Source organism: Rhipicephalus microplus, chromosome X (assembly GCF_043290135.1).
Source record: "Rhipicephalus microplus isolate Deutch F79 chromosome X, USDA_Rmic, whole genome shotgun sequence".
NCBI classification, from domain to species: domain Eukaryota; kingdom Metazoa; phylum Arthropoda; class Arachnida; order Ixodida; family Ixodidae; genus Rhipicephalus; species Rhipicephalus microplus.
In genome coordinates this window covers 229,531,135-229,675,313 of record NC_134710.1, presented here as the reverse complement: position 1 = coordinate 229,675,313, position 144,179 = coordinate 229,531,135, and the positions used below count along the sequence as shown (strand labels likewise).

At 45.1% G+C, this 144,179-nt stretch overlaps 1 protein-coding gene and 1 long non-coding RNA gene across 3 annotated transcripts; one reads left to right on the top strand and one right to left on the bottom strand.

The window, feature by feature from the left end:
• Nucleotides 1-42,258: 42,258 nt before the first annotated feature.
• Abl (tyrosine-protein kinase Abl) lies at nt 42,259-130,447 on the top strand. Of its 2 annotated transcripts, none has more exons than XM_037435970.2 (11): nt 42,259-42,615; nt 59,330-59,530; nt 60,154-60,452; nt 76,985-77,342; nt 79,074-79,300; nt 92,375-92,510; nt 92,940-93,092; nt 97,196-97,285; nt 106,476-106,595; nt 115,122-115,561; nt 127,960-130,447. In XM_037435970.2, the coding sequence occupies exons 1-11, from the start codon at nt 42,462-42,464 to the stop codon at nt 129,892-129,894; spliced, it is 4,113 nt and encodes a 1,370-aa protein (XP_037291867.1). In that variant the 5' UTR covers nt 42,259-42,461; the 3' UTR covers nt 129,895-130,447. The 2 variants fall into 2 exon arrangements, with proteins under 2 accessions (XP_037291867.1, XP_075734863.1); XM_075878748.1 differs by lacking the exon at nt 42,259-42,615 and adding an exon at nt 57,352-57,392.
• LOC142776010 (uncharacterized) lies at nt 101,308-105,853 on the bottom strand. The gene is made up of 2 exons (XR_012887229.1): nt 104,624-105,853; nt 101,308-101,625 (listed from the first exon to the last, which is right to left on the bottom strand). It is a non-coding gene; the product is annotated as an uncharacterized LOC142776010 (long non-coding RNA).
• Nucleotides 130,448-144,179: the final 13,732 nt, after the last annotated feature.

Below are 144,179 nucleotides of genomic sequence, written 5' to 3'. Positions count from 1 at the left end.
GGCGACGGGTGATGAAGCCACTGCGGTGGTTGCACGTGTGGTGGTTTAAAGATCTTCGAACAAGCGCCGACACTTGCTCGAAGCGGGGTTACAGGTGTACGGCTCTACGTGCACCCCGAGTGAAGTCATGCGTGTTGAGTTTCCGTCGGGCGTTCGGTTGCAACGACGAGCGCTCACGTTTCCTGCTCCGTCACGCGTGGAAGGTGTCGGCAGACCGCTCTCGTTTTAAGGGCAACCACCAGCGCGTGCTTCTGCCGTTTCGTAGTTTGAGCGGCCGCTAAGTATTTCGTGGTGTCGTCGTTTATCTGTCCTGCCTGTACGGTGATCGCTCTCACCTGAGTGTGGCAGTCGTTGCTTTCAGTGACTCTATTCAACAATCAAAACTGAAAGTGAAGATTGATATGGGGGGTTTAACGTCCCAAAACCACCATATGATTATGAGAGACGCCGTAGTGGAGGGCTCCGGAAATTTAGACCACCTGGGGTTCTTTAACGTGCACCCAAATCTTAGTACACGGGCCTACAACATTTCCGCCTCCATCGGAAATGCAGCCGCCGCAGCCGGGATTCGAACCCGCGACGTGCGGGTCAGCAGCCGAGTACCTTAGCCACTAGACCACCGCGGCGGGGCCAAAACTGAAAGTGAAGACTAAACTTAATTAAGTACATTGTTTCTATCGCCTGCGCACCCACAAAACACGAGTACTCGCAAGAGCACAATCTCCCACTCAACGAGCACGTGCTAAGAAGATAGGACTTCCCGCTTCTCTCAAACGACCTGCGTAATAGTTGTCAATTTGTCGCTGAAACCACGAGTGCAAGATAATCGACACCATTGTGGGCTAAGCCGTGCTACCGGTTGTGGAATGATCCTTTTTTTTTTTCTTGAGCGCACGAGGAATCGCAGTGGTCAGAGCGTGGTAAGTGCTCATTATCATGAAGAATTCTTCAGTTTGGTTTTATGCTGAGCTGGGAAAAACTGGCGGCGTTTTGCCACTCTCGGATTATATGCGTGTGCATGCCTGAAAGCGTGAGAAGGCGGCGGCCGCCACAGTCAGTCGTCCGTTCAGAGTGTCCTACCGCAGGAACAAGAAAGAAACGCACGGCGATTCCGTGGGTGGCTGCTCAGGGCGACGACAGCCGCCGGAGATCTCTGTCGCGCCATATGCAGCCCGCCGCTTCTCTGAGGCTTCGTGAACCGGTCACGCTTCTCGGGACAGGACATTCGGGTCGCCGCTCTTCGGCCCCTGCGGGCTCTCTGGGAGGTCGACCGCTGTCGTGCGTTTTCCGTGCACACATTTTTCCTCCTTGCAAGGGCTTGCCAAAGGACACCGTGGAAGAGTTCTTACCTTGGTGCACCATTTCGCACGTTTGCTCGGATTGTGCCGTACCTTCTTCATTGTGTATACCACCACTAACATGAGTGTTTCTCAAACTTCCGAAGTTTGAAAGAGCAATTGCACCCGCAGTAATTGGTGTTGTGTTTCTTGCTTTCACTGAATCGCTTGTGATGGCTTTTGTGTTTGTTGTCTTCATGGAAGCATGGGAAAAAAGTTGGGAAGTAGTAGGGTAATGTTGTAGCGGCTTTTTAATTTGTTTTTTAGTGTCCTTAGTAGCGTAGGGAAAAGTCGTTCATATAGTGAAAATTGCTCACAGCCAGAACTGAACCATTCACTCGAGACTCGTTATTCTCGCATAAAACGAGAATAGCAGGTAAGATGCGAAACTTAATCACCGATAAGTGCAAATTAGCGTTGTCTTTTTTTAGGGTGTCAGAAAATGCTTGGAGAGAGAGAGAGAGAGAGAGAGAGAGATCCATGCCCCACCATGGTGGTCTAGTGGCTAAGGTACTCGGCTGCTGAACCGCAGGTCGTGGGATTGAATCCCGGCTGCGGCGGCTGCATTTCCGATGGAAGCGGAAATGTTGTAGGCACGTGTGCTCAGATTTGGGCGCACGTTAAAGAACCCCAGGTGGTCAAAATTTCCGGAACCCTTCACTACGGCGTCTCTCATAATCATATGGTGGTTTTGGGACGTTAAACATCACATATCATCATCAGAAATAAAACCATTCAGAACGTGTATGAAGTAAACCTTAGTTCCAATGTAACGCTTTTACTAAGCCCATATCTTTTATACTGAAATGAACAGATCTCATAAGAAACGTCGGCGGCGAATATTTGCTGCTGCGAAAGCAACACGATTTGAAAGTTCTCCAGTGTAACGGCATGGTGTATGCGACAGGTATTGTTTCTATTCCGGAAGGTGATTGGAACAGTGAGCCTTAGAGTCACCATTCGAAAGTTCACAAATGCACGAACAATTCAGTTCGGCTATCGTGGGATCAAGGTGAGAGCGTGCGCGCTGCGGAAACATGGTTTCTTGTAAACTTTAAGAGAGATAGAGAGATTTCTATAGAGGCCGGGCCACACAGAATGGTCTCGGCACAAATGCATGACGATACGCCGTTACGATGCGTTCCTGATTAATGTTGACCAGCCGAGGGTATTCAACGTGAACCCAAAGCACGCTATGCGAAATCTACCGCATTTTGCCCACGAAAGAATCCGACGGTTGCAGCCTCCGGGATCCGAACCTGTGGCCTAGTGCCAAGCACTAGTCTACTATGTTAGTGACGCCAGCATAGCAAGCTGGAATTCCTTATTGTTGCTGTGAAAGCAATATATGTGATCTTTTTCACTTGTTTAGTTTGAGTAAGATTAATTATCGCTAGGTTGGTATGATGCAAAACTGGAATATGATTACGAGGTGCGCCGTGGTAGGGAGCTCCGGATAACCGGATTAATTTCTACTCCCAGGGGCTCCTTGAGCAACAAACACACGGGTGTTCATTGCACCTTAGCGCCCATCTAAACGTGACCGAAGTGGCTGGTATCCGGAGCCACACCCTCGAGATTAGCGGCTCGAGACCTCAAGTACCATACCGAGCGACCACGACGAGTACTTTGGGGGAAAGTCATCCGCTAGATACTTTCCATCGATGCACTCATGACCCGTGACCAAAGTCGGTTACTTATGAACTGGACCACAATGGTGTGTCGACTGTAGTATTCGTGATGAGTCTTGTTTCCAAGGAAAGAGCACCCATGCATATTACGCCACGACACTTTTAGACATGGTGTTGTCTAAGTATGGAGACTTGCGCAATCTCCCCTAGCAGCACTTAATGTAAGGAAAACATTTTAACCGCTTTTCTGCATTGATTCAGTTATGTGTGGCTGTCTGTGCTGAAAATATTTCTGCTGAAATGAAACCAACTTGGTAATACTAAAATTTGAGTAAGTCCAAGGATTTGTTGAACGTTTCCTGAATTTCCAATTGTTTATTTGGACTGCCATGATTTCGCTGCATTATGGTTCAAAATTTATTACGTGGTATAAAACGGAGATGAACATTCCATTCCGTTTAGGTTATTGGTTTAACGGCTTTTTTCGTTTATACCCATAGTACATGTATGTTCAAAGTTGTGCTCAGTTCTGGTTTCAAACCACCGTGTCAGATGATAGGTCGGAGCAGCACTGTTGCTGTCGTGCATTGTGTTAGCTACAAAGTCCGAGGTCAATGTTATGGGGTTTTGGGCCACAGCGATCAAGTGCTTGACACGCATTTTATATGTTAGCAATAGTTCCAATTCGCTTTTGCAAGCGGATTACGAATGACAGCACTGATTTTCATTGTGTATAGCGGATTATTCCTGACTGGAAAGCTTATGTGCAAATTTCATGTGAAGACAACCGCGAATTTCTGTAATGAATAAAAGGCTATATTTGTGATAACAAAAAACTGTTGTTTATAACAGGTGCACCACCGGACGGTGGGGGTTCACAACATATTGGCGAACTCGGCCAGCCAATGGTGAACAACTGCTACGAACGCGAATGTTTGTTAGTGCAAATCGAGGCCTTTTTCGGTGTCGTTCGGGTGTAGAGCCTGCATAAAAACGCTACGTATTCTAATGATGAAGCAATGCACCCACTTACCTGAATTTGTTATTACTGTTTTTACTTTCTTTTATTTTATTTTTAAGGCAGTGTATTCGCATAGCTCTTCCAGCCTCTCCTGTAAGAGATCATGACCATTACTGCCCAAATACTGACGGTGGGGATATGCCTTCAAGAACAAAAATCAACCATTCACCTATCCGTTGTTGCCTGAAGCCGGCGACTCGTAACGGGCTTACAACAGTGAAGTTTCTGCCCAGAGCTGTCGTAAATAGTCATCAAGATCCGTAAGTAATCCACCATGCATGGAATGGTTTTGCACGATGGCAAACGGGGCACATTTAATGCGATTACGATTGTTCACTTGAAATATTTTGTTACCTGCACGCACGAGTTTGGGCATAAATAGTTCGTGCGTAAAATAATTTTCACGGAACATTTTTTTTAATTGATGCAATGAAAGGAGGCTTTTATATTCACCTACTCGAATACCCAGGCTTAGCGCATTATCTCGTCTTCTGATTAGTCGTGAGAATCCAACTTCAGTAATTTTTTTCATACGGTACGATGAAATACAGAGCAGCACAATACGATGATGTACGTCGGCCATTTTATTCGTCTATGATAATCATAGATTCATCCGCCATGGTGAAGTAGTGCTTGTGGTACTCTATAGTGCTAACCCCCAGGTCACGGGATCAAATCCCGACCGTGGTGGCCGCACTTTTGATGGAAGCGAAAATGCTCGAATGTTTGGCTGCGTGTTAAAGAACCTCGGGTGGTTGAAATTTCCGGAGCCCACCATGGCATCTCTCCAAATCATATCTTTTTTTGTGTTGTTTAACCGTAATAACTATAAATATAATCGTAAATTCATCTTATTGGAATCATCATCATCAGCATGACTGCATCCACTGCGGGGGAAACGCTTCTTCAACCCAGTCCTGTGCTTTCTGCTACCACGTTATACCCGCAAATTTTTTCATCGCATCTACCCACCTAATTTTCTGTCTCCCCTTCGTGTTTTGCCTTCCCTTGGATTCCAATCAGTTACCCTAAATCATAGAGTTAATATACAGAGTGTGTGTATTCACTCTATGCCCTAAATGAACAAAATCTGCATAGGTACAAATCATACGCATGCACTAAAGAGCAAGGAAGACGATGTCAGTACCAATCAGTGTTGCGGAGTTGCCAGCCCGGCCTGGGAATAATTCCGGAATCATTCCACATTTTCGCAACCCTGGAATCAAATGGGACTGGAATAGGGACAACGATTTTTCTGAAAATATAGCACGTTTTCGTTTACGTGCTTTTTTTTTTTCAAACTTTCAGCATTACAAAATCAGAGGCTCGAGTTTAACAATAAAACAGTATCCTTGGCTTGGCTGATTACAAGCAAGGCACGTTTATAAGCGCTGCAGCTGCTACAATTCTGTTCTTATATAGACTGTGTTGCTACGAAGTTTGTCCCTGTTCTTCGCGTAACCACGATTCTATGCCGTGCAGAACTACGGTGGTGGCATACCCCTCTTGTGATTTTTTCCCTCGGCGGCACTCCATTCAAGACGCTGTCTCCCAACCCTTCATTTCTTTCTTTTTGCTTCTGCGCTGTCGGCGACTCGGACGCATATTCACTGTAAGCTTTCGTATAACAGCTTGAGCACCATCTCACCTCATACTCCCCATACACACCTGTCTATACACATGGGCGCTCTTGTCCGCAACTGCACAAGATATGTCACCATGATATATCTACTTTGGTTACGTGTTTTGCGTACTTTTGCCGTTTTTAAGCCAGGTTGCCACCTTTTTGGAAACCTTTTTAGATGTTGATTGTAAACTGACTGCTTTCTTTTTTGCCTTAAAAAGGGCTGTTTAAAGCAACTTTTCAAATATACTGCACAATAAAAGCGCTACCAATATCAAATTATTTACATCAATTACATAAAATACGCGCTTCCCGCCTATACTGATAACTATTGATCCTCGACTATAAACAAAAACGGCTTGGCAGCAATGTAGCTGTGCCTTGAGGCTCTGCAACAAACTATAATCTTTGTACTGTCCTGAATATTAGGTATGGTATAGCTCAAAAACCCAAAATTGTGTAATTTCAGCTGATTGCATATTTGTCAAAACTTTATAGCGTCAAAAGTTGTTGGTTGTTTTGAATAATTCTTGTTCATGGTATAGATTTATGTTCTAGAAAAAAGCATGAGAAGTTTCTTCGAAACTTATCGGACCATTCAGAAGTTACGGTTTTTGGTAAAATAAACCAACTAGAAGTGATGTTCTGACAAAAACAGGAAAGAAATTTTCCAAACGGGTTATATACATTATTGGAACGCCTCGGGGCGCTAAAAGCCGCCAGTCTAATAGCTAGGACTTTCCTTCGCTGGCTCGAATTGGAGGCAGTGAAGAAGCTGCTAAACCACTTTTAGGTTGTCTAGTCGCTCCTAGTTTGTGTTAAGCTTCTTTTTCATCAGCCGTTGACTGGCAGCTGGCGTCCTTCAAGTGAGTTTAGTCGCTGCTGAGGCAAGCTACGGTGTCGCATCGACACGTTCCTACTCCATGATATCCTACTCGATCGACACGTTCCTACTCCATGATATCCAGCGTGCCACTATTTTGATTGTTAAACTAACATATGCAATCCTACAGTCCAAACAAAACAATGCGCGGGCATACAGTGATATATTTAGGCACGAGCGGCCAAAGTATCTCACTAAAGCATTCATTCGTGTTATGCGGTTTTCCGCAGGTATATTTTGTGAGAATATATTGCGTCACAAGAGCTCAGCATACACAGCCTTTTCTTTGTTCAGAACTCTTTTTTTAAACCGTCCCCTGTGCCTGTATTATCCTGTCACCCGTAGCTTTCAGCTGGCAGCAGGCACACCAATTTTTCACACTTTACCTTTATGCCTGTTTTATTTGGAATTAACTTAGTCATATTGTGTTATATTCTCTAAAACAGAAGTCTAGGACATTGAAGTGGCGAAAAAATTGCTTTCGAAATGTTAGTATGACATGCCGGTGCAGTGAAAACACGATGCCATTTCGTTAGCCCCCCCCTCCCCTCCCCGGGACAATATGATTGATTTGAATAAATGATTGCAATTACCATTCTCAAGCTTATTAAGCTTTCTTATACCTTACTACAAACTAATATAAATGTATCCTGCAAAATTTCGCGCAAACCAATGTTTGTTTTAGAGATTAAAATATAGGTTTTGTTTCTAAAGGTATGTTTACATTTCAGGGAGGTTTACCAGTAGTTGTAAAAACGAGCTAAACTCTCGAACTGAACCAGATGCCATTTTGGCTGCAGCACAATTCGGAATGTTGGTAGACCCTTAAAGAATTAAAAAGTGAAGATCGTTGCACCTACACGGAGCGTGGTCTCTCCTGCTCGTGCGCTTATCAGACCCGTAATTCGGGAGAGGACGAAGGTCACTTCGCACGCTGCCGCGGCCGCGTTTACAAAATGCTTTTTTGTGTATACCTGTGCACTTGTTTCGTGCGTCTTTCTTGCTGTTTGTAAAGTGCGCTTTATGGGTCGAGCTGTGACAGTTGTTAATCCACAGTCGTCCTGTGTATGCCCATTTCTAGCGTTCTTTATGCTTGAGGTGTGCGCTGAAAGTTTCGAGGTTCTTGCCGTTCTTAACGTGACTTGGCAGCATTGTTTCAGCAACAGCAACAAATTGCCAAGTTCACACACTGAACACCGCGCGCAACAGATACGTCACTTTAGGGAGGAGCTTTGCGTGGGCCCTCACCCTCTTGCATGCGTAATCATGCCAAAGAAAATTAAACTTTGCAGCCAGATTTATTGGAGCACAGGTGTGCTAGCAATAATCTTTCAACTGAAACTGTGTACAAACACCATTGCCTACATTTTTTTTTTCAAGATAAACATGCCAACTTACCGCAGCCAGTAAAAGTTTATTATTAAATGTAGGTTAATTGGGCAGTTGACAGCGATAATTATCATCTAACTTTCTGTCTCCCTGGCCGCTTAACTTATTTGCGCAAGTGGTTCTCACGTGCCTTCGAGCACCTCATTTTTAAAGATATATAAACCTTAACTTTGAACACGTGGTTCAGTATATAAGTTCCCGGCATATCCTCATTAAAAACGTGTGCACGCAATGCTTGCACCGACGAGTACAATGCATCACCTCATTGCAAGCACAGATGATATTACACTGGAAACGCATTAACTTGCAATGGAGATCCCACTGGAAACTCATTCACTTGTAAGCGCACTGCAAAATCACACTTCTTCGAGCACACTGAAAACTCCTAGAATTGTGATTCGCTCGCCGAGCCGACCAGCTTTAACAACAGCCACACACCGGACGTTTAAAAAGATGTGTGACTATGTAAACTGATCATCCTGTGCTCTTTTCTTTTTCGTTTTACCTTTTTACAATCAGTTCCAAAAAGGCTTTGAAAAAATCGTTTCGCTAGGTCAAAGCATTTATGGCTCTCGGCCATTTCACGCGTTGGTGCTTTCCGACCACTTGTACATTGTTACCTCAGAGATTTGGACGAAAAAGACTGTAAACTTGATGCCATAGGGCTCCATTGGCACGCCAAAAACACAATTGGCAAAAAGTATGTCGAAAAAGAGAACAATAAAAACGCATGTGAATGACAAACTGTTCTCTTGCGACTATGACTGATTTGCATCTATTTTGCAAGATAACTTGAAGTTGGGTTGAAGGCGAATCTCAGACCTCAATCTTCAGCAAGGAACATAACCTTCTCAGCAACCTCCTTTTCTAAACTGTGAGAGGATTCCTATTGTGACGACTTGAAATGTGCAGAAGATGTAATAAAGGATGAAGTTCCAAACGCGGGAAAGCGTTTTACGTCGCCTTTCAATGAGTGTTGCTTTTGAATAATTTTTTTATGAAAACGCAAGTAACTGTAACGGTAATGCCCATCACAGTTACTGCGTGAAATAGTAACGGTGCTACAGTTGCAAGTACCTCAAATCTAAAAGTAACTAGTTACACTTACAAGTTCATGAAAAATGTAAGTAGTCACTGGCAACGCCTTACTATAGTAACTATAGTTACTGCCCGAGATTTCATGCGACTCACTCATGACGCATATATAGTGAGTGTCGAGACTCAGCAGTAGTAGAGTTGGTCTGCCTTCGATCACTCACAAAAATCCTTCGTCACCATAAACTTAATACATTGAATGCTTGCAAACCAGCTAGTCGTTTTGGTTATATACACTCCCGCGAAAAAGTTTGGAAGTCAAGGACGTCCGAAAATCTTTAGTGTTTTGCCTCATAGTCTTGTAATTCCAGCCGAAATTGGGTAGTATACGACGCGGTCGTAGGCAGTATTGTTGCCGGGGGGAGGGGGGGAGGGGATGTGTGTTACTTCCTGGCTACGCCACGGGTATATGGCCCACAATCGCATCTTTCACCTGTTTAGGGTGTACTGAAGCATTTCTGCGAATAGAAAAACTGTGCTAAAAAGCTTTATTTTTAAAAATGATTCCATGTTTTCAGAAATCTTCACTTGCGACTGCACGTACGTTAGCAAAGTCTCAAGCATTGTTATATCGTGGTGTGGCACAGCTTTAACTTGCCATTTTCGATGGAGGCGAAAATGCTACAAGGCCATGTGCTTGGATTTCTGTGCGCTTTAGGGAACCCCACGTGGTCGAAATTTCCGGAAGCTTCTATTACGGAGTCTTTGACAATCATAGGGTCCTTCTGGGGCGTAAAATTCCGGATATTTCCTATGACTCTGGGAGAAAGAGAAAACAAAAAAAAAAGTAGGGCGAATGGGCATGGTTTTTAGAATGACACAGACCCAACCTGAACTTCCCTTTCACCCGTCTTCCCCGTTTTATCTCCCTGAAAAAACAATGAAAAAAAGCTGAGGGGAATGTAAAAACATCGCTCCACTACCTGTCACTAACTTCATTCCTTTGGATACGAAGATCCGGTGCTTTCTTATTAGAAAAAAAAACACTGACTTTAATTGGGCTACCCTGTCAACATATGCCTTCTGCGCCTCTCTTCTCCCGATTTGGTGCGTATGATACAACTCGGCCGAAATACGCGCGTCCGCTCATTCGACCGGCGTGAATCCACGTAACGAAGCCGCGCTTCTCTCGCAGTGGCCGCGAGCGCGCAAGCTACAAAACCAAAGGAGCGGCGCAAAGAGCACCCAAGTGGAGAACGAGGTGGATGACCCGGCGTGTAAAAACGGCCGGCCATCGGTCTTTCCGGGTCGCGCGCTGCGATAGCTGTCTTTTGTCCGGTATACGCGAACACTGCCGCCATGCTTCTGGCGCCGATTGAAATCAAAGCAGCAGCGTAGCGCTGGCCACCGGAGATCTGCGCCCTGTATCAGCTGTCCGCTGGCCTTTTTCTCTGCCGTGACAACACGAAAACGTGGACGACCACCGGACGAGAGCCCCCCCTCGCCCGTACTCCTCTACGCACGTATCCGCTGAACGTGGCACCGTGGCGGACCCCGGTGAAGTGACGAATGCAGCGACCTCCTTATCGAGATGGGCCAGTGTACCTCCGTCAACCGAGTGGAAAATCTTGTCGGGAGGATTTGCCCGACAATGCTGTCGTACGCAGCCGCGATATGCAGCAGCGCCTTATGGCATCACCCAGGGCTCCGTCTTACTCGCAAGCCCGCCGGCGGCCTATACCGGTGTTCCACAGCCATCATTCCCACGAATGTCAGATAGAATCATGCGCGCGTGTAACTTACATGATGCGCAGCCTACACGAGTACATAGGGTCAAGCAGGATCGTAACCTGGAATTTGTTTCTGGGGAAGGGGGGGGGGGTAGTGTTGTATAACGGCTGACTAGCAAAGTGGCCACTGTGAAGCCATGTAAATGTTTTATTAACCCTCGAAAAGCCAGCGCGTGAAAAAAATTTTACAAAGGGGTGGCAGGTGGGCGGTCAAATCATTCTCAACTACACCTCCCCACCCCTTTCGTGCGGCTTTGGCCGGGATTGACTGACCTATGAAGCTCATAGTGTTCCAAAAATTCTCACTTCCTCATCCACAGCTGGCGAGCATCAAACAAATAAAGGACACAAAAAAATAAAATTTCTTTCTCAGGCTCGGTTTTGTCACGGTTGTCCCCGGTGAGAGCGAGTGCCTTAAACACTATAAACCAACGCGCTCGTGGACTTCCCTGGCTTACCTCATTTCTCTTGACACGAATGCGTCAGAAAAAAAAAAACAATTGGGAAGAAGTACACTTGCCATGAACACGCTCATAGAGGTACTTCGTGTTGGCAGACGAAAGACGATCTGATGGACAATGCATACGGTTGATACCAGAAATCGCACATTTTCAGAAAATTTTAAATTCGGGAAAAATGAATTTCTCAACCACATTTCTATGATCTTGTGATGGTCCTTTCGTTAGGTCATTCTGAAGGCTCAGGAACGCTGGAAAGAACGTGATAGGTGACCCCCCTCCTACTGGGGAACCTTTTGAACGCATATGAGCGCTTTGATGGAACTAATTATTATGTTCACACTGTATAGTATAAAAAGGTAGAAAACAAACAATTTCTAGAAAGTAGATCTTTGCAGCGTGCTTTAGCCAACAGCATGGGCGATCGAACTTGTAAATAAGTTCACCTGCATGCGCCCCTTTCGTCTCCTCAAAGTATATCGATGGCGCCTATACTCGCAACCCTGTAGCAAGTACAACTATTCGTCTCAGTAGCGTTTAGGTACCAGTGCATGTTATCTGCATTCGCACTCTTTCGGTGTTCTTTACTAACAGCCCCAAACACATTAGGTACCCAACAGCCTCCCCATTTCGGAGGAAACCGAAGCTTCCACATCATTACGGAAATTTATCTGACGCAGTTTTCCTGCGTGACCATGCACTATCTCAGTAAGTCAGGTCCTGTTTGATTGCGCTGCCTCTCTACTTTTGCACAGTTGTACTATTGTGACTAGATAGTTTTAACTTATACCGTCATTGCGCACAATGCGGAGCGTAATCAGGTCATTGAAGGAACGAATCATTAGGCTTCATAAACAATGCGCATCATCAACACTCACGCTATCGTGCCGTTCGGTATGGGTGTGGAACTATATGATCAGTTGGTGTGGCGTACCATAACAATAAAATTTGTCATTGCGCTGCCGATGGAGCCCATGACATCAATCGTAAAATGGCTGGTAGGACATTGCAGTGTCAGTGGTACTAACCACCTTTCCTATAACGCTGTCTAATGTGGCCATAATGAAACGGCATTGTTTCTGTATCATTGTCAATAACAGACGTTGCCCGATAACTTCACCACGTTGCGCATATTGTCACGTTAACTCACTGGGACTCTGCACTTAACTCCAATTATCGCTTATACAGCCTCGATTCATTGCTATAGATGCACTTTCCTTTTAACATTTGTCGACGTAACACGTAACACTACAATGCAACATACCTTGTCTCTCGGTTAAGCACTCACAAACTGATGCAGGTTTCGCACTGGAGTGGAGGATTCTCGCTCGTTCGCTAACTGTAAATTAAAAGAGGCTATAGGTCACTTCTTGTGTCGCTGACCCTATTTAGGCCAACATCGACGGACTCCTCAATGAGGCTTAAAAAATTGATGATCGAGCTTTTACTGACGAAAAGATCTTGAGAGCCTTGCCTCACTGCTCATCACTTTGAGAGCCTTGCCTCGCTGCTCAATTCCGTTCATGATCGCAACTGAATTGGGTGATCACCTGGTGACACGCCTAAAAGTATATGAGCTTATGCTGTGAACTATGGTCACTCTCTTTCATACCCACTTATTCCCCTCCTCTCCGGGTATACGGGTAGCCAACGGGACATTGTCTGGCTAAACTCCCTGCCTTTTCTGTGTTCTCTTTCTTTCTATTCCTCAACAAGTCTATCAAATCAATCTTGAGGTCGTTTGAATGACCGATGTATATTCAACGAGGCAGCCCATGGAATTGAGCAGAAACTCTCTGCAACCTCTTTTCTTCCCTTCATCCCTTCCCCAGTGCAGGGTAGCAAACAGGATGTGCGTCTTGTTAACCTCCCTGCCTTTCCTTGCATATTTATCTCTCTCTCTCTCTCTCTCCATGCACATAATCAGTGCCACCTACCCCTCACCTCTGTTATGGTGTCGTCCCTGTTGGAGTCCACTGAAGCAAAAGCTAAGCACATTGTAAAATAGAAGTTTGTTGTTTTTACTTCTATATTATCTTTCGCGGAACACAGCTGATATCAGAGCCCTTATTCCCGATTTTGCCTCACGTTAGAACTGTTCGCGCAATACAGTTAGCTAATCAACTGGCCATTGGACGGTTATTTGGCTAATTATATTGCGTAAACGGTCAGACCACCCCTTACAGAACTATATATTCCGCTCTGCAAGCACTTTGCGTGGGTACCTTTGCACGTTCTGTATGACTGCAAGCTTTGTGCGACAGAATACAAAAATGTGGCATCTTAGTTCTAAATAGGACGAGCAAGTTTTGGATTTTTGTAGGGGGACATTAGACCGATACGATTACCATTCTCCATATAAAGCTAAATAAGCGATCTTGAATGAATCTTCAAGCAAGGTAATGTGCCATCTGCTATTGATTCATATGTGGGGTTTAACATCCCAAAACCACTATATGATTATGAGAGACGCCGTAGTGGAGGGCTTCGGAAATTTAGACCACCTGGGGTTCTTTAACGTGCACCCGAATCTGAGCACACGGGCCTATACAGCATTTCCGCCTCCATCGGAAATGCAGCCGCCGCAGCCGGGATGCGATCCCGCGACCTGCGGGTCAGCAGCCGAGTACCTTAGCCACTAGACCACCGCGGCGGGGCGCCATCTGCTATTGGTAACATGCTCATGAGGTCATGAGGCTCTAACAAAATGCCGGAGTTACATGCAACGTACCTAAGGTAGTGTGAGAGTGACGGCGTATAAGAATGGGAATGGCAGATTGCTTATTGGTATGCTAACACATCAATCAATAGCCAGCACAGCATCGTATGCCAGAGGCAGTGACGTAGGAAGAAATTTGTTGGGGTGGGAGCTCGTCCTTGATTTAAAGTGGGGGCCGGGCAGGCAAGTTTGGTAGTGTCATTTTGTGCTCTATGTCTCATGGCATAAAGAAATTTCGAGAGGGACACGTCCCCGGTAGGTCAACTCCTGGCTATATGCCACTAGTTAGAGGTTAGAAAATATTGCAGCCGGGCGTGAGACCTTGGCATATTTTAAAGAAAGAAACTCAAAACCATTCGACACTGTGAGCGTGGGTGACCAGCGAAGCTGATGGGCTCACTACTGTCTCTGCTCTCGTCGAAGTCCTTCCTATGCACGCTGCTGCTCGGGCGTTCACAAAATGTGCAGCAGCCCCATTCTTCTTACAGCCTACCGTGTGTTACGAAGCGCACCTCCGACGACGTTACGAAGGGCGCCACGAATCTCGCCGCTGACTCCACTGTTACAAAAAACGGCGACGCCAACACGGTCCCGAAGGCGCCACTGCTTCGAACTCCGCCGGGAAGGTCACCAGCCGTTTGATAGCGTAGGTTTCTCAGCTCGCGACTGCTTCTGCGCAGAGCTGATAGAGGAGCGGACGATATGACGGCGAGTTAACAAGGTTTATGTACAGCATAGATACAGAGGCGTTACAAATTCGGCACGGGGGCCGACAGTTTAGAGATGCGAAGAGCCGAGCTCTCTTCTCTGACACATGTCAACTGCTCGCGACGCGCCGCAGGGCTTTTTTTATATGCACCGGGAGGATTCTTTGAGTAACCAAATGTCCAACCAGAAGCGCCGCTGGCCGTGAGGTCAGAATCCTCCAATGGGGTCGCCGCTGGGCCGCGTCATTCTCATCGAATCCGGAGCCGCTGCGCTGCACGTGGCTGCACCCTAGGACGAGTGACATCGCCACGCATTGCGTCAGACTCGCCAGACAGGAAGGCGCCGATTGCTTCGACGGGCTCGCTGTGCGTGCGCGACAGAAAGGCACCGCCGCGTGATGACGCCGTTGAGTTGTTCGCGTCAGGCGGGCTCGCGTGCTGGCCCTGACACAGATTGCCTTTTTCAGAGGCATGGACGTTCGGTGCGGACTCGCAGGCATAACACGTGTCAACACAGCGCCTCGCCTCGAGTGACTTGGGGTGAAACACGTATTGACTGGTTTCTATCACTCTGGTGCATTAGCTCTCCCACCGCACCCTAGAGAGCACCAAGAGTTTTATCAGTTATTCCTGACCCCTATTTCCACTGCCGTTTTTTATCAATGTAGTTTATTTCTCCCCCTTCTTAAAATACGCGTTTAAAGGGACCGACAGCAAATTTGATGGTACGTGGTTTTTAGCACATCTGAAATGTTCGGTCACGTTTTTAAGCACGGCATGATATGACGTGCAAAACGCCGATGAAACCTTTGTAATTAGAATTGTTAAATGCGAAGCATTTCTTTGCATAGTACAGGCGCTTTGAGCGTCTATCAACGTATCTATCACTCAAAAAATTTGAGTATTTAGGGAGCGTTTCTGCTACAAAACAATAATAGTCATCTACTTCGACTGCTTTCTTCGCGTTATCACCACCGTTTCGTTAGATTGCCATCACGAACGACGCGCGCGTTATCAGTGTGGCATATATGGCATTCTCGATAGGAAAGTGACCCGCGCCGTGTTTTCAAGAAAGCAAATGTAACCAAGTCGGATGACGATTACTGTTGTGTAGCAGAAACACTGCCCAAAATACACCATTATTTCCTAATGATATATCTATCTACATATCTAGCCGCCTAGGTCTGGGTGCTCTCGTGATGTCCCCCTTAACTTGGGGTAATCCAAAAATACGGGGGTAAGATGGTTTGACGAATATGACTCTGTGGTCATGACATGAATTAATATAGTCACAATCCCATGGCGTACGCCGTCAAACCTTGTCCGCCAAACGTGTGGAACAAACCCGCCCGCCGGTATGTGCCACAGGTATACGGGTATGTTCCACGAGTAATTGACAGTTTGTATCTACCCAGAAACTGCGACAATTTAAAGCGTGAGCGTTAAGAAAAAGCGGACATCGGCAGCGTTGACCCGACGAATGCAAAGAATAAATGTCAGGGTCCCAGCAGGAATCAAACCCCAGCATTCTTCGTGGCAATCAAGTATTCTACCACAGAGCCACGCCTGGTCTCGGAACTACTTTTTAAATAGACCCTCATGTTCGTCAAACGTCAATTGTGCAACAAAAGCTTGACTTGGATGAGTTGGTAGCAGTGCTGTGGTTCCAGTGGTGGCTATCTAATTTTATAAACATTACATAAGTACTAGCCCCTTTGATAAAACCATCATGTCATGTTAACGTCCATTGTAGTTAGGCGCTATCCACTGAAGTTTATTTATGTATATAGCACTGTCCAGGGCTACCTTCTTCGCGAGCACCAGTGCTTTATTTCAGCTTGTCGCTTCTGGTATCGCTAATATACATTTTGCTGTTGGCATCGTTACGCAACTTTAAAACGCTCAGTAAGTTATATAAAACATATGCGGCTATTTAACGTATGTTTGTGCATGCATTTGTAAACATCTTTAGCGCCACTTCGTCACGTCTCGATCAATAAAAAAAAAACGTGGCTGATCCCTCTTTCCAGGAAACAGTATAACACGAAGTGAAACGTGCCTTCACAGAGGCATTGAGAGTTCATTTTGCACTGTTTCACCAGGAAAGCGAAGACATGAATGCTACGGGAACAAATTACGAAGTTACGCGAAGGACGGCACGCAGCTGGAAACTTGAAGCGCAAACCTAAAGCAAAAAGCACGCATGAAATGAGCATACACATAGACTAGGGCGTACTAACAACTGTCACAGCTCGACATTTAAAGCGCGCTGTTCAAACAGAAATAAAGATGCATGAAACGAACGCAAAAGTATACACAAGATACGTGTGACAAACTGTCACCAATCTCAGCTCTTTTTTGTGTGAGCAGCATATTCTTTTTGTCAACGCGGTCGAGGCAGCAAGTGACGTCACCTTTGACCTCTCCCTAATCACGATCCGGACAAGCGCGCGCGCAGGAGAGATACGCTTTGTGGAGGCGGCGCTTACCAAAACGCGAGAGGCGATGACTTTCAGAGCACACCCAATGCTGCAACAAGAGCTTGACTTGGGCGAGTTGGTTCATCGTGGTTATGTTCTATAGTAACAGCGCGACAACTTCAGGAAGAGACAAAAAGGACAGGAAAGAGCGCTGATTCGAATCTGTCGCCCCTTCTCATATTTTATTACCTTGCATCCTCTTTTGGCATGACCCCAAGAAGGTTGGACAAGATCGAAAAAAGCAGCAACCTCAGGAGGGGCCATTCCTCTCTTCAAGTAGTAGGACAGGGTGCGTGACTGGCAGATTGTCACGGCTATCAAGTCTACGCAGGGGAGCACAAGGTCTGGAGCAGCTGAAGAAGACAGAACAGAGCCCAATGTAGAAGAAATTTGCGGCAACAAGAGCTTAATTTGGGCGAGTTGGTTCATCGTGGTTATATTCTAGTAACAGCCATACCAACTAGCCCAAGCTGCCACTTTTCCAAGCACGACAACTTCAGGGAGAGACAAAATGGACAAGAAAGAGTGCTCTTTCCTGTCCTTTTTGTCTCTTCCTGAAGTTGTCGCGCTGTTACCATAGAACATAACCACCCAATGCTGCCAACGCGAGCTCGTCATGTCATCTCGCTACTGAGGACGAAAACGCGCTGAACTAACGGAGCCTCGAGGACCACCAAACAGTGTATAGTGTGCATAAAGGGCTTGCCGTAAACGGGTTTGACGATGCTCGCTCCATGGTTTAGTTGTTAGTGCGGCGCGCACTAACAAATAAACCATGGAGTGCGGCGCGCTGCAAATCGTGAAGTCACCGGTTCGATGCCCCGCTACAGAACCTTTACTTTTCGTGTTTTTTTCTGAAGTTTCTTGACAAATATTTTACAACGTCATATCCATGACAAAAACACATCAGTGTAGCCGTGGTAGACTCCAGCATAAAACGCCTGTGTTAAAATAAAAATGCCTTCATATGCAATTAGTATAGCATCGATAGGCCCGTAAAAGCTTGGATTACATGTGTCCTGGAATTCGGATAATTAAAACAAAAATGTGTTTTCTCTTTGATAGAATGTATAGTGAGTTTGGCTTATTTCCCTCAGTTCCGATTGTTTGAAAATGTTTTGAAAAATATTCGGCCTTTCAAGTATGTGCTACTTCACATGATACTCGAATGAAATAGAACATTATTCAATTCATTATTCGAAATTTTTGAATATTCACGTACCCCCAATTATACATTTCCGTAAGCAGGGAAAGCTGGAATATGCAATTCTCAAAGACATCTAGAAATAGCTATCTCTCCTTTCAACAAATGATGTCATAAACTCAAAGTCCACAGCCATTGCTTCAGTTTTTGAAAAGTTTATTGCAACATATTACTTGAGCATCGTCAGCTGCATAGCTTCTGCGGCAGCGCAGCAGATGTTTTCACGGTCCGAAGCTCGCGATCACGATGAAAAAAAGCCATGTGTTCGAAAAAGAAAACAGAAAGAGTGTTCAAAGGTATGACGCGCGCGCTCAAACGTATGCATCCCCTTGCTGCCCTCTTGTCAACTTACTCCCGTGCGTAATTTTTAGGGTGCTCGCTGATGTGAAAGGTGTGAGAACGCGCTTGAAGCGCGCGACAAATTTCTGTGACACCGCTCGAACTTGATGGATTCTAAACATTTTTCTGCGGCAGACCATTTGTGAGACTGAGCTCTTTTAATGAAGCCATTCAATGATTACTTGGAGAATTGTGGCAGGGTCTTTTTAAACGACCGACGTCTCTCGTACAGACATTATTTTTCTTCTGGCACGGTTGATGTTTCGAGCAAAGAGCAAAGTGAAGATATACTGACTGAGAAGATCCGGCTGACCCGCAGATCGCGGGATCGAGTCCCGGCTGCGGCGGCTGCATTTCCTATGGAGGCGGAAATGTTGTTGGCCCGTGTGCTCAGATTTGGGTGCACTTTAAAGAACCGCAGGAGGTCGAAATTTTAGGAGCCCTCCACTACGCCGTCTCTCATCATATGATGGTTTTGAGACGTTAAACCCCACAAATCAATCAATCAAAGGGCGATGCGAACGCGGCCCGACTATACGACGATAGTTATAGCGCGAGAACAGAACGACGACAAAGAAACAGGACACGAGTGCTCATGTCCTTCTTGTCTCTTTGTCGTCGTTCTGTTCTCGCGCTATAACTATCGCCATGTCATACCAACTAGCCCAAACTGCCACACCCGACTACACTGTCGTGTTGTGTACTCTTGAGGCGAAGCACACGACTCCTCTTTTTTCAATAGCAGCCCAAAATTTTCTTTCAAGCTTGAGTAAGGGGCCCCCTTTAGTGAACTCGCTTAGTGTGAGTAAGGGGCCCCCTTTAGTGAACTCTTATGTACACTAAAGGGGGCCCCTTACTCACACTTAGCGATGCACTGCAAGGAGTGCACCTGTCAACCGAAATTTTCAGACACACGCATAATTGACAGGCACAAGAAGCGGACGACGAGGGAAATAATGGAAGCGTATAGAACTAGGAAAGGAGGTGACAGTTGCGTCAGTCAAGCGTGTGTTCTACTAACAGATGCGGAATTTGCTTGTTTTGGACGTAACATAACCCAGTGCATTTTTTGTTTTATGTTTTTTCTTTGTTCTTGACACGTGTTTGTTTCCGGTTGTGTGGCATCGATTATGCGAGTGATTATTTTGGTATATCACGTTGTTGATGATGGCAGGAGTAGGTTGGGAACGACGTACATGCGTGTTATGTATTTATCAGTGTTCGCTTCGAAATAAAATTTTGAGGTGCTAGTAAGCGCTCGTCTGTGTGCTCTCTGAGTGTGTGTAATTTTTAGCGCTTGTTTCATCATGTACGAGAAGCTGCTTTCTAAGGAGGAGGCAAGACTGCCCCATACATAGGGGAGGCCATCCGCACCGAGTACGAGTCGACGCTGCAGAATCTCTAGGAGACCGAGGCCGAACACAGGAGACGTGTAGAAGAACTGTTTGCGAGCCAGGAACGATACCAGGAAGAAGTGAAGTTGAAAGACGAAGAGGTGCTTTGGCTGAAGCACGAAGTGAACCAGAACGCCAATACGCTGGGCTCCCAGAGGCTTGAGTACGCCCAGGAGTTGGAAAACATCGAGAGGAGGCTGGAGGTCAGGTACTCCGCAGAGATGGAGGCGCTGAAGTCGGAGCACAGGGCCAACATTGAGGTGCTAAGAGAGCCTGCAACAAGAGCTGCAGGACGTCAAGGCCGGCTACGAGGAAGAGCAGCGGACCCCGCCGTAGTGGTCTAGTGGCTAAGGTACTCGGCTGCTGACCCGCAGGTCGTGAGATCGAATGCCGGCTGCGGCAGCTGCGCTTCCGATGAAGGTGGAAATGTTGTAGGCCCGTATGCTCAGATTTGAGTGCACGTTAAAGAACCCCAGGTGGTCAAAATTTCTGGAGCCCTCCACTACGGCGTCTCTCATGATCATATGGTGGTTTTGGGACGTTCAACCACACATATCAATCAGGAAGAGCAGTGGGAGCTGCGCAGAATCCTCGAGACCGAGCACATCTTGGTCGCTAACTCGCAGAAGGCACAGTTCGGGCAGGCGCTGGAAGCCCTGAAGAAGGCACACAAAGCGCATATTGAGAAGATGAAGGGAGAGCACGCGAGGGTCGTGGAACAACTGGCTATGGAAAGAGCGCAGCTGGAACAGCACATGGCCGAGATGTCTGCCATCCAGGAAATGAAAAGAAAACCAGAGGCTCACTACACAGAGATCATGGGCACCGCATGGGTAGAGTGTGCCACATGAGTCAAGCGGCTGCATGACGAATTGTCGAAGGTGGAGCAGCAGCTGCCTTTCTTGAGTACGGCACGAGAAGGACCTACCAAAGGAGGAGGAAGTGGTTGCTGTGACAACCAGTCTGTCGACGGCAGAAAAGCCTGTGGTGGCTGTGTCGCACGGTAGTTTAGATGGTAAGCTTCCTGAAGGAAAATCCGTGAAAAGAACCGCTCAGGAAGCAGTTGAGTCAAAATATCACGCCACCGCTTCTGTTGCAAAAAATAGGGAGCCCTCGGCAGAATGGTCGGATGTTTCCGTGGAGGACATCCTGTACGAGCGGTCTGAACTAATGAAGCAGCTGTGGAGCCTAAGCGCCATTGTGTACAAACTGCAGGTAGACAAAGAAGACTTTCAGGAGTCCTTAGAGAGTGACAGAAAGTTGGACACGTTGAAGAAGGAATCTGCGGCCAACGCGAGTAATTGCGCAGGTGTGTGTGCCCTGGAACGCAAAGTGGCTATCATCGAGGTCCGAAACTACGTCGACAAAGGCGATGAAAAACAATCTGGAATCAACGTGAGGTAAGGTGGAGATGTGAGAGCCAGAGGCAGTAGCATTTAGAGCCTCTGCGGAGACATCACGCTTCCACGACAGCCGTGCTCGCCAGCGTTCAATGACTACTACGTGAAGTGGCCACCACCCAGATGTCAGAGGTTCGGGTAGCTACAACGGGAAAAGATAAGCGAGATGCTTTCTACGACAGCAGCACCGTGCGCCAAGGTCAGCACCAGGAGGTCTACTTTGACTATTTTGGGCCTGCTAGCTCGGTGGGACCAGATCTGCACCAGGAGCAACGGCTTCCCGTAATGTTGCCACCGACGACCGTAGTCAATAACCTGAGTGAGACGGGCGCGCCTCTGTCTTCGGGCGGTGGCGGAGGTAGTACCCCTGCACGAGTCAGCGACAACGACGTTTGGCAGCCCATGAGGTATCACGAGGTGTCACTTCAGTGCCCCGGCATGTGCTTGTGTGCACCACGTGTGGTCCGCCATGGCCACGGATAGCCCCTCCATCTATGCGGCATCTCCTCTCCACTTTCCCGAAGAAGGTGTTTAATGAGAAGGAGAGGTTGGCCTTGAAAACGGGTTTCTGGCCTGCTACTCCTTACGGGGGTAAGGGGAAAAGGAAAAGAAAGAGGAGCATATGATGAGGGGTGATTGTGGTATAGCACAATGAGTCACTGCACACAATGTCTCGTTCGGTGTAGTACACGCACTAAAGTCTCTACATTAGCAGATTCTCTAAAGACTGGAATCTAAACATTCATTGCTTAGAAATGCGAGCAGGACCTTTAAACTGCGTCCGGCGTGATCCACACGTTCCCAAGCACCCAAAAGTTTCTCTTCTGAAAAGGATCGACAGTCTAGGTCATCTGTGCGGCACTTAAAAGATTGTCTTTGAACTGCGTATAAAGGGCACACGCACAGGATGTGAATAATAGTTTCTGGCGTGTTACACAAGTTGCAGTTAGAGTTTGCATGATTGGACGCGTGTAAATTTACTCTTGTCCAATCATGCATAAGTATCATCGCGTGTGCGCAACACCCAGCCGCAGTCTATGTAGTAGCGTTTCTTGGTCTCGGAACGGAAAGCGAAAAACACAAGAGTCAAGCCTGTAAATGCACTTGTGGCGATAATCCGCATCATTCCATACTCCTTGCATAGATGTCTTCATACCTTTAGACAGCAAGGCGTTGATGTCATATAGGGAAAAGTGAATTGATATCACTTCGCCACTATTGTGCGCCATTTTCGCTTCTGCATCAGCTTGTTCATTCTCAGCTATGCCACAATTACTGGGAATTCATTGCAACGCAACGGTACGTCCGGACTGAAATGCCTCATTCAACATATTAATTATGTCACACACCAGAGGACTGTATGCAGTTTCTTGTTTCATGTAGTTTCCAATTGGCTGAAGTGCCGGCTTGGAGTCGCAAAATAATGTCCATTTCGCTGGAATCTGCAGTAAAATGTAGCACGCAGCTTGTCCGATGCCGGTCAGCTTGGTGGCAGTATAGATGATCGGTGTGCTATTTTGAAGCGTTGAGTGATTCCCGCTTGAGGAACAGTAACAGCTGCTGCTGAGGAGGTCTGCGTGACAGAGCCATCTGCAAAATTTTGTACTGTATATCTGTACATATAGTCAATATACGACAAAGTAAAATGCTTAAGACCAGCAGTTGTTATTTTTGACTTCTTTGTTATTCCTGGGATCGAAAGTCACACGATCGCCTTAGAAATCGTCCAGAGTGGTATGTCATAACATGTGGTGCATAATTTGAAGGCAGCAGATCTCGGTGCGACATAACGGCTTCTGAGTATGCAGCATTTGGTCGTGTGTTAAAAGTGTCTGCCAGTGGATGGTCTCGATGCCTTGTCAGTAGCCTCAGATGTACTCGTAGTGGTTCGTGTTGAAGATAAAACCGAGCTGGACAAGCACGTGCTTCTGCAATGGTGCTCCATGTAGAAGTGCATCAAGGTACTCCTAGGCAAATACTTCGGGCACGCGCCTGAGCTCCCTCGAGTGTACGTACAGCCGATGTGCGAACACGGGAGAGAACAGGAGCACTGTAGCGAAGGTATCCAATAAAAAGTGCCCGGTATAGCTGCAGAAGAGATGATTTCGATGGTCTCCATTATTTTTCACATATGGCAAATGACCTGGACAAAGCTGTCTAGTTTTTTTTCTCTTAGCGATGAGATGTGCTTCCACCAGGACAAATCACGATCGATGATAACTCCGAGGAACTTGTGATGAGTTACCGAAGGTATTATGTTCCCATCAATCACTATGGGGTAGCAAGCCATAGATTTTCTCGTGAATGGCAGGGTTGCACTTTTCGTCAGTGACAGTTGCAGTCCGCAGGTATTGAGGTATGCAGACGTTGTCGATACCGCACGTTGTAGTTGCTTTTGTACTTGCAAACGTGTTAGACTCGTGGTCCAACTGCAAATGTCATCTGCGTAAAGACACCGAGATTTTGCCTCCTAGTTTAACGAGCTTTTTAACGAGGCCAACAAGTACGATATTAAATAATGTTGGGCTCAGGACTCCACCTTAAGGCACGCCACGGTAGACGGGATGCTTATTTGTGTTACCGTCGAGGATATCAGCGTTAACAAATAACTGCTATCAATATCCTTATCCACATCAGAAATCACACCATCAATTGTGCAGCCGCCATTTATAATGAAGGAGCGCACAGGTATGTTGCCCATCTTAGTCACAGCCTTCAATGCATTTAGGTTCGCCCGTGCAGAAACGTCAACATCGAGTATGTTCCTTCTGGGATTAATGCGGACCTCTTTTGTTTGTCCTGGAGCTTTCCTTCCAAGATACGCCGTGAGAGCTTGTCTATTCAGGAAATTCAGGTTACCTGTAGCAGTTATAGGGACGTAAGCAATCGTGCACGTCTGCGGAGAGGGCGATGCATTGTGAGTGAGGTCAAACACGCTTGAAGTCCTGCGAATCTTCCTCTTCAAGTGGCAGTTCGTGGCCTCAGCATATCTACCGTCAGATTCCATGTCATCCCCGTCAGAGCAGCTCGATGACCTCGGTAGCGCCATGTTCAGATGCTCAAGCACTCCAGTACTATTTGACGCTTGCAGGTCACATCCCGGTCTTGACGGAAGAGGGGGTGGAGCATCGGTCCTTGCTGTCGCCATCGCACTCGCCACGGAGGTGACAGTACGAGGAAATTTGAATAAAAACCACCGACGAACAGTAACAGCAGCACAGCAGAAGCTCGTCTTCTTCGTCTTCCACAACCTCCACATTTTTCCCGAGTGAAGGGGGCAGTGTGGGAGCGGTGGCCGCGAGCGCGCCGACCGTATGAGAAAGGAGGAGGACAAGCATGATCGGGTGTGCGCTGTGTGGCACGTGGCAGCGGCTGGCTGCGGGCAGTTGCGGCCCGGTTTCCGGTCAATAAAGAAGGTTCCTGGTCTGCCGAGAAGCCTCGAAACCTCCTACATCTGTCTGTCTGTCTGTCTGTCTGTCTGTCTGTCTGTCTGTCTGTCTGTCTGTCTGTCTGTCTGTCTGTCTGTCTGTCTGTCTGTTCAGCACCCGCAATAAAAAAGGCAAGGCGATGAAATGTATACCAACCCTAAAAAAGTGGCCACTGCGTTCAGCGAGCATTTTTGCGCATCTGCGGAGAAGCCGAAATCAGCAAAGCATGTATGAAATATACCACGCTGTGGTCATTCTTTTTATTTACATTCGACGTCCGCAGATGAAGTCTGTCAGGTCGTCATGTCTTTGAAGACCACGAGTGCTGGTTTAGGTCATATTGATTCTTTTAAAGTAAACTAGTTTCAAGGATATCCCACTTTTTGGCACTTATCAACAAGCAGTTTTCTGCGGGTTTGTTTCCGAGCTGCTTTTAAGCTGATACACTAGTTCCCGTTTTTAAGAAGGGCGACAAGACTTCTGTCCAGAATTATAGGCAACTATTTGGTAAGGTAATTGAAAAACTATTCCACGTTAGATTAATGGCGTTATTTGAAAAAAAAATAACCCTTTGTCTCCGCTTCAATTTGAATTTCGTCCGCGATGTTCAGCTTAGCTGGCAGTAATTACCTTAACTGAGGAAATTAAACAAGCTATTCCCATGAGACTACTCGTGGGAGCTCTTTTTTATCGATTTGATGAAGGTTTTTGACACAATAAATCATCGCGTATTACTTGCAAAACTTCCATCATTTGGCATGCCTGGCTGTCCTCTGAGCTTTATTAAAAGCTACCTCAGTAATCGGTCTCAAATGATGCACGTTAATGACCATTTTTCATCACGCAAAATCATTACCGTAGGTGTGCCAGATGCAGGAATCAAATTTAAGCTTACTTTTATTTTTGATGTTTATTAATGACCTACCAATCTTACTAGGACTTAGTGCATACAGTGTACGCTGACGACACAACCACCTTCACATCATCTAAACCAGTTTCTACGCTCCAGACTGACCTCGAGTCCTAGACACGGATTCACATAACATAACTTCATGTTGCCAGAGCAATCAGCAGCAGATCAATGCTACTAAACCGACTTCATGGTGTTTAATTCCCCGCGAATATCACTTGTCATACCATCTTGCCTTCATATCGACAATAACGTCTGAAAAATTTCTAGCGAAGCATGGTTTCTTGGCGTCACCTTACATACTGCAGTAAAATTGTATAAACGTGGTACTTCACTTGTTAAAATGATTGAATTTGGGAGCAATATTTTCATCAAGACATGTACGTATTTCCCGCCTCGCGTCATACGGTCGTTGTATTTTGCTTACATTTATAGTCGTATTTCGTATTTTGTATGATCTGGGCTGAACACTTACTTCACACACATTGAACGATTGCACCAACTAGAATCGAGTGGTTAGACTAATGACTTTTAGTTCATTTCATTCGTCCTGTAGCTAATTGTTTCCAAAGCTTAATATACTATCATTAAGATAATCATCTTGCCACAGACTGTCCATAACTGCCTATGGGATCATCACGAATGACATTGTCATTGCATACATTGATCATAATCACCTAATTAATAGCAATATTGCCTGGTTTTTCCAAAGCAATAATCTTCTTTTACCAGTCGTAAGAACAAACTACGGCAAGTTCACTACCTTGTTTAAAAGCATAAGGATTTGGAATTCTCGAAAAGCTAGGATTTGTACCCGCAATATTATTGCTGCAAACAAAATAACGCCGCCTATTTTTTATGGTCTGCGGTTGTCTCTTTGTGGAATTTTAGGAAAAATTGAAGATCGGGGTTTTAAAATAATTTTGTAATTGAAAATTGAAATAAGCTGAAAGCTTGAGGTTACTTTAAAGATATGTATTTGAGGTATAGCAACAATATTACCAGGCAATATTGAACGCATTTTGTTGTCATAGATAAGCTGGTTACGGAGCACTAGCTGTTTTAGTTTAATAGAAAAAATTCTCAAATATAGCAACTGTTGAAGAAAAATGCTACCTGTTCAAACATTTTTCAAAAGCACTTTCCCTCTGTCCACAGGCTTCAAACATTGCTGCTTCACTCTTCATTACGCATACATTTTATAGAAAAAACTTTTTGTAAGATTTGTGTTTATATGGCCTTGTAAACTTTCAAGCACAAGAGTCGCAGTTGGTACCACCGCATAGAAAAGGCTCTATATATCTTTCCTCCAAAAGTATGCAGTTAATAAAAAAGCGGAGCTCACTTTTTGGCTACTGGTGATATGCGGACGAAAATATAAAATACTCGAACCAAATTTAAAATATCAATTTTTGTACGCAGCGTCGATATCTCGTGAAATCACCCAGTTGTCATATATATATATATAGCAATACGAAATATGATGTACCAACTGTCCCAATCAGCTGAGGCGTCTCAACTTCATTTCGTGCGGGGCCTTTTCATCATCATTTTCATACTTCTACAGCGAAAGCTGATATGAGATCACTTTTCGGGTCACGCGCAGTTGCATGTTGTCCGCCGCCGCCACCGCCGGTGTCCGTAACCAACCAATGACACAGTGGGACTTGAACCCGGGTCCACTGGGTGCCAGCGCAATATTCTACCAATGAGTTACGCCGGTGCTTGTAACTTGTTGTCAAACTTGCCTTAGGCAGGCGTGACACAGCACTAATGGCACAGTGGGGCTCGAACCCGGGTCCGCTGGGTGCCAGCCCAGTATTCTACTACTGAGCTACACCGGTGCTTGTGACTTGTTGTCTTAGGCATGCAGGTTTGATGTCGGGAAAGCAATCGCGTTAATACGACTTATAAAGTGTTTTAAAACAGCGAAAGAACAACAAGTTGTCGCACAATGCAATTAGCATGACGAGTGGGCCATCCAATGCTCCAACCCATTACAAAAGCAAGCTTGTTTTTGTTTCTCTATTAACTGTGGCACATACCCACTACAGCCATAATTCATCATGGTGGTCAGCCACTGCATGAACAATTGGCACAAAATTCTTTGCAAGTTTTTAGCGGATGCCACGCTTCTCAGAAGAATAACGAAAAATAGCATAGCTAATGCCGGCCTACTACCGAAAAGATTATTATTAATGACCTAGTGGGTACCAAGCAAGTGTGCTTCCAGTAGTTACCCAATGAGTGTTTTGAAAAGGCTCTGAAAGGCCGCTCTTCTAGCTTTCGCTGTGACTGTGCTGCGCGTCTACCGCACAGGTCTGGTATTTTTTGTCAGTATACACTTCTTCCGTAGCATTGTTAATGGCCAATTTAATTTGCAAATCACGTTCACTGGGCTTGTGCGATGGTGGAGAAACCATTTCGCACACACACAAAAAAAATTACAGCATATCCATGGAGTGAATGATGATGACTGGGGCGAAGCACTGGAGGGTTTCATCACTAAACCGAGAACCATCCGCGAATATCCCCCACTACATCATCAAAGACACGACAAACACGGTATATATACAACAAAGTTTATTGTTCGTAAGTGATATAGCTATACGTCGCTTCCGTTCTCCCTTCATCATAACGGCTTTATGGCTCATTAAGTGATGGATCGGTGATGGGGCGTAGCGGAATGTTTGCAAGGACGAAGTAGTGGGCAGTTGGCAAAGGTAGAACTATAGGCGGTCATGTACAAACAAGGGATGAACAAGGGACAGTGAGACCATCAATAGTTCTTTGACGTGCCCTTGGATACAAGTACATGACCATCTTGCATTTCATATTGGCTACTTCTCAACAGTATTTGCTTTATGGTCGGTGAAGTGGTGGATTGGTGATGTGGCGTAGTGGGATGTTTGCAAGGACGAAGTAGTGGGCAGTTTGCAGAACTGGAACTATAGGTGGTCACGTACATACAATGGATGGACAGACCCACACCTTTAGGAACTTCGCCCCTAAAATGAAGTTTGCATCGGTAGTTTCCTCTCATCGTCGAGGCACTATTAAGGGAGGGGGCGCAAGACTATGAAAACTAGCCCTCATCCTGTCACCTGTCTCGTTTCCTTCCCTCTTCGTGTTCCTTTTCCGTCATGCTCAAATTTTTGAGTTGCGCTGAAGCAATGCGAGAAGTTTATCGTCACTAATGATATGTCACGCTCACAACGCGCGCGCACCCATCGTGGCGTGTGATCGCCTGGCGCGTGGAGTTCAAGGGGCACTAGAGAGAAATAGGAATGTTGGCGTTTTAATGAAGTACAATTTCACAATCCCGAAAACACCACTCTTACCGCGAGACGTCGCTTCGGCAGCGAGAAAGTACGTGAAAAGGAAATGCGAGTGGAAACGCCACTTTGAGATTACCGCACCGAACGCCGTGACGTAAGATATTTGTAAGGCGTGTAAGGCGTGGTCCTACGTAGCTTCTAATCAATAAAAATGAAGTATGGAGTCATCTTTGCGTGCCATAGACATAGCATACGAATTTTCAGAAAATTTCATCGAGCAAATGTCGCCAAAATAATAAAAGTACGTTTTACAATTCGTGACACCACGCGCGTGAATTTCAGCGTGAAACTTAAAAATGAAACTTTAGCCTTGTTTTTTGTTGTTCTTAATTTATGATAGATTTGACAATTTATATGGGGGTTTTGACGTCCCAAAACCACCATATGATTATGAGAGACGCCGTAGGGGAGGGCTCCAGAAATTTCGAGCACCTGGGGTTCTTTAACGTGCACCCAAATCTGAGCACACTGGCCTACAACATTTCCGCCTCCATTGGAAATGCAGCCGCCGCAGCCGGGATTCGATCCCGCCACCTGGGGGTCAGCAGCCGAGTACCTTGGCCACTAGACCGCCGCGGCGCGGTTACTTATGATGGGGAAAATCATGACATTAGGTTTCTCAGAGTGCAATTTATTAATATAGACTAAATCATTGTTTCTCTTTAGTATTAAAGCAATCAGAGGTGCGGGAAATAGTGGACGATTATTGTTATGCGACAAAAAGACGCCCTAAAGAGTTCAACTTTTCTGAGAGTGTAGTCTGAGGTCAGGCAGGAAGGCATGCATTTTAGCACACATGGCGCTAGAATACGGGCACATAAAAGAAGGGGGGAAAAAAAGCTGTCTTCACCTTCGTAAAGGTACAACTTGAGCGAGGAGATAAGTCCAACTCCTACATGAGCAACCTCGTCACTTGAAGTGTAGTTCACACGCCCTTTGTGGTGTATCGTGCACCCGCAACAGTAATTGTCATCTCATGAAAGACGCCCACTAATCTTAATTCCGTCAGCAGAACCGGCTGTAGACATGTAGGACAAACTGAAGCCATACCTATTTAACCGCCGCTAACTTACGCCGCGATATAGGAGCGCACTGATTATGCATCCTTGGCGCTCTCCCTCCTTCTCTCAGTTGAGGTTATTACCGGCATCGTATTCACGGTGCTTCGACCTTCACACCAACCACCCCCGCCATTTACGTCCGCTATCTCCCGCGCGGGGGAAACAACCGCCTCCAAGGCGCGCGCTGCAGCGCGGCGGGACGCCCTCGGGCCACTTCGTCTCTGCCGTCGCCTCCGCAACGTGGGGCGCGAGCAAAAGGCGTCGATTGAGTCACCCTGGGCGTGCCAACGGTGGAGCGTGACTCAATGGCCAAGTCATAACACGCGGCGGTGTGGCGGCCTCCGGGGCGTTGATTCCGACGGAACCCCAGGTGGTTCACTGCGCGCGCCTGCTCTCGGCGGCACCGATAGCAGGCACGCGCTGCCCTTGCCCCCGTTGCTCACTTGGCAGCGGCGTGAAGATACAATAATGACTGGATAAACTCTCGAAGGATAAAAACGTCGTACGTTCTTTTTATGCTACGCCCGCTCGTGATCTTATTTATACACCAGTCACGTCTTAACGACATCCAACCCAGCTATACACTTAAGTAATCATATATATAGTTACACTTGCCAATGGAACTTGAGAGAAAACGCCCCGCCGCAGTGGTCTAGTTGTTATGGCACTCGATTGATAATTCGAAGGTGACTGGATTGAATTCTGGCTGAGGCGGCTGCATTTTCATTGGAGGCAGAAATGTTTGAGGCCCTCGTAGTTAGAGTGAAGTTCACGTTGAAGAACACCATGGGGTCGAAATTATCGGAGCCTTTCACTATGGCGTATCTCACCATCATATCGTGGTTTTGTTGTGTTAAACATGAGATGGTATTATTATTATTATTATTATTATTATTATTATTATTATTATTATTATTATTATTATTATTATTATTATTATTATTATTATTATTATTATTATTATTTGAGAGAAAACGGTAATAAGTGAACTCCTCAAAAGAAAAAGATGACCCGTAACACCTTGGACAATCAGTAGCACGGAATCATACAACTCCGGCGCGAAAGGGGTCTAGAACTCGCTATGATGCCGTTGTCTCTTAAATACCACTCACTTTCTCGACATGTTTCACATACATGCAGTCACTCACCCATGACGGTGCATACGTTGTCTGAAAGCCATGGCTACCAGTACAGTATATATCTCAGTAACGTCATACAGCGCTACCGGCAGTTGTTTTCTGTCAAATAAAAGCTGTTCCTATGCAACCACTATCAAGGATCTCTGGCATAAATTCACCAACCAGCTTGTTAGGGCCTCTGAACACTGGACAAGACGCTGTCAACAACGAAAGCCAAGCCCGCGTGACGCTGCCGTCCCTAAGGGACCTTAAATGTCAAAGCGGAATTCACCCTCGATTCGTTACTTATACTATTTCCCTCCGCAAATACCAGTCCTGTAATTCCGAGGTACTATGTGAAGACGTATGTATTTTCACCACTCCTGTCTAGAAGCCTCAGGGACTTGTCTTGCTTGAAGATGCCCCACGCTCAGTTCACAGGAACGACTGTAGTCCATATATTTGTTAACTTGTGTCCCGCCGTGGTGGTCTCGTGGCTAAGGTACTCGGCTGCTGACCCGCAGGTCGCGTGATCGAGTCCTGGCTGCGGCGGCTGCATTTCCGATGGAAGCGGAAATGTCGTAGGCCCGTGTGCTCAGATTTTGGCACACGCCAAGGAACCCAAGGGGGTCGAAATTTCCGGAGCCCTCCACTACGGCGTCTCTCATAATCACATGGTGGTTTTGGGACGTTAAACCCCACAAATCAATCAATCAATCAATCAATCCAACTCGTCGTCACGACTGTTCCCTCCGGCCACGACACCCACACGTGTTTGCACCGGCCACGCAACTCCATTCCTAACAAAATACACAGTATACCATAGAGTATACCTTTCTTGCAACCTACAGAACTTTTCACGGAACTTCTCGTGGGTATTCCTGAACCATAATCCCCTTTGTGATGTGATTATTAGGCATGACCCACAGAAATGCACTGCCGAGGCTGTGATGTCCGCCTTTGTTCTTCCATGCCACGGCCCAGAAAGATGTTTCTTCTCTCCTGTGAACAAGTAGTGACGGCTCCCTGGGTGCCGTAATGATCCCTTCTGGGCTGTACAGATATGCGTCACCGCGCAGAAAGGCGCTGCCGAGGCTGTGACGCAAGTGCGCGCCAGCCATTGAACTTCCGTGCCACATTCCAGAAAGAACGTATTCACCCTCTCCGTTGAAAAGGTTGATAAAGTTCCCATATCTGTCCCTGAAAACAACTAAAAATCAGGAAGTGTGAAAGGAAATGCTCCTCCCTTCTGCAAGTATGTATAATCGGCTTCCAGGGCATATGTGGAGTTCTACTCCAAAGAGGTGTTGTAAGCAAAGTGAGAATTTAGTGGGAGAGAGCCGGAAAATATTATAATCGAGCAGTTCATGATTACACATTTAGTTGAAAAAGTAGATAACAGAGGCTTGCAAACTATAGTTGTTGCACGGGAAGAAGTATCGTACTGTAAGGTCATTTAGGCATATATATATATATATATATATATATATATATATATATATATATATATATATATATATATTTAAAAAAACACATGCAAAATGATCTTCTTTGTTTCGTTGATAAGAGAATAAAATGACAAATTACTTGCCAAATAATTGATTTCAGTCACTCAAGTTGAGTGATGGGGCTTGAAAGCATCACACTGTAAGAGGATTTCGGAATAACTTTCCTCCACTGAAACTTTGATGTGATTCTATTTGTTGTTTTGGAAGCCTGCTCTTAGGCATAATGAATGCGTGGCTGCAGATACACAAACAATTGTTTCGTTGATGTAGTCCAACTGGGAATGTAGCAGAGGCCATGTCGGGAGAACTTGCTGGGTGGGGTGTCTGATGTACTACATCTTACATTGCGGCACTGACCGTGAAGTCAAGCTTAGCGAAGAAAGGCTGAATAACGTCAGCAAGAATTGCACAGCAGGTGCATTACGTCCTTTACTTTCACATTTTCCCCTCTTTAACCTCAGAAAGACGTCAAGCACCAGCTTCAATAATTTGTAAACAGGAATCACATTCCCATCACTATTGATCTTATGTAATGTCTGATTTACATGACTTTTAACGTGTTTTTGTAAACTTTGGATGTTCCACATTCACACTCTCATTTTTATGAATTCACTTCATTCGATAAATATTATTTGATCGTAAACCTGTAATATATATATATATATATATATATATATATATATATATATATATGTTCTTATATATTCTGTTATGTTACGCATTTTTTTATTGGTATCTGGGGTTTAACGTCCTAAAACCACCATATGATTGAGAGACGCCATAGTGAAGGACTCCGGAAATTTCGACCACCTTGGGTTCTTTAACGTGCACCCAAATATGAGCACACGGACCTACAGAATTTTCGCCTCCATCGAAAATGCAGCCGCCGCAGCCGGGATTTGATCCCCCAACCTGCGGATCAACAGCCGAGTACCTTAGCCACTAGACCACCGCGGCGGGGCGTTTTTCAATTCGTTATCACACTTTGTTTATGGTCTGCGTAATTATTCTGACAGTTATTTTATTTTTGCTTGCATTTTTTTTATTCGCCTCTGTAATACCAATGGTCCAGCAGGTATTAAAATCGCAAAATGGACTGTCAGAGTCACACGGGTGACGATACTGGCCGCGAGGGCCTCCACAAGAGAGGCCAGCGCTGTGATCGTTTTGACGCCACTGATAGAATAGTAGTTGTGGAATACGGTAGCTTTGCTTTCGCGGCACCACTTGAATCGTCCCCAATGGCTGCACCGGTTCTTAGTCACGATTTTACGATGCAAATCAGACACGAGAGTGCCACCGAGGACACCAATTCGTAGTTTGCTTGCCCGTATATTATCATGTCTTACCGCTTCTTTGTGCTTCAAAACAAAGGGAAACACGCACGGTGTCCACAGCAAAAGCGCGGGAAATGCGTTGTTCTAGCTGACAAAACAACCCGGCATCCTATGAATGACGTCATCCCGTAGGTGGTGCCACCGTATGTCCTCGAGGCCAATAGTGGTGGCGGCCATAAAGCAACATCACTGTCGGCGTATAAGTACAGGGGGGAGGGGGGGGGTCAAAAGTTCCCAGGCCACGTTTCCAGATTATTACATGTGATATAGTGACCTAAAGACTTTCGACCCTTCCCCCTACCCTGTACTTACCCGACGCACATGTACTGCAGCGCAACCTCTTCCCAGCCTTCCACCAGGGAGACTTCAACCACAAACCTATAGTTGGGTGTACTGGAGGTTTCAACGCGGTAGCCTCAAAGATCTCCTTTAGCAGAAATTTCCGTCGCGGTGTCGGCGTCGTTGGTTGTGAGATAGAAATCATCTTGTCCGCAACCAAAAACTAAAAAAATGTAAATAAAATATATAATAAAATCTTCGGTACGAATGAGAGTCAAAGTAAAGCCGCCTTCGTGAAAAGCTGGTGTTCTACCACAGAGCCACGAATTTGCTGAAACTGCTTTTGGGAAAGAAAAAAAAAACATATGGTTGTCATGTACTGGCAGATGTCTGCTTAACGCACATAATATTACGTGGCAGAAGCGTATGATCGAGTCGGGCGTTAAAACGTGTGAATTGTGCCGCGAGCGAGTGCTTTAAAGGCCCACCAATTGCAAAGAGCTCTGACATATTTTTAAATCATGGTTACCTGCAAAAGCATCAACATAGTGAGCATCTGCTATAGGCTCGCTCGTTGCCTCGCAGATACATTTACATATACAGTATAGTGAAACTTTCGCGGAATTGCAAAAGGAAAAAAAAAATACCACACCTACCCGATGCAGCATGTCAGCGCGTGGTTTTGTGACGCAGTGCCACGTCACCTCCCTATAGAGAGACAGGCAAAGTCTCTATAGAGAGATGGCGCAGCGCCGCTCAAAGAGGCCACGCGCCCACGTGCTGCAACGCGTAGGTGTGGTCAGCCCTTTTAGGCACGGCGCTGTGCTCCCTACCGGGCTGCAGAAACTAGGCACGTTTTTCCTCATATAACCACTACCACCACCAGTCATTTAGAAGATCCCACGTGGCTGCCAAGAAAGCACCCCCCCTCCCTCCTTACATCGGAAAGACCTCATGTTATTCGTAATAATTCGCAATTCCATGAAACTCTCCATGTGCTGGCCACAGTGGTCGAAAAAGGAAAGATAACTGCGCTCAACGGATTCAAGGCGGCACTTTCGCTTGGCGCTGTGCTGAATTTTCTTCATTGTGGTGGCTGATCGTGTTGCTTCGTCGAAAGTGAAAGGGTGCTAGCCGCAAACCACCTGCATTCTCATCGGCATAAAGGATTTCCCGGTGGAAACAGCGGAAACAGTAGCGCTGTCCGCGCAAACATCTTGCCTCTTCGGTGAATCGCGTATTATTTACTTAAAGTTGAAGAACCTGTCTAGAGAGCCCGAGGTTGAAGGCACTGCTCGTGTGAAGAAGGCAACTGCCTCTCTTAAAGGTGCTTACAGTTTTGCCCTGCATTGCTACACTGCTACAGGCAAGGCCTTATCAGTTTTTGAGGTGACTCGTGCTGCCGATTGCATGTATCCCAATGAGTTCCGTTGTGCCGTCAAAAGCTGAATACGCATGCCATTCACTTGATTGCAGAACGAAGCTATGTCTGGCCCAGTGTATCTTGAGATAAGGCCAATCGTAGTTTCAAGTGTAATAGAAGTGCTCCTTTCTTTCCGTTTGCCAATCAATGTTATCAGGTTTCTAATGAATAAGGTCGTGTGCTCCCGAACCCTCGCTTTTTCATGTTGGCAGTAGCTAATATTCAAAGCAGATATGTGCGCGCAGACTACACGCGCACAAATGCACGAATGTGGTGTATATATATATATATATATATATATATATATATATATATATATATATATATATATATATATATATATATATATATATATATATATATATATATATATATATATATCTTCATGAACATACATACACGCACGCTACGTTTGCGCGCATTTATGAGCGTGTAGAGATGCGAAATCAAAACTTGTTCAGGGGGAAGGATATTACACCAGCGCAAATCGAGAAGGCTAACACTTGCACAGAAAACAAGCGTATATGGGAAAAATCGTCACACACGTAATGCAACAAATTTCCTAAAGCACTTGCTTATATAAACGAAACTATACTCTGCGCTTAGAGAAGCCCGAATATTAATAAGAATGCACACAAGCCAAATAATAGGGTACTCACCGAGGATAATTAAGTCGTCGCGAGCGAATTGATGAGAACAAACTACCGTATACAGTGTCCGTCACCTTCTTACCAATGCGCAGCTGATTTGCGCTGTTCTCCGTCGCGTGTCGTGCGCATGCGTCAGAAAGTGAGAACCGTATACGTTGTCATCGTTGCAGCACTATGCCACGCATTGCGACACTCTGCAATGGTCTCTCGATATCGCTTTCTTCTTTTTCGGGCTTGCGCGTGCGGCATGGCGAAGAGGAAGGAACCATAGACGGCCGCTTCTCAACGCACACAACGTGGTGACTGGTCTCCTTTCAAGGTTGACCCTGCAGTTAGCACCGTTACCAGGCGAGGTGGCGAGCGCTTAGTTGGAGTCACGAATAGACCTGCTTACGACTACACCACGCGAAGAAACTTCCATAGACGTCTCGTGGTAGAAGAGTGGTTGTTAAAATCTCTTCTTCACGAAAGCATTATTAACACTCCGTCTTTAACATTTCTGAAGGTTTAATGCCCCAAAATTAGGAGATGATAGACGCCGTAGTGACAATACTGATTGTTCCCAGTTGGTACTTGCTTGAGACGTCGTAGTGGAGGGCTCCGTAAGTTTCTACCACCTGGGGTTCTTTAAAGTGCGCCTAAATAGCATTTTCATTTCCATCAAAAATTCGGCCGCTGCAGCCGGCATACGATTCCGTGATCATCGGGCGAGCGGAAGAGTAGCATAACCACTAAACCATTGTGGTCATTCCCTCTATTTGCCACGCCCATGTGCGAGAAAAGGGGGGGGGGGGGGGACTTGAAGGGAAAAAAACTTTTCAAAGAAACGTAAACGGCAAGCTTGTCCCCAGCCTTTGACAAACGCTTACAGGAGTCTAACCTCAGATCTGCGCAGCATGCGGAGTTAGATAGCATCGCAGCAGATGTTTCCGATGTAGGCGTAAAGCTGATCGCGTGGTTCATTTTACGGGTGTGTGCCTCAGGAATCGGGCACATCTCGCTACTCATCACTCGTCCGCTAAAAATGAAGAAAACTATCGTTGCGGACGGGAACTTGCTGAAACTTACATAAGAGACAAGGGGAAGAATAAAATTGCGGGGCCTGAAGGGGGCATGCAGTAGTATTAAACAGAATAACAAAAAAACGTCCTTTTGTTAGCATTGAAAGCAGTTATATTGTCTCGTTTCTGTGATATTTGGGCTTTCAGAATGGCCAATAAGCTTCCTCGTTCTTCCGTTGAAGAAGCCGCCCGACGTGGGCCCTTCAGCGACAACTGGCGCGGGAACGGGCAACGCAAGGCAATGGCCAGTATGCAGGTGGCGAATGGGCTGATTGACGCTCAGACAACTGTGTTAATGCCTTCCAGAAAACATTACTGATGACGTTGCCATTGACGTGCATCATAAACGAAGGCTTCTTCTGGAACATGTGCATAAGAGCGATATGGTCCTGATGCAACGAAACTGTACTATATATTACACCACCTCAGAGACTGTGTTTAATAAAGATGGGTGATACAACATATTTGAAAAACGCGCCCAACATACAAGTGCGATAACCTGACGAAGCGGAAGCCTCCAGCTTCGCTGTTTCATGAGTATCAGCGAAGCGGAGCTGGTTGAATTTTTCTTGTTTTTTTTTTTCATTCAGGCTTCTTCAGTTTGGATTTTGGTCTGGTGATAGGTCACCGACTACGGGAAATGCCCCTCAAGCGAATTTATATCTCCAGAGTATGTTGTCTGGATAAACAAACGAAATGCCCGCTTCAGCTATGACTGGCTGAAAATAGTCTCGAATCGCGTAGCGACATATCTGTTTGGTTTTAGAAAGCCAAAATGCTCCTGAAAATAAAAAAAAAAGTATCCCCGATACTTTCTGAGTCAATGAGTACTTTCACGCACTGCTCTTCGCCAAGCAAAAAAAAAAAAAATGTGTATAGCTTCTTGGATGTGTACAAATTGATGCATTTCGACCTGCCTCGGTGTCGCGGAAAGAACTTATATACAATATCAATCTGTCAGTACTACAAGTTCAGTCATCTATACTCCTTGAGAAAACAACTTCCGGCGGAAAAATTTGTAATTGACCCCAACTCCACACTAAAGGTGTAGCGTACCTAATGGTGTTTGATACCATTTGAGAATTACGTCATTTCTTATTTCGCAGGGTATACTCGCAACTAATGCTTTTCAACAATAATGGCTACCAAGAACCCATGCTTCTGTATTCCAAGATCTTTTTAGTTCCCACCTTTTCCCCTGGAAAGCCGTGGACCAATAGCAGGCCCTCATGAGAAGCACGTCATCACTTCATTTTCGTTCTTGATTCTATTACGAAGCTCGTTTCTTTTTTTTTTTTTGCACTCGACCACGGGGCTATAGAGTACTTTTTTTTTTATGCCGTCGACTCGACCAGCCGAAAGGGGGGGGGGGCGGCAAAACGTGCCCCCCCCCCTTCGCCCTAATGGAGTGATTCTACGAACGCCTATGCTTTTGCGCTATATGCTTTGCGCGTAAAACAAGCGTCATCCAGAGGATGATAATAAATCTTGAAGGGAGACAGAGAGGAATAAAAGGGGGACAGGCATGTCGTCCTTTCCAATGTCCCTAGAAATAGCTATATTTCTCCCCCTCTCCTCGCCCGGCAAAATAAAACACACGCTTCACCATAAATACAGCGCGCGCTCCGTAAAAACCAACTCTGAAATCTAAAACTCTTCTAATTACAGGAACGAAGAAAGCGGTTAATTCTGATTTTTTTTTTTTTGTTTCAAAAGACATGGGTTTCTTCTGGCATACCATTAATCGTTCTTATGCTGAGTTTTACAGTGCGAAGTAACTTATTTTTTATTCCCGGTGATATACCGTTACTTTTGTATGTGTGTATGCCGACAATTTGTTGGATACCATTGACAATGAACTATGAACACCATTGCTCGATTGGCACTGTACTAAAAAGGGGAACATAAAAATGCATCGGTCTACATAAGAATGCTTTACAAGAAACTTTCCAGAGGTAAATCTTTGGAGGCTATTTCTATAGGATTGTAAGCTGTACGTTTACGTGCTATTGCAAAAAAAAAAAAAAAAGCACGAACGATAAATTATCGTATTTTCATTTGATGGTTTAACCAGGATGACATATTGCCGAGAAATTTGCCAGAGCCTACCGATGAGAGTCACTGGGAAACAAATGTCACCATGCAATGTATGTGTTATTTATGCTATACTGCTGCTGCTATGCTATATTATGCTATACTACTGCTGCTGCTGTTATGCTATACTGGTTGCTGAGTGCTTTGGCCTGACGCGGAGCCAACGGCCGCGCTCGTTTTCTATTGGTATTATATCAAAGCATGTGCTATTCATTTTTATATATTTCAAATTAAAGCTTGTATTTAGGAAACAAAACGGCCGTTCTAATAAGATGTGTGTCCTACCTTTTGCTCCTTTTTTTGCTCTTACGCCACTGATTTCTTCAAGCTTTTATCCCTTATGTTTGTGCTGGACTGCCCGTAAAATGCGATGCTTGTAGACTTTCCGTTTCAGAGGCAGCGGTAAGCTTGCCGGTCATGAGTTTGGAATGTCTACAGTATGCCAACCATACCATCCATATTCGTGGGTTGATTCCCTTTAGATTGGCTGATTCCTTTGTTAGTACGGATTATAGGGCCAGGTTTCTAGTTGTGCACTCTAGTTCTCTCGCCAGGCCACCGAACACTGTTTGTCTTCTGTACATTTGTAAGCGCAGACTATAATCGCAGTAACATATCCATGCTTGTGCACTGTTGGCCAGAATTTTGTTGTTGTTGTTAAATTCCGGCACAACATGTATATTTTGACACGATTCGGGCTTTGCATCTGGTTTGGGCATGGTCCGTTCAAAACATAGTACATAGCCCGCGCGTCCGGGCCCGAAAAGAGAAGACCCGCGAGCCAGGCCGGGCTCAGGCTTTCGGGCTACCGGGAGCCCGTGCACACTTCTAGTTCTTTCACCCCTCTTTGCTAAAATCACACTCCTGTTGATACGTTTTTTTAATAGGAACCCATAAATAAACGTCTTATGCAAAATAATATTAAGCATAGATTTTAAAAAAAGAAAGCAAGTATATATATATACGGGTACTCAGTCGCCAATTCACTTTTATTTGAGCAGCATTGAAGTAGCTTGTCAATTCGTGCCGCAATTTCTTCTTTTTATCATTGGATGCACCAGTCACGCCGAAACGATCCCTTCATTGCAATGTCGACGCTGTTGCAGCGTCAGCGGCTTAGGTCATGGCTTGTTAGAACGCGGCTTCAGCTATAGTGTACTGAATACTAAGAGTAAGATTTCTAAATATATCAGTCAAGATCCACTTTCGTGGTCGTATTATGCAATTTTGGGCAAAAATGTCTTCGATTGCATCACTTGACTATGCGTGAGGGACGTACATACGTACGTTGGTGGGGAATAGAAAAAAAAAACTGACTTGAAAACGTATATTTACGCAGTCGCGTGAGCGGGAATTCCATGTATTCTGTTCAATTTTTATTGAAGCGCAGTATATATAGCCCAGAGGAGACTACGTATGGACTACCCAGCTGCGTTGTTCATTCAAGGCACTATTTCTCGAGATCTGCTCAAGATCAATCATTCTGTGGACTTTTGTATCGTTTGGGCGGAGTAAAATATATGAAAATACTCCTTGCTGTATGTGCACTGAGGTGCATTCCTGACATAATCGAAAAAAATACAAAGAAAACCACTACTTATCCCAGCTTGCTTTTTGCCGCAATCAGTCGTTAAATGCTTGATAGGGAGTTTTCGAATGGTCCAAATGAACAAATGAAATAGCGTCAAGGTCACTGCGCATTCGCGAAACTTGAACTGCGTTTGGTGTTTGAGTTGGGTACGCTATTTCTCGAATTTAGCGGGAGACCGAAAGCCTGCCCCAAAAGTTTTGGATCAGAAAAACGTAACGACATCAACTGAATTAGGTGGCAGCTCTCGACCAAGACTAGAATGACATGAATAGGGGGAGTGTCCAGAGCGCCGCAGACCCTATTAAAAAACTCATCGCTCCTGCTTAACCCAAAGCGTCCATACGCAAGGGGCTTTGAGGCCCTGTACTTTTGGACCACGATTCAAAAACTGTGTGTTGAATTGTGTGTGAAATATGTGTGTTGAATTGGGACGTTGAGGTGGCAGTTGCCAGCTTGCTCTCTCCCTTTCCTCTTTGTCCTTGTGTATCAGTGTATGCAAATCAAATAAATAAATATGAATAAATAAGTACATGATATGACGTGCATTTCACAACCTAAGTGCTGCTAATAGTTTAGGTATATGTTTAGTAAGTGAGCTTATTGTGCAGCATGAAATAAAGAAAAAAAGAGAGAGATAGAGAGAGAGGTGTGGGAAGGCAGGTGGTTAAATTGTATTTTGCACAGACCCAGGGGCTAGGAATGATATGTGCGAATTAGCCCTACTACGTGCACCAGCGCATACCACCGATGTGTCGCCTAAAATCCTGCAAGTGCGTCACTACTACTATCCAGCAAATTCGCTTATGCAAGAGAAGGTGTCACGAAATATGAGACAAAGCGCATTTCCTAAACTCATTAACACCACCGAAAGGTCAACACACAATCTGGGCACGAACCGAGCTGCTTTGCAGTTTCTTTGCAGTGAGATATGCACGGCCACAGCAGCCAAGCGTGGGGCGCAGGCCCAGCGCATGCGGCGGCCGATGCCGCACGCGCATGCCCCCATCCCATGCTGCATCTCTCCGAACGACGAGAGCGGTTGCCCTTCTCCTCCAGCGATCGGGTCGAGGGTATGCATTCCTGCAGCGGAGCAACCATCGTAGACATGGCGTCTGTCGGCGATTGAATGACGGCGGAACTGCTCGTTGGGTCGCGTTGACTTCATTCCGGCCGCCCTGCACGATGAAGATGTAGTTGGCCAAGATCCGCCAGGACTGGGCGGAGTCGTCACCCCCGCAACCGACGTCGGGCTATGGGCGCGCAGCATGGCAAGGAAAACCGTGGAAGCGCGTCATCCGTTGGAAGCAGTAGTCACGGGAACAAGCTGACAAAACATGGCCAGAAACAAAAGGCGAAGGACATCAGGCTTTCCTCTGTGTCGGCGAACATATTCACTGAGCACAGCGGTACGTGTTTTGTTCCCCGATCAGGTTTATGCATGAACGAGTTAGGTTCTTTTCGTGGATGAAGCTTAGGCCTAGCTGTTTGACGGATAGATGTTTTTCCGTCATCTCGGTCCGTTCGTATTGCAGCATTTGCATTTTGTGTTGCTTCTTGGACTGATGTGTACATGAAGTCTGTTCAAACATTACGTGACCTCACTGTCTGTGGATTAATATGGGAGTCAGTCGCGATCGCATTTCATCGCATTTCCTTTTGACAACAAGTAGGGCTCAACTTGTTATCGAGCACGTCCCGGCATGTCGTGATGTCGCCGGTTAATACTCGTAAGACTGTTATGGGGCTGGTTTCCATCTTCACCAATTAACGTGTGCTGCTACAGTGTTAACTGGGTCAGCAGAAGGCGTATTTGGTCTATATAACGACTTTGCCTTGGAACACTCGCATTAATCGCAAGTTAGCTCACTTCACTTGCTTCGCAGAAGAAAAAAATATCCCGATAAAAATAAAGACCTTTGTGCCTATAACATTTATGAGCCGCCAAGAAATAACATTAACAAAGCAACATCACATGCTTCCTCGACTGCGCCAGACCCGCGGAAGCCGACGTGAGCAAAGTGATATGACCTCCACATAATGGTGTTTCTATGGTGCGCTGTTGTAGCCTCCTCCAAGGACTGTTGCAAAGAGTGACAAGAAATCATGGCAATAGACGCGCGCGACTAGTGCTGGCGTTTTGTCGGAGCATAATTAGATCAATGCACTGTATTCTATCTGTGGTACTCCTTAGCCTATGTGTAAATAGATCGTTTGTGAATAGCGCTGAAGCAGCCATATTTCACTACCCGTCACGGTGTAGTGCTACCTACTATCGTGAGTTATGGTGAAATTCCTTTTGCCCTATTAAAAAAAAAAGAAAAAGAAACGATTCAAAATTTTATCAGCATACTTATATTTAAAAGAACAGTCATTTTGATAACAGCCAGCAGGCTTAAACAATAGCATGGCCAGTGGCAGTTAAAGTGAACATGAGGACTGAATGTCAGCTTGGTTTATCCTTGCACCGGAAGTTGTCTTTCATGGGGGCTTCGGTTGTACATAATGCACAGATACATTGGCAGATTTTTTTTAGGGACATTGGAATAGTATAGTAGGTTCCAAGCCAGATATGTGCTTGTGGGCTCTTTGCATGTGCACATGTAAATGAAGTCTGACCCTCATATGCAGACATGCAATGCCCACACTGCACATTTATGTTAGGGGGCTTAGGAAGTTTTGTGTTGAGCAGCCGATTCGATTTGTAGGGATCTAAATTTAGAGGCTGCTCAACAATTCGCCGGGGAAGGGGTGGGTGACCTACCTATTCCTGTCATCTCACTTGTGATGCTGTTGATCGACCTTTTGGCCCTTGTCACTTCTCCTCGGACTTTGTATACTTGCGTTCAGTTTGTTTATCGATTACATATTGCACATCCCTTAAATGGCAATGAAGAGGACTAAATATATTTGAATGTTTTCTTATGATCATCGCCTTTTGCACCGTCAGATACCACAACACGCAAATCCTATATAAATCAGAGCCTTTAGCATCTTATAAGTGTATATGCACCCTTTAGGTGCCTGTGTAACATATAAATGCTGCCAGTGAAGCCACCATGTAACTCCCTAGGTACTGATCTGATAACCCTTGAATTGAGAAGCTTTGGAAGCCGTTTAAAAAGGTTTTTGCTATGTGAAATTTGTGAAGGACGTCTTACAGTCTGAGGACTGTGGAACCTCCTGTACGCTTTACTGTTCCAAAGTTTTACCAACGTAGCGGCTTGCCGCCACGTTGCTAAAACTTTAGTTCGTGCCAACAGTATTTTCAAAAGGTCCACCATCTAAATTTAGTCATCGCGGTTACAGTCAGTAGAAACATTGATGCACCTTCACTAAAATTACCACGTATCTTGCATCGGCGGGGCCAAGACGCTTTCTCATGACTGCTGGTACACCGTCTTGAGAATATGCTTCATATAAAAGCATTACGAGACAAACCCAACCTAATCAGTTGCTCTCCTTATCATTTTATGTATTCAGACTATCCACTTCGCTATATCACTTTCTTGTTTCACGAAATTTTATATCTGCCAACACGTTTTACAGTTTGCAAAACTATGTTACCCTACACAGTAATACCTACTATGCATGCACTGTTTCTGATCAAAGGCTGCATTTCCAAATTTCTTGGTTGCCAATATCATGCACATAATGCATCCTGAAGGCCTGTTTGCCAATAATTTCGAAAAACGAAATTTCACTGCTGTTTACACATTCACCCTGGCAATTTACTAGACGAGTCCCATATATATTTCAATAACTACACAAGTTCATAAATTCCATGTTTGGTGCTGAAGATACAAAAGTGGATTCCTCGGAAGCTATTGCCGGTACCTGTGCGAGCTTTCCCACTGCAAGAAGCAGGATTAAGAAGCAAGTTCACAATTTAAATGAGTTTATTTTACTCAGCATACACTGAAACACCTGCATTTGGCAGGCACATTCCAGTTAACATATCCAACATTGAATGTGCAGTCATTATCAGTGATGGAATAGACATTCTGATTTTTGTGGCAGGAAAAAGACTGTTCTGAAGTGGAATTTGGTGTGAGGGGGGCAGATGGCAAAATATTTTATGCAACACTCCTCGAGTTTAAAGCATCCTTTAAAGGGGTGGCGACAATAAACTTTTAACAAGCCTGTCGTGGGTTTTCTCTATATGCAAGGACACTCCACACGAAGGGTTGGACGCAACAAACGTTCAAAATATAGTTTAATTCACTTCCAAAGTGTACCCAAATGCTCATTCTCCCAATCACCCATCACTAGCGCGGCCGACACTTGTTGCCCTTCCTAGAAAGTCGCCCGCTGGACTTGCAGTAAGGAACGCAGCAGTATACCATCGCAGAAAATGGTATTATACTACTGCTGTCCTTTGAAGATGTTGCCGACTATGGTTAGCAACTGATTACACGCAACAGCTTCACAAAGGAGCACCTATCGCACGTACAGACTCTGTGTTGGCGGCGACTGGGAGCGTACGGAGAATGAAGTGGCCCCTAACACGATGGGGGTTAGTGGTGGCGCCACGGCGTGCTGTGGCCGTTTCGAGAACAAAAAAAAAAAACTAAACAAGCAAAAGCAAATCTGGCGACAGGGGGAGCGACGCCATGAGCAGGTCAGAAGTTTATATAGCAGGTCGTGGTGTTTTCTTAGTGTGCTAAAAATTGGCGGTTGAATGCCTTGCTTTTGTTGAACAGTCCTTAAAAGCATTATTAGTGGAGGAATAACAAACCCCTATATATATATATATATATATATATATATATATATATATATATATATATATATATATATATATACATACACACTTCAGGGCTCGTTTTCCCATGTTTTGACTCAATAATAATGAGATCTAACAGACAATAATGCCAAGGAAGGTATAGGGGAAGTTATTAGACCGAATAGTAATGTAAATGTGAAGAAAGAAAAGTGGTTGAAAAGATAACTAGCCGTGGGCAGGAACCGAACATGCGACCTTCGAATAACGCGTTGAATGCTCTACCACTGAGCTACTACCGCGGCTATCCTTCCAGCCACTTTGTTGGGTATATATGTGGATTCAAACGTGGGAGTGTCAGTCAGTGCCCTCAGTAGCAATGGGGGCGAGTGTGGCACACTCTTTACGAGCCTGTGTGGCGCCACGTAGCACATGAACTTATTACAAGCTGGCAGCTGACCAATAGTCCCTCGTGTACAACCTAAGCCACCAAGTCTGCCAGTACGAGACCCTCGTTAATGAGTAAGAAATGTATAGGGAGCTTGCATGAACGGCGGCGACGCTATGCACTCTGGGTAGGCAGTCATTTTTTTGTCAGAGGCGGCCAGGGAGTGCAGCAGCGCAGTCGTGTTTGCGAGCGTTGGCGCAGCTTGCAAGCGTGATCGAGTGCGAGCGCGACGCAAATTTAACAGTAAGAAGAGTCGAGCACGATGTCAGCCTCCCCGGAAGACTACACCGCAGCGCTGTGCCAGAAAGACCTCGAGTGGTACAAAGAAGAGACGAGAATTCGCTCCGAGTGGACCCATTCACGCTTCGTGCGGGCGACTGGGTTAGTGACGTGGACTTGTGGCCACGCGTCGACAGCTCCGATATTCATGAATTACTCGTTCCGAGGACGAGTTTGAAAACCCGGGAGCAGATGAAGTCCAGAAAGGCCCTCGAGGGTCACAACTTTTTCAAGAGTGGCTGGTTGTAGGAGCCGTGGGTGAATAAATTCGCCGCCGACACCATGATCGTCGTGACTCAAGTAAGAGGTATTAAATTACTTGATTTTGCCATAGATGCTAATGTTTGTTTCTGTTCCGAATCAATTCTCAGTGTGTTCACAAGGCCCCCGTCAACGTCTTATTCATGGGCAAGAGTGATGGCGAGATCCTTGCCGCGCACTGCGCATGCATGGCCGGGAACAGCGAAGCCTGCTCGCATCCCACTGCGTTGTTATTCTACGTGGAGTACGACGCACGTGCATGAGAAGAGCGTTCTCAATTTTTTTTAACATGTCTTACTTGAGGGACGACGGCCACAGTGTCGGCGGCGACTTTCTTCGCTCATGGCTCCTGCACTCGGCCACTATTTAAAAAGTCGTGGCCCTGGAGGGCCTTTCTGGACTTCATCTGCTCCCGGGTTTTCAAACTCATTCTCGGAACGAGAAATTCATGAATATCGGAAGTTTCGATGCGTGGCCACAACTCCAGGTCACTTACACAGTCGCCCGCACGAAGCGTAAAAGGGTCCACTCGGAGCAAATTCTCGTGTTTTCTTCGTACCACTCGAAATCTTTCTGGCACTGCGGTGTAATTTTCCAGGGAGGCTGACAGGGTGCTTGACACTTCCTGGAGTTAAATTTGCGTCGCGCTCGCACTCGACCACGCTTTCAAGCTACGCCAGCGCTTGGAAACACGACTGCGCTGCTGCACTTCCCGGCCGCTTCTGACAAAAATATGGCTGCCTACCCAGAGTGCATAGCATCGCCGCAGTTCATGCAAGCTCCCTATATTTAAGGGCTCGTTTTTCAGTGTTTTCACACAATAATAATGAGATCTAACAGACAGTAATGCCAAGGAAAGTATAGGGGAAGTTATTAGAGCGAATTGTAATGTAAATGTGAAGAAAAGTGGGTGAAAAAAAACTTTCCGTGGGTAGGAACCGAACCTGCGACCTTCGAATAATGCGACCTTCGAATAACTTCCCCAAATATATATATTGTGAAACACGGGAAAAACGATCCTTTAAGTACACGCTTCTTCTCTTAATATATATATATATATATTAAGGAAAGAATTGTCAGTCAGCGCCACCAGTAGCCATGGTGGCGAGTGTAGCACACTCTTTTCCTGTTTTCCTGTTTGGCATCGCGTAACACGTTAACTTATACTGCAGCCCTTATATATATATATATATATATATATATATATATATATATATATATATATATATATATAGATATAGATATAAGGGTAAAAACAGACATTATAGCCAATTGACTTACATTGCATGGAACCATCGCCATCATATTGTGGTGGTCTATAGAAACTGCATAATACATCTTGGGTTTCATTGTGCTGTTGATAGAAAGGTGCTGGTGTTGTGATAGATACCTACTTGTTATTGTGGTTAATGCTTGGTGAAGTGGGGAAGTCACAGGGTGCTTTTGCACAATATGAAGGTGGCTTAGCTTCCTGTCAAAAATCACAAAGCACACAATTACAGATACCTGGCTAGCCTTCCTGTCTTCCCTTTTCTGTTGGACGCCTGGTTTTTTTTTATGCATTGGAAAAATATTACTTTCACAGGAGTTGGGTACGAAGATGCTCGGGTACTCGGCTTCTGGCGCATATTATGAAACACATTTAATCAGAGTTCATGAAGATCTCCTCATTAATATTCTTCTCACACGGCATTTGTAATTTTATTCGAAGGAAGTGTGATTAGGTATAAATGCCATTTTTGTTGCTGCTGTACGGGCATAGTGAATGACATTTACTGCTTGTGGAATTTAACTTATGCACCTGCAACAGGTGTAATCTCAGTGACGGCTTCTTCGCATGAAATTGCAAAGTTGATAGCTTAAAGCAAAATATAATCACTTTTAATGTTTTTATTAATGGTTGTTATTATCATTTTGGTACTGTGTAAATGTATAGCATGATAGTTTACAAAATTTGTGAAGCTATATTCTTTTTCCCAGACTCCGGCGTGACAACACCACCTCGTGGTTGGCCACATTTACAAACACTCATCTGTTTTTCTTTCTTCTCAATTCCTCATGTTGTTAGGTCAAGTACTGCTGGAGTAGCTTGCTTAAAATTTTGCCTGCGATATGTGTCTGCTGGCCATAAAGCGAACTTTGCACTTTCATCAGTGGCGAAGAATAATAATCGAAAAGTGCACTGGAGTGATGGCAAACATTGTCATTTGCAAATGACATTTAATATGAACATAATTTACTATGAGGGACATTACATGTACGATGTGACTGGGGTATAATAATATTGAATATGTCGCTGTGGCACATCAAATCCAAAAGACTACTCCTAACAAAGGTATAGTTGCCATAAGGACAGCCCTGGGGAGGTTGCATCATAGCTCACGTATGAGCAATTTAGTTAACAAAAGGGAAGCGGGTTACAATTGCCTTGTATGTAAGTGTTGCGCTATCTTCGCTTGCTCAGCATTGTTTTGTAATCCTCTCTGATTAACGTTGGCTGCAGTTGCATGTTGGGAATTAATGCTTTAAAGTGAGACACACTTTGGCATACCTCAATCATATTGCGGTTTTTGCTCACAAAACCTAATAAATTATAAAGCAATTTCTGGAATCATTACGGGGTTTCAGTGTAGTGTAGGGTAGCACTGTAAAACATGAAAAACAATAAATAGAAGGATATGCAGTATGCATATTGGTTGTAAGACCAACTTTACATGTTGTGGGTCTTCAAAATTTGTGGAATTCAAAATGAAGCACTAATTCATTGCAAGACTACTGGGTGTATACATTTGCAACACAGAAAAAATGCACAGTCCATGTATGTGATGATACACAAAGGTGGTAAAGAAGTGTAGGGAAAGGAATGAACCACTTCATTATGTATATATTGCTGTATAAACTTATGTCGTACCCTGTCACACAGGCACATGCATACTCCTTTCAACTCCTTGTCTTTATATCTAGAGAGATGTGTTCCATGTTGCACAGTTTAACTTACGCTAAGGATGTTTAATGGAGCTTTCTGCTGGGGGAGTTTGGTGATCTTGCTGGCAAGGGAGGAGTCTCATAGCTACGAGGCTACTCCATTTGTCAGTGGCTAAAGGGTCTCTGCCTCGAAAACAAAGCAGTTGTAATTTTATTTCAGTTGATAAACCAATTAGGGTTTGGACTAGAACAACAAATTATGGCAACTTTTGTGATCGGAAGTGACATCTCATTACGTGGTAGCGACAACATTGGGCAGGCATTTTAATTGGTTTGATGCGACTAGTCACATGTAACGTTCATATGGTCTCAGGTATGCACTAAAAACTATAGCTATTTATACTTACCATGCCGAATGCCAAAGAATATGTGTTTTGAAATATGAAGTTTTAAAAAATTGCATAATAATGCTAGGTGCACTCCGCAGTGGTTACCACGAGGTGAGACTTCCAGTATGTCTTTACAAGAGGCGTGTGGTCATTGGAACCTACTATTGATGTAAGTTGTGGAACATACCATTTACATCAGTTACAGATCGAAATCTGAAACAGAACAAGCTTCCTCATTGCCTGCTGGGATTTTGAAGTTTTTAAGACTAATAACTTTTGTTCCCATGGACCAGTTCTGATAAGCTTTTTTACTTTCATCTCGGTATTCTGCACTACAGACAATCCAGAACTGTAGAACAGAGAGGAAAAAAATGTTGCAGTACCTCTAGAAGTGTAATTTCAGGCAGAGTACTGATGTGTGAGTAAGCTGTACTTACGAGAGATACTGCAAATGCAGGTAAACACAAGGAATTTTAGTACCACTAAGTGTTATTTCATTGTATAATCAATTCATAGTGTGCATTTTAAAAAAGCTCTTTACATGCACGAGTGCACATACTCCATCTACACCATGCTTTTCAGAAAGCCATAGTGTCGCCATTTTGAATAAGCATCTGTGTGCATTGCTGTTTTTACATCTGTGCATCTCGCTGTGTTATCATTGTATTGCTACTTATTTTGATCCAACATTATCAGAAACCATAGCACTGTGCAACAGAGTTGCTTCGTCGTCCTTGCCGATCGCCGGTAGCAAGTACAAACAGCTTAACTGTGAGATCTATACTCATACAATATTGAAAAGACAGCATAATTGAGGCGATAGCACAATTTCAAAGAAATTGATGACAACGTGCTCTGCGTGTCCCTTTGCTCAGTCAGTGCGTGTGGTTAAGTGAACCTGCACATTCTGTAAAAAAGTGCAGTGTTGACACTAATGCTGTCAGCATTACTGTCGACTTGCTAAGTTGTATGTTTCAGGAACAAGAACCATCACAAATTTTCATTTTAATGAATTATTATATATTTATTGCGAAAAGGTGCTGATGTAGAATGTTTTTAGCATGATCACATGGATACAAAATTTGGCATGCAGACAGGGGGCACTGCAGCACATAAACTCCTTACAGCTTCCCTTCAGAACTAATAAGAGGGCTGTGTGACATGGTCCTAACTTTATTGCTTTAGAACTCCTTTTTAGAGTTCTAAGGGATTTGGTAATGTCCATTGGATAGGCATAAGGACCACACATATTTTCAAGATTTTCACTAAGTGAGGCCCTTACATGAGACTGAACCTTTGTCGAAAAAAATTTTTTTTGGTCTATGGGTGTGGAATTCACTGCGATCCTCTATGCCTGCCCACCAGCAAAACAGCAGATGTAGTTTTTATTTTAACATTATTCATTAATTTATGAACGTCGCACACTTGGCCAGTCGGCTTTACTTTCACTGACTCTGGTCTACTCACATTCGGTTCACGAGCACATTCATAAACCACGTCATTTTTGGTGCCCATCAGTGATGTAGGAGATTCCTGGTATTTTTCTTAATTATTTGACAACACCTCATGCCATGCACTAAAAACCCACAATGAAATGAAACTTCACTAATGTGTATGTGCATCATCAGGGCACCAAATGCAGTTGCTCCTCTTTCAAAAATTTGGCTTCCTAGTTTCATATGGCACAGGTTATATGGGGCATTGGTATCACAAGTGTATTGCCATATTGATATTGATGGTTATGCAATTGAGATGTAATAGAGTTAATTGACATGTTCAGTTAAACTGTAATCTTCTCAGTAACAGGTATTCATGACAAATTATTGCAACTGATAAATTATATTTTTTAACTATGGTAGGCTCCTGCAACTTGTGTCTTGTTATTCATCAAGCAGTGCTTCATGCTTGAAATTGCTGTATTTCAAAACCTGTGTTTTAATGTTATAGCATTAATTGCCTTATTCATAGAAAATTAATGTTAAGTCGGTGGTTTTGTTTGTAGGTAGAAAATCCCAATAGGTGCTATGAATAAAAAGTAAGGTTCAAGCTGAGACAGAATTTATGCACGGCAGTGAGTTATTCTACCACAGATCCGTGTTGGTGTTTCAAACTGCTTCTGAGAAAGGCCCTACACAGGCGTTCTGTTGGCCAAGGAGGGACTGTAACAGATGTGATATTGGGGGGTAGAAGCATAAAGTCGTACCAGGCATGACACCCGTCAATTGAATTAATTGGAATGCACGCGCTGCTTCAAATATTCTTGTTTCTTCAGCTTTGAACTGGACCCATGGCTTGTCCCTTGTGACAAAAAAAGTCTCCTACATGGTAGCAGTAAAAAAATGTTAAGGCGACACCCATTTGCTGGGTTTTGTGATGGTTGGTATGTATCATGGGAACCCACCTTGCACAGAGATTGTGGTACTGGAGTCTCTAGACAATCACAATGGCATAATGAGCTGACCGTGAAATTTTGGGAGCAGACAATTTTCTTGAATTGCTAATCCAGTCACTGAACATGATCATCATTCGACGCTCACTTCCGTCCCCACCGCCTGCATTATGAATGTATGCTCTCCTTCAAAGTTCCTGCACCATTTCTGCACTTTTCTGTCATTCATGAAATTTGTACTTAGGGATGAGCAGAGATATGTTACATTTGTATAGAGATACGACCCAAGATACCAAGACAAAGTTTTTAAGACACAGATACAATATAATAGCACTATAAGTGAATTAAATACAATACTTGCTGTTTGTATACTAAGGTACCTTGATATGTTAATTGATTCTTCAGTATAGTTTCGTCATTAGGGCTACAGCTTGCTTGCAAACTTGCTTTCAAAAACGGGAGTAGAGAGACAATGGATTTCATGTGTGCATATGTTCCTTTGTTCTCATTGTCTTTAGTGCTATACACAGCCACCAAGTAGTCTCTTTTATCACACTCTCAAACCTCTCTCCCACAGGTAGGCCTCCTTAATTTAAATTCTCTTCTACTAATTTCACAATTTCTTCAGTGTGCCATGAGCTCAGCATATATGGAAATTCCCATGAATTAAACGCAGGTGCGCTGGGCAATCTGAAATTTTCGCCTGGCATGTTTACAAATGGCACAGTGCACTCTTGTGGGATTCTGGTCATATATTTGGTTATATTTTATAGAGTGTTTGCTTATAACCTTATATCTCTGTAATCCATCCTGAATAGGTTGAATGGTCTGTGAAATTAATGTGCTTATAAATAAATGATACAGTGCAAGGAAAAATGAGCAGCATATATAAAGAGCATTCCCATATTATTGTGATGATGATAGTTGTATATTGCTTTTGCAACAGTGCCGCAGTGCGAGTGAAATTTCAGGTAGCTGTATGTTGATTAAAACTAGAATTTGGGCTAGTTGGCTCTGCAAAGACCTTGAAGCACAATACAGTTTTGACAATAGATGACCAGAAAAATCAGTAACAGCTTGATGGGTCCAGTTTGTTTATATTTAAAGTAGCAGGTGAAACAGAGTGATTTGTACAAGGATAGCACATGAACAAAGATCATAGGACAAGTGCTTGTGTCGTGGTCTTTGTTCTATTGTTGGCTGTCTTGAGATAGCACTAATGTAAACCAAGAAAGAAACAGCATCCCAGTGTTTGTTCCTTTTGTTTTCATTCTTTGTCAAAAATAATGTGGTGCTCGTTTCGTGGTTGAAGGCTGAAGTTCACAGTGGACTAGTTCACAACACACTGATGCTACTTTGTATCCTGCAGACAAAAAAAAAGTTTATATTTATTTGTTTACTTAATTAACTTGATCTAGTGAAGTGATGACCATGCTCAATTTATTTCGTTACTTTAAGAAGTTAGTAAAATTAATTTTCAACTGTGTAGCCTCAGGCTCTGAAAAGCGGGCCTTGTAAGTGGCAGCAGACAGACGTGCAACTGCTTAAAGTGTTCTACCTGTCCAAGATGTCCAGCTACCCTTTGCCAACTATCATTATCTACTTGCGTGTGTATGGTAGAAACTTCCAAAAACATTAATTAAAAGATATGTGGGAGATGATGAAAATGACCAGCATTTGGCATTGAGGCCACCCCTCTGACACAGTGGCCACAATGCTTGGCTGCTGACCTGAAATACTTGGATTCGATCTTCGACCTCGACAGTGATGCTGCAATGGAGGCGAAATCCCATGCATTTAGGCTTTGGTGCACAGAACCAATAGTGGTCAAAATTTATTCACTATGCTATGACTCATAATTTGTTTTGTGGCTTTGGCTCATAAAACGGCAGTATTTATTTTTATTTGGCATCCGTCTCATTTTTATGAGTGGGACATATTACAAAAAAGAACGTTGGAAACTTGTGAGTATTATCAGCTAAATAACGGCAAAGCAGTGCAACACATCGGAGTGCTTAAACAGGTGTATATATATATATATATCATTACAAGAATCAACTCTAAAAATAGCTGTTCCATTGCCAGTTCTTTCTTTGAAACGGTCATGTGCGATTCTTTCATGACATACATTTCAACTAATTCCCACGATCGCTAGGCTGGTAGACAGTGGAATAAACTTGTTGACGTGGTAATCTTTGCAAACGTGTCAGCAATTACTTGTGAAATAGTGAATGTTAAATGTCAGTCAGAGATAGAAAGCATAGTAGATATAGATAGGCCCTGAGGTTTAAGAATAGTGAAATGAAAGAAACTTGGCAGTAGAAAATATAGTTATAGACTGCTGGTACTCGTAAAGGTGATGCATAGAAACGAGTGAAAGCAGTCTAGATGTTCTCTAGCATGCAGGTTTTCTTTAATCATGTAGCTTGAAACATTATGATTACACTAAGAGATATGTGGCCTAGTCCCAGCAAAATAAACTCAATAAAACATTGCTCTCATTTTTAGCCATTCCTTTGCATTTCAAGTAGTATTACAATGTATGGGAGTGGCTGTTCAGTAGTAAATTGAATCGCTTTGAAGAGGAGCTCAGATTTCCAGCAAGATATAGCTGCTATTTATGTGTTTCCACTGTGCAACATACTTACCGTGGACCTGTTGGCCAGAACAGCAATATAGTACCATAACACGTGTTGATAAAAGTGTTTTTCAAATTTTCCAAAGCAAAAAGGAGGCGCAAGGGTATGCTACAAGCACTGGATGGTTTGATTTTGTGAAGCTTTAACACTCCACGTAACAAGTATATTTAAGAAACTATTAAAGTTTTCGTAAATATTGTTACTGCTGCTCGACAATTTATGCCTTAGGCATTTGTGTTTGTTTTTTTATAAAAAAAAGGTAGTGTTTATGTTATATTGAACCACCCTAGACTGCAAAATGGCCTCAGCCACATGTGGAAAAAGGTGTATAGAGGTACAGATACTCCACCTGCTGGAGGTTATACAAATAGAAGGTTCCTAAAGAGTACCCAAGATACATGTATCTTCGATACTGTCCATCCCTGGTTGTACCATACACATTATTCATTCATCAGTGAATTTTGGCTGCACTAAACTTTGAAGCACAAAGAAATAAAATGTGAGCTCACTTCACACCAAGCAGCACTCTGTTGTTTTAAGCATGTTTGTGCTCTGAATATGCGCTTGAAATTGACAACATGCAGCGACCTCACACGATTATTAGAAACATTGTGCGACACATCTGTGCACAGTTTCTACAGATTCAAACTGTCGTTTTCATTTCGTGACCGATTAGACATTAGAGACAGAAAGGAAACAAGAAAACATTTCATTTGAAAACGGGGCTAAAAGACTCGCTGAAAAAAGGGCATGAACCTTCGTTGTCCCGTCTTTTAGTACTGATTTTTTTCTCGAAATCGTGAACCAACCAGCCCAAATGCGTACCCTAGGGAAAAAAAAACCTTCTAGTACAGAATTATTGCAGGAATGAGAAAAGAAAGGTAATAGGAGCCTAGTAAATGATGTAGAGACGATGTTGTTGCTGAAATTTACATTCATTCATCATGTGTGACATCAGGAGCAAATGTATGAGAATGCATCTCGTACTTTTGCATCTCATCTCGTACCTCATCGCACACAATCAAGATGAATTCCAGGAGAGGTAATTTTTTGTAGGGTGACCACCTGTATGATAATCAATAATATCCAGTATTTTGCACATTATTATTGTTCGGTAGTGCCTTTATTTAAGCTGCATCTGGCCACCCTGTTTAATGACATGTTAGCTGCAGTATGCTACATTATAGCTGCAAGCAGTCTAAGGTTCTGAAAAGTGCGGCGAATGTTTCGGGGGCTAGCTGCATGCACCATCATGCCATGCTCCTTGATGTCAACGGCAAGCCTCCATGCTGGTTCAATATGTGCACACTATTCCGTCGGTTATGTGTGGAAGCTAAGGCATAGCTGTTTCCTGAGTCACTTATCCTTTGAGCTGCTGAATTTTCATGTTGATGCTAATAAATGTTCATGCTGGAGCATATTACAATATCATTGTAATATGCTCATCTTTCATTTGATTAAAAGTGCAGATTTAACAGGATCACCGTTGTGGTCCAAACACTGGTGTCTATTTACTCGTAACAAATGAATGTCTCTTGCCATCTTTGGCCTTGTTAAGCCTTTTGCTTTAACAGGAATAAAATGCTGTACACATCATTGATTATATTTGAAAAAAACAATGTCAAATAATTTTCGTCATTATTAGCATTGTTTTTTATTAGTAATCATGATCAAAGTTGGGCAATGAGGTGTATGATATATTTCATGTTAAAGGAACTGTCTACCGTCCTTTGTTTCTCTCCTGTTTTGTGTCTCAATAGAAAGCGTACCATGTGAAGGGGCTAACCTTGCAGCGGTTTCTCTGGAAAGTGCATAGAAATTTTTAAAACAGAATTTTCTGCCTGTGTTCTCACCTTCCATCGGTGGGATGAATGCCCACAACATTGGTCAGTGCTGGTGAAAGTTGGAAACTGAAACCGCGTGTGGTTTTTGGCAGGCTTCATCAAGTTTGGTTATTAATAAAACAAATATCTTAGTCGGTCGTTTTAGGCACATACACTTTTTCGTTGTTCTCATGAGCGGCGGGCGGTGGCGGACGCCGTGGTTGTGTTTCTCTGCTGTTTGCAGGCAGGCATGCAGGCATTGGCGAGCGACCGCAGTGCTGGCAGCGCCACTGGGCGCCTATTTGAGCACGTGAGCAAAAAAAAGCAAAAATTGGTCTCTGGCGCAATCTAAAGCTGCTTCAAGTGCACAAAATACAATTTAAAGTTAGGCGTGTTTGTTTTTAAGCAAAATAAGCTTACCTGCGAGGATTTCTTGTCCTACCAATAGATTGTCAAGTTTGACCACATTTACTGTTGGGTGACGCTAGTGGACACTTTTCATCGACTTTCAACATCAAGTAAAAATTAGAATTCCCTGTTTCTGGCTTGAAAGCATGCACGTTGCTGCTGATGCGATGAACGATCTTTTCATTTGCGCCGCAATCGGAAATGTTTTCCGAGTGGTAGACAGTACATTTAATACTAAAAGATAAATTCACAAACTGCATTGTGAGTAACCCAGAATGTTATTGGTTCATGAATATATATCCACTTCATTATTACACATCTCCTAAAATATCTTTATGTGTGGACGAAATGAAATGTATTGTTAGGAAGTAATATTTTATCTAGCAAGATCACATTTGTTTATGATGGTTCAGAGAACTGGGAACGGGGGGGGGTATACACAGACACAAAGCAAAGAGGAGGCACACAGCACGAGCGCTCAACTAACAACTGGTTTATTCTCACGTTCGAAGGACATATAAGTACACAAGGGTGCGCATGTCAACAGGAATAAGATAATAGTGTGAGCAGCAGGCGTGGCGTTCATTCGAAGCACTTGTCTACGAATTATCAATATAGTTAAACTCATTCGTAGACAAGTGCTTCGAATGAACCCCACGCTTGCTGTTCACACTATCATCTTATTCCTGTTGACATACGCACCCTTGTGTACTTATATGTCCTTCGAACGTGAGAATAAACCAGTTGTTAGTTGAGCGCTCGTGCTGTGTGCCTCCTCTTTGCTTTGTGTCTGTGTATACCCCCACGCTCCCAGTTCGCTGAACCATCATGAATTACCAACTAGCCCACCTTTCCATGCTATTGCACTTTGTTTACACTCACTCATTCATGTTTTGGCCAGGGCCCTCAAATTCTTCCAGAGCTAAAAAATGTGCTTCATTGAAATTTTCTATTTACAATTGTTTATGATTAAATAGTTGCATAATTACATATCCATGTTTTGTATCAGTCCGGAAAACATGTTTTAGGAATTTTTAGCCTGCCACATTGTTTATAGCAGTTTTTCTGCTGTAATGATTGAACAAGAATATGGAGATGCGTGTCTTCTAGTACACAACAGAAGCACTCGAAAATCGTTTCAACTCTACTGGTTAAATGGCAGACTTAGTTTGTCTGAAAGTTACATGGCAATAGTGGATAAGCTACAGTCAGAAAGATTTTTTTTTTCTTTTCAGTTATACGCAATACTTCGCGACTCTCTCAGCCAGTTCACACTGATTAACATACAGCGCTGTGTTGCTGTTTGTGTATCGCAGCACTGAGCACCTATGTCACCACATTACTTTCTTGCGGCTATCAAGTCGGTCATTGAGTAGAGTTAGCTGCATGGTGAGTTTTCAAGCCTGTTTGAAGTAGTACTTCTGTTCACTTCACGTTGACCGCATTTATTCCACACCCTTGTGCTGTGTGATCACAGCTTTGAAAGGGGAAAAAAATAATAACCAGTTTGTATGAAGTGTGTAGTGAAGTCTGTTGAATGGAATGACATTTTAGTTTGTGCACCTGTAGAAGTAGTTACTTATTGGTGAATAAGTGCCAGTAAAAATAATCCACTTTATGCAAGGTGACAGCTCGATAAGAAATCTCTATAGGTCTCGGCTTCACATCTCGTTGCCCCTGTTTTCAAGTAGCTTCGATTGTATTAGTCTGCTTATGATCTGTGTTAATTTAAATCTGTATGCTTTTTCAGGCAGCTTTCAGAAGTTGTATTTGTTTAATGGACGCTTATCAAATGACCTTTTGGCACTCTTTGCAATGCATATTTTTATTTGTCTATAGAGGCGCTCTTGCAGAGCCGTCCCTTGCCAGAGATACCAGATGGAGATGACCCTGGGTCATTTCGAGGATTTCTGGCCGAAGGAGCTTCCCGCTGGATGTCCAAAGAAAATCTGCTGGCCCAAGAAGATGCCGACCCACACCTTTTTGTGGCCCTTTATGACTTTCAGTCAGGTGGCGAAAATCAACTTTCTCTCAAAAAAGGTACGTCCTTGACCTTCATTTACTTGCAAACTCATCAGTCCGAGAATTCAATAATGAATGTTGCTTTACATTGCATTTAAAGAGCACTTCAACTGGTCCTAGTTTATCTTGAATGTTCAACCACAGTTTTTAGACCCAGTCTGCATTACCTGGGTGGCATATTTTTACTTCTTTTTGGCACATTTTAATAATACATTGCCTGACTGCACTACCAGCTTTCACATCTTATGAAGAAACCTGATCACATCATTGAACCTACCATTTGAGAGCAATATGGCAGGAACAGAACTTTTCTCTTAATAGCTAAAATGTGTCAGCAACATTTTAGGTCACCTGTACTCTTTTTCTAGCTCTAGGAGATGTGACTAGAATAGTGCAATAATGTTTCACACTCTGCTTCAACTTCTGCTGATTTCTAGGATTGTTTAGGTATTGAGTGTGCCACAGTTTGCTTTGTTTCTCCTTTTTATTTGCTTGATATAATTCTTGCTTCTCACCACAAAAAGGAAACTCAGCGAATGAATATATAGATGTAGCCATCGGGGATAGTAGGAATTTCATTTTTGCTTCTCGTGTGTGTTCTCATGGTAGCTGGTGTATTTTTTCTATGTTCTTCTTTGCAGGAGAGCAGGTGAAAGTCGTGTCATACAACCGGACGGGCGAGTGGTGTGAGGCACAGGGCCGCTCAGGGCAAGTGGGCTGGGTACCGTCTAACTATGTGACACCAGTCAACAGCCTAGAGAAGCATTCCTGGTACCACGGGCCCATCGCACGTAATGCAGCCGAATACCTGCTCAGCAGTGGCATCAATGGCAGCTTTCTGGTGCGCGAGTCTGAGTCCAGCCCGGGCCAGCGTTCCATTTCCTTGCGCTGTGAAGGGCGAGTCTACCACTACCGCATCAATGAGGACTCTGAGGGGAAGGCAAGTGTTGCGATTTCATATGCCGGAGACCTTAGATAATTGCTGAACCTGAAATTGAAATCTACAAAGCTGCTTCACAAAACAAGGCAATGTTCTGATAGCTTCCTGCTGCTGCTACTTAGTACTTGCGAACTCCCCGATTTTCCAGGGAGACTTCCAAATTATGAACAATCCTGATTGTATGGGCTTGGCCATACAATCAAAATAGTGCTAGCACCAACGTTGTGGGGTGTAGGACATTGCTTCTAAAATTTTCTGATCATGTGCGGAACACCTAAGTCCCTTTTGCTGTAGTATGTTGCATCCATTGCTCTATAGAGTTGTACTTAACATGCTGTGTATTTGCATCTGAATATGCATGCGTAAAAGACTGTACTATGATTATGATTCGGGAACGTGTTTCTTTGTTCTGTGTATGGGGGCTGGTTTGTGATTGGATGCATGTGTTTGGGACTACGATATGAGAGGTTCTTGCCACGTGTGTGTGACAGTGAGTACGGAGCCAATGGAATTAAGACGTTCTACGAGTTCGTCTCTTTGTGTGAAGTTGCCACATATAATTGAGCCCTCTTATAATTAACCTGAACGAGACGCAGCATCTGTTTGCTGTATCCCGAAGTTTCTAGTAAATAATATAGGGCTTCAAAAAAGTTGCAAGTGAGAACACAAATTTTTTTTCCGCAAAAAAAGACCGTGATTGCACGTGTTTCAAAAAGCAGAAGCGATAAGGGTGGTCTCCAGTTTAAAGCGCCAGTGTGCTCTTCACTGAAGTTCTTATATACAAGCTGCCGGAGGCTATTAATGTAGTTAGTTGCTACAGATATGCTTCTAGGCACTGGCTCCAAAGTTTTGTCGTCATCATCTGATCCCTCCAAATCGCTCTTGCTGCGTACTTCATTTAGAAAGCCCTCAACCGTACACGATTTTGCAGTGTTGGCATCATCATTAGCTGTAATGAAATTATCCCAGCAGATGTCCAGTCCTCTCGTGTTCGAGTCGACGACGCGCTGCCGCAAATCGCGGCCAGAGTGGTCCTGTGAGGAAGTTTCAGGCTCTGTATCAGGTTCGACGTTAACCGTCGCGAAAACAGTTTCACACACATGTAGCCGTCACCTCTGCCCATGAAGTCTTGATACAATGAATTTCAAGAGACCGCTGAAAATCATTCGTTATTTTGAAGTCACTGTAGTTAAAGTATTAAAAATTTGTTCAAAAATTGTAAACGCAAACACGTGAGTCACCTACTTGTGTTGTGTTTATATTCATGACTGCGTTGTGTTTTAATAAGCATGAAAAACAAACCAACATGAAATATTATGGAACCAGTGCACTTTTACTTAAAAGCGCAATATGTCCTGAAGTGGCCAGCTCGACTGTTGAAGGACGAACTCTTATGCGTGCGCATCCTTCTTACGCACTGCGAAGCATTGGTGTTAAATACCAACTCTTCATGTTGGTTAGTGCTCGCTGTTTCAACGTTGTCTTTGCTCTCGTCGCTGTTTCCTTATCACAACAAATACATAGGATGGATCTTATTGGTCGTCAGCGAAGCTCATGTGTATGCTTTGTCATCGCACTGTGCATAGTGTTTGTGCGTTTGTGAAGCATTCACGGGTAATCATTGGCGAATTCATTCCATAGGCCACTTGTGCCACATTTTTCACTGTAGTATCCTTCCTTTCGTGCTGCTTCCGGAGCTCATGTTGAACGTTCAACCACCAACCAAAAGGCTAGAAAACAGCCGTATACCAAGTGTGCTGGTAAAGCTGCTCGACGAAAGCAACGGGCCAAACCTAATGCAAGAAACAAGTACCAGGCAATCGTGATGGCGATAGGGCTATTGCACATTTGAATAGAGTGGACAGGTAGAGAAATACGCGGGCGTTCTGATGATGATGAGGGTAGTGGCAGGTACGAAGCTGGATGTTATTTTCACAGCCGCGAGTAACTTTTTAATATCGCCATTCCTTATTTTAAAGTGTTGTGGAGATATAAAGGGGGATCAAATTCGATATGTTATTCTGAAACATTCGATATTCTGAAATTCGTAGTAGTGAAATATTTTTGTATTAAATTCAATGGACATTTGGAGTGGGATTTTCGAAAAAGAAGTGTCCTTCTTGAAAAAGCTCGTGTCCTTCTTGTCTCTTTGTCGTCGTTCTGTTCTCGCGCTATAACTATCGTCATGTCATACCAGCTAGCCCAAACTGCCACACTTCTAAGCGTGGAACTGCTGTGGGCCCGTTTCTATTCGGACAAAGAAACTTCTAAGTGGCCGATGTCGCGAAGCGGCAGAGACGGGTGAAGGTAGACGAAGAAAGTGCTTAACAGCGCAAACGACAGGAGGGGATAGAAGAGACGAGAACAGAGCGCTGAACTAACAACCAATGTCTATTGCAAACCGACTGCAATATATAGGAAAACAGAGTCTGCGCATAACTACGCAACATCAGTGAAATCGCATATACATGTGCCAAGCGGCCTACCTAATCAAGAGCCAGTCATATCAGTGGATCTTAGATAACTAATTAGCGGGCAGAACAAAAGACATGGACCCTAGATAACAAAATAGCGGGCGGATGAATGACGGAAGGGTGCGTAACAAACAATGGTCAGAAAGAGTGACAACTAGAGTGCTGCAAAGGCAAAGTCGGGCGCTTAACAATAAGAATTAATGGGCACTTCGCTGATGGCATATCGGTGGTCAAAAGTGGTGTGCCGGGAATTCACCAGGGTGCCGGCTCGGTTTGCTTTAAAGCCCCGCTCTCACGATTTTTTTTACCATGTCAAGGTAATGGCGTTTCTATGTTCCTGAGACGCTTTTTGTCAAAAGAGCCCAATAGCTGAAATGCTCAGGAAGTTGGTAAATAATTTTTAATTAGCAAAAAGGCGCTATACTGATACCGAAACCCAACCGAGGGCACTGTCTATGCATGATGTACTATTTGGTAAGAACCAGAAGTTGCACACTGGTCCTCCCGGCGCGGAGTATGAAAACTGTGAAAGCCAGACCAGCGAAGCTTGGGCCAAACACCATAGAGGAAGGAAGGAAGCTTCTCTGTGCCAAACATCGCCGCCATCGCCTTGTGGCCAGTGCAATAAACTCTGAAGTGATACCATCGGCTGCATCACTTCCGTTGACATGCCAAAATGACGTTGCACAGTGTTGCCAATAACTGGCAAGCCGGGTGAGCATTTCGGGGCAATCTTTAAAATTAATTTCCAAACGAGCAGCGCATCTCTCAAGCCTGTGACCATATTTACTCACATAATGAACCCACATTTTTTTTTTTTTTTCAGAAAAGTTGACACCAATTTGGAGGAAGGGTTTATTACGCGGGTGAAAAAAGTCACAGAAGCTATAACAGCGACAATTTCACATGACTGTTTTGCGTGTCTTGGTCCACAAAATGCGCAGTGAATCATTTTTGTTGCCCGAAGCTGTTCTTGCTTTCTCCCGTAATGAAGGTGCATGGATCGAGGCTGAAGTGTCATCTAGGTGGTTGGTTCCCATGTTCCAACGCATGCTCGACCAACGTTTAAGTTTAAAACTAGCTGTGTTGATAGCATACCAGCCGAACGCGCCTTGCGCACCAGGCGTCTGCCTATCAAGTTTACTACGACAAACTCGACAACAAAAACGCAATGTCAAATAGCGACGCACTAACCTTACGAGTGCACGGCGCGCCGTCAGTGCGGTTGCGCTTTGCATGGCCTCCGAGATGGCGGGCACGTAGCGTGTTTCTATGCAGCACTGCATGCCCGCCATCTCAGAGGCCATGCTATTTGTTTTCTTGCCACTGTGCTTCCATGGCGCTATAAGCAAAGAGGTTTCATTTGCATTTGATAGGTGGCGCGCAAAAAACGCGATTTTTAAATTTTGATCGATGTCTTCGGAACTCGCTGTCGCCAGTAGCCAACACAAAATTTGTCGACTCCGAGGTGCCTGCTGGCAGCCCTGTTGCCGTTGTTTAGCTCTTGATCAATCACTTACAACTTAAGAGCAGCGTGTAGCTTCCTTATCGCTTCATAGTGTCCCTAGAGAACACATAAAGTAAGCTGCATGGACTAGAACGCTGCAACACATACTTGCCATTTCAGCTTAGCTTGGCTTGGATTAGATTGAGGCTCCGTGCATTGATAGTATGCATTATGTTTGAGATGGTGCTAGGCCGTCGTGCACTATCTTTATAAGTGGTTAAAAGAAGCAGACGACATCATTGCTGCAATTTTTGGGGTGTGCAATAATTACTCACGGAAAAAAGAAATCGTATTTTGTTTAGCAATGCAAGGGCGGGAGGGGGGGGAATTACACGAGTAAATACGGTAACCTATTATTGCCCACCTTCACAAAAGCAAACTCTGCTCTTTTTATAATGAATTTGTTCATTCCTTTATGGAAACCACACAATTGGCAATTCAGTTTCGTTTCCACTGTGATTGCTGCTTACCGTAATTACTCGAATCGACCGCACACATTTTTTCCGGTTAAGCGCCTCCATAAATCGCATGCGCGTTAGAATTGAGTACGAAAAAAAAAGAATACGGTCTGTCTATTGCCATCGGCATGTAAAAAGTGGCCGCCTCCTACGCGCGTCGGCCATTTCTGCCATTGTGTTTGCCATGTGCGAGATTTCATACGTGTGCTGAGGAGTTCGTCATCTTGTAGTGCATTCACATCGTTAGCATGGAAGGGCTGACTCCAAAGACTCCACGAGTGCACCACAATGCCGCTTTTAAAAGAAAAGTCATCACGTGTGCAGAAACGGACGGAAATCGGGCCGCATCGCGGTCGTTCAGAGTTCCCGAAACATGCGTGCGGGACTGGCGAAAACAAAAGCAGAAGATTGTCGACAGCAAAGCTTCGCGTGAAGGCTTCAGTGGACCATAGAAGGGTCGGTTGCTGCAAATTGAAGAGCTGCTCGCCAATTATGTGCTTGAGCAGCGAACTGCAAGCGGCCTGTGACGACAGATCTGCTCCAAGTGCGGGCTATGCAATTAGCCTTAGAAAAAGGGCTAATGCAAAGCGAGTTCAAAGCAAGCAGGTGCTAGCTAACTAACTTTATGAAGAAGAAAGGCTTTTCCCTTTGAAGGCGAGCGGACATATGCCAGAAGTTGCTGGAGGAGTACGAAGAAAAGCTTCACAGTTTTGAAAGGTTTGTCCTAAACTTGCGGCACAACAACGGCTACCTGCTTAGACTAATTGGGAACGTTGATCAGACGCCTCTTTACTTCGACATGCCTGGCACCACAACCGTCGAGAAGAAGGGGGCGAAGCAAGTTCGCGTGTTGACATTCGGCCACGGCCATGCTCTGTTGCACATCAGATTGGCACAAGCTTCCTCCTTATCTGATATTTAAACGGAAGACGCTCCTGAAAAGAGCCGTTTTCTCGAGTGATGTGACCATGCGGGCCAACGAGAAAGGTTGGATGACGACGGACCTGGTCGCTGATTGGATCCATCCCGTCTGGCGGAAGTGGCCCGGCGCCGGTTTGGGACTGCGAGTGATGCTTGTGCTCGACGCGTTCAGTTACCATCTCGACCAGTGAATCAAGGACAAGCTCGCTGCGTGCAATGCAGACCTTGCCATGGTCATCAAGGCATTCAAGAAATGTGGCATTATCAAATGCCATGGACGATACCGAGGGTGAGATGCTTTGGGCCGTTGACAGTGATAAGGAGTTGTCCGACAGCGACGAGGACTGACGTATTACGCGACTCGTAGGGTCGCCGTAGTGGATGCAGTTCTAGCTGGAGGGCCAACTGTATGAATTTCTGTTTTATCTTTCGAAATTTCAGTGAATTAAAACCCAAATACTTGTTCTCAATGTGCGAAGGTTGACTCCTACGAACTTTTCTTTTTTCCTCCGTCGCGAAAAATGGTTGCGCGTTACAATCGATGCTTTAATTTTTTTTTTTTTCGTCATGGAAACAAGGTGCGCGTTACAATCGAGGGTGTGGTAGAATCAAGTGAATACGGTGTACTTGGTTCGCCAGCACATGTGTGGCTTGAGGTATATTGCCACAAGGCAGTAGTGGGATTGGGGCATAATGCGGTGGAGGGTCCCTGGCAAAAAGGGAAGACTACGAAGTGGATAGAGACTGGTTCCAGCCCGCCAGTGCGCCAGGCATTGTCATCGCGTGTAATCGTTGTAAATATCTGTAAATATACGTTTTCTTGTAAGATTATTGGTGGAGGTGCTGGGTACGCCTACCTGGCTTTTCCGGCAAACCAACACGGAACTTCGGAGTGGTCGCCACCTTCATTTTTCTGCAATGGCTCAACAGGCCCACCCACAAGAGCAACAGCAGCCGCAGCTGCAGCCGCAGCAGCACCAGCAGCACCAGCACCAGCAGCACCAGCACCAGCACCAGCAGCTGCCTCCTCTGATTCTCCTGCCTCCACGAGACCCCGGAACCTTCTCGGGCACAGGCAAGGACAAGGTGAATGTTGAAGATTGGGTCGCTTTGTACGAGCGCGTGAGCGAATACTATAGGTGGGACCCTACGTTGATGCTGGCCAACGTTGTATTTTACTTGCGGGATACGGCGCTCACCTGGTATGAGACGCATGAGTCGGAGTTGACCAGCTGGGACGTTTGCAAACTGAAGCTTCTCGAGTTATTCAGCAGGCCATTTGGGCGACAGCAGGCCGCGAGGAAAGACCTGGAATGTCGCGTGCAGACATCGACAGAATCGTATGTATCTTACATACAGGACGTATTGGGCCTCTGTCGAAAGGTGGACGAGAACATGAGCGAAACTGACAAAATCGCTCACATATTGAAGGGAATTGCCGATGACGCGTTCAATCTGTTGATCGTTAAAGATTGCGCCACCGTCGACGCGGTTGTGAAGGAGTGTCAGCGCTTCGAGCACGCCAAGAACCGTCGCATAACCCGCCAGTTTGCGCGTCTGCCTAATACTGCAGCCACTTCGACCTGTGAAGACAGCCCCAAGTTCACGCAAGCTACATCGTCCGAAAATGTCACCCGAATCGTTCGTCGCGAACTCGAAGCAATGGCTCCTGCAGCCATCGCCTCTGACGGTCCTCAAGACAACGCATCCACCGTCTCCCTCATCCAAGCCGTCGTTCGCCAAGAAATAGCAAATCTCGGCATCACACCTGTTTGCGCTGTTCGCACCACCGAGAGCTCGGCTTCTGTTAACCAGATTCCGGTGTACCCTTCACGCTACCCTTCCCGCTACCGGAACCCTGCCGAATGGAGAACGTCGGATGATAGACCAATCTGCTTTCACTGCTCTCGCGCCGGCCACATTGCACGCTACTGTCGCAATCGTTGGTCATCCAATTCATCTTGGAACACTGGGACATGGCGTCGCTTTGAAGGCAGTTCTCGCCGCTTTTCTACTCCGTACGATCCACAGCCTGCTCCTACTAACGTTCAGGGCCGAAGGTTCAGCCGGTCGCCATCACCCCAAGGCCACCGATCTCTCTCGCCGATGATTTCTCGATCCAGGTCCCCTGCACGACCTGGGCCCTCAACCTCGGGAAACTAGACCATGCAGCTCCCGGAGGTGACGCTGCATTAACGACCCATTCTGCAAATCCTCTGTTGACGATTCCTACACGCCGCAATATTTTGGACCTTTTGGTGGATGACGTTACCGTTACAGCCCTGATAGACACTGGTGCACAAGTTTCAGTCATGAGCGCTGCTCTCTGTACTAAACTGCGAAAAGTGATCACGCCTCCTATTAAGTGTGCAGTAATGCTTGCCGATGGGAGCACATCTGCCGTTCTCGGCATGTGTACTTCTCGCGTATGTATTGCTGGGCGCCAGACCGTCGTATTGTTCACCGTGCTTGAGCAGTGCCCACATGACATGATTCTTGGCCTCGACTTTCTCTCTGCGCACTCCGCCCTTATCGACTGCTCGACAGGTCTTCTTCAGTTGGAACTGCCTTTTGACGCCGCTGTTGCCCATGACGCTCAAAGTCGCCTTTGTGCCACCGAGTTCCTGCATCTTCCGCCGCAAGCCGCGACTTACGTGCAGCTCGTGTGTGATCCGCCTGTGCGCGATGGTGAATATGTCGTTTCACCTATTACCGACGTTGTGCTAAAGCACTCCATTGCTGTCCCGCACACCGTGGTGAGAGTATGCCACAATCAGACCCATTTGTCTCTTTTGAACTTTGGTTTCTCCACGCATGTGCTGCCTGCTGGTATTAAACTAGGCGTCATGTCGTCGCTGCAAGAGTGTGATATTTCTGAACTGTCGGCTCAGCAACCTACTCCGCATGTCAACTTGCTCACTGCGCCCAACCTGTCAAGCATTGACATTGCCAAAATGATAGCGCCAGATCTTTCGCCCTCCGAAGCACAAGACCTCCACCGTCTGTTGACATCCTATGCGGACATATTCGATCTTGACAACCGCCCTTTAGGCCAGACATCAGTTGTGACCCATCACATCAACACCGGCGATGCCAACCCAATTCATCGCCGCCCTTACCGCGTCTCCGCCGCCGAACGCTCTGTCATCCAGAAAGAGGTCGAGAAAATGCTCGCCAAAGGCGTCGTCGAACACTCATCTAGTCCGTGGGCATCCCCGGTAGTGCTTGTCAAGAAGAAGGACAACACATGGCGATTTTGTGTCGACTATAGACATCTCAACAAGGTCACTAAGAAGGACGTTTACCCTTTACCAAGAATAGATGACGCCCTTGACTGCCTTCATGGCGCAAAGTTTTTCTCGTCCATTGACCTTCGATCTGGTTATTGGCAGATCGCTGTTGACCCACGGGACCGAGAAAAAACAGCATTTGTAACCCCCGATGGGTTATATCAATTTAAAGTAATGCCGTTTGGGCTTTGTAATGCGCCGGCCACCTTTGAGCGCATGATGGACTCCCTTCTGCGCGGCTTCAAATGGTCCACTTGCTTATGCTACTTGGATGATATAATTGTTTTTTCACCGACGTTCGCAAGCCATCTAGAGCGACTGTCCAGTATTCTCCAAGTATTTCGCAACGCTGGTCTTCAGCTGAACTCTTCCAAATGCCGTTTCGGCCGTCGCGAAATAACTGTACTTGGTCACCTCGTTAACGCATCTGGGGTACAGCCCGATCCGGACAAAATTCGCGCATTGACTCAATTTCCCGTGCCCTCTTCTCATAAGGATGTCCGGAGCTTCCTTGGTTTGTGCTCCTATTTTCGCCGCTTCATCCGAAATTTCGCCGATATTGCGCGGCCTCTCACCGAGCTTCTTAAAAAAGACGTCCCATTTACTTGGAATTCGCCTCAGAGTGCTGCATTTTCGGCGCTCATTGCAGCCCTCACGGCTACGCCAATATTAGCCCACTTCGATCAGACTGCCCCGACAGAAGTTCGTACGGACGCGAGTGGCCACGGAATTGGTGCTGTTTTAGCTCAGCGTCAGCATGGACGTGACTGTGTCATCGCCTACGCCAGCCGCCTTTTATCCCCTGCCGAGAGGAACTATTCAATCACCGAAAGAGAGTGTCTTGCTCTTGTTTGGGCTGTCGCTAAATTTCGCCCGTACCTCTTCGGCCGCAGTTTTACTGTTGTAACTGATCACCATGCACTCTGCTGGCTTTCCTCGCTAAAGGATCCCACGGGACGTCTCGGTCGTTGGTCTCTACGCCTCCAAGAATACACCTTCTCGGTCGTGTATAAATCTGGTCACCTCCATCAAGACGCCGACTGCCTGTCACGGTATCCAGTGGATCCACCAGACGCCACAGAGAGAGCTACGGAGGCTTGCGTCTTATCAATATCAGACTTTCTTGATATCGCTTCTGAGCAACGCCACGACCCGGATTTACTTCCCATCATAGAAAGCCTGAGTTCCGCTACTCCACCCACTTCTCTGAACTTGTATTTCCTTCATGAAGGAGTTCTATACCGCCACAACATGCGCCCTAACGGCCCTGACCGCCTTCTCGTCGTGCCTTCCCATTTGCGTGTAGATGTTCTCCGACAGCTTCACGATGAACCTGCCGCTGGCCACTCGCACTTATGATCGCGTCCGGCGCCGTTTTTTCTGGCCACGCCTATATCGCTCTGTGCAAAAGTATGTTGCCAGCTGCGACCTTTGTCAACGTCGAAAACGACCAACATCGCTTCCAGCTGGCCTTCTTAACCCTATTGAGATCCCTGCTGAACCATTCTACCGCGTAGGGCTCGACCTTCTCGGGCCATTTCCCACTTCTGCATCCGGGAACAAATGGGTTGCCGTGGCGACCGACTACGCGACACGTTATGCGATCACCCGCGCTCTTCCAACGAGCTGCGCTACCGATGTCGCCGACTTTCTGCTACATGACATCATATTGCATCACGGCGCTCCTCGACAGCTCGTTACTGACCAAGGCCGATACTTTTTATCTCGCGTCGTCCAGGATATCGTACGTTCCTGTTCCACGAACCACAAGTTCACAACGGCATACCATCCACAAACTAATGGACTTACAGAGCGCCTGAATCGCACTATCACGGACATGTTGTCAATGTATGTTTCTCCAGACCACCGTGACTGGGACGCAACGTTACCCTACGTCACCTTCGCTTACAACTCCTCCAGACATGACACTGCAGGCTATTCCCCGTTCTACCTTCTTTATGGACGGGAACCCTCTCTGCCTCTTGATACACTCCTTCCCGCTGGTTCAAGCTCCCCTGTCACATACGTCCGCGATGCCATAGAGCGAGCCGACGCAGCACGACAGATTGCCCGAGAACGACTCATGCTTTCTCAAGCCTCTCAGAAAGATCGATACGATCGTCACCACCGTGAAGTTTCGTATGCACCAGGTTCTCTCGTACTCTTGTGGACCCCATGTCGTCACATCGGCCTCTCCGAAAAACTTTTATTTCGCTATGACGGACCATACAAAGTCCTTCGCAAGATCACCAACCTCACCTACGAGATACAGCGAGTCGTCGACGAAGCGCACTCAATGCCACCACCATCCACTGTTGTGCACGTCGTAAGACTGAAGCCTTATGTGTCACCCAACACTCCCCTTTCGTGACAAGCGCCGGGTCGGCGCTTTAACGCCGCGGGGTAGTGCCACAAGGCAGTAGTGGGATTGGGGCATAATGCGGTGGAGGGTCCCTGGCAAAAAGGGAAGACTACGAAGTGGATAGAGACTGGTTCCAGCCCGCCAGTGCGCCAGGCATTGTCATCGCGTGTAATCGTTGTAAATATCTGTAAATATACGTTTTCTTGTAAGAATATTTTGTGCCATCTACAGAATTTTATTACACTGCTCTTTGAAGCTTAAGACACACTGGGAAATCGTCTATTTAATATGTTGTTAGCTGTGTAATGAATAAGTATTGTTTATTTAATATGTTAGTTGTATAATGAAAAATTAGTGGGCTAACATTACAAGCACGATTCTTGCTGCCCAACTGTGCCAATGCAGCCATTACCGTGCCCAGTGCGACCATTCGACCGGGTTGGAATAGACCTTTATGGTCCTCTGCCATACACACCAGCTGGGAATGGCTAGGTTATTGTAGCGATCAACCATCTCACGAGATATGCAGAAATGGCCACTCTGCCAGTCCTCACGGCACGTCACGTTGAGTCTTTCCTGCTGCAACGTTTCGTTCTGTGTCACAGCGCTCCTTGTCAATTTCTGAGCGACCGAGGCCACGTCTTTCTCATGGATGTTATTCAAGAACTTCTTGCTGAATGCTATGTGATTCACCGTTGTACTACTAGATATCACCCACAAACAAAAAGCTTGAGCGAACGTTTCAGCCGCACTCTTGGTGACATGCTTTTTATGTATGTCGCCTCCGACCACACCAACTGGGACCTCATTCTTCCCTACGTAATGTACGCTTATAACACGGCACCCCAAGTGACTACAGGTGTTTCTATCTTCTTTTTACTCTATGGTCGAGAGCCATCATCTCCAATCGACACCATTCTCCCCTACTGACCTGACTCATCCGAGGGCACACCAGTTTCTTAAGCTGCTCGATATGCAGAAGAATGTCGGACTTTAGCTTACACCCTTACAACACAAGAACAATGGCTACAGAAATTTCGTCACGACAACGGACGGTCCCACTACCAGTTTTCACCGAACTCTTGTGTAGCTGTGGGTGCCTCCTACTGCTGCACCAGGTACCTCTACGAAGTTCATCTAAATTTGTCAGCAGGTAGCATGGACCTTGCCACGTATAGCATACTTCTGCCCTCAACTACCTCATCGAACCCCTCACACCTACTGCGAACCTGTGTTGCCGAGGTCGCAAAATTGTATTTGTGGATCATTTCAAAACGTATAGCGAAACCACTAGTCCTCGCGACACCTTAGAACCCCTACTTGGTTCAGTCTTCAGCGAGGGGGAAATATGCAATGAAGTAGTGGGTCATGCAAAGCTGTCACATCGTCAGCGCTAAGCATGAGAGGCTCAGGCAGGACGTTGCCACTGTTCTCGCTGGCTGTGCCTACGCTCATGTAGTGTCTGAAATGACAGTTTTACTTGTCAGGCTTTCCCAGTTCTTTATTATAGTTGAAATACGTTAATTTTGTGCCTTTATGTTTTGGGAGGAGGGTAGCTGACAATCTCTGGGTGCAGCCCTTACACGAGCATGTGTGTCTACCATAATCAAAAGATGATTTCCATATTTTTCTTGGCTAACCTTCAAATACAGCAAACCTCGGTGGTATGAATCTTGTAGGGTCACCAAAAATATTCGGGCGATTAGAGGTGCGAGATAGTCGTGATCAGGCACAGGTGGTGGTACTTGAGACAGCGAGGGTTGCATTGAAGCGATCTGTGCATACGAAGCGGGTTGGGGGCAAGGTGGAGCATGGTGGGTGTTTTGAAATGCTGACATTTCTTCCCTAATAATGCCACGCAGATTGCTAGAGACGGGTTGAACGGGAACGTTGTTAGAAGGAGGTACACTGTAGGCTTGCTGTTCTTGACAAACTATGGCTCGAATGATGGATCGGAGCTCCATACTGTTTGCCAGGGTTGTCTGGTTGCAGGCGATTTGACTGCAAGGTATCAAGCCACTGGCATACAGAGACGTCGTCGGAAACCGTCGGTAGGGTTGTGCGGGGCGAGGGAGTTGAAAGCGGTAGGTCCGGTACCCTTCAGAAGGTGTCGGACACGATCAGCTTCTGGCATGGTGGCGTCGATATGGCGGCAAAGTGCAAGCACATCCTCAATATAAGAAGTGTAGGACTCACCGCAATGTTGGACGTATTGTGCCAGTTTCTTCTGAGCAACTTCTGAACAGACGGTCAGTGTGCCGAAAATACGTCGGAGCTGGTCTTTGAAGGAAGACCAATCGTGGAAGTCGCTCTCATGATTTAAGAACCACGTCTTGGCAACCTGAGAGACATAAAACTGGATGCGTGCTCATTTCGATGTCTCGTTCCAGTTGTTGTAGACACCTACGTGGTCATAGTTGTTGAGCCAGTCTTTGACATCTTTGCCAGGCAGACTAGAGAAGATTGGAGGCTTCCGAGGGGGATTGTTGACCGCGCTGGGGTTGGCGGCGGGTGTTTGGGCCAGCGGATGGTTTGGTTGGGCTTGCTCTTGCGCCATGGTGCTCTGCTGGCGTAAGCGACATCCTGAATGGAGCTCCAGAAGCTGGGTTTGGATGGAGAGAGGTCGAAGAGATCGGGAAGCACCTTCCACCACTTGAAATACCACGGTTCACCTGATGCTTTTTTTTAAGCTACAGCAAGATGGCGCTGATGACGAAGAGGAACGACGCGAAGACTGATGATGGTTATTGACAGATGAGGAAGATGAAGTGTAGAGAATTCTTACCGTATCATCTAAAGTTCATACCACCAGAAAACGCGAGAAATGTGTATGTGGGGAAAAAAAGTTCACATACATTTTTATTTGTTGTTCCTCAGGGCTGCAGCAATGTCATAAACAGTTATAAATGGTTGCCAGTCATGTTTTTAGACATCGGCAAGTATACCTGTACACTCGCAAATATATGGCGAGTGCATGCGAGTGTAAGTTATGAACCAAATGCATTGTGCTCGTGACAGCTAGTATCCCCTTCCTAATCTGTGTACACTTTTATGCATAACACAAGAAAAGTACAGCCAAAGTGACCTAATTCTTTCGTTAACCACGCCTATTCAAATCGATCACCGGTGATCGACGCTTTTGGATCGTCGATATTGGCATGTTAGATTTCTTTTTCGTACACCCAGCATTTTCTAGTAGTTAGTCCAGCCACTCAACTTTTAGAATCAATTTTAATTTGCCCGTTTTGGCAACACAGTAATTTTTGACAGACTTTTGAGAGAACCAATGTGCGTGTATTATTGGAAAAGTGCAGCAGGCTGGCGAATTTGACAGAAGTGCATGCCCCTCGTGATTATGCTACAGTAACATTGAAGTTCTGTAATGAAAAGAACCTTTCCAAGCCAGATATTTAATCAAAGTGTCAGCTTCTTAATTTCACAATGTTGAGCAGTAATTATTGCCAGAAGTTTATGCCAGCTGTTCAATAGAGAGCTGTTCCTAGGAGTCAGGGAAGATTCGTTCTACAAAATATATTTACGAAGGTCCGCGGCGTGTTTAAAGTGTCGAGGCGGCCTTCTGTGACTGTATCCTGCAAGTTTGGTTTTGCCTGCATCATTATGTCAGACACAAGGTTGCATTTAGTGTCACTTGTCGCTCCTATGCTGTCGTCCCGTGCGCATGGGTACGCACCAGCGCTGCAAAATGCATGCACTGCTCGAAACTGCCTTGCAACCCCACCTGAATTGACTGAAGACTATCTTAGAGTTCGAGGATGACAGCACATCAGCTTCAAATTTTATGGAGACGATGTTTTGTGTCAGCCTGAGACATCCACATCCTTTCATGGGTATGTTTTCTTTTCGGCCTCAAGTTGTCTCCTCCACCGCAAGTGCGTAGCTGCCGAGCCTTGTGCACAATCTTATAGCTACACTGGTTAGGCGCGTGGTCCATACTTCGCTGGGACGTGGCGTGCTGGCTGCAGAGCTTCTCTTAACGGCAAGAAAGCCGCTGGAGCTCATTTTGGCCCTGACTACGGAGCAGTGCGAAACGTTTTAGAACTGCGCGCGATATTGTCCTTCTTTTTTTAATAGAATATGCGCCGAATTGCAAAGAAAAATCTTGGATGCATATATTTGAACGCCAACCTATGAGAAGTGGGGTAGCTCATGGAAAGAGGGATTATTTACTTCAGAGGATTATAGAGGGATTATTTACTTAACGGGCATCCATTTATATTGGAATACTTGGAGACTCTTACCATAACACGACAAAAGTTTACTGAGAAAAGTGTATGAGTTCACTTGTGCTTCTGAAAAACCATGCAATGCTTCACCGCATGGCACGAGCAATGAAGCAGCACCTCGGTTCTGATTTTCTTTGTCTATGTAAAGAGAAACATTTTGTACAACATTCATTATTTTTTATACTGTTCCTGGGTTATTCATGTATAAAATGTGCATTCTGAATTTTCCCTGTTTTGAATATTTTTGCATATATAGTGTTTCCGATTGTACTGTTTACCAGCTAACAACCAAAACTTACACAATTCTCACATTTTTATTCACTTTAAAATATTTTATTGCTATACAACATATAATATTTTGAAAGAGCATGTCATTGTACAAAGTTTGGTATGCTGCAAGGCTCGCTTGAGTTCTTTACAAACTGGCAAAAATGATCTTGTTGATGCATATCAAAAACAACCATTTTCGTGCGGTAACGAAAGAGCTAAGCACATAGCACGTGATAGATGAAGGCCAAAAAGTTTTAGAACCACGATCTTTCGCTCTTATTATACTTTACCGCAGTGGTGTTGGGAATGTTTTTTGGGAGATTTACAGCTGGGCCTGAACAATCTGGATGTTCGCTGAAAATTCAAGTCTCCCTTGCAGATCAGAGAGCTGCAAGGTGTGCGCGTCCCCAACAGTCGTGCATGTTGCCATTGCAAGGCCTAGCTCCTTCGCCAAAACCTTCCTCTTCCTTATTCAGTCCCCGTCCAGTTTACATAGGATGTCTGGTTTGGAGGACATGGCTTGTATCAAGATGGCAGGCCCATATAAATCCAGTATGATGATGCTGCCTTGAGCACATGTCTGCTCATTGTGGAAAGGAAAAAAAAAAAACGCACATTGTGATGCCAATGGCATCTGTAGCCTAAGCTCTAAGACGGACGTAATAAGGCGTTTTAAAAAGTCTCCGAGATTCCCGTGCACGTTCTTGGTGGCTATGACGCAGCGCACATGTTCACAGCTGCACACTAGCGTACGTTCATATTAAACGTTGCGGGGTGAAAATCTGTTCGTAACAACCTTACTTCATTACATTGCAGGCTAATCGGCCTTGGTTGGGACCACACAAAAGTTAGTAATATCACCCAGAAATCGGTACGAGCCACGAACTTATCACCGAAGTTCTACTGTAGTTACTTTTTGTATTTTTCTTTCAGGACACTGTTGCAGTGTGTTTTTTTTCATTTGTTATTGTGAGGTTTTTGACCAGATAAAATTTTTGGTATGCAGGTGTATGTCACATCCGACTGGCGGTTCAACACCCTGGCTGAGTTGGTGCACCATCATTCACTGCATGCTGATGGCCTTATCACTCAGCTGCTCTACCCGGCACCTAAGCGCAACAAGCCAGCAGTGTTTGCACTCAGTCCAGAGCCGGATGAATGGGAGATTGACAGAACCGACATAGTCATGAAGCATAGGCTTGGTGGTGGTCAATACGGGGATGTGTATGAAGCTCTCTGGAAGCGTTACAACCTTACAGTGGCGGTTAAGACACTCAAGGAGGACACCATGGCTCTCAAGGACTTCCTGGAAGAAGCGGCCATCATGAAAGAAATGAAGCACCCTAATCTTGTGCAATTGATTGGTAAGCACTGATAACCGATTCAGCAAATCGCAACTGTTTATAGCTCATGGATGCTGTTGGCATCTGGATGTTCTATATAATTCTTGTGTGCCCCTGCACCCACTTCCCTTGCACCCACTGAACACAACCTCAGTGGTTTATAATAATGAAGTATACTCGCAGTCTACTCACATTCGATTCACCCAGAAATCGCATAAGGAAAAGTGAACTTGCCCTTGAGTTTTGCAATCAAAAAAGTGTGATGGAACATGCAAAAAAAAAAACATCATTCAGAGAATGTAAGCTTATTCACAGTAAATGTCCGTGCCCTTACATAACATTCACAGCACTTGATATGGGCATATCACATTTCATTAACTTGATGAAACCATTGGGATCAATTCGAATATTCAGGTGGTTCATTTAAAGAAGGAACAAAAACAAGGTATGCACATGCAAAGAAGCCTTCCTTGTTTCAATAACATTTCAACCATTTTGAATGGTACAGCCACCCGTTTCTTTAATTGCCATGAGGGAATGGGGAGTATGCTGCAAGTGAGCATTATATGACAGGGCCACGTTGTAAACAGGCAGTGGGAAACGCATGCCCACAAAGCGTGCTCAGCTTGGTCCGTCATCTGCTTGGTGTTTCTTTTTAACAATGTCATCCCATATTAGTGCACAAGGAGGCAGCATTAGTTACCAAAGGGGTTCATTGTATTTTGGGTTCTGAACATGAATATCACAGCAAGCAGGGGAAATGTGTGGGTGAGGCGGTGCAGTCGAATTGTTAAGCAGCATTAAGTGTTGGCATTCACAAGAGCATTTTTTGTATGTGCATACGTAAGTTGGTGTGGACTACTTGTGCTGTTTGAATTATCTGTGAATTTGAATGAAGAGTTTCTTATTTATTGTGAATATACTCTATAGTGGAAGAGTAGGAATTATTTGTAAATTTGAACGAAGAGATTCCTACTTGTTAGGATTATACTCTATAGTGAAAGAGTAGGGATTATCTGTGCATTTGAACGAAGAGACTCCTACTTATTGGGATTATATTCTATAGTGAAAGAGTAGGGATTATCTGTGCATTTGAGAAGAGATTCCTATTGGGATTATACTGTATAGTGGAAGAGTAGGGATTATCTGTGGATTTGAACGAAGAGATTCCTACTTATTATGATTATACTCTATAATGGAATAGTAGGGATTATCTATGCATTTGAACGAAGAGATTTCTACTTATTGGAATTATACTCTATAGTGGAAGAGTAGGGATTATCTGTGCATTTGAACGAAGAGATTCCTACTTATTGTGGTTATACTCTATAGTGGAAGAGTAGGGATTATTTGTGCATTTGAATGTAGAGATTTCTACTTATTGGGATTATACTCTATAGTGGAAGTGTAGGGATTATCTCTGCATTTGAACGAAGAGATTCCTACTTATTGTTATTATGCTTTATAGTGTAAGAGTAGGGATTTATCTGTGAATTTTAATGAAGAGATTCCTACTTATTAGGATTTTACTCTATGGTAAAAGAGTAGGGATTATCTGTGAATTGGAACGTAGAGATTCCTATTTATTGTGATTATATTCTATGGTGGAAGAGTAGGGATAATCTGTGAATTTTAACAAAGAGATTTCAACTTATTGGGGTTATACTCTATAGTTAAAGAGTAGGGATGTTTGTGCACAAACCTCTGCAGCTTACGTCACCTCCCTTATTTTTTTCAATAATTGTCCTACAGGGGTGTGCACACGAGAGCCACCCTTCTACATCATCACAGAGTTCATGGCCCATGGGAACCTCTTGGAGTACCTACGCAACTGCTCACGAGAAGAAATTACAGCTGTAGTTCTAATGTACATGGCAACTCAAATTGCTTCAGCGATGTCTTACCTGGAAGCCCGAAGTTTCATTCATCGGGATTTGGCAGCACGTAACTGCCTTGTAGGAGACTGTCACCTTGTGAAAGTAAGTTCCTTATTTGTTTTTGTGTGTTTGTTTGCTAAAATAGTTCAGGATAGAGCTGTGTGAATAGAAAAATTATGGGTTCAAAGCAAATTCGAATATTACAGTTAGAGTATGAATGGAATGGAGTATTTTTCAAATTCTTCGAAGTGAAATTACAGCTAAAAAGTTGTAGAGGATGCCTAAGCATATTTTTATAAGATAGGAATATAAAGCATTTCTTATGGCTATGTTGGTGAAGCACTGGAGGGGTGCTGCTAAGTGGGGTTTTCTAGTTAACTTATAAAGAATGAGGCAATGCAGTGGCTGAATTGTCTATTTTACTTGAATTTGGTACAACCAAAATAGAGTTGATAACACTTGACACTTGAGAGGAAAAGACTTCTTTCTCAACCTCTCCTCCTCCAACTTCTGTGGAGGCCCAACTGATGTAGTGAACAAGGGCGCGCTCGCTTGAAGGCGTTTGTGGCAGTTGTTCGAGTAAGAGAGCGCGCATTTTTTCTGCGCACATTTTTGTGGATGCCAACGAGTGCGTGCTTTCTCAAATCTAGGCAAGTAATGCTTTCGCATGTACAGTGAACTCTGTTGAGATGAATTCTTGATTACGACAGACAACTCGGGAATGTTTGTTTAGTTTCCCATGAACTCAATGCAAAAAAAATTTGCTTAATTAAGACAAACCACGTAACATGCCTCTTCTGTTAAGACGAACTCTCACAGCAATCAACAACGACGCGAATTCAGTGCAACGAACATTAGAGTCTTGACGTAGGCATTCAGGCGAACAAGGTAAAGTTAAGTTCCCCAACAAGAGTACAGTGCATAACAGAACAACACGAGAGCTTCGCTTGAGGCTAGAGGAGAAAAAAAATGAAAGTGAAAACAGAAACAAAGATTGTGCATTTTAATCACATGAAACTGATACCACATATGCAGCACTAGCACTCTCACCAGAGAAGGCATATGCAGTGTCATCGCCGTCACAGAATGGTGCCTGAGCACATATTTTGGTCAGTTTGTGCTGTTTTGCATAGGGCCTGCGTGCATCGTATCTGTTCACAATGAAATGCAGTGAATTCTGATGCGCCACTTTCGTTATGAAAGCGCACGACAAAGGAAGGTCATTTTGCACACTAAATATGGCTGTGTTGTCTTTTTTTGTGTGCCCGAGGCTAGTGAGCGTGAGTAGCGTAAACGGAGATCTTCAGCTGCACCCTGTTCAGGAAAAGTTACTGCAGGCTGAAAACAAGAGAATATCCAAACCTCAAAGAAAAGCTTGCAGACTTTTATTAGCAACTTGGCGTAAATTGGCTTTGCCAAGGTAATGGTATGCAATGCAGGCACATCCAAAAGTGATACCAAAGCCAGTAAAACAGACTCTCAGAAGGTGAAGAACCAGAAGAATAAGTTTCCGATTCTTTGAAGTAAAATTGAGCTTGTCTCTGCCTTTTCATCTTTTTCTAATCGTGAATACAGGATCGTGATACAGATTTGTTGTTAAAATGTGGTAGAAATTTATTGATGAGCATATTTACAATCGACTCTTCTTAAGTGGAACTCGAAGGGGATCTATAAAACTGTTCCATTTATCACAAGTTTCATATAAGCAAAGTACACTTATTTAGTGAATCAGAAATTTTATTCGAATTGCACTAACCTCACCTTACTCATGAGTATGAGTAGAAAAAAAATAGTGAAGGGTGGTTTGTTTGGCAAGCTTGAGTTTTGTCACAAGGTTTGCACCCATGCCTGACAATCTAGCCAGAAATTTTGGCTAAGCCTCATGCTCAAAATAGTGCTTCAAAAGTTCAACAGCCTCTTTAGCTGATCGGTCTGGTGGCACCAATGCACTGGCAATATTGTCATCACAATCACTGCTGGAAGGTTGATCCTCATTTTGCACTTCGGCAATCATTTCCTCAACAGTCTCCTCATGACAGGTACGAACATTTTCATCAATTGATTCGTAGTCCTGCAGCGTGAAAGGGGCAGAGGGCACGACCTCACTGAGTACTGCCTCGATGTCGGCATCAGCAGGGCTTTTTTCTTCATGAGGTACTGCTTCTTGCACTTGAAAGCCAGCATGATGAAAGCATCTGTGTATTATTGTTGCCTTCACTTGCTCCCAGGCACGAGCCAAAATGTGGATGGCTGCTAATAAATCTATGCTGTAGGATTTCCCGCTGTCTGCACAAAGCAGCATTAGATGGAGCAATTGTCTGTGGTAATGAACTTTGTTCTGAATAACACCTTGATCTATCAGCTGGATCACTGCCGTTGCATTGGCTGGCAAGAACTCCAGAGTGATGGCTTGGAGTTTTTCAACCTTACCGTGGGCACGGCAATCATCCACAATGAAGACAACCTTCCTGCCCTGCCTCGTAAATCTTGCGTCTTCCTCCCGTAGCCAGTTTTTGAAAATGGCCATGGTCATCCATGCTCTTCCGTTCACATGGTACGCAACGGGAAGGTGTCAAACGGCTTTGAAACAACGTGGGTGTCCTGATTTTCCTATTACCAACAGCTTCAATTTCTCATCTCCTGCCATGTTTGCACCCACCAGCACAGTGATGCGATCTTTACTGCATTTTCCTCTACTATAGGCTTCGCCTTTGAAGGTGAGAGTCTTTGATGGAAGCGCCTTATAAAAAAGACCTATCTCGTCGATGTTGAAGATGTCTCGTGGCTCAAAGCTCATCAAAATTTCCTTAAGGGGAGACTCTGGTGTTCTAAAAAAATTTTCTGTTTATTATCATATACAAATGAAATTTTCAGGCAATGTATCTTTTAATAAAATGTTCAGGCAATGTATTTTTTAACCTGCTGTGAAGATATATGCAATCCATTTTCTTTTATCTCAAGTAGTTTTAGAGATATTGAATAAATAATGAATAGTTGGATTGCCCAATTATTCTGCAATTTAATCATTAAGTATCCTTGAACACTTTATATGGACATAGTCTAGAATAATTAAGGATCACAACTATACTATCACTGTAATTTTAGCTCTAATTTTATAAACGTTATTGCCATATGTAATATAATGGTTGGGAACATGAGAATTTTCATGAGATTTATCAGCACATAAAAAATTTTCTCTTGACTAAATATAAATTTTAGTAGTCTTAATGTGTATAGGAACTCGTAAGCTGTCAATTGCAACAAGAATCGTTGAAATCTGATCACTAGATCAAAAGATACTGTGGGCAACAGTATAGCACATAGGCAAAAAACTGATTTTGAGAAAACACAAAAAGAAGTTTGAAGACTATATATAGGTTTAATTCTTGCCAAAAAAGCAACAGATGGGAGTCCTTTTTGCTCTAGAAGCCACCAGGCTTATAATCACCATCACTCTCTTACACGCCTCTTCTTCAGGGCATTCTTGAAGTCTTCTGCTCTGGCATGCTTTTTGTCACATGCCGCTAGCCGCTGCTGGTCCTTTTCCAGAGATCTTTCAACATCTGTGTTGCCTTGGTTCAAATGCAGCTCCTTCGAAATGGCCTCAGAAGCACGTTTCTTTCCAGCATTGAACCGAACAACCGCTTCCGCAACAGCAGTTTCGACTGTGAAGAGCAAGGCGTGCTTGGTTTTCGGTACAAGCGACCAGATCACTGAATGGAGGCTCTCATTCGAGTTTTGAGTTTTGCCTATTTGGCAGCGCTCCAACAGCTTTCGATCTGAGAGGCGAGTGTACACTGGAAGGAGCGCTTCTGCAACATATTCCGGGAGGTTGTACCGATGCTTAGGAGGAGCCTGCTGCCTTGCCACTGCCTTGTTGTGGGCACACCATGAGTCTTCTCCCTTTGGGCACCGTGAATATTGTGGCTTTGCATCAGTAGAAGTCACATGATAGTAAGGGGCAAAGACAGCATTCTCCATCTCATCGATGTTTCCCTGGTGTGCCTTGAGTGCCCAACCATAATAATTTGTAAGCTTCGTTACAAGCTCAGCAGTGAGCTTTCCTTTGCCACCGAGGCTTGGCCGACCTTCCCCCTTGCTCTTCTGCAGGAGGTGTCTCAGTGCAGCACCCATCCTTTTATGTACAGTCAAACCTCTTTAATACGTACCCGCTTAATATGTAACTGCGGTTTATACGTAGTAGCGAGGAATCCCCCGCCCTATCTCCATTGAACCCCATGTATTGGCTGACCGCTTAAGCCGTAGTCGCTTGTGGTGTTATGTACGGTTAGTACGTACTATTTTCGTTCTCTTTATCCATGCACAGGCCGAAAATCGGCAAAATTTCGTGCGCACAGACGGTCGATACACTCCATGTGGCGATCGGACAACAACCACCAGCGATAGTGACGTCACAACATGGCCACGATGACGTATTTTTTGCGCGTACGTCTGTTGCCGATCCCATTGTGCAAGAGCATGGCCTTCAAGATCGGTTTTTGGTAACCTAGGAATTCTCGATTGCTGGTCCCGGTAGGGGGTGCAAATTCGCTGTCGCTTTCAATCCAAGCCAAGTACGTATTCTCAACGGCTCCACAGCGTCGAGCCAGGCTGAGCTCGTTTCTTTATTCGGTCGTTAGTCCTCACTTTCCCGCAGTGTTGGTCGTGGCGGCGGTGTGGTGGTGTTGCGTTACTTACGTTCTTGTGCGGCGTGTTGTGTTTTTTTTTTTTTGTTGTTTTTTTTATTCTTGTGTTGTGCGCGAGTGGTGCGATTAAATTCGCACACTAAAACTTCTTACTATGCCGAAGTACCACGTCTTGAGCGTAAAGGAAAAACTTGAAATCATTCGCACTATTGAAAATGGGGCCAAGAAATCTGCGGTAGCCCGCGATAAGAACTTGCCGCTGACTACTGTATGCGGAATTTGGAACGCTCGCGAAAAGTTGACGGGAGGCACAGACAGCGATTTGAAGAGGTGCCGCATGAGAGACTCAGCTTATCCCGAAGTGGAAAAGGCCCTGCTTCTCTGGCTGAAGAAGGCGCGGAGCATGAACCTGCCGGTTAGCGGACCCCTTCTGACCGAAAAAGCCCTAACTTTCGCAGATCAGCTGAACTGCCCCGGTTTTGCCTGCAGCAACGGCTGGTTGTCGCGGTTTAAAGCCCGCTACGGCATCGTGGGGAAGGTTGTTTGTGGTGAGGCTGCTGCAGCAGACAAAGAAGGCGCTGTTGAATGGCAGGACACCGTTTTGCAGGAAGCCTTGACAGCCTACGATGCCGCCGACATTTTTAATTTTGATGAGTCGGCACTTTTTTATTGCCTTCTTCCAAATAGGACATTGGCATTTAAAAATGAGACGTGCACCGGCGGGAAACACGCCAAAAATCGCATATCGGTCGCTTTTGGCGTAAATATGACCGGTAGTGAGAAGCTGCCACTGATGGTCATTGGCAAGTATGGAAACCCGCGGTGCTTCAAAGGCGCTCGGCTGCCATCCGGTGTTGTTTACAAGCACAACAAAAAAGCCTGGATGACAGCCCAGCTGTTCGAGGAGTACGTGCGCCAGCTGGACCGCCGTTTTGCTGCCAAGAAAAGGAGCATTTTGATAGTGCTTGACAATGCGTCGGCGCATGTCGATGTGGGTAACCTGTCGGCTATTAAGCTGTTGTTTTTGCCGCCCAACACGACAGCGCTCGCCCAGCCCCTCGATCAGGGCATCATCCGCTCTGTCAAACAGATTTACCGCAAAAATCTTTTGCGGCGGATGTTGATCGCCATGGAGAGTGCCAAAACGTACAGTATAGACCTCCTGGGTGCTATACACCTGCTTGCACACTCATGGATGCAGGTGCAGCCTGCAACGATACGGAACTGTTTCGCGCGAGCACAATTCAAGATGCCAGAAGAAGGCAACGACGAGAACATGGAGGATAACGAGGATGGTGAGGACACCGAAGACTGCGAGAGCCTCCTTGTTGAGGTGCTCGAGCGGCAAGGAGAGGGAGTCGACAAGTTCAACTTCGGCACTTTCCGAGATGTGGACGGAGACGTCCTTACATCCCCGGACTTTTCCGACAGCGACATTGTTGCCGCCATCGCACCTCGTCCCGATTCAAGCGAAAGTGAGGAGGAGGGCGATGTCGAAGTGGACGACGGCCCCTCGTTATCCGAAGCTGCGCGTGCTGTGACTGTGATGCGAGCCTTCGCCGAGAAGCGTGGCCTAATGGACCGGCTGGCTCGCGGCCTCACCGACTTCGAAGATGCCGTCGTCGAGGCAAGGCCACCACGGCGGCAAGTGAAGATCACAGATTTTTTTGCTGCCTGTCCATAAATAAAGCTGGCGTGCCGGCGTGTGTGCGCGCGCGTGTTTGTGAGGATTGTGGCCTTCTTTTCTGACCGGTAAGTAGCCGCTAAACTGGCACTGACGGTTAATTCGTACATCGCTTAATGCGTACCAAAACGTCATTCCCGGCCAACTACGGTCTAACGAGGTTTCACTGTATATGATTTACGCAATCCTCCTTTTCGATAGCCATGAAGCCATACACTTGCTCCTCCTGAAGGCTGTTGAAAGCGCGGCTATCGCCATCGCACAACATCGTTGTGTAGCGGAATCGATGCTTTTCGAGGGACCGGCGAAACAGAATTTTGGCAGCCTCCACCTCCATCTGGCCAGGCTTGCTCGAAGAGTTTTTTTGGCACTTGTGCCGAGCTCGCCACTCACTGTATCGAGGGTCGTCGTCCTTGGGGCCAATCTCGCAACCCAAACAGAAGTTCGAGAGAACTTTGAAGTCCAACACATAGCCCGAAAACAGTTCTATTACAGTTCCCACACAAATGTGTGACAAGTGGCCACGAGTGAGCCAAGTCCCGTCGAAGAAAACTGCGATTTGCCGGGGTTCCCGAAATTCAGTTCAGAATAGATGGCCTTCACAGCTGTTGCTCACTCGCTCATGATACCCGCGGATGCGTTCATCGCGGCAGGGTTCATCTTGGTTTTGACATAGTCTTGGTACGTTTTGTTGTGCATTCCACGACGAGACACATTCAGGGCCGAAAAAATGTCGTTTAGCACGATCTGCCCATTGCCCGTGCTCATAACTGCACGAGCCGCAAGCACATTTACTTCGAAAGGGTTGCAGGTCGCATTCCCCCCTGCTCTCGGCGAGCTCCATCCGGTGCTGACATCTCCGCAGACGGCACAGTTCACCACTATTCTAACTGCCAATCCGTACTCACGGTCGCCCCGTGAAACGTTCAATGGGCCAGAGCAGAATTCGCATTTCGTGCACCGAAGCAGTTGGTTCAGCAGCGGTAGGCTTGGCAGCGTCAACTCGGTGCCGGACCCCGCCGCTTCCGGGGAATCTCCGATAAGCGACCGCTTTCGGCGGGTAGCTGATAACGAAGACAGCGTCTGTCGTTGCTCTTCCGCACGATGCTCAATTGCCACTTTTTCCGCTTCTGTCACGAAATGCGTATCGACGCGCGTTGTCCTCGTGTCGTCGGCCACAGGCATCGCTTGCGCGGCTGCAGCTTCGGTGGATATCGAACACTCGCTGGCGCATGTCGCGGAGCTCGTCGCCGTCGATTCACTCGACGCTGCTTCAGGTATCCGAGACCGACACTTGTGTTTTTTGCCGTAGGCATGAGCTGTCGCGAATTTGCGTCGCCCGCCAGCCATCGTCGCGTCCGAACAATTTGTGACAAGGAGTCGTGCATTGTTGCACACAGTCGGGCAGACGAAATTTTCGGTTGTCCAATCGGAGAGCAGGATTTGCCCCACGTGGTATAAACGCGCCAATGCCGTGCGAGCATTCCTTCCTTTTCGGTGGCGTGTAGCTCCATAGTCGCCAGACTTAGAGTTGTTTTCTCGCTAAAACCGGATTGCTGAAGAATTTAGCTTTCGAATGATTCCAAAATGGCCGTGCTGCGGCTAACGGTTACCGCAGACGACGGCATTGAAATTGCCCGTTTTTGGGGAGGCGTTTTCGAGCGAGAGTGATCATGAAGATCTCTTTAGAACGTAATAACAAAATAAATTCTCATCGGAACGCGTTAATATTCCAAATAGATTCTTTTGGACGTCGAGATTTCGAAAAAAAAATATTTTGAAAAATTGATTCTTTGGTAATTTTTTGCTCTAAAAGACCCGTGTCTCCCCTTAAGCCGCCCCTGTTGCCAGTCGGTACAAATGTGCCTGTTGATAGCAGCACTCTCACCTGAGATTGCTTTGAAGACTAGGCCATGGCGTGTTTTGAAGCGCTTGAGCCATCCATCCCTTAAGACAAAGTTCTCAACACCCATTTGCATGACGATCTCTCGAGCTTTCTGCTCGAGAGTGGGTCCGCTTATGGGCAAATTGGAACTCTGTGCACACTTGAACCACAGAAAAATAACTTTTTCTAGTTGTTCATGAGGTGTCGTCTGCATCCGTTTAGATGTAAAGGTCTTATTCTTTAAAGCGCCTTCAATCTTTTCTCTGACTTTGTAGAACCGCGACAGCGTCGATTTCGGGATATATTTTCTCGCCACCTCCGTCTTGGGCACGCCGCTTCGGTCGAGCTCCTGAAGAATTTGCAGCTTTTTTTCAAGCTAGAGTGCATGATGCGGTCCCTTCCTTTCCATTGGGCTGAAATAACATCGTGATCTACCTCACTTAGCTGCACAAATAGGCCTAACACACAAATGACTCGCCGACATGGCTCCCACAGCTACGACAAGCGAGAATGGCTACTGGATTGGCTTGCGTCGAGGTGTTGCCATGGTTGCGAGACTACCTTTGACCTGAGCGACTCTATGCAGTGTTTAAGAGTTTGTGCCGTTTAACTGTAGGTGACCAATAAGCACTGTTTCAATTAACCGATGAGCTTTACTATGCAACACATAGAAATCCAGCCATATGAGCCCGTTTAGTTTCGTTAATGAGGCATTTTCAATTAAGCGAGTTTTGCTTATTGGGAGTCCACTGTATTATGAAGTCGCAAAATTGAGTACTCGTTAGATTAGGGTAAATACTCTACTTGGAAGCTAGTTTTTACCAAGCTCAGCCAAATAATTGCTTTTGCTTGTTAATTTCCTTCCCATTGTAAGTGTACTCCATTCAGTGTTTTCAAGCAACATATTTGGGTGTACTTGGCATGTTAGCATTTGGTTTTAGGGGGCACTTCTGATCAGGACAAACTCCTGATAAGATGAACAAATGATCCTGGTCCCTTCAAGTTCGTCATAAAGGGAGTGTACTGTAAATGGAGTGCAAAACATGGTCAAAAAAGAAACACACAGTTTGTGCACGTTCTTGAGGAGCTTGAAAACCCTTCGATTTAAAGAATACATTTTCAAAACCATTGAAGGTCCTGAAAATGCATTCTGTCCTTGAGAACCCTTGAATGTTGGCACCAGTGAAGTCTAAATGTCCGCTGTGTGACCTGCTTTCAGTGGTAAATTAGTATCAATGCAGCGAACTTTTCATTTCAATAATAATACTGTGTGATTTAGCATGTGCCAGGTTTGTTCATGCTTGTCCTGTTGTTTATTTCGCCCAACCGCGTTGGTCTAGTGGCTAAGGTACTCGGCTGCTCATCAGCAGGTCACGGCATCGAATCCCGGCTGCGGCGGCTGAATTTTCGTTGGAGGCAGAAATGCTGTAGGCTAGCATGCTCATATTTGGGTGCACATTAAAGAACCGCAGGTGGTCGAAATTTCCGGAGCTTTCGACTACGGCATCTTTCATAATGATATAGTAGTTTTAGGATGTTGAACTCCACAAATCAATCAATCAATCAAGTTTTGTTTCTCTACTTTCATGGCGAAAAAGAAATCTTAAGATCGTAGTTAAACTTGAAGTAGGTCAAAATTTTTTTTAACCAGCACATAGTGGTTACTAAAAAATGAAAAATGCTCATTGTCTAGAGTCCCCATGAAATTGCACCTGGCTGCTTGCCATTTCATTTTGCATGAGGGGTTCACTAAAGCCACATGCTCAAAATAATGTTGATTGTCAAGCTTCCATGACAGAAAAAACCATCTTAAAAAAACTTATCTTTTTCGCATAGATGAACTTTCACTTATATCTTTAAAGTGCATTTTTCTCAAGATCCATTTTAGGGCAACTTCTGAAGTTTGGACATTAAATTTTGGTACCTTTAATAGCCCGATCAGGATGAAATTTGCAAGTATCTCCTTTAAAAATGCAAGTATCTCCTTTAAAACTTGACATTGCTTGTATAATTATTACAAACTTAAAGTAAGCAATGAGTGTGGGCTTAGGATTTAAAAGTTTATTACATGACAATTTTTTTTACCATCACAATGTTTTTTTTCTTCAGGGAATGTGGAGCAATATGAGCCATTAATGGCTCAAAACCATAAATGTGTAGTGGCATAAAAAGTTTGTCTAAAACAAACTATATTTTACACATTGTCATGGCACAAAATTAGAACTGTGCAAGTTACTATAAAATTATTTACGTATTTGAAATCAGCATATAAGCTTATATATACAGCAAAAATTTCGTTGCCCTAGGCTACAGAGAACAGTCGAACCCCTTTATAAGAGACAAATGGATATAAGAGACACCAGTATGCCAACAGCAAAATACGGGGAATGGGAAAACGCATATGAGCTCCTCTGCCTATTAGAGACATCTTGCATAAAAGACAAGAATTGCTGCCTAGAGCGTGTCTCTTAAAGAGGGGTTTAACTGTAATGCAACTTTTTTTCTGAATAGCATATCTCCTTTTAAGGGGGCAGACTGCTTTTAGACATTTTTTGTTTATTTCTTCAGTGATCTTGATCAAACTGCACAGAATTATGCAGTTTTTTCTGCTGATTTCAAATGTTTAATTAGTTTTTCTGTAACTCATCTTATTCCTGAGATAATTTAAGTTCACCCCCCTATTGTTTAAGGCCGCCACAGAAAAAAGTTCTTAATTAAAAGTGATATTTAAAATATCCTAACATAGACTAATGGCTATAGATTGAAATAATGCAAGTTTTTTGTTTTTAAGCCTTTTTTATTATTTTACAGCAAAATGAACTATCCATTTTCAAAAGCAGTTGGAACTGTGTTAAAATTTTGATGAGTACTTAATCAAAAAGGCTTGTTCTCTAAATTCTGCTCCCATACTTGCACCCTACACACATACAGGTTTCCATTGCGAAAAGAATTATTGTTGTACCTGCCCTAGCTGCAGAGATATTGAGGCCTCAAAATCGAACAGTTGTAAATTTACTTTTTGAGAAAAATGGAAAAAAACTGAAAACACACAGCTTCTTCAAAAAGCAACAATCATGGTGTGCATGTTTTGCAATCGTCATAAAAGTGCTCATAAATTCGTAGCAGAGCTTCTAACACAGGTGCCGGCAAATTACAAAGAGGCCTCGAAGTTGGTTCCCCATTTTTTTGCAGGTTCTGCATGCTAACAGCACCAAGAATCTGGACAGTTAGAATGACATTACAAAAAATTACCACTTCCTGGTGTGTAAAAATTTGCAGAGCGATAGCAAAATACTTGCAGATGCCAAATATGTCAATTTTAAAAAATGATTTTTTTTTTGTCACTTTTTGGTCCCAAAGAGCAGTCTGCCCCCTTAAGTACAGTGTGAGCAGATGCTGCACTTCGTATTTGAGTGCTTGTTATTTAAGTGCCTTTGATACCTTCTTTCTGGTATGTCCCTGTCTATTGTGTGCACTACAAAGAAGTTTTGAACATGGAACACTAGTTCAGTTTCTATTGAAAGGTTACAATGTGTTTTCTTGGGCGGTCCCCTAGAGTGGGTATGTGCTGCAGTTTACAAAATACAAACAAACCTTTGTATGTACTCTGGGCCACGAAGGCTGCTAATGTGTAGCGTTTCAATGAACCACCTTCATGGATGTTGCTGACATTAAAAAAAAAGAAAGAAAAAAACTGGCTGATTTTGTATCTCAAATTTTTAGAAAAAAGTTCAACCTATGTTCCACTTCTTATAGTAAGGAGCACATTAGGGAATTCGCAGGCATAAATGGAATTAAGTAAACTCCTATTAAATGAAACTCTCTTAACTAAAATTGCTGCTTAAATGGAACCACTGCCCCCAATACGTTTGGTTTGGAACGTGAATGTTATATCCTGTTTATCTCTCAGTAAACAAAACCTCTTAAAGAAAACACATTCTCCTGGTCCCTTCGGGTTTTGTTTGAAAGGAGTCTACTGTAGCTTCTGCAGGACATAGTAAACTGGAGTTCATAAGAAAAAGCCTTTGTCCTGCTGTACTCGTGAAATATGCTGATGGCAATGATGGAAATCATGTGGGTATTCTGTAATAAAACTGGCTCGCAACACTTGTGCTTGAACTGATCTATAGCGGCGGCAGAAATTCTTGACGCACTATCAGATTTGGCTCTATTCTTTGTACATAACGAGCACGCATTGTTGCAAAATGAACAGTGTTGATATGAAGGGGTGTGTGCCATAATTAAGGTGGTCACCCTGCATTCACGTGATTTTGAACCAAGGCTTCTTGATAGAGTGGTAAGAATGTAGGAAGTTTTGACATTGCCCATTCATTGGTCTCGGTGAAGGGCAAGTGGAGTACCACTCTGGGCAATGCCTGAGGCTTTGGTGGCAAGCTGTAGTGACAGAATGTGGATTATAGCTTTGTTTGCACTCCTTTTGACTTTCCGCATGTCATACAGTTGCTGTAACTGTGATCAGGACTTTCTTAGTGCGACATCAAACTGTAAATGCTGTCACCGGCCCTTTGGTTCAATAAAATTGATTTTTCTCCTTTTGTTGTTGAAGCACTTTTTTTTGGTGCTCTCTTTGGACATCTCTTGTTCCGTCTCCCATAATATATATATATATATATATATATATATATATATATATATATCCACTTGCAAAAAAATATATATGTATATCCATTTGCATTTGCTTCACTTTACTTTAGAGAATTTAATGTAGCACTGTTTGATCTAAAATAAGTAAATGGCCAATTTAGCTGCCTTTGTTATATTGCTATTTTACAGTACCTTTTTCCTGAGAGCTTGGAGCATTAAAAATGCTGTCTGTGAAACTTGTTTATTTGCCTTTTTTTGATTGCCAAAGCAGGTAATAGTAACAAATGAGCAGCGCATTCTCATTACATGTAGCAGTGCCATTTCTAATGCATGCATGTTACATTCTGCATTTTCAGGTTGCCGATTTTGGTCTTGCCCGGCTGATGAGAGATGACACATACACTGCTCACGCAGGCGCTAAATTTCCTATAAAGTGGACTGCTCCTGAAGGCCTTGCCTACAACAAATTTTCTACTAAGTCAGATGTTTGGGGTAAGCTAACAGTTTGCTTTGATTTTCTGGACTGCCTTTGCAAGCATACTTACCTTGCTGATGAAATACACAGAATGATTTTTGCTTGATAGCCATTTGTTAAAACTTTAATGGGGTGGAGTAGCATTTGTTCAAATTATGATAAGTTATTTGTGGAGTTCCTGGGTTTGATGAAATGCAGTTTGAAAACTCCTGTTTGAGATAACTGTGTTAAAATTTTTAATTACGCTTTTCTTGCTTTTTTACATCTTTCAACCTCAGCTGTTCTTTATTGAAGCATTCAATAATGGAAAGATCATCCGATTCCACATAACAGCTATTTGATTTAGTTACCTTGAACTTGTGAGCTTTTGGATTAGGAGCTTGTGCGAGTCTGCATTCTTCCTGCTCTGGCCCCTCACCCAACTATCATCACTTGTGATTGTGCAGCTTTTGGCATCCTGCTGTGGGAGATCGCTACTTACGGGATGTCACCCTATCCTGGGGTGGACCTAACAGACGTTTACCACATGCTTGAGTCTGGCTATAGAATGGAGTGTCCTCCTGGTTGCCCAGCCAGAGTGTATGAGCTCATGCGTCAGTGTAAGTGTTGTTTTGCAAGGCTTTTGATTTTTTGCATTGTGTTAGGGACATATTTATTGTTTCAGTCGTGAATTCGGAGCTCTAAATGTTCAAAGCACATGTAGCAACTTGGCCAGCTAGTAATGGGTGAGCCTGTTACTTGTCCTTTTTGTGTCTCTGAACTTCCAACAATGCTTTCATAGTATGGTCATCAAACGGAGAATTGTTGAGATGAAAAATGGAGGAGGTATTCTTCCCGGTGCCTGGTGTAGCTCTTAGCTTTTATTGCGCTGCACCAAGTTGCTGAGAGTATGCAGCCTGGAGGCGACGCCACTCGTGGGGACAGTAGCAAAGGCGAGTGAGAAATTTTTGCTTCCCGAATTTACTCGTGTAATGGACGCACTCGCATAATAAACGCACAGCCAACTTCAGTCCTCAAAATCTGGATTTTTTTTTTCTCCTGCGCAATAAACTCATCCCTAAATTCGTCCGCTGCAGTTCCGCTAACCGACCTCTGGTACCTCCTTGCGTGTTGGATCTCTTTCATTTTTTATTATTAAGCTGACCCCCTTCGGCCAGCTCGGCTCACTCCCTCTTCCCCTTCGCCCACTGCCGTGCGCCGTATTGTTATTCTTTCTATCTATGCACGCCACATCCTGTCTTTTTTTATTATTTGTGCGCCACAGCAGGGTTCATAAACGGTGCGAGTGTAAAGACATGGCAGCGGATAAGACCGGGGAGACCGAAAGGCAGGCTCTGAGACCACGGAACTTACGGAAACCAGTGAGAACGATGGCGACGAGCGCGTAGACGACGCGTTTTGCAAGTTGTCGTCCCGCTTCCCGGCAGCAGTTATACACAGTGTCTGCGGACGGTTTCAATGAGGTGGACTGCAATGTCCAGGCCATGGTGAGCCTTGCTGACAAGGACATAGTAGCTGCGGTAACAGGGACTCACCCAGGCTAACAGCTCATGTGACGCGGAGGATCGCCCTGACGAGGGGCTGGCTACACGCACGTACTCCGCCGCTGAAGTGGCGGCAGTGTTCAGTGTCATTCGTCGTTGTATCAGCCACATGGAGGGAACCGGACTGTCGCACCTGGACAGCCCTGATAAGATCGCGACTAGTGTATTCAACTTCATTTCAAAAACGAAGAAGCAGGCCAAGATAAGCGATTTTTTTCATGCGCATGAATCAATCTGTTGCGGCGTGTGCGGAATTATTTGTCATTCTTGAATGCGCCCATTGTAGGTGATGATCCGCTACAGGTAAGCTCTCGGGGCCTGCATTTCTTTATGTCGAATTTTTTATATGTCAAACTAATTTGCTATCCTCTTCGAGTTTGACATATTCGTTTTCGACTGTATTTTGGTATTAAAGTAAGCTTTGAGGAACTCATCATATGACAGGCCTGTAGCCCAGAGAGTGTCTCAAGGTCCTGTCACACACCCCCCCCCCCCCCACAAATTTCAGATGGAGGGGGGTGTTTTAGGAAGAATAGATTAAGATAATACGTGTTTTTCAAGGTTTGCAACAAATAGAGCCCTCCCTGAAAAAAAAATTCCTGGCTAGGAGCCTGTCTCATAGCTAACTTTGGAGTTGCACAGTTGGAGTAGTACTGTACGATTATCCTAAATATCAGTTAATCCAAGAAGGGGTGGGAGAATGAGAAAATAGCTTTGTTTCATGCCGAAATAACATACCAGACCACAATTAAACTGAGCTGTTATCTCTGATGGTTCCCTATTTTTGTGCTGTTTTTAAAAATTTAGAAGATGTAGTACCGTGTGCACATGTTGACTCTTGAGTAGTAAAGATAATGATAGGTAACAGAATTCTTTTTGCGCTATGATATTGGACTAGCCAGCATGTTACGCTTGGTTTTCTTGTACAAAATTTGTAAGCACAGAACAGTTTTCAGATTCCTCAGGTTTGACACTCCATTCAATATTTGCCTTTGTCTTCATGATTTGATTTAATTTAGAATGGGCCATTTAGTACCTCCACAGTTCAAGAGGCTTCTGGAATATAGTTCTTAGAAAGTGCTGGTTTTTTGTTTTTTATGTTGAGACAAAAATATAGTAGACTGTTGTTAATTACACTCTGAAGGTGCCAGGAAAATATATTCCGTTTAAGGAGCTGTGGTAGGGTAAACAAGCTGTCTTAGTATCAGTTCGATATCTGTGGAACTGTTCCATATTTTACTTTGAAACTTTCTATGTGCAGTAAGAAAGCTTGTGGCCGTCACTTTGTATAATTTTTGCCACGTATAACTTTTCTTACTTTTAGTATTTGAGCAACAAATCTAAGAATCTGGTGTAAATGCAGTGTGCTTTCTTTCAGGAATAAGGAATAATATAATGGTGAAATTTTGCGTGCTAATTCCACTTGATAGTGGCATCAATCTCTAGCTAAAGGAATGAATTTCTACCTTACAAAAAAATATATTACCCTCACTTGTCACGTTCCATTTGACAAACTTTCTCGTTTATCTTTTTTTCGTTGTTACAACAAATTTTTTTTCTTAAATTGTACGTTCAGACTGTTTAGAAGGGATTTATATATAATTGAGAAAATTTCAGTGCAGTTGTTTGCATAATTTTCCAGAAAAGGTAAATAGAGTTTCATCATTTACAATAAGCTGATTGTGAAAAAGCTGCGCTGTTACTTTTAAAAACACGTGTGGAAAGTGCTTGCAAGATACGGTGATGACTATATTACGAAGTCATTCGTAGTGGGTCAATTTGCATTCAGAGCTTATGAAAATGGAAAGAAATTAACATATATTTAAGTGATATACACTCAAGCCTCATTATAGAGAAGTCACATCTGCACCCGCTGCGGTGGTCTAGTGGCTAAGCTACTCGGCTGCCAACCTGCAGGTCGTGAGATCAAATCCCGGCGGCTGCGGCTGCATTTTAAATGGAGGCAAAAATGCTGTAGGCCCGTGTGCTCAGATTTGGGTGTACGTTAAAGAACCTCAGGTGGTCGAAATTTTCGGAGCCCTCCACTACGGTGTCTCGCATAATCATATGGTGGTTTTTGGACGTTAAACCCCACATATCAATCAATCATTATCAGAAGTCGCACCTGCCATGAAAATACTTCGTTATATGTGGAAATTCGTTTCAAGCAATTATTTATAACACTGTACCTATCACAAAGCTATTTTTCACTTTATTGTAAATTATAATTCGTTATATCGAGATTCGAGTGTAGTCATATTTGTTACCAAATATATATGCACGCAGAAACAATGACTGAAAACTGCGTGTGAACAAACCGTCCCAAATGTCGGAAGGCACAACTTTTAGCATCATGTCATAATTGCTTTGAGCACTACTATGCTCTCAGCAATGCACAGTCATGCTCCACAGTGTATGTATTATCTTTTATTTATGAAATGTAAAAATAGCTTTTTTTGGTCGATTTATCCTATTATAGCCTCTTGAAGGGAAGCTGAAAAGGTTTTAGAATACAATAAGTTATCGTTATGAGCAAGGCCCGACATTATTGTTGATGACGTAATTTGTTTCGCGGTTGTTTCTTTAGAATACACAGAAGCAAAGTGCGTTGCTCCACCCACTCGAATGCACCAAAATTTTTGTGTGGGCACAGAAACCTGCGTCATCTTCCGAGTCCTTACTTCCTTGGCTTCCTTGAAAGCAAATCTGTATGTCCTTGTGGCTTCGTGCCACAATCGGGTGGTTATCTATTTTACCTTTTTTAACCCTTCTGCCACCTTGCAAGTCTCCGCAGAACTCATTTGCATTACTAGTGTCCTTGTGCTTCGAGCTGTTGATGAATTTGGCCTCGTGCTGCGAATCGCTAGCTTCCTGGTTAGCTCAGTTGGTAGAGCGACAGCCCCAGAAAGGTGTTAGTCCTAGCTTCAATCACCGGACCAGGATGAATTTTTTCAGCAACGAAAGCCTTTTTCTTTAGGATAAATTCGTACGGATTTTGTTGTCGCTTCATGCCACAAAATGGTGGTTGCCTTTTTTTCCCTTTCGTAGCCCTCTTTCTTTGAAGTAACTTTTTACTTCTTGTTTTCAGTATGATGTAGTACTCCTCTTTACATCCCAGTGTGTTTAGTAGCTCTTGTTTGTCTCTATATATATTACAGGCTGGCAATGGGAGACCACGGACCGTCCAACATTCCAGGAAATACACAACACATTGGAAAACATGTTCCAGAATTCCAGCATTACTGAAGGTTTGTGCTCCGAATATTGAAATTTTTCAAGTCTTTCAAAGCTCATGATGTGCACTGACATACCATAAAAACCGGAATATAGGTAGGACCAGAATATTAGTCGACCCCCTTAACTTTGAATCTCCTAAAAAGAAACTTTAAAATATCGCAGAGTATCGCCGTGCACCCTTTCTTTAGTAAATACAGTAAAACCTCGTTAATTCAAACTCTATTATTACGAAATTCCATTTAATTAGAAGGATTTCTGCAGTCCCGTATTTAGCAATGTAAGTTTCGGTGAATAATTCGAAGCGGCGGCCAGCACCAGTCCGGTTAATTAGAAAACTTTGGGTGCCATTTCCCAGTTCCAGATCCCGATTTTGCCGCGAATCCGCGGAAACGACGGCTATTAATTGCCACAAGGCAATGCAGCGTATCGATACTAATGAGTGGCAGCTGAAGCACACGTCTCGCTACTTCCAGCGAAAAAAAGAAAAAAACCGTCTCCTGGTCAACCGAAACATGCGCCTGTGGAAAATGAGCCATGCTTCACTGCAACACAGTGGTGACACGCGGGCAGCTTATTGCATGTTTCTCGCAACGTCAGCGAGTGATGGTTTACCTATTCTTTCTGGAATTGTAAAGAAATTAATACACTCAAACCTTGATATAACGAATCTGGATATAACGAAATATCGGTTATAACAAAGTAAATGAAACAGTTTCACAGTATGTTTAGTGTTAAGAATAAACCTTTATAATGAATTTTCATATATAACAAACTTATTATTATGTAACATGGAAGTTTGTTATAATGAGGTTCGAGTGTAAAGGACAGCTTTGGGGAAATCGCGATGTATGCGAACCTCAAATTGCTGGTTACTCCAGCAATTTCTGTCTTTGCATTGCTGGCGGAGTTCTTGCCAGCAACACCTACTTCGAAAACTAAGTTCAGAAGTTTCAAAGATAATTTTTTCCAGCCAAAACACATCGTGAGCTTCGTTATACTGGCCATTATTAAATTTATAATTATAATGGAAGGAATGTGGGAATGGTCGCATCACGATGTGCTGATGCAGCGAGGAGCAGGTGACATGCTGCCCGCGTGTCACTACTGTATTGCAGTGAAGATGTCTTGTTTTCTGCAGGCAGACATTTCAGTTACATTCTCGTTTTTTTTCTTTCTTTCTTTTTTTCCCGGTGGTAGCAGTGAAGCCCACCGTTCCTCCATGTTCGCGGCAAAATAAAGACCAGGTATTGCTGAAAAACATAACCTTTGCAGCCGCAAGCTAGCCGGCAAGGCAAATGATGAGCACCGAATACTTTGAATAAGTCTAAGTTCCTTGCATCCCACTTTTTGTATGTTCTGTGAATTTGAAAACCCGTTTAAGGGGAGATGCGAGTCGAAAAATCGTGTTTTTAGCGAAATTTCTCGTATTTCTGATTTTTATTGCATTGTAATCTTCAAACCTTCTTCTTTCATCTGTGAAAATTTCAAAACTAAATTCGAACCGCAAAATGCAAAAAAATGTGTATGAAGGCATCGCGGTGGCTCAAAATTTCGTGAATTTGCGCCGATATTGGCCATCTTTGACTGCGCGCTGCTCCCCGTCGCAGTGCCGCCCGCCATCGCGATCGGTTGGGAAAGTTGCGTCCGGCCTTCTTCTTACAGCTCCGACGACCGCCAGTTTCGTACGTGGGCAAAAAAAAAGAAAAAAAAAACCGAGGCCTTTTTATCACGTGGTTTGAGCGGTTTGAAACGCGCGGCACCCTAAGCCGCATCGCCATTGGCTACCGAGTCATTGTCAGCTGTGTTGGTGGCGGCCATCGGCATTTGGTCCGTCTGCTTTTCTGCGCGTCTACGCATATTTCCGCGATGACAAGCCCGAAAAAGTGCAACGTGAGACCGCAGAAGTTTCGAACGAAGCACAAGTTTAAGGGAAGGCGGTGTAAAGCGCCCCGAACGACGGCGACGAACGAGAACGCGCCTACGTGTGCTAGGCCTGACGGCGGCATCGACGAGTGCGCGAGCGACAGTGGCTGCGATGAAGGGATTGACGCTGCGCTTTCTTTCGTCAGTGCTTAGGAAAAGAAGCTCGGCTTCTTCGAAAAAGACGAAAGACAGCGCGATGAGGTTTGTGCAACGACAGTTTTGTGCGACACCCTCTTGCTGACGGCACTTGTGGCAGGTGCGGCATGCCCTGCTTGCGGTATTCAAAAACTTGCCGTTCGGGAGCCGGCAGAAAAGCGCAAGGGACTTTCGTCGCTCCTCGAACTTCATTGCGAAAACAGCGAATGCTCAGCGACTGTTCTTTCGTGCTCCTATACGTCACTGCGTGTTACGGCGGACGGCAGCAGCCGAGTGAGCCAACGGTACGACAGTGGGAGCTCCGGAGATAGTTTCGCTGTAAATGTGAAGGCGGTAGTGGCTGCACGCGCTGTCGGCATTGGGCATGAGCAATTGTCGAGATTTTGCTCCATTATTGGACTCCCAAAGCCAATGCACCACCGAGGATTTTTTTCGATAGCAAAGAAGGTGCACACCACTGCCATGGCAGCTGTGAGTGAAAACTTGCGCCAATCCAGAGAGTTGACGAAAGAAGTAGCAGGCGAAACTGATGTGGCTGTTATGTTCGACGGCACTTGACAGAAGAGGGGCCACAAAAGCCACAACGGGATTGGCGCAGTTATCTCCTTAGATACTGGCCTCTGCTTAGACTTCGAGGTCATATCAAATTGCTGCCTGACATGCAGTAGGCACAAGGATATGGGCCCAGACGAGGAAGTGTGGCAGGCATTCCATGGCCCAGTCTGTGAAAAAAAAATGCAGACTGTTCCTCCTATGCCATGGAAATGGAAACTGCAATGCGCATTTGGCAGAGAACATTGACTTATGACACCCCACTGCATTTCATGACATTCTTGAGTGACGGTGACAGCAAAGCATATAGTGCAGTTGCAGAGTCAAAAGTCTATGGTGCTGTCAATATAGAAAAAGAAGACTGCACTAATCATGTGGCCAAGAGACTTGGCACCGCACTACGGAAGCTGCGGGTGCCATTACCACGAGGGCAGAAAATGAAAGAGCCAGCCATTCAGAAGCTCCAAACATACTATCAGATTGCCATAACAAGCAACAGGGGGAGTGTACGGGATATGTACACTGCAGTATGGGCTTCGTATTTCCACTCATGCTCTACTGACAATGCTGGCAGCCACAAGTTTTGCCCTGCAGGAACAGAGTCGTGGTGCAAACATCAACGCGCTGAAGCACTTGGTGAACCTGCACCACGCCACACACCTCTCCTGACAAAAGCACAGGGATTGGCTGTTTTGCCCATTTATAAGCGGCTAAAGGATGAGAAGCTCCTTGCTCGATGCATCAAAAGGAAAACCCAGAACGCATCGGAATCCCTGAACAGCAAAATTTGGCTACTTTGCCCCAAGACTAAGTTTGTCTCCCGAACGGTTGTCCAGGCTGCCGCAGCTATGGCAATCCTGTGGTTCAACAAGGGTCATGCTACTTTCGAGCACATCCTGAAAGAGCTCAACATACTGCCATCTAGAGATCTAGTTACTTTCAGTGATTCCCGCGATGCGAGGCGCATCAAGAGAATGTCCGAGCGTCTGACAGCAGAAGCAAGGGCCCACCGTCGTCGTGGAGTGAAAAGGGCATGGCTAGAAGAGAGTGCTCGCAAGGACCGTGAGGACACAACCTATGCTTCAGGACAGTTCTAGTAACTTGCAGTGCTTTTCAAAGTTCTGTTGAACATTATGGCCAAAGAATATGCATTTCTAACAACTCTGTGATAAAAAAAAAAAAGGTTTCAAACTTTCAAATGCGTTTTTCTCCTTTTGCAGTTTTGTGTGATCTGTGCTTCTTATACACGCTAGTTCGTATACTTAGAATTGTCATACCTCTATGAAATTTTGCACATAGCATGATGAAGGCCCATAAAGTGCAATTATCTATTCAGATTGTCAGTGCTGCTTGATTATGTTTTTCAAAAGTTACATAACATTGAAAGCCCTTGGCAACTAGAGCCATAGTAAATTTTTCTATTTTATTATTGTATTTCACCTTTTTACACACAAAATTTATATAGTTTTTTGCACTCTACAGTTCCAAAGGATCATAGTCAGCTATATCTGCATGCTTTATCTCAAATTTTTATAGGTCAGAATTGTTGCATAACAATGGCCATAATTTTGCAGTATCTGACCTGCAGAAAGAAAACCAAGCAATCTACATGAAAATAAATGACATATTTGAAAAGAGGAGAAAAAACTCTATTAGCATGCCAATTTGTGTCAAATTCAGACTCTTATTAAAGAAAATCGTTTTTCGAGTAGCATCTCCCCTTAAGGGGGGCCGCTACACCTTCCAAAAACTCTTTTATTTTTGCGAGTACCTCAGTCAAATTTGGAGAGCCTATGTAGATTTTACTGCTGATTTCAAAAATCTAATTCTTTTTTTGCTGTGACAATTAGTTTTAAAGATATAATGAACTGCGACTATTTCAATTAAGGCCTAATTAGCTAATTAACTGTAACTTGGATATTGATGTGCAACCTATAGAACCAATTCGGTATGTTCACAGTGTGCAATAAAGTATAAATCATTGTTCTGGGCTATTTCGAAGCAAAGTTGTGGGATGTTGAATATGACATGAAAAATTTCCCCATCTACACTTGAAACAAAAGATCCATTTAGAGAATTTTCTCCAAAAATTATTACAATAAAACTTACTGTACGACACATCCCCTGCATTTATCTTCGAAACAAAAAAGAAATCGTAATGATAACCCAGATAGAACAAGAGATATTGCTCCGGCATAATGGGAAGCACATGAAAATTGTCGTTTTGAGAAATCGAGAAAAAACGTGGGCACACATTTTTATTGCAGAAGATGCAACAAGACAACCTCAAAACGCACCAGAAGCATAGTCTGAATGCATTCTGTGCTCATGCCTCCTCTTCACTAGCTTCCGGAGTTCCAATGAGGCTGTTCTTTTCTTGTTGGAGACAATGCTGCGACGGTGGTCTTTTTCTCTCGCTCTCCTGGCACCAGTACTTGTCGCATTCATGTCCATTTCACCTAAGATTGCCGTTGCAGAATTCAAATTGCCCGTGTTGAAGCGCAGCACTGCTTCTGCAACAGCTGCTTCAACAGCGAACAGGGACGCATGGTGCTCCAGATTACCGAATGTAGGCTCTCGTTGGAGTTCTGCGTTTTGCCGCGTTCGCACCTCTGAAGCAGGGCTCTTTCCGAAAGCCGGGTATAAACCGGTAGTAATGCCTCTGCCACGTCTTTCGGTAGATTGTAGGCATGCCTGGGGTCGGGCTCACCCTTTGCTTTTGCGGCATTGTGCCGACACCATGAAGTTTCACCAGCTGGGCACAGACTGTGGTCCGAGCATTCATCAGTGGAAGTGACGTGGCGGTATGTGGCCATCACAGCCTTTTGCATCTCGCCCACATCACCTTCATACGATTTCAGAGCCCGGCCATAATATGTGCTCAGCCTGGTGATCAGCTCACCTGTGAGCCTGCCTTTCCCACCAAGGCCTCTTTTCCCATCGCACTTTTGTTTCTGCACCAGGTTTCTCAATGCGGTGCCCATCCGTTTCTGTACATGATTAATACAGTCTTCCTTCTGCACGTCAATGTAACCATACACCTTGGCGTCTTGTATGGCGCAAAATGTCCTAGAGTCTCCATCAGACAGCATAGTTGTGTAGCGCAGGCCATGGCGTTCAAGCGACCTCTGAAATAGAATTAGAGCCGCCTCCACTTCCATTTGCCCCGCTTTGCTGTTCGTATTTTTTTGGCATTTGTGGTTAGCCTTCCATTCTTGATAGCCCTCACTACTAGGCTTTGGGCCCACCTCGCAGCCTAGGCAAAAGTTGGAAAGAACGACGTAGTCCAACACGTAGCCACTAAATAATTCGATAACTGTGCCCACGCCGATGTGGGAAGAATGGCCTCGCGTCTTCCACGTGCCGTCGTAGCTAACGGCAATATTGCCCCGGTGGCCGAAGCACAAGTCATCATAAATTGTTCTAACCTTTTCCGCACATTCGCTCATAGCGGACTCAGCCGCTCGCGTTGCAGCGGGTGCCAGCGTGTTCTTCAAATGCCGCTGAAACGTCTTGTGGTGCATACCGCGGTGTGAGATGCCCATTGTTGCGAAAATATCATTCATTTTCGTTTGGCCGTTGCCGGTAGCCACCATCGCCCTCGAAGCGAGAAGATTTACTTCAAACGGATTGCACGTTTCCGTGCCGTTCGCGCGGGGCGAAGTCCATTCATTCGCGATCTCGCCGCACCTTTCACACTGCACTAGCACTTTCACGGCAAGTCCGTAGTCCCGATCCCCTCTGACGATCGTAGCCGGTCCGTGGCAGGCTTTGCAACACAAGGCACCCATTATCGCGTTTAGGATATCTAGATGCATAAGCAGATAAGGAGCAGCGTGGTCCGAGTCCTGTGCGGTTGCCTCGCTACAACTCGCGGTGAAAAAGTCAATTTTCCGTGCAGTTGCTGGCGCCGATGAAAGCCGGTCGAGCGTCGCTTTCTCCCGGGCATGATTTTCTTCAACTTCGGCGTTTGTCACCACCTTGGCGTCGATTCGTAGTCGTCCAGAGTTCGCTTCATCGTCATCGTCGTCGGAGGCAACGCGCTCGGTCGCACCATCGCTGAACGGCCGCGGAGCGTCGACACATCGTTCGTCGGAGTCAACCAGGGGCTCTGATGACTTCGTAGACTTTCTCCCACGACCTTTGCGTTTCCTGCGACCAAATGCGTGCACGGTCCGATACTTTTTTGCGTTTCCAGGCATGGCGATACGATCAGAAGCTTCAGAGTGCTCTGCCGATTTCGAGGCGTCACAGCGGTAACCCTTTCAAAATGGCGTCGGGTCGCGTATGCAGGCGCAAGCCGCAAGCTTCCAGCCAACCGGAAAGCGCCATTTCAGTCACGTGCGCCGTTTAGCCAATGGCAGTGAGCGCGGCTCTTCGTCTTTGAGGCCCCGTTTTTCGAGCCGGGGAAACGCTCAATGTTGCTTACTGAATAAAAAAAACAGCTGAAAACGCGTTCTTTCAAACAAGACCAAAATGGCGCCGATTGAGCGCGTAGTTCCCGCGTATCGTAGAGCCGAAACCTGCGCTATTCGCCCTCAATTTAAAGGGCATGACGCCCGTTTTCGGTTTTTTAAAGTTGAATAACGATAAAAGTTGATGGTATTCGGCTATGAAATTTTGTAAATAGGTGTGCAATGATGTCGGGAACGCGAAAAGAAGGTCCGCGAAAACTCGATTTTTTGGCTGATTTTCGGTCCCGAAGTGCCGCGTCCCACCTTAATTCGAAGCTTTCTTGTGGCCCCAGTAACTTCGAATGAACGAGGTTTTACTGTACACGACACAACCAGCTGCACTGTTTTGACATTGGTTCTTTTTTGGACACTATTCTTATGTAGTTAAACGCCAGAAGGCCACAAAGTGCTGTCCGAACTTAAGTCCGACGACGTCTGTTTTTCATCAGTAACACCCCAGAGTGCATCGTCCTCCATTCCACTCAATGCGTTACTGATGCAGCATTTGCGGAAAGACTGGAGTACGCCGCCTCAGTGCAAAGCCCTTCAGTTTCACAAGTCTGCGCACCCACAATGGGGATGTTGTAAATTGCACTCTCGTAAGCCCAGAGTCGCACGCTATCACGAGAGCTTTCACGCGTATGCACTCCGCTGTTACGGGTAGCGACCTTGCATGTAGCTCCCGGACGAATTCGGCGAGTGGCGTTTCCAGTTCGGGTTGCACTGCAATCTTTCCACGAAACAAAAGTTTTTTGTTGTTGTTGCTATGAGGTGTGATGTGCTGCTTTTGGCTTCTCTAGTATCGGACGCTTTTCTGCAATGCACCGAATTCTTGTTGTGCTTCTAGGTTGCTGTGTGCTTCAGCATACTCTAACTTTTTTCTTAAAGGCTATCATAAACTGCCGTCGACTAGCACCCATTTCTGAAGGAAATAGAGAAGACAGCAGACTGACAGTAGATAACAGAGGCAAAATGGCGTTGCTAGAACACTCCAGGCCGTGCCTTGCCTAACGGCGCCGCTGCTGACGCTCAAAATGGCAGTGGAGGCTATTTTCGCGAGACTTCCACTTTTTTTTTTTCTGCCAATGACTGGTATATAAGACGAAGGTCGACTTTTCATTGCCTTGTCTTTTTTTAAGTTCAACCTATTTTTCTCTTTTCACAGTAACTTCTTTCCCCCATACCATTCCTCCCTTTGTAGCTTCTCATGACTTCGGGACAAGAGGAGAGAGATAGCACTTAAAGCGCACGACAAATTCTTGTAACTCCGCGCGTTTTTTAACAGATTCAAGAAATTTGTCCAGGAATTGATTCATAAGGCAATAAACTACGATACCGAGGTCATGCAATGATTACTTGGGAATGAAATTTAGGACACCTTTAAAATAAAAAAAACGGGATCACAGGACGAGAACTGCTCGGAGAATTTCACGCTTTGTGAAGTTCACTTCTGCTTGTCTTTTTACTTTTTTTTTCTCTCATGACAGCATAGGGGCATCCCGTAGTAAAGGATGAAGAATAGAACGAATGACGATATGTTGACACTGTTGTGCTATTCATCATCTTTTACCATGATGCACCAACAGGCCCAGTTTCCTGCTATAGTGGGGCAGCTTTATTATAAAAGATCTGGCAACATTGTATTTAACTATTCTTCTATATTGAACGTACAAAAATTGAGTGTTCATTAGATATCAAGCCACACTAGATTAGAGTAAATGCAGCAGAAGGGAAGGGGTGCGGTCCAAACCTCAGCTCCAGTACCGAAGGTTTTCCCACTGTAATGCATTAGTTGCCTCTGCCACTCCCTAGAGGGTGCCAGGGGGTTTCCTAGGCGCGTGTTTGTGATTGGGTGAGTTTTATACAGTTTCACTGGAAAAGAACAGTTGTAAAATAGAATTGTGGCAGTTTGGGCTAGTTGGTATGACATGATGATAGTTATAACGTGAGAACAGAACGATGACCTTGTCCTTTTGTCGTCGTTCAGTTCTCACGCTATAACTACCATCATGTAAAATAGAGCCCTTTATTTTGCTCTCAATTGTTGGATGATTGAGGTGTGTGCTAAGTGCAAACACAGGCTTCTTACTTTTGAATATTTTTTTTTTTCTTTTAGAGGTGGAGCGACAACTGGAGAAGCAGTCACCAGCTATGGCGTACAAAAAGCATCCGGGGAGCTCACCAACAATTGGAACCATGGCTGATGATGATCAAGAAAATAAAGCGCCAGAAACAAGTAAGTGTGCTCAGCACATATATGACCACCAAGACACATTAAATGGCAGTAGTGATTTTTAAATGCTTTCATTACTTAAAAATGGGAATTTAAGGGCTTTTTTTTGTCAAACACCCTTTTAATTAGAACCAACAGACAATCAAACCAAGGAAAGCTTAAACAAGTTATTTATAGTGATTACAGTTGAACCCCTTTAGAAGAGAAACTGATGTAACAGAAAAATGAGTATGTGCCCCCCTTAAGATTGGGGTTGGTGAGAAAATGTGAACGTGTTACCCTGCTTATAAGAGACACCTTGTATAAAAAATGGACCTGTATCTGCATGTTACACTGTGGCAAATGTGGTCCAAGGATGATGATAGTCTTGCATCTGGAGAGAGTGAACAAAACGTTAATTTGATTTTCTGCGCAAGAAAATCAATGAATGATATTCTGGAGGCGCTGCGTTAGAGTGCCTCGAGCGTGCAGCGGAGGCGAACGAGCGCATCGGGTCACGTCACACAGGAGACATGAGCGCTATCTGGCATTTATCTTGGAAAATGAGATGCGCGGCTTGCGCGCCCGTCTCGGAGGTGATAAAGTGTAGAATGCAAGGCGACAGGTAGGTGCCACCACTGCGTTGTCTTAGCAAACGTTGGAAACACTTGCCTTTTCGTGCAAGCGTTGCATGGTCAGCGCAGCGTGATAAATGCTACGGTCCTTGGAATTACTTATGTATGCCTTTTCTTGTAAAAGACGCACATACAGAATATTCACGTGTTGTTATGGTGCCTCAGATATGCGGAATAATTGCTTTTTAATTGACAATCGCACAAGTATGAACGCTGAATCTTCAGCAATATTGGTGCGCGCTGCGGATGGGGTCGGCCGTTTGGGGTATCGTCTGGTGCCATTTAGGGTACCGTTAACGGCGGACAGACAAATGTACAGACAGACAGACAGACCAAACTTTTTGCGTCGAAGGCCCCCAAAAAAGACCATCGTCTTTAAAAACAAGAATTGCTCCGCAGGGCATGTATCTTATAAACCTGTGTGATGTGGAAGAAATTAAAAGTGGACAAAAGGCAACTCTCTACTTGCACGGAGCGAACCTGAAAACAAAGGTTGTGGAGAAATTCAGGAATACTGTATTTACTCGATTCTACCGCGCCCTCGATTGTAACGCGCACCCGATTTCCACCGCGAAAAAAAAAAAAAAAAAAACGTAAGACATCGATTGCAACGCGCACCCATTTTTCTCGCTGGCCCGCACGATCACACCACTCGAAAAAACGACTCCTTTCGGGAGCGTCTTCCATTTAAATATGAGGTACGGGCGAAGCTTGTGCCCATCTGACGTGTAACAGAGCATTGCCGTCACTGTAGTTTTACCGTAGACCGATGTCAGCACGCGAACTTGCTTCACCCCGTTCTTCTCGACGGTTGTGGTGCCAGGCATGTCGAAGTAAAGAGGCGTCTGACCAGCATTCCCGATTTGCCCAAGCAGGTAGCCGTTGTTGCGCCGCAAGTTTAGGACGAACCTCTGAAAACTGCGAAGCTTTTCATCGTACTCCACTGCAAAACTTTTCGCATATGCATGTTCCCCTTCGGAGGGAAAAGCCTTTCCTCTTCATAAAGTTAGTTAGCCAGCACCTGCTCGCTTTAAACTGGCTCCGCATTAGACCTTTTTCTAAGACTAATTGCATAGCCCGCACTTGGAGCAGTTCTGTCGTCACGGGCCGCTGTGCCGCTCGCTGCTCAAGCACATACTCGCCGAGCAGCTCTTTATTTGCGGAAACCGACCTTGCTGTGGTCCACTGAAGCCTTTGCGTGAAGCTTCGCTGTCGACAATCTTCTGCTTTTGTTTCCGCCGGTCCCGCATGCACGTTTTGGGAACTCCGAACGACCGCGATGTGGCCCGATTTCCGTCCGTTTCTGCACATGCGATGACTTTTCTTTTAAAAGCGGCATCGTGGTGCACTCGAGTTTTTGGAGTCGGCCCTTCCACGCCGTCGATGCTAATGCACTACTAGATGACGAACTGCTCAGCACACGTACGAAGTGTCGCACATGGGAAACACATAGGCAGAAATGGCCGACGCGCCATGCCGACGCACGTAGGGGGCGGCCATTTTGGATTTGCCAATGGCAATAGATTGACCGTAATTTTTTTGTTCGTACTCGATTCTAACGCGCATGTGACTTATGAACTCGCTTAACCGGAAAAAAGGTGCGCGTTAGATTCGAGTAATTACGGTACTGTCAGGGCAGTTTATTGCAGATTTGTGTGAAGACTGCTTAGGCAATAAAGAAGCCGTTGGTCTCGCTGCTTGTCTGCAGTGCACATCTGCATGTCATTGTGCACTAATCATGTGCACTGCAGTCGAATCCCGCCATAACGAAGTCTTCTTCAATGAAATTTTCACCACAATGAAGATTTTTTTCATTCCCTCCAGTAGGAACTTTTTCACGGCTGCGATTCCACTTCGACGAAGTTTTTGTAGGACAACCACGAGCGAAATTATTTGAAGTAGAGCCTAATAAAAATCTCAAAGGTGTTTTTAATGCCTTGCCAAACCGCGGGCCTTAATAACATAAAATAAAAGCACATGAGAAGCTGCTCGGAGCAAACATACCGCACGCAACATAGACTTGTGCAACGTAAACAAAACAGCATGCCATGGTACAGTCGAGCCCACATATAATGGCCCCACTTAAATAAATGAACAATATCTGTGTGACCGTGAAAATATACATTGGTTCAATGGCACAAAATCGCACTTACATTGAACGTCTCCGAGCGCCGCTGATCGGTTACAGCGAACGAAGTCAGCGGTCTGCCGACTTCCCGGGAAACCAATTTGGACCACCGATCAGGCATGGGCGAGGTGCCCATACATTTTTATTGTTAAGGGGGGACGCGGCTTTGGGATAGCGAAAAATGGCAAAAAAATCGATTTTTCGAAAATCAAGTTTTCAGTTTCTGAAACCCTTTTTCTATCTGATTCCAAAGTATCTACACTGAAAACCGCGCAGATGTGCTTCGGAAAATTCGTTTCACCCACCCAAATAGCAAAACTATTTCTGGAAATCGCGAGAAAACAGCAATTTTCGAAAAATTATTGCTTCGCGATGGCGGGGCCAGGAGCCGGCTTCTTGGGCTCATAGGAAAGAGCATTTTCCGTGTTTAACTTTCCCGCCTCAGTTGGCTCCTCCCTCTAAAAACAAGCGCACAACAAGCAAATGTTTGAAGGTCGTTTCGAGGCCCTTGATTGGGTGTGGCCGCCATGTTGCCCCAGCTCGCCTTGCCATTGGCCCGATGCTCGCTCCGGGAGATCGTCGTCTGCTGCTTGTGCGTCGCGAGGACATAGCTCTCGAAAATCGCTACTTCATTACGTTTTCGTGGCTCGATGATCACTTAGGATATAATTACGCGTTAGTTAAGAGCCGTAAGCGGATGCGCGATCGGGTTACTACGAGCGGTTGCGCGGTCTACGAGCGTGACGCGTCATCGGAGTTGTTTTTAGCCCTAACTCCGCCGACAGTGAGACGGCGGGCAGGAACGACGCACTAGCGCACTCGTGGCGACGTGCTTCTTCGCAAGCAACGAAGCTGTAAGCGGCGGCACGATCAGTTTACTACGAGCGGCCGCACCGGATGCACGATCAGATTACTACACAGGCACGCGGTCTACGAGCGCGGCGCGTCATCGGAGTCGTCTTTAGCCCTAACTCTGCTGAGAGTGAGACTGCGGGCAGGAACGACACGCTAGCGCACTCTTGGCGACGTGCTTCTTCGCAAGAAATGAAGCACATCACTCCGTAAAATGCCTGAACTATGTTCAGGCATTTTACGCATTGGCAGCGGACCACACAGTCAAGCTTGTCACCCCCCCACTCTCACTGCCAAGGATTGCTCGGAACAGTGGCTAGTAGTTTCACGCATCGTCGCTCGAAAATGTGATGCCAAGCGCAGTGCGCGCCGATTTTTTGTCATCGTACTTACACATTTCGCGCATCGTCACCAAACGCCGCCGGCAAGTGCATTACGCGCCGGCTGCACTGTCCACGCGGCCGCGCACTCCACGGTCATATGGAGTGCTGTCAATAAGGTTTTGTGATGCAATTGAGACGTGCTTGGAGCCGTGCTTGGTATCGCCACGAAAGTCTATGAATATTCTGAGGCAATGAAAACCTCGTAGATTAGCGTTTCCGCCACCGGCTGTATGATGATGCATTTCACGGCTAGAGTGGCAAAAGAGCATGTATGAATCAGAGGCACGAATTTTTATATGCCCGTTTCGTGTCATTAATTATACAGCTAAAAATTCCTGTGCCACCAGTCTTCTGCCCATAACTTTCTTATTTGGAAAGAAGGCATAAGCTGTCATGGTGTGATTAATTTTTCTGATGCAAAAAACCTCTCTCCAAATAAATAAATGTTCAGTGATTATTTCTAATCAAGTACTTAATTATGGTAATTACATTGTCACCACAAGAATTATTTCAGTATATAGTCTTATTCAATTACGGTCTTTTCTGTTATGCCTACCACACCACTCCTTCAAACAAAGGACTAGGTTTGAAATCCATACTTGTTGTTTGTAAAACATGAAAAGGAGGTTATGGGGGAAAAAAAGGGCAACCAAGGCGCACTGGTCAGAGACCAGATATCTGAGAAGTCAAATATCACAAGACAAACCTAAGATCACAATCTTTAGGTGTTCTAGACTTAAAAAGAAGTTGAAACTTTAAATGCAGTTTTCTCACTACTGTTTTTTTTTTTTTTTTTTTTTTGGCATTATGCTAAGCTCGTGGAGCAGATATCTGGGCAACCACTGTGCAGATTTTGATTCCGTTTATTTTGTAACGCTCCTCGAACTGTGCTTCAGGGGGCTGCGATCTTAGTTTTTCATTTCACTCCTTAAAGAATTTTTTATAGGGTTTCTTGTTTGTAGTGCAAATGTGCTCATTGCAGTGTCGCTGGAGAAAACGTTAACTACAAGTTTAATGTTGCAAAAAAAAAATTATTTTGAGAACGCAGCCCCCTTCAAGATACATTTGGCTGTGCATACAGTAATTACCAACTTTTTCTGTCATTTTATGAATCCTCCAGCCCCTCCACGAGGTTCAATTGAAAAATAATTTGTCTCTCATTAAGTATTTGTGCTATCGCCTCGAAATTTTTATGGATGCACGGTGAGGCCGTTCTTGCCAAGTGTCTGTGCCAATTTTCATCATCATCCGACCAGAAACAAGAAAGTTCATTGTCAAAGGCACGTCCCCCCTTAAACGACGACCCTGCCTCCGCAACCCTACAGTTGCCGCTCTCCCCAACGCATGGAGAAAGGAAAGCTGTTTCCTTCCTCCATGCCCCGACTGCTTTTTGTTACGCACCCCTCCGTCCTTTGTCCCACCGCTACTCTGAACACCCCGCATTCGCCAGACGAGGCCCGTGTTTTCACACTGCCACCGATCTTCCGAAGATGGGTAGGCCATCTACCCTGTTTTTGATTGCTGGTGCTGTTGTTGGCGTCGCCGGCCTGGAGTGACCAGACCATTTGCCAACATCGTCGGCCACCGACTGTATCCGATCGTCTGCGTCTAGTGCACGCGCGTATGCTACCCCATCGACTCTGGTAATCTGCGATTCATTTCGTGTTTAGGACTTGTTCTCGCTCACTTCGCACTCAGCTCAGCATGCCTTCCCTGCGCGTCCAGAAGCGCGAAATAGCTGTTAATTTGCACGAAACGAATCGCGAAATATCGAAGTTCGTGAGGTCACGCAAACCCGCCGGCGAAACAAAATTATTGTTTTACCACGGCCGCCAATTCTTCGAACACGGCCGCGCGCACGGATCCAGGAGGCCATGATTTGACTTCTGCGCGCGCAGGCACTCTTTCCAAGTTTTTCTACGTGCGAGTTTCGCGGACCTTTCAAGCAAGCTACCCAACCTGCCTCCTTCCAGTGTGTTTTGGTTTTCAAGGTCACCCTCCCAGAGCATCCTCTCCTCTCTTTATCGCAACTCCTTGCCCTTCTCTTGCAAGTCTGCTCTCCTCTCTTGATCACAAACTCCTTCGCCGTTTCCACCGCTCCGCAACGCCCACCACGCTGGCTTGAATTAGTTTCATTTTCTGACTAGAAGCGGACCCAGAGCTGTTCCACGCGTTCTGGCATGTGTCGTGTGTGCGCGTCTTGCTCGCTCTTGGTGTGCGTGTGTGGTCATGATGGTTGACGGGAGGACTAGCACGCTTTTTCCTGCCGCTCAACAAAACGTTGAAAGTGTGACCGCTTGGCTTGGGCCTAATCCGCGCGTTAGGTGCCGCATTGTGGAGTGCTTGCTCACAGCTGTTGACCACCTGGCAGCCAACTTGCCGCTTCGGGTGTCTCGGTATTCAGCTGTGGAGATGGTGAATATTTCGTGGGCGGCGGTGATGGCTACATGCACGCGAAAATGTTTTCGCGAGACCGACTTCGTCGATGTCCGGCCCGATGCCGAGCCTGAAACTTCCGAACGAGCGGCCGCACCGGATGCACGATCAGATTACTACACAGGCACGCGGTCTACGAGCGCGGCGCGTCATCTGCGGCGATTTCTGGCAGCGCGTCGTCGACTCCGACTTGGGAGAGCGGGTGGAACATCTGTTGCGATGGTTTAATTGCGGCCGATGATAATGCCGACACTGCAGAACCGTGCACGGATCGGGGCATTGTGAATGAAGTACGTTACGAGAGCGATTTGGAGGAATCGGACTGCGAGAATGATGAAACTTTGGAGCCAGTGCCTCATGCAGCTTACGCCACGGGCCTCGGCGAACGATTACCCTGCCGTTTTAAATGAACTCGAAACTGTCCTTATGGCTTCTGCTTTTGGAAACACGTGCATCACGGACATTTTGGGGCAAAAAAGTTTGTGTTTTCCCTCGCAAATTTTTTTAAAAGATGTGTTTCATTTACGAACTTCAGGATACAGCAAATGGATGCCGCATCACGCTCAAGTTCGTTATAAGCGGGCTCGACTGTATATGATGATGATGAGTGATGGCGACACGAGCGCTTTCTCAAGTTGGTTAAAAGGAAACGTGTTGAATCCCATACTTGCCAAGTCTCCCGGATTGTCCTGGAGACTCCCAAATTTGGAACGTTTCTTCCGTTTGTACGGTTGTCATGAAAATTTCCTTGAAATCGAAATTTTGGTTCGTGAACTGGCCGCATTGACAAAAATGCAGGTCAATCCGCTCCTGCAGGCTTTTTGCAAACCCAATGCAAATTATTCGGTAAAGCACCGTCCATATGCAGCGTGGCCCCACTTATGACGTTAACTGAAAGCTTGTCACTGTCAATGTGCAAAAGTAGTTTTTTTTTTATTTAGTTTAGAGTGGAGGGAGCGAACACCTGCACATGCGACCGCGGCAGCGAGAACGGCGGCAACGCCAGCTCGTGGGGTGCAGGCTCACCTGTGCGCAATAATGAGCGCTCGCTCTCACCTTGTGCGCCGCCGCCGTTTCGGCAGCGGCAGGGCACCTGCGAACGATGCATGTTCATACCGAAATGCCAAAATTCGAAGCAAAATTCCTAGATTGTCCGTGGGGAAAATTCGTTATATCAAGGTTGTCTCCCGCTGTCAATTTGTTACATAGAGGTCGCAAATACATGTGATTCTATGGAGCAACGGCGGGGTACGGAAATACTTTATTATATCGAGGAATTTGTTACATGGAGGTTTGTTATAAGCAGGTTTAACTGTGTCTACTTGGCCTGTATCACCAGGATGTGTCGTCCTTTGTACGTCTGGGCCGGCTGGGGCTGGCATTTTTCAATTTTCAAATGCACCGCCCCGCCGCGGTGGTCTAGTGGCTAAGGTACTCGGCTGCTGACCCGCAGGTCGCGGATTCGAAACCCGGCTGCGGCGGCTGCATTTCCTATGGAGACGGAAATGTTGTATGCCCGTGTGCTCAGATTTGGGTGCACGTTAAAGAACCCCAGGTGGTTGAAATTTCCGGAGCCCTCCACTACGGCGTCTCTCATAATCTTATGGTGGTTTTGAAATGTTAAACCCTACATATCAATCAATTTTCAAATGCACAGGCTTCAGTTGCTGAGAGAAACAATGCTGCTGTAGGTTTTAGGTGCTGCTAGGTTACAATATTATATTTTGAGCGAGGAAAAAACTGCTTTACCTATTTTACGAAATATCTGATTTCTCATAATTTGAGCGTCCTCATCACTTCGTTAAATCGAGTTTCTACTGTACTTCAAGTGCCATACACCACGTCATTCATATAAAGACTGCTTCTGTTCATTTGCCAATATAGTTCTCTCTCTCTTTTTTAAGCAACTTTCATTACCATCTGGCATGAATGTATACATGACAGACTTCAGGATGACTGCAGTGCTTTTGAAAGATGACTGATCCTTAGCTATTAAAATGTAGTGGTAACACCAAAGTACCTTTATTCCTTTAAATTGCACAGATAAGCTGTCCATTCAAAGCTGCCTATTCTTTTGGAATTCTGAGGAAGATAACCGAGATGCTGGCACGCCCAGGTAACCAGGCGGTGGTGCCGAGCAAGCCAAGCCAAGGCCTGCTGCAGGTAAAATCGAGCACGGTACAACTGCGCCGGCCTGGTCCTCGCAGCAAGCAAGCCCCTGTTCCTCCAAAACGCACCAGCTCATTTCGTGACAGCACCTACCAAGACCGCAATCCTGATGATGAAGACGGGGATGAAGAAGAACTTAACAATGGAGGCCTGGAGCGGGTGTTTGAAACAGCAGGTGACTGCAGTGGTCCTGAGGCCAAACAGTCAACTCCTGACACGGAGGAGTCTGAGCTGCATTCTACAACAAGTGTACCAGACGTCTCCCAGCAGCTGCTCAACACCAAGCCACAAAAGCTGAGGAAAGCACGCACTTATCCTCCCAACTTGCAGCCGCAGAGGACTGGGAAAGATGCAAATGTGGCCTTGTCTACAAAGCAGGCAAAAAAGGTAGAACTATTCTAGCAGTGAAAGTTTTCAGTTCTTTGGACTTAATTATTTAGAAAACAATTCTGACATGTAAGCATGCAGCAGTGTCTTTGTATTCTACAGTCTTTCTTCACAGCACAGTGAGCTAAGGACAATATAAAAAGCCAAGGGAACTATTCTAGTTTTCAACTTGTAGTTTTTTTTTCTAAATTTTACTATATTGGGGTTGACTGAATATTGGCCTAACTTAAGGTTGCTACGAGCATGTTGTCATTAGTTTTATTTGCTCATGATGTACTCGGTGGTGTGTTATTTTGTTGCACTTTGAGGCACCAATCCAAGTGCAACTTGTGCCAACTGCGCTTAAGTTTACTATATTAGCTCATTTATGAATTTTCGGCTCAATGGGCCACGATGAGCTTAGTAGCAACAATGAACTTTGATATTAAGGGCGCGGTCGCTATCACTGGCACGCGTGCTATCTTGGCAAGCATCATTGCGCCTCATGTGCTTACACCAGTGTTTTGTAGGAGTTCCCCGATATTGTATCCAAAAAAGTTGGCTGCCAGTCTTACCTTGTATAACGTTACGATTTGTTGATTTCACATTCATTACATTACATTCAACACGTCATAGTGTTGTTGCCAGAGCTAATCCACTAATCGCGAAAGCTATGGTCCCACAAACTTGCGGTGTGGCGCAGGATGGAAGCACGTGGCTAGTCGACCTCCGAGGATCTGTTGTTGTCACTGTGGTCTCGGAGAGTTTCTCTTAGTGCCTAAGCTGACATCCTCTCAGTAGTGACAACATGGTTGTCTGCATTATAAAAAAAAAAAAGCAAGGCTGAACGTCGTCGGGGGCCACACAATGCGCGCAGTGAAATCATGCAGGCGTACACCGCATCGAAAATGAAGAGCGAAAGGCACGGATACTGCGAAAAACTATTCGGTGAAGCACCCTCCATATGCAGCGCAGCCCCACATATGTGCTGCTAACCAAAAGACCAAAAGCGTGGCACTGCCAACGCACAAGTAGTTTTCTGTTTTTTGGTTTAGAGGGAGGGGGAGGGCATATCTGCACATCTGCCCGTGGTGGAAAAACCAATGGCAAGGCTGGCCCATGGGGCGCAGACCCACCTGCCTGCCTCGCGCACGCCCACGCGAAAGTGCTTGCTCTCGCGTGAGAATCACGGGGGTCACGAGCATGCCTTGCCTGCCACTGCCGCTTTGCGTTTTATCGGCAGTGGAGAACCGTGGAAGATGCATTCTCGTGTGAAAATGACGAAATCCGGGGCAAAATTCCTAGACAAATTTCTAGACTGAATTCCTAGAGAAAATTTGTTATATGAAGGATGTCTTCCGCTGTTACTTTGTTACATAGGGGTCGCAAATACTTGTGCTTATATGGAGTAACGGGGTGAAATAGAAAAACTTCGTTATATAGAGGAATTCATTATATAGAGGTTCATTATAACACGGCGGGGCTAGACTGCACCTGCGCACGCTTCTTTCCTTGCAGCCTTTTCACCCGTCACGAATACGATGGGAGAGTTTCTGAGTATGTTTCGCCACCCGTTGGCCGTAGGGGTGCAGCGACGCTGACATTGCACCTTCTGCGCCGCACACACGGCACAAAGGAGTTTTTTTTATGTGAAACCATAGAATAAGGGTTCTTGACGAAGATGGAGAGGGGGATTGTTAAAGAAATCGAGGATAGAGGGAGGATCGTCTGCTAAAAGAAAACTAATTCACCAGACGGCTTGCCGCCTAAAGTAGGTACGTATATGCTCGTGGATAATACAAGCTGAAACTCAGTGAAAATGCGGAAGAATCGGCTGATGAGAGGCATCAAGGAGGCATAAAGCACTGGCAATGATTAGAGAAAGATAAACAGTGCTGCATCTGTTCTGCAAGCAGAGGGCACTAAACACCTTTGGACCATGGTCTTGTCGGACAGCGACGTCGCAATTAAGAAAGGTCTCTCATGGAAGGACGAGCGCGCCTTCCCTTTTCTGGATATTTTCTATTTTTCTTTATTTTCCAAATACATATGGAGTGTTTTCAGTGCTAATAGCTGCTGTCTGCACACTGACAACTCTTTTAAACACAAACACGTGTTGTATATCTAATGGCTAAAGAACTGCGTATAAGGAGAAAGTAAAAAAAAGAGATAGAGCCCTTGCTGCCGATTAACGTCTTCGGACGGCACACACAGAGACTGGTGGTGTGCATTGTTAAGGTATTAACACCACCTGGAAATATTGATTCCGGAGACCCTAAGCCCTTTTGCATTCCTTTGTTCTGCAAGCCACGTCCATGAAGAATGCGAATGAAGTACGCAGCTGCTTGCTCTCGCAAGCCGCTTGCCCCGGAACTAAAACTGTAGTGCAAATGAGTTCTGCATTATCTTTCTAGTTCTTGAACAACGTGTTTAGAAATATGAATTGACAACATTACAACTTTTCGGCTAGTAAGCAGCTGTTTTTCTGAAAAATCTGTATAAATTCTCTTCTGGCTTATTGCTACAAGCAGGTTGTTGTGGATTGCCTTTTCTCTAGTGTCGCTTGCTTTTTTCTGAGATTTACCCACCACGGCTGCATTTCATTCAGTGCTTTGTCAGTGTTCAGTCTAAGTAAGTGTTCAGTCTACAGAAGGCAGTCGCACAACCTTCAGTGTGCGCATTACGCACATGGATATATATTAGCTGCGTGAAGGTGGATTGCTGTATTTCGCCACGGCCATTCGATCACCGTGGTGCCGTATTGCAAGTCCCGTTCGGGGAAAACACCCGGTGTTCCTTCTCACCAATTCCCAAACAATACTGAGCTGTGCGCCAAGTGACAAAAGAATATTGCGAGAGACAACCCCATCATCAACGACAAGTCTGCATGGACAGTCGTATACAGCAGACATTTGCGCGATGAAGACTATGTGCCTGCGTTCCGCATCAGAAAACTTATTACTGACTGCGCGCGGGCCTTCTCTTTTCGAGAACTATCTTTCCTACATGATTTCAAGTGCATAGAAGCCTCGCAAAGATCCTGCTTCACGAGTTGGGCCGCTACGTCAAACATCAAGGAAGCGAAAAGCGGAGACCAACGAAACAGATTTGGATGTTGCAGCTTCACAAGATGCTTTCACTGAACAAGAAACAGCAAGTGTTTGCACGCAAACAATAAACAGCGACGCTCATCGGGCAGGTCGATATTAAATTATGATAGAACGATTGCATGCCCAAGTGCCGCACCATCATTTAAAATGCGAAAAAGTGCAGCGCTTGCTGAAAGAAGAAAAAAATGCGTCCCAATATTATCGTGTAAGCAAGCACCACGCATGTGTTAAGAAAATCGCAAAGTTTACCACTGAGTCGTTTTATATAAAGTTTAATTGTGACTAAAGTGAACAGGTACACAAATTTACGTATGAGGTTTGCGAGGTGTGTATACTGGGCTGACGAAAACCACGTTCCACGTCCCAAAGTTCAATCGCTGAAAGTAAGAGCAATTAATCGGAGAAACACGGGAAGTGCTGCGCAAAACACACTCGCAGTTCTTAGGCCTTGACCTAGCTGGAACAGCTGTCTAATAAAACCATACCGGCCAACTCTTTTTTTTTTTTTTTTTTGCTTCTCCATGGCAAATTATATGAGCACGCAACAAGAACTATAAATTAAAAATCCAGAACAAAACGAAAAGTGACTGCAAACATTGTTTATTTGTGATAATATTCACGTTACATTTAGTTCAGTGTACAAAACCATCAAGGTCGAGCGGCTATTGATGATGAACCTCTCAGCACACTTGGAGCAAAGTGTGGCTTTTAGATACCACTGAAAGCGGGGGTTAACTGGCGCCTTTCGGGGGCAATACTGCTTGCCAGAGCGGGGGGCATCGCGAAAAAGCAGCGGCGCATGTGAAACAAACGTGCGTTCTGCTGCCGCTCAGTCCCTCGCTTAGGAAACAGGCTTTGGAACAGTTATCCTTCTTTCGCACTTTCATAGCTAGGGCTTCCAGTTGGCAGACGTGATGCTTTAGGTAGCATCTAAGGTGGTCAGCTGCTACGTCATGTGAAGTGCATGTGCGTCGTGGTGCTTTCTGGCAAAAAAAGAAGAGCACTCATGGGAAGGCGTACTAAACGCTAATAAATGTTGCGCAGAGTAGGCAAGAGAGCAAGCGCCCTGTATTGAAATTCTTTAGGAGGCGTGATGTCAGATTTACGACAGATGTAAACATGACCAGAGTGCGTAAACAAAAAAAAATTTGGCAGGTTCTGCGTGTTTGGGAATCAATGTTATGTGGAGCATGCGGGTGGAAGCTGATTGTGTTGCAATTTGTTAATTGAGTGACGCTAAAGATATGTACAGATGTTGTATGCACTCGCATGCGTTGGACACTTGCATATGTTTTATATAAGCACTTGTTCATAGTTGCGTAACGATGTCAATAGCAACATGGCTATTAGCAACACCAAATGCTAGTAGTCTCGTCAAGATAGAATATGACATTCGCGAGTATAATGGTCGGGTTCGAGCCATATTGCTTACTGACTCGCTCGTACATACTGAGCCACTTGTCTACATTCGCGTTGTTCTCTCCAGTAAAGGTACCGGGATCACGGGGTTGTGCTAAAGTGACGTACCGTGTTGCTGTCGTTGCTGAGGTAGGTGGCAAAGGCGTGTCTTCATCTGGAGCCATGGTAGCAGACTGAGGAGGCATCCACTGCGAAGCTTCGTCGTCAAAGGAGCACATAGCGCCTCCACCAAAATGTTGCGTGGAAATAACAGACAGTTGGTGGCTACAACACAGCTCACAAAACAGCGTCAACCTCTTTTCCTCCAGTCTGAGTGCATTTCAGGGTATGTCCCACTATGCCCTGTTATCATCAGCCAAAACCACGTAACAATATTTATGAAAGTGGATAGCCAACAAGGCAACCACAATTGACGTTATCTCGAACATTAGGGTCTATCTGAAGAGCAGTTCCGAGTCCTAGCTGACGTTTGATTCCCGCTGGGACCCTGACATTTATTCTTTGTATTCGTCTGGTCAATGCTGTCTATGTCAGTCTGGTCAATGCTGCCTATATCAGTTTTTCTTAACATTCTCGCATTTGGCTAACCAGAATTGGTTCTCGCTGTTCTTAGGTATATATAAACTGTGAACCACCTGTGGTGCATAGCGAATAATGTGGCCCACGGTATATGAGAATGTGCCACTTCCACGTGTCTGGAGTAAAGAGTTTGATGACACATTATCAATGTCATGACCAGTAATCATGCTCATCCAACCATCTTATCCTCCCATACTTATTTTGGTTTAACCCAAGTTAATGGGGTGATCACGTGATCATACATACGTAGGCGGCTAGATAAATTGCTAGATAGATAGACACTTAGATAGATGCTAAGAGTGCCTGCAGTACGCAAAGATATTCAGGGATGAATGAATAGAGTAAGTTAATCAATATTCATATGAAAGTTAAAAATACAAAATGAAAAAAAAAACCGAAAAAGTTGAAATAATGGTGAGTGCAGTAAAAAGAATTGATAAGCAAAAAAAAATATGACTCTAGATGCCACAGACGGTCAATATTTTCAAAACGCACAGAAAATGTGTTGCATTATGGTATTTTCACACAATGAATCAGTCAAATTTCGAACTAAGGTGCATTCTTCTCTTCTAAATTGGATATTCCTTCTCGGTTGAGCATTCCATCTCTTTGGACGTACAGTCTCTGTTAGACATTCCGTCTCGGGTGGACATTCAGACTCGTTAGACATTTAGTCTCTTTGGACATTGTATCTCTGTTGGACATTCAGTCTCGCTGGTCACTTGACCCATTGGGCATTCCGTCTCATACACTCAGTCTCGTTGGACATTCAGGCTTTGATTCCATGCATACAATTTTAAACAATATGCAAAGAGCACTTCAATAACAACCAGTCTTCGTGCAGTAATCACCCAGTGAGGCAGTGGGAATCCAGCCCCAATGCCAGTTAGATAGCAAAGCATTGTGGCTTGCTGTTTGTTTTGTTTTTTATTTCATTTTAATACTATTCTAATTACTACTCACGCTAGCAACACCATGTTCAATTGAACTTCATCACTTAAAGGGGCCCTGCAACACTTTTTGAGCATGGTCAGAAAATGCTGCTCATCGGTAGTAGAGGCTTCCGAGAACACGCGAGCCAAATAATATAGCGCAGCACGTGGCCTGGAATTCGCAATAAATTGTCAAAGTCAGCTAAAAATTGCTTTCGCTTCCTTCAACAAATCACGGAATATGCCCAAGAATCAAACGTAGATGACCCATCTACCAGACATTGGCTGATTTGAACATGGCACGCTCAGTTGTTACGGAAATCGCCGCGAGAGGCCGTCACTTGTTCATGCGTGCACGCGCACTCACACTGAAAAATCCGTGTATTCGATGGAAACAGAAAGAAAAAAGTGATCAAGGTCACGAGGCGAGAGTGACCTTTCTTGTTTGCCCCTCCCATCCCTCCCTGCTTAGCTTCCAGCGCTTTTGTTAGGACGAGAGAAGAGAGAATGTGATTGCAGCGTGTGACAAATATTCGTAATTCCGCTCGTACTGGACAGATTCTTTAAAATTTTGCGGCGTTGAATTTGTGAGTGAGGCAATACGCTTTTGTTATACCTTCGTACATAAGTGTAAGGTATCCGATGTAAGAAGGTACAACATGGAGAGAATTGAACAAGCGCTGAAGAAGGGAGGAAGCGTCAAAGCATTAAAGAGGAAGCTTGGGATAGGCAAAAATCAGATATATGTACTAAGAGACAAGCAAGGCAAAATAATTACCAATATGGATAGGATAGTTAAAATAGCGGAGGAGTTTTATAGAGATCTGTACAGTAGCCGGGACAACCACGACTTTAATATAAGAACTAGCAGTAACCCAGATGACACCCCACCAGTAATGATAGAAGAAGTTAGAAAAGCCTTGGAGAGCATGCAAAGAGGCAAAGCTGCTGGTGAGGATCAGGTAACATCAGATCTGCTGAAATATGGAGGGCAGATTGTGTTAGAAAAACTAGCCCCCCTGGTTTACGAGGTGTCTCCTAACGGGAAGAGTGCCAGAATCTTGAAAGAATGCTAACATCGTCTTAATACATAAGAAAAGACATGACAAGGACTTGAAGAATAAAGGCCAATCAGCTTGCTCTACGTAGTATACAAGCTATTAAAGGTAATTGCTAACAGAATTGAGACATTAGAATTCAATCAACCAAAGGAAGAAGCAGGATTTCGAACAGGCTACTCAACAATCGACCACATTCATACTATCAATCAGGTAATAGAGAAATGCTCAGAGTGTAACCAACCACTATACATAGCCTTCATAGATTACGAGAAGGCGTTTGATTCAGTAGAAATATCAGCCGTCATGCAGACACTGCGGAATCAGGGCGTAGATGAAGCATATATAAACATTCTGGAAGAAATCTACAGGGGATCAACTGCTACCATAGTGCTTCATAAAGAAAGCAAGAGAATACCAATCAAGAAGGGTGTAAGGCAAGGGGACACTATCTCCCTAATGCTATTTACCGCGTGCTTACAGGAGGTTTTCAGAAGCCTTGAATGAGAACAGTCAGGGATAAGAGTTAATGGAGAGTACCTTAGTAACCTGCGCTTCGCCGATGACATTGCATTGCTGAGTAACTCAGGGGACGCATTGCAACTCATGATTACGGAGTTAGACAAGGGGAGCAGAAAGGTGGGTTTTAAAATTAATCTGCAGAAAACGAAAGTAATGTAAAACAACCTCGTAAGAGAGCAGCGCTTCGAGATAGGTAATAGTGCACTTCAAGTTGTAGAAGACTATGTCTACTTAGGACAGGTCATAACCGCGAAGCCGAACCACGAGATTGAAGTAACTAGAAGAATAAGAACGGGGTGGACCACATTTGGCAAGCACTCCCAAATTGTGACAGGTAGATTGCCGCTATCCCTCAAGAGAAAGGTACATAACAGCTGCATCTTGCCGGTACTTAGGTACGGAGCAGAAACCTGGAGACTTACAAAGAGGGTTCAGCTTAAGTTGAGGACAACGCAGCGAGCAATGGAAAGAAAAATGGTAGGTGTAACCTTAAGAGACAAGAAGAGAGCAGAGTGGATTAGGGAACAAGCCGGGGTTAAGGATATCACAAGAAGAGGAAATGGACATGGGCCGGGCATGTAGTGCGTAAAAAGGATAACCGCTGGTCGTCAAGGGTAATTAACTGGATTCCCAGAAAAGGCAAGCAAGTAAGGGGGAGACATAAGGTTAGGTGGGCAGATGAGGTCAAGAAGTTTGCGGGTATAAATTGGCAGCAGCAAGCACAGGACCGAGTTGACTGGCAGAACCTGAGAGAGGCCTTTGTCCTGGAGTGGACGTAGTCAGGCTGATAATGATAATGACCCTTTTCCAGTGAATTAATTCCAAGGTTACTCAAAACATTGTTTTAGGGCACTTTTAAGAATGGTTTCTTGTTTCCTTTGAAATCTTGTCACATTCTGGGTAGTTGGTTGTCTCTTTATTGTAAATCTGTGTAGCTTTAATTGCATATGCGTGAGTGAACAAATTGTAGCGTTAATTTAGATAAGTGTACTGACAGAGAGGTCCCAACAGTTTGTATTATAACCAAATTTATTGAGGCCAAAGCCTTCATTCTTCATCAAATGGGGAAATTGACCAGGATCCTGTGTTGATGGTGTTGGCATGCTACAGTGTCAAGCTAGCACAGGTGATGTAAAAAAATGTGATTACGTTATGGCATCCCAATGATGTCACAGATTGCTGATACTTGTGACGTCACATGACATCGTAGCTTGGTCGAGGGTGGGCTAATCATGAAGGCATTGCAAAACCAGGTAAATGTCTCCGATTGTGGAGGCAGTGACAAGATCTGGAAAATCACAGTACATACATTGAATATTAAGCAGTTTTTCTCAGTAAACTGGAAATAAAAAGTAGTTTGAAATAATGTCCGATAGAGCATTTTTGTAAAAGGGTGCCCCTAATGCAAACTAGTACTCCAAGCCACCATGCTTAGGGTGCTGCAGCAGACGACACTGTCTGCGACTAGGGAAGCTACCTACTTGGGACTGCCAGTACGCGATGTTTCGCTAGGGTGGCAGCCAGCCGACAAGTTGTGGATTGTGCAGGAAACATGTTGCTGAAGATGGTTGTAAGGTGCTGTGTTCTGTTGTGTCACTAATGAGGCTACCGTGAGGAGAACTGAAAAGTAGGTGCTGCAAACCATTGTAAACAAACACCTGTGTCGCCTATCTGCGCGCAGTGCATGTGTCAATGTCATTGTGCTCGTGGAAGTGCTAGGCCATGTAGGCATGCTGTGAATTTGTATAAATGCTTCTTCTGCACGATGGATGATGCGGTATCAACCATCGGAAGCACGTTGCAGTGGCCTCCGTACTTCACGCTGGCAATATGGGATTCCGACATCGCCAGAATTGCGGGAAAACTGGAAATACATTGGTGGCAGCCCAGTTCAGGCCAGGGAAGTGTGCGGTATAAAACTCAGTCTGTGTGGTAGGTGGTGGAGATAGGACATGGTAGCAAGGGCGGCGATGACTCCAAGCCACCAATACAAGTACATTCCATATGTACTCGTGCAATGAACGCACTCGCATAATAAATGCACCCCCTACTTCAGGCGTCAGAGTTTGGATTTTTTTTTTCTCCACGTAATAAATGCACCCGCTACATTCATTCGCTGCAGTCCTACTAACTATAGAGTGCCTCGATGCATGCCGCACGCACTCTACCACTAGCCGACTTATGGCGGCGCCTCCTTGCCAGTCGAATCTCTTCCGTTTTTTATTATGCTCCCCCCCCCCCCCCTCCCACACACCTCTAGCCACATAGGCTTGCTTCCTGCAAATACGAAACTTCAAGGCCCAACCGCATGCACGTAAATTTCGAGCGTCGACGGCAGGATTTTCTGTCACCATGGCTCTCGTGAAGGGCTATTAGTCGCCATCGTGTCGTAGGTTTCTAGAAAACACAACAAAATTGCTTGTTACCCAGAAAAGATTGTGACTATTTCTTCTACAGCGTTGCACCTGTTGAACACGCGAAAGTACTCGGCGCTGGCTTCTTGAGACTTCGTCCACCTCGTTTCACAGGCTGGCCACCGTTTTGTTCTTCATCGATGATACTGCCACAGTTGCGTGGACTTGTATGTCGCCAGCAGCTTTGTAGCGCTCACGAACAATATTACTTGTTACCGGATATTGAAGTCTAGGCTGGATGCGTTATGTCCACCTTGGCAAGGCATCCGCATCAAATTGTTCATCCACCCCGACAGATCACTCGTAATGACGCTGAAGTCAGTTGTACTGCCTTTGCAAAGGAAAGCAGGGGTGCATTCATCCACCAAGATTTTAGAGACAGTGAGATGCAGCCGTCTAGCACCAGCACGGACACATTATTAGCGGCCGGATTAGGGCCTCAATATCATATATATATATATTTATATATATGAGATGTAACAGACAATAATGCCAAGGAAGGTATAGGGGAAGTTATTAGGCCGATTGTAATGTAAATGAGAAGAAAGAAAAGTGGGTGAAAAGATAACTTGCCCTGGGCAGGATATATATATATGTGCCATATCCCATACCTTCACGAAGACTAACTGGCCCATTGAATTATTACTCCCACTATATATATATATATATATATATATATATATATATATATATATAAAATAGTGAGAGAGAAATTCTTCAAAAATTTTTAATTTTCGAAGATTTACATGTGGGACCTGTTTCTCTGACATGAAATAAAAAAGAAAAGCTTTAAATTATTACAAATGTGCCAGCGGTTTAGCATAGCCATGCAATTATTCTTCCACAGGGTTCGCAGAATGTGGCCTTTCCTTATATTGGCCAGCATGGAGATTGAAGTGTGCATTGTCGAAGAAACATGCTCCTGGGTGTCTTTCTTTTTCGGAATGGCTGAGAAGGACAGCACACGAACAAATAGTCATGCTGCTAATAGCCCAGAAGGGTCTTTTAGCTTCGTGATAACCAAGTCTAATCGCTCAGGTTGAATTTTTACTATCTGTGAACACCTAAAGGGCTCTTACTAGGTTTGAGCATTTCGAGCAAGCAAGAGAAATGCATGCACTGGACGGACGCACATGATCTCGTCTAAGTGCCCTGGAAAGAGATGAAGTGTCGGACTGTACGCAGCTTGCCCATCATCTCACGGGCACGCACCCCAATATGGCATATGTGACGTATACAACAGAGAATAGTCCTGCGTACGTCAAAGTAGTGCATGGCACTGGCATAATTATTTGAGGTAACGTGCGTAATTTGTGCAATCTGTTGCTTCAATAGAAGTATGAAGGTTGATTGAAATATTAAAACATCCAAACGGAATCTATGCACATTATTTATTCCCTTTTTAACTTCGTATCGAGCAAGTTGCAAGACTAAGCTGCCTTCATTTCATTTGTGTTTGTGTTCTCGGTGTTCTTACCAGCGTTGCTATATTCGGTCAGCTGTCTAACTGCGCCTGGGAGCGACGTGAAAATGTGGCCCTCTGCAGTCTCCTCTCTTGAGATGGCGCTGCTGCCACGATCGGCATGGTTGACTACGGAAGGTTCACAAGGGGTTAATTTTCTCGGTAGCTCTGTAAAAGGTTATAAAGCAATCTCAGCATGGAAACCAGCTAATCATAGTCTGCGTAAGCATTGCAAATGGTTTCATTTTGCTGGTCTGCGGCATATGGGCTTTTAAGATATGCTTGATTGATTTGTGGGGTTTAACGTCCCAAAATCACCATATGATTATGAGAGACGCCGTAGTGGAGGGCTCCGGAAATTTCGACCACCTGGGGTTCTTTAATTAAGATATGCTTTTAGTAGGCAATCTATAGTATTGTGCAACCAAGCACAAACCTGTACGAATGTAAATAAACTTTGTGTCTCATATAACCTATTTACTTTTCACACACTTGACATCAGAAGATTAACTTTTATCGCCCCGCCAAGGTGGTCTAGTGGCTAAGGTACTCGGCTGCTGACCTGCAGGTCGTGGGATCAAATGCCGGCTGTGGCGGCTGCATTTTCGATGTAGGCGGAAATGTAAGCCCATGTGCTCAGATTTGAGTGTACGTCAAAGAACCCCTGGTGGTCGAAATTTCCGTAGCCCTCCACTTCGGCGTCTCTCATAATCATATTGTGGGTTTGGAACCTTAAACCCCACAAATCAATCAATCAATCAAGATTAACTTTTATCATTCTTGTAGTGTATGCCAAGGTAAAAATGTTCATGTTTTCAAGTTAATCAATGTTGCTAATTTCTCATTGTTTCTCATAAAGATCTGTTTTATTTGTTTTAATGTTCAGATACAGTTGTAGACATGGAACATGATCTTTTTTGCAGGTTCAAGTGGCAGCCTTGGAGGTGCAGAACGTAAAGCGGGCCATCAATAGGTATGGAACATTGCCTAAGGGAGCCCGTATTGGTGCCTATTTAGAATCATTAAGACAGCATGGATTGCACACCGGGACATCCTACCAAGAGCCTGTTGTAGAGGATGGACATGTTCACTACCAGATGGGAAATGTGCTTTCTGTTGGTACAGGAGCTCGGGTGGCTGCCGGGGCCGATTATGGTCACGCACGTTGCAAGGTTGGAGAGGTCACTCCACCACATGCTATACTACAGCGCCAGAAATCTGACTTGACACACACTAAAGTGAGCGATGCTTTTGAGACTGGTTCTATTCCTGAGACGAGGAGGCCAGGGACTAAGCAAGGGCCATCTCCCAGGCTAGCAAGGCATCACAGGTTTGATGGCAAGTCTACAACGCCTGGACGAGATGTGCCTATTGATGGCTTGCAAGATGTAGGAAGTGAGAGTGAGGCTCAAGTGGGGGTCACACAAAAAAGGGAGTCATTTGAATCCCTTGCCTTGCAGTCACAGGATGGAAAAGTAGCACCAGCTACAGTGTCACCAGTTGCACTCTTTGGATCATCTGTTGTGCGCAGGACTCTCAAGCGTCGACCAAAGGACCGACCGCCTAGCCCTCCAAAGCACCCTCTTGTGAAGAGCGGCTCTGTTGACGACCAGCTGAGCCGTCACTCAGGAAATTCTAATGCTGCTACAAAAGCAGCTTCAGATAGTAACCAGAGCCCTGTGATGCCAGAAGCTCCTGATGGCAGCCCTATTACTTACAGTGATGAAGGGTTCCCTCCGCCTCCTGAATTCAGCAATCCTGACCAGCAGACACTTGAGTGCCAGGATATTCACTCTTCACCATTAGCAGAAATATCAGCAAGGAACTCTGCTGCGCAGGTCGTATCAGAGCTTTTTGAGAACCTTAAAATGAAGGCTCGTCGAAAAGCTGCGGAAACGGGAGAAGCATGTGCTCAAACAACTGGAGATTCCTGCCAGAGAGTTAGCCCTGTTGAAAAGAATGCTACTGATGTGTTAACCAAAGCTCCTGCTCCCCAGAAAAAAGTTTCTGTAGAGGACAGCAAAAAGCGGGAGTCAGAGCGATTGCAGTCCCCTACGCAGCCTCTAGAGTCGTCAGCACAAGGAGAAGAAGAGAAGAGACAAAGCTCTGGAAGCATTAGTAGCCTGAAGAAGCTTTGGGAGAAAGAGACTGGTGGCGGCAAAGTGAGCCCTAAGATTGGTGCCAAGCGGCCAGAGTCATTGCGCTTGTCAAAAAATGATGGAGGAGAAAGCAAGAAAGCAAGCCCTCCGTCGCCACCATCTACAGTGACTGTCCCACCAAGAACACCAGATGATGCTCCTGACCCCCAGCAGCAACAGCAACAACAATTTACATCTAAGCCTGTTGTTCCAACCAAGCCTGCCCTTAAGCCAGCCCCCAAGCTCTCCTGCAGCACAACCAACAAGTTTCTAAAGTCATCATCTTCATCATCAGGTGCACCAAGTCAGCCCAAACCACCTGTGGTGCCCCGCAACCAGCCGAGTACCTCTCCTCAGCCCAAGAAAGGTGCACAAAAGGATGAGGATCGGTTGGCTGACAGCAAGAGCTCCATCCTGGAGATCTCAAGTGCACTGGAGAGTGGCATTGTGGCACTTAAGGCAGCTGCTCCAGGCTCCCTGAGCAGTGTCAGCGTAATGCAACTGTCTGACAAGGTGCAGCTCTTGTGTTCCTCCTGCAGCAGCTATGCCGAGAGTGTGCCGCCGCATGGCCGTTTCCGTTTCCGGGAGCTCTTGTCACGCCTTGAAACACAGGGCGACCAACTGCGAACATGCTCCAGCAACAATAGCGCTGCCAGTGCCAAGCTGTTCACGGACCTGCACAACACAGTCAGGGATCTGGTGAATGTGGTGCAGCGGTGAGCTTTTGCTCTAAGCCTCTGTACATACTCTGTTTCACTGCAACTGTGATTACACTTCACGATGCTCCTCCGTTTTTTTTTTTTTTTAATCATTCTAGTCCCCTTTAGAGACCGTGTGTGAGGGTGCTTGCCTGCATTCAAGCTCATCATGAGAACCATTGTCAGACTCCCATGTTTGTCAGGTGATGGAAGATTGCTGAATGTCATTTGTAGACAGAGTGAAAAATAACTCGAGTGAAAAATAACTGTTCTGGTCTTTTATCATCGGGTAATTATAGTAACTGTAATGCTGATGGTATTTATCACTTTTTAGGATGCTGCAACATTTTTTTTGTGAACTTGTCAGACCAAAGCCTATGACTTCAATGCTTTTATTGAAATAGCTTGTCTGTCATATTTTAATTGACTTCGAACTTCGATGAAAGGACTTAGTTTTGCGTGTGTGGTGATTGTGCAATTTTCTATGCATCTGTAAATTTTTTTAGTATGGTTACTGTAACAGAAGCAGACGTACCTTTTAAATTATTCAAAATAAAATAGTAAAAAAAACTTTGCATTTGTGTTCTATAGCTTTATGAATGGGGATATGCAAGTTCTGCCCATTCATGGAATGCCAACCCTTGTCACGTCGCCCCTTTAACCCTTTACTGCCTAGTGTCATGAATTCGCGACATACCGAAAAACTTCAAGCAAGAAAGTCACGAAATGCGTGTTGCCTTTAATGCTGCCTGCCAAGTACTCACGGGGAATATAGCTTTTTAGCATGAAAAATCTAGCACCTTCTCGTGTAATGTATTTTATGCTAGAAACAATTCTTTTGTAGTTGATGGTGAGCAGTGCGAAGCATGTGGACGAGCACTCACTACTTCATTCTTTCTCAGATGACTGACACAAGTTCTATCTGCAATAATTTTGTTTATTAGGTGTGTGCACGCTCAAGACGTGGCATACAACATGTTGCGTAGTTCTCAAGTATGTTTTTCATGCAAGGTGCTCGCTTCTGTCTCTTGTGGAGAATTCGCAACATACATAAAACTATACATTACAGGTGCATTTTAGATATTTTAACTGTGGAATCATTTAAAGGTTGCTATTTAAAGCTGGAAAATGAAAATAATTTTTATTTTCTTCAGCAGTTTCATAATTCAGCCATTAAAAGGCAAATTTGCTTTTTTGGAAATATGCTTTTGAACACAGTGTTGAGAGTTTGATTTCAGATAGTGGCCACTTCCTAAAGTGATGATTTACTATGTATAGATACATGTATCTGTTAATAGCAATATTAGACGTACTGCATTTAGGGAGTTTCAAATACTCTGCATGTACAGTAGACTCTCGGTGCACGGAAATCTGTTTAATGGAATTGCTGCTTAAATGGAACTAATGTTTCTGACAGGATTAGTTTCGTTCATGCATTGTGTGCCCCTGCTCATATCTTGGTAAACGGAACTCCTGTGAAACAGAACACATTTTACTGGTCCCTTCAGGTTCCGTTTGATGAGAGTCTACTGTATGTATTGTACTCGGCACCATTTTCCATCCAACAAAAAACATTTTGCTCTGATACGAAGAGTAAGTTTGAGTTAACTACGTGTTTTCTAGCCATTAAATACAAAGTACTTACTTGTTCGTGCTATCTTTTCCAAAGCTTTGGCCAATGTCAGGTCAATGTGCATGGCTGAGTGCTGCCTCTAATTGGAGACTGGGATAACTGTTTCTTCTTCCTTCATAAATGGGCAAATGTGAGTGAAGCTTTGCACACCATACTTGTATAATCACAGCTTGTGCATTAGTTGAAAGGTTTGTAATGAATGAACATAGGCATGCAGACACAGAAACAAGATATCAGGGCAACACAAACGTTTTCGTTGTTGTATAAACCCTTCTGTCCGTGTTCACACGCCTACCTCCTTTAGTCATGAATCCTTACCAACATAGCTTGGGGGGGGGGGGGGGGAGGGGGTCATCGCAATCGCAGCCTTCTTCCCATCAAGTGAACAAATCGATAGAAAGGCAGACTTTTCACCGCTAGGCCAGTTTTCTACGAATGAAGAATTGGAAGAGAGCATATCCACATCTCACTTATAAATACATTTTAAAAAGCCTTGACAAGTCAAAATTGACGTGGAGCCCTCCACACTCAGGGTTGGTACCCGGCTACGGCGGCTGCATTTCCGATGGAGGCAGAAATGTTGTAGGCCCGTGTGTTCAGATTTGGGCGCACGTTAAAGAACCCCAGGTGGTCGAAATTTCCGGAACCCTCCACTATGGAGTCTCTAATCATATGGTGGTTTGGGACGTTAAACCCCACAAATCGATCATCTCAGGATTGGTAGCGGTCCTCGCAGTGCTTTGAAAACCACTGAATTTGAAACGAGCTGCTGTTTTCTAGAAATTGAAAGCAAAAATAGTGTGTGTGTGTGTGTGTGTGTGTGTGTGTGTGTGTGTGTGTGTGTGTGTGTGTGTGTGTGTGTGTGTGTGTGTGTGTGTGTGCGTGCGCGCACACGCGCGAGGAATGGCAGGGTGTGACCTACAAAAACAGACAGCTGAGGCTGTGACACGTCAGTCCTTGTACTGCACCACAACCCAGTATGATGGTTTTCTTTTTTTCCCTCTTCTTGAAACGGTCAATAACAGCACATATATATGATGGGAACATGCTGTTGCATGAATTCTTCAAACAAGTCCTGTAATAAGAAGATAAAGGGACAGTGTACTGGCTGAAAATTTTTCACTGTAGCAAAAATTAGAAGATTGTTCATTAGATCGGCGGCAATGAGCATGCTTTTATCCCATAAAAAAGGGAATTTTAATTTTGTTGGAAGCTGACAAGGAATGACCATTACCGCCACCCTACAGCAATCTACTGGCAGGACAAGAAATCCTTGCAGGTAGACTCATTTTGCTTAAAAACAAACATGTATAACTTGAAATTATATTTTACACTCTTGAGGCAGCGTTAGGCTGTGCCAGAGAGTAATTTTTGCTTTTTTGCTCATGCGGTCAAAGAAGCACCCGGTGGCGCTGCCGGCTTCGTGTTCGATTGCCTGCACGCCTGCCCGCCTACGGCTATTCTAGCCACCATACTACGGCAAAAAAATGCGAGCGCTGCGTCCGGCACCGCTCATAAGAACAAAGAAAAAGTTTTCGGTAAATAGCAGCGCGACAGATTTCAGGGAATCTCTCATGCCCGTAAGTCCAACGTAATGTAGTGACGTTGCGCGAGTCTTCATGCATGAACTGCTCATCAGCATTCACCAAGGTTCTACATTAAAGAAGATTTTGCCACCCCCTTCTCTAAGGTATCCATGCTGGCTCTTGTATCACATATGCAATGCAGAACACCTAAACACAACTGAAAGACGACAGCAGGGACCTTCTGTTCTTTTGTGAAGCTCGTCTAGTGTTCGTTTTTGGCACGAGTGGAACCACTACAGTTTGTTTTGCAACACAGGTGTACCAGTGTTGCTAGAACAGACGGACTTTTCAGCTCGACTGTGGTGATTTTTCAGGCTGACTAAACAAATCTGTAGAAACCGTGGTAATACTATTTTATCTGACATTGGCATGCTTTTAACGACCACTACGGTATTTGTTTTAGTATTAACCAAAACTTGACGAAGCCTGCTGAAGCTCTACGCAGTTTCAGTTCAACTTTCACCGGCACTACAATCGTGATCGCCTCCAGCAACCAGTGTTGTGGGCATTGGTCACACCACTGGAAGACCGAACGCAGGTTGTAAAACTCCGTTATAAAAAGTTCTGCTCACTTTCCAAAGAAATCGCTGCAAGGTTGCACACTTCCGACGGTACGCTTTTTTATTGCGATACAAGTAGGAAAGGCGGTGAAGGACTGTACACAGTTCCTTTAAAGGGTGTCGAGCGGGTGTAGAGCAACCTAGAGTTACTTTATATTGTTACGGTGCATTATCGACATAAGTAAGCATGGCACTTGACGAAGATGATGAAGAAGAAAGCACTTGCGCGAGAGGCAACTCGGCCATCTTGTTTGGCTGTCGATTCTGTGTTGACGCTACACTATACACCTATATCTCGCCCGGTCACATTTGGTGGACATGCTGGGTAACCGCCTCGCAACGGAACTTTGCAGCGGCCGTCGTTTGAGGGGTCACTCTGCAACAATGACGGAAAATACGGCGTCTGCATCAGCCCCCGGTGTTGCTGCAGCTGGACATGATGCAGTGACTACATCGGCTCCTGCGACTGCAACCTTCGTGCTCGAACCCGCACGGTATTTTGGCACGCTTAGCAGTTCCGGCGATCCAGATGAAATGGACGTTGAGGATTGGCTCGCAGAGTACGAACGTCTGAGTACTCGATACCGACGGGGCCCACCTCTTATGCTGGCCAACCTGTTGTTGTACCTTAGGGGAACCGCCAAAGTGTGGTATGAGAACCAGGAAGGAGAACTTTGGAGTTGGGTAATGTGTGAGGACAAAATGATGGACTTCTTTGGGAAGCCCGTTGGAAGAAAGATGGCCACGAACAAGATGCTCACGTCTTGGCCGCAAGCCTCGACGGAGCCGTACATCTCGTATATAGATGTGTTAGCATTGTGTTGCAACGTCAATGCCGAGATGCCGGAGGCTGACAAGGTCGAACATATTCTTAAGGGGATCGCGGACGACGTATTAAACCTCCTCATTTGTAAAAATTATTCTCCAGTGGACGTCATAAAGGAATACCAGTGCTTTGAGCGAGCGAAGAGCCGGCGTATTGACAGCGTGTTTGCTCGCCTTCCGATTACGCTGCAACGTCATCTTGCGAAGACTGTGCAAGAACACTGCCGCCACCTCCAATTTCATTGGATCAGGTGACCCGAATCGTATGGCGCGAACTTGAAGCCATTGCCCCTGCTCCGGCTCGCACTGCTGCAAGTGACATGACCCCACTCACTGCTAACATGGTTCAAGCTATCATCCGTAAGAACTCGCCACCATAGCTATTCCCTCAGTGTTCGCTGTGCCCAGCCCGCAGTGAGCTCCATGGCGTCCACCATCGTCCTATCACGAGCAGCACTTTACGGCCCGATCTCGCGACCCTACTGCATGGAGAACCGCTGACAATCAACCAATTTGTTTTCATTCGCACCGTATCCGTCATGTTGTCCGTTACTGCAAGTCCTACTGGTCCTCCTCACCACCTCGGGCATCGTCTGAACCTTACTACCGACAGGACAGCACCCGCTTTGCATCTACCACGCAGTCTTCTTTGTCAAACAACTACAGAAGGTTCAGTGGCCGATCTCCGTCGCCGTATGGTCGCCAGTCGCGTTTGCCTCCAGGACGTCGCCAGTCGTCTCACTCGCTGCAGACTCGCAGACCGTCGTCCACATTCAACCCTGCTCCTGCCTGTCCGAAAAACTAAATGGTGCAGCGCCTGGAGGTGACGCTGCATTGTCGACTTCCTCCACAAATCCTCTCTTAACGCTTTTGACGAGACAGTTTGTTAGACAAAGTTAATGGTGTAACTATTTCTGCCCTTATCGATACCAGAGCGCACATTTCTGTAATGAGCGTGAACCTTCGCCGATACCTACATAAAGTACTCACATTCCTGTCACTTCTCAAGTTATTCCGTATGACATGTCTTTGGCCACCCTATCTTCCCTTGACAGCTGCAACGTTACTGGTTTGAACACCAATGCTACATTCATATTAAAAGAAAAGCGGCGCACACCAACTCGCCCAACTTTCTATTCTGTTCCAATGCTACATCCCTCTGTCCCGGTCGCAATTATACTCTGCCGGCCGATGACATCAGCAAAATGATTGCTGCCAACCTCACCCCAGCGCAAGCTACCGGCCTCCGTCGTCTGCTCACATCATATGGAGACATTTTCTACTTTGACCATCGCCCTCTCAACCAAACACCTGCCGTGACTCACCGGATCAACACTGGTGATGCCAGTCCTATACAGTCGTGCCCATACCGTGTATCTCACCAGGAACGCCAAGTAATTCATAATAAAGTGGACAAAACGTTTACTAAAGATGCCATAGAACCATTATCTAGCCCCTGGGCCTCCCCAGACGTGCTCGTTGAGAAGGATGGCAGCTGGTGCTTTTGCGTGAACTATTGCCATTTAAACAAAGTCACTCATAAAGATGTCTACCCTTTGCCTCGGATCGATAATGCCCTCAATCGCCTTCATGGTGCCCAATACTTTTCGTCTATCGACCTTCGGTCTGGCTATTGGCGAATTCCCATCGACCCCATGGACTGCGAAAAAAACGCTTCCGTTATGCCTGACGGCCTCTACCAGTTCAGTCATGCCATTCGGACTATGTAATGCGCCGGCAACTTTCGAGCGCATGATGAACTTTCTTCTCCGAGGACATAAGTGGTCCATCTGCTTGTGCTACCTAGATGGTGTCATCGTCTTCTCGCCTACCTCTGACAGCCATCTCGCACGTCTGTCGGCCGTTCTGAATGTTTTTCGAAAAGCCGCCCTCCAGCTCAATTCTGAAAATGCCATTTCGGACGTTGCCCAATCACCATACTTGGCCACCTTGTCAGTGCCGCTGGTGTTCAACCGGATCCCGACAAGGTGCGAGCAGTACAAGAATTTCCTGTACCATGTTCAACCAAGGACGTCCGAAGTTTCGTAGGGCTATGTTCTTATTTTCGTCAATTCGTCCGCAACTTCGCTGACATCGCCTGATCGCTTACTGATCTCTTAAAAAAGGATGTTCTCTTCGCGTGGGGCGTAGAGCAAGTGGATGTTTTTTCGGCTCTTATCCATCTGCTGACTACGCCACCAATACTGGCCCATTTCGACCCTTCATCACCTACAGAGCTTCGGACCGATGCCAGTGTCCATGGAATTGAGACGGTCCTCGTCCAACGACAGCACAGGAAGGACAGTGTAATTGCTTACGCCAGTCGTCTTTTTTCGCCTGCCAAATGGAAGTTCTCTATCAGTGAGTGTGAATGCCTAGCTTTAGTGTGGGCGTCACAATATTCAGGCCTTACCTGTATGGCTGAACTTTTTCCGTTGTTACTGACCATCACGCTTTCTGCTGGCTCTCATCCATACTTGTGCATATGGTGCGTATGGCCGTAACCATACTAAGGGCCGTGACGGCACTTTCTCCGTGGGGAAGTGATGTTACGGTGCACCATCGACATAGGCAAGCGTGGCACTTGATGAAGATGCCTGTGCGTTAAGTGCTTGCGCGAGAGGCAACTCGGCCATCTTGTTCGGCTGCTGTTTCTGTGTTGACGCTACACTATAAACCTATATCTTGCCCCCCCCACAATGTGTAGCATATGCAGTAACTCTAGAGCAACATGCATCGGCTGGGTTCGGTTTCTCGCCAGCCTTCCTATCCTCCTCCTTAGCACTGTATATGGGGGGGTGCAGACATTTGTCCTGACCACGCCCACTTCGCCAACGTAAAATGACGTTGGCGATTACGTCATCAGCGTGTAGCCAACGATGAGCTCTTTTGTGTCAGAGTGGCGCGGCGAGGCAGTGCGGTATGAAATCCCTTGACATTGATAGGGGTGCAACAGCTGTGCCAATGACGCCACTTCAATACAAATCCCCATTTTTGCGCCAAGCTGTGCCAAAGCCACGAAATTTGTTTACATTGCGCCATGCTGCGCCGAAATGCCCAACCAGCCTCAAAATTTTCTCAGTTGCGCTAATTTTAGCGGGAAGTGGAGGCTACATTGGTCACCTGTAGTTTGCGTCATCAATCAATCCTGAGATCCAGGTGCGCAGACCCTAACCCACGATCTATCCTAACCACGGTGTAATATACTCATTAGGTCAAGACACTCGTGAGACGCGATCGACCAAATAATGTAACAACACCATGCGCTCATCGGTCTGCTGACCGTACCGGATTCCTATCGGCGGGACGATGCGACTTTAGAATTGTGTTGCCATAGCCACCAAAGCGCAGGAAATATGAACTTCATGGTCAGCAAACATGTCTATGGTATGTTAGGTACTAAAGCTGGAAGCGTGTGGCGCTTTTAATGCGTGCGAGCGAACTAGTACTATGAACACCGGCGTTGCCGGCGACCACGTTGGTTTCCATAGCAACGGCACATTCGATATTTTTCTGGTGTCCTTGCTGGGCCAACAGACGGGTGCCGTTGGTACTTGACCTAGTCAAACACGCCTTGCACGCGAGCCAAGTTGTGCCCTAAACCTAACCCCATTGTAAAAAAAAAAAAACTCAAAGCCTGCGCGGAACGTGCACCACAATCACAGCGAAAGCTTGAAGAGCTGCCTTTCATAGCCTTCTCTAAACACTCTTTGGGATGCTACAAGCACACTGCTGGGTACCCACTGTGCCATAAATAATCACAAATGTTGTGTAGTAGGCCAGCATTCACTATGCTATCCTTTGTCATTTTTTGGAGAAGCATGGTATCCGCTACACACTTGTGCAATTTTTTTTAATGCAGTGGCTGATGACAATGAAAAAATATACCGCAAGTGGGTATGTGCCACAGTTAATAGGTGATCAAGAACAAGTTTTCTAATGGATTGGAGTATGGGACAACCCAGTTGTTAAGCAATTCGCATTGCATGACGCCTGGCTGTTCCTTTGATGTTCCACAATGCTTTTACTCATATTAATGCTATTTCCTTCCTGATGTCAAGCCTGTCTAAGGCTAGTTTAGAAACGATTTCCCAGCACTGGCGTGACTCAGTGGTAGAATACTGGGCTGGCACGCAGTGGACCCAGGTTTGAATCCCATTGTGTTATTAATGTTTTTATTCACCGAGTTCCAAGCAATTGCATGGCTCAGTGGTAGGATACTGGGCAGGGACGCAGCGGACCCGGGTGTCATTGGTGTTTCTTTATTTGATACTGTTACCTCGTAACAGCTTTCGCTGTAAAGGGGGGGGGGGTATACCATTGTCGTGGTTTGAAAATTCCTTGGCCTTGTTCCAACTTGTAATTGTGAGTATCAATATGATCGCTGAAGTCTAAAAAAGTCATTGGCACTCATTTAGGGAAGTGTATGACATTTCTACTGTCCCGAAAAAAATCGAGCTAAACTGTGCGCAGTTTTTTTATTTTAATTCACCACCCCTACTTCTCAGTTTTGCAAATCTTTCGAATCACCAAGCCTGGACGACCCAGCTCCCCCGTGAGGTGGCGTCGAGGCAAGCCCTTGACGTCCCCTCATGGGAGGCCTAGGCCCGGCCACGTAAACCTGCTGGTTTCTTCCTCCTCCTCAAGGTCGCTAGCATGGCAGATTCATATTGAATCCTCAGAGAGTCCGTGAAAGGATTTGACAGGTGCAGCAAATGCTAATGTGGACTTTATCATTCTTTGCTGAATGGTGGGCAGTTGAAAATATAATCTTTATTGAAATAGCAGTGCTCATACTCTGCACTGTTTAGATGTACATTTCTTTTGTCTACATGTAACCCTTTTTTTTTATGCTGCTCCAAATTTGAATTTTAGTGCTCCGAAAGTAACATTTTGCTGCTCCAAAATTTGCTCCGAATTCTATTTCAGCTGTTGCACCCCTGCATTGGTGGTACACCATTTACCCTGGAAGCCGTGCTGGATAATGTCCTGTAGCGTCCTTCATCTATTGTCTCTGCCACCTCTATGCAGAGGGCTGAAGAGGTGGCTTCCAAACAATCAAATCAAAGGTTTCTTTCACCAGAAAATTCTGGGCAGTCTACGGAACTAAAAGCTGCTCTAGGCAGCCTGACTTGGTCTCGGTAGACCTTTACATTGGTAGCATACCATCTTCACACTACAAATGGGCATTATTAATTTTCGTATACAATACTCTGCTAAGCTTGCTTTGTTTCGCTGACTGTCGCTTTGATGCATCATTGATCTGAAATGTACTTGTATTTTCTGAATTATGTCTTGACAAATTCAGTAAACTTCAAGAGACATAAAGAAATAGTTGACCTAAATAAAAGTTCACTTAACTGAGTATTCACTGGAATGCGGATTAGCATTGCGCAGCCCCGCCACGGTGGTCTAGTGGCTAAGGTACTCTGCTGCTGACCCGCAGGTCGCGGTATCAAATCCCGGCTGTGGCGACTGCATTTTCGATGGAGGTGGAAATCTAGGCCCGTGTACTCAGATTTGGGCGCACGTTAAAGAACCCCAGATGGTCGAAATTTCTGGAGCCCTCCACTACAACATGTTACATCTCTATATGGTGGTTTTGGGACGCTGAACCCCACAAATCAATAAATCAATCAATTAGCATTGCGCACCGCAGAAATCAAGTAAAACGTGGGAAATGCAATTTATATAGAAAACAGTCCGGCAGTTTTCATTTAAAGCGCAAGCGAGAAAGCTGTTCAGAAAGTGAATTTCTGCGCAGTGCCACTGGCACAGCTTTGACACGAAGTGTCGCAACTTCATAATATATTCTACATGCTCGGCTAAAGATACAGGATTTGAACCTGCCCATTATAACTTATTCGCACTCTTTTTTTCTTTTTTTTTGGTTTTGGATGAACACGAAACCATTTCCAAATATGGTAGTTCTGCGCAAGTACTGAAGCGTCTCTAGCTCATTTGTCTCCCGCACGGCCGCTTTGCCTCGGCGGCACTGGGTGCACAAGTGATTTTGCACCGCCGCCGATGTAAGGGCGATTTGGGGGCTGCATGCGTCTACGCCAGTGCTGTAGATCGCAAAACTTTATTGAATTGATCTAAAAAATGAGCCCGTGTTTGCAGGTGAAGTTCATCCTACATAAATTTGAAGTTCACTATTCAGAACTACGTTCAACTAAAAGATTTTTGAATAGAATACAATGCACAAGGAAACCGTCGGGGATTTTCTGCAAGTTCGTTGTTCTGAATAAGCAGGCGTTCGTACAAGTGAGAGTGCACTGTATTTCCAGTTTCATGACCTTGGTAATTTAAAATGGGACGAATTACGTCCTTGCATGCAGCTATCAATAACAAGATGACTGCATCCTACAGCCAAGCTTTACAACGCTAAACATTGATTCGACACCGGTATATAAAGGCCTCCCAAGGTGCCATCGACGGACTATCTTAGGTGCTTTATACAAAAAGCGTAATATTTCCATAACTTAATTCGATTGGCCGTTGGCATGAGTATTCATAGAATTCAGAGCAACGAACCCATGGCCAGATTCTCCAAATGATCGGTAAAATTGTTCCTACCAAGACATTCTGCCCGTGCTCTTTCCCGGTGGCTATGCGGAGTGGGCAAAGCATTCGCATACAATCCAGCAACAACACGTTGGGGCAACTATGTCTACTGAACAAATCCTCGCAGTAGACTGTCACCTCCTGCGCCTGTGAGAGTGCAGGAGTTTTGCCAAATGGTGGAAAAAGGGTAACCTTAAACGGCAGCTCGCATTAATGAACTCGCTGAACAAGCTTTACAGTTTGCCACCCAGCTCACTGACTACAATTGGATAAAAAAAGTGTTATACAGCAGCCCGTCAGATAGGTGCCTTTTTCGTGGCTTCATTGACCTTAGACTATAGGGGAGGCGGTTATCAAGTCGCGGCGGCTCAATTTGCGAAACACCCTGCGAGACCGATATCTCTGTCGCATAGAGGACCCAATTGGGCCTGAGTCCTAATCCAGGTATTGATCCATCATTATAATCCAGATGTTGATGCCCTGATGATGTTGATGACGTTACATGACGTAACGACGGACTTAAAGGGGCCCTCTAACACTTTTCAACCCTCCATTTTTTACTCGTGGACTGCATAGACTGACGCACGAACAAATTAGTGCAAGATGGACAGCGATAGCGGCACGCAGTAGGAAGTTATTCGATTAAAAAAATTCAATATACAGGAAGAAAAATGCCTACCCTCAACTCGAATTTCGCGGGGTGACATGGCCACATTTCACTCTCCGCTGTGACGTTGCAGGGGGCCTCATATGAGATGAGCTGAAAGCTCTTATGTAGAAGAAGCTCGTACACCATTGTTGCCTGTTCAGTCAAATGTGTTTATGACGCTGTTGCTATAGCAACAGGCAACGTGGTGCCTGACCACGCCGTTTTGTTTACGTGGTCGAACAGCTGGGTGAGACTGGTAGAAATGAGCCTCCCCGACATGTCAGAACTCGAACAGGTCCTTTTGCTTCGGAGTGAGGCTTTACGCGTCCTGTGATAGGCTGTGCTCATCGTCATTTCCGCCCGCGTAGTTCTAGCGAGCGCCACTGTGCGCTGACGCGGTCGGCAGCAATGAGGTGACTTTATTGCACGATTAAAATACTAAATGATTTGATATCGGTGCTTGGACCTATGCTAAAATTATCCCCGGCCATCGGTCTACGCAAAACACATACAAAAAATAGGTGCTTCAAAAGTGTTGGAGGGCCCCTTCAACTAAGGTGAGCAGAGGTACGGCTCCGGGCTGAGACAGCATAACAAACTGCTGGAGAATCTTCTGGACTCGGTCGAATACTCTACTTGGTAGAGTACCTAAATCAGATATGGGATGAATGTCTACTCCCTCCCTACTGGAAGACCTCGCTAGTCACTTTTTACCTAAACCATGCCAGATGGTGAATACCAAGAACTTGAAGCCCATCTCAATGATTTTGTCTGCAGGTAAATTTATGAAGAGAATTGTTCTGGATCGCCTGTTTCCAAACATGCAAGCCAATGGCCTTTTTGCAGACACTATGTTAGGGTTTTGCTCGCGTATGTCTGCATAGAATGCACATGTCCACACCTTGATATAGTACAACCACGGCCATGCGCCACAACGAGAAGGACATCATTGCCCTTGATCTTAAAGGCACCTTTGACAATGTTCGTCATGGGAGCATTCTGGCAAACCTGAGCACCTCAGATTGTGGGCACGAGGCATTTGCCTACTTGAGAGACTTTCGAAGCGTCAGGCCCTCCTCGAAATTGAGGGTGACTAATACGGCCCATACACTATTGGCACAAAGGGACATTCCCCAAGGAGTGGTCTTGTCGCCGCTCCTCTTCAACATTGTCGTAGTGAAGCTTCCACATCAATTAGCCCGTGTGGAAGGAATTCATCACGCACTCTATTCAGATGCGTGATATAACAATTCAGACTATACCGTAGGAAGTCTCGCAGAAATGGAGGACTGCCTCCAACAGGCCGTCTCGGTCGTCTATAGCTATGCTATCGGCTGGGGTCTCCAGTGCGCGCCTGCAAAATCGGAGCTTGTGCATGTCACACTGACCCCAAAGACTACACAGCATTGCGTTTTTTTGTTTGTTTTATGGAAGCTCCTATCACGGAAGTCGAATAGGTCCGAATCCTGGGCCCGTTCATCCATAAAGACTCAGACCATGATTTGATTTGATTTGTGGGGTTTAACGTCCCAAAACCACCATATGATTATGAGAGACGCCGTAGTGGAGGGCTCCGGAAATTTCGACCACCTGGGGTTCTTTAACGTGCGCCCAAATCTGAGCACACGGGCCTACAACAAGACTCAGACCAGAATGCACCATCACTAAACTCAAACAAATAGGCGAACAGGTCGTACGTATGATCCACCGTGTTTCCAACAAACGCGGGGGGTTGCGGGGCAGAGATGCGCTTCAGCTTGTCCATGCCTTTGTACTCAGCCGGATCCTCTAATTCGTACCCTACCTTCGCACTACAAAGCAACATGACCAATGCGTCAAAGCCATTATTAAGAAGACTACGAATCGAACTTGGGACCTCCCGTTAATTACCTTCAGTTCCAAGTGGTGGGTGCTGGGGTGCTCAACTCCTATCGGGAATTAAATCTCGCCTCGTAAACCAGTATATGAGACTTTTGCAGACGGTGTCCAGGCACCGCCTGTTAGACCACTTGCACAAACATGACTATATCTAGAGGAGACATGCAGACTACTGGAGCTGTGGCGTCACAAGGTCTGGGTTTCACCACTTCCGTGCAACGTGCACTCGCAGAACACGAAGGCAGACAAGGAGCATGCTCTCTGGACATTGACCACCAATACGGCTCCAAGCAGTGTGTTTCGATATTGATGTGGCCACCAGACACTAAACGGCTGCCATAGTTCACCAGGACCAACGCGTTAACGGGGCTCTCCAATCGTGTTTTTAACTCCGCGCGGGCTGAGAAGATAGCAATAGCGCTTGCCGCCTCGCGCACGAACCCTAGGGTAATCATTACAGATTCTCGCGGAGCCTGGCAAACTACCTGGTGAGCTAGGTCTCGTCTTTAGCCTATACGAAATTTTAAAGCGAGCCGTGAGGGATTCATACGCATCACCCGAATGCATCGTTTGGACTCCGAGCCACCAGGTCTTGGAAATAACGAGGCT

Bases quoted from the DNA above. Each gene is read 5' to 3' on its own strand.
- Abl (XM_037435970.2), top strand. From the start codon at position 42,462: ATGGGCGCGCAGCATGGCAAGGAAAACCGTGGAAGCGCGTCATCCGTT. The intron at 92,511-92,939 runs GTAAGCTAACAG...GTGATTGTGCAG, and splicing joins TACTAAGTCAGATGTTTGGG to CTTTTGGCATCCTGCTGTGG. The intron at 106,596-115,121 runs GTAAGTGTGCTC...TGGCACGCCCAG, and splicing joins AAATAAAGCGCCAGAAACAA to GTAACCAGGCGGTGGTGCCG.